The sequence below is a fragment of the Gastrolobium bilobum genome, unplaced genomic scaffold, assembly GCF_033153095.1.
Source record: "Gastrolobium bilobum isolate Gb01-03AN ecotype WA unplaced genomic scaffold, APGP_CSIRO_Gbil_v1 utg41872, whole genome shotgun sequence".
NCBI lineage: Eukaryota > Viridiplantae > Streptophyta > Magnoliopsida > Fabales > Fabaceae > Gastrolobium > Gastrolobium bilobum.
This window is the reverse complement of record NW_026896659.1, coordinates 35,678-161,527: the sequence shown is the minus strand read 5'-3', so window position 1 is coordinate 161,527 and position 125,850 is coordinate 35,678. Positions and strand designations below refer to the sequence as shown.

Sequence of the window (125,850 nt, the reverse complement as noted above, 5' to 3'; positions counted from 1 at the left end):
ATATCTTGATAAAGATATAAGATCTCTTTTGGATTTAGATTTGGCCGTGCATGGACGTTTTAGCGTGCTGTTTTTGCGCTAAAACGTTCTCAAAGTGTGTTGTTGTTTGCCTATGGGCGTTTTGGCGTGATGTTGGGCGCCAAAATGTCCTCTTCGAAGGGTTTCTGGTTGCTTCTAGAGCGTTTTGGCGCTCTGTTTGGCTGCGAAAACGCTCTGGTCCAGGGAGTTATTGTGATTTTCTTCATTTAGAGCGTTTAAATGTTCTTCTTGGAATCTTGCTTCCTTGAGGCTTCAGCTTCTCTTGTTTATTTCTTTTGGTTCCAAAGGGCCATAATATATGTCAAAAATCCTTTGAAATAAGAAATATGACAACATGTTAGCAAGATATTCAATTATTGTGACTTCACGGTATAAAACCCTAATTTCCATGCAATTCATGATATATTTTAAGTATAATTAAGCCTAAAACCTTGGTAAACCAAGGGTTTATCAATTGTCTACCAATTTTTAGAGGATTAATGACAATAATATAGTGGAATTGAAAATTCCGTGAAGGTTTGCCTGGTGTAAGATAGTGTGCAAGTTATAGGGTGGTCATTTGCATGGAATTTGATAGGAAAGATTCGATCAGAGACATGATTACAAAGCATTCAGACTTAAAAGCATGATACATCAATCAACAAGATTCATAATTCATCAGTTAAAAGCTGCAACAAAATTTCTTAAGATTAAGAAAGGAAAATTTCCTGAAACACCCCCTCACTAGGAATTCAATTCACTCACATTCAACTGTTTAGAGGGCTGGTGTTTCACTCGTTTCCCACTAAATCCACACTACCATAGGCTTGCTTATATTCTCGCTCTGCATAGTATTGTGACATATCTCACAGATCAAGAGGTCTTCCTTAGGGTTATAACTTGGTCTGACTAAGGGAAGGAAAAATTTAGAGAATGAGCTGCAAGATGAAAATTCAGATTTAAAGAGGAATAAATGTAATCGTTTACAATTTGTAAACAACTTTCTTTCTTTTTGTTCAAAAGAGGTGATTTTCGCTTTGAGTCTTGCTATCTTTGAAGCTGAGAAAAATCTGGCCAAGAATTTCCTTGCTAAGTCATCCCAACTGGTTATGCTTCCTTCAGGTTGAGACTGCAGCCAAGCTCTTGCATCATCCTTCAGTGAGCATGGAAATAATCTGAGCAAGATAGCGTCACGAGAAACTCCATTCACTTTTAATGTGTCACAGTAAAGTAAGAAATCATCAAGATGACTATAGGGGTTCTATGCGCATCCTCCAGCGAACTGGTCTTTTTGAACCAGTTGCAGCAGTGCCGGCTTTAGCTCGAAGTTGTTAGCTTCTATGGTCGGTCTAACAATGCTCGTCGTCTGTGGAACTCGGGCTGGAGTCATATAATCTCCCAAGGTCCTTGGAGCGAGTTGATTGTTTTCTGCCATCGGTTCCTCCTTAGGTTTCGTTGAACTTGAGGTTTCTTTTGCTTCTTTCGTTTCCTTTGCTTTTGCGTCCTTCCTAAGTTTCCTTTCTGTCTTTTCTATCTCAGGATCAAACTGCAAGATTCGCGGGTTAAGAGTACCTCGCATAAACTAAGATTGAAAAGAAGTGGAAAAAAAATAGAAAGTGCAAAAAAAATGAAAACAGAAAAATAAAAATAAAAATAAAAATAAAAATAAAAATAAACAAAGAATACAGAAAATTAAAATATGCAGAAAATTGATGCATAATGTTTTTATGAAGAAAATATTTTTGAAGAATGTTTAAAGTGCAGAAAAAAAACGTCCAATCTAAAAGGTAATTAGTTACTTCTAAAGTTGAACAATTTGATCCCCGGCAACGGCGCCAAAAACTTGTTGCGACTCGGCAAGTGCACTGGTCGTAAAGTAATAAAGTGTACCAGAGTACGAGATCGTTCCCACGAGGATTGGAATTTCAAGCACTAGTTCGCTAATCGCGTTTTAGTTGGACAATCAAAAGTTGGATTGGAGAGAATTGTAATTGAAGAACTTAAAAATTAAAAACAAGTACAACATTCAATTAAAGAAAATTCAGAATTAAAAAGACAAAGATTATGATTGATTAAAAATGTAAAAACAAGCGTAGTTAAGGTTTCGACTTCCCCCAATATCCTCGTTGTGTTATGAATTAAACTGTCAAGAACCTTTTCTTACTATAATGCCAATCAATTCTTTCTAAGTTAATTAGGGCTCAATTCCTTGTTACCCTAAATCTATGTGATCTTGAAAGAACTCTAGTTCCCCGATTATTCCCCAAGAAAACGTGCATTAAGATCAAGAATTGAAAGATTGCACAATTACCCTATGTCTATCCCTAGATGACAAGGATTATGATAAATTTACCAAGTCAGGGTTCATGCACCAACATCCCTATTGTCATACAATTCTCCTAAATCAAGCTATAAGGAGCAAACTCATAGAAAGCATTAAAGACAGATAAATTTATTCAATTATAAAAAGAAAAGAATTCAAGAACAATTTAATCCATAAACATAAAGATTCAATTGGGTTCCATCTACCCCTAATCAAATAAAAGTCTATCCTAGCATACTGAATTCAAAAACTATAATAAAGAAAAGAGAACCCCAAGCCTCAATTGGTGTGATGTTGACTTGGTTCCTCAGTGTTCCAGCGCTCCGCAATAGGATTCCTCCTTCAGGTCTTTGTGTAATTCTTTGGATTCGTGAATTGGTAGTTTGGTCTCGACCCTCAGCTTCTTATTTATAATCATTGGAGTTGTATCTTTCATTCAATCTCCCAACGAATCTGTATCAGATTTATAATTGATTCTACAATTGTTTCCTCTTTGCATTTAAGATCTTGAAGATTGGTTGACAGATTTGAGCTTTGAATCTTTGTTGTGATCTTCCATCATATCTTCCCATGGATTTATATCTATTCTCAATCAAGATTGATTTGTTTCCACTTTGTATTTTTTGTAAAATCTGATGCATATCTTGATAAAGATATAAGATCTCTTTTGAATTTAGATTTGGCCGTGCATGGACGTTTTAGCGTGATGTTTGTGCGCTAAAACGTTCTCACAGTGTGTTGTTGTCTGCCTATGGACATTTTGGTGTGCTGTTGGGCACCAAAACATCCTCTTCGAAGGGTTTCTGGTTGCTTCTGGAGCGTTTTGGCGCTCTGTTTGGCCGCCAAAACGCTCTAGTCCAGGAAGTTATTGTGGTTTTCTTCATTTAGAGCGTTTAAATGTTCTTCTTTGACGCCAAAACGTCCTCCTCTAGCTTGCAGATGCTTGGAATCTTGCTTCCTTGAGGCTTCAACTCCTCTTGTTGCTTTCTTTTGGTTCCAAAGGATCATAATAGATGTCAAAATTCCTTTGAAATAAGAAATATGACAACATGTTAGCAAGATATTCAATTATTGTGACTTCATGGTATAAAACCCTAGTTTCGATGCAATTTATGATATATTTTAAGTATAATTAAGCCTAAAACCATGGTAAACCAAGGGTTTATCAACTTCTCAGCCCCTCCTTGAATTAAGCTTGTCGGTTGATTATTTTCTTTTTGTTTTCAGCTTTTTAACTTTTCTTTTTGTATAAAAAATGGAATTAAGAATTTCTTTCTTATTAAGCTTACAACATTTGAATTTATATACTTAATTAATATTTTTCACTTTAATAATTATATATATAATAATTTTAAATAAATTTAATAGTAGCATATTATAACATCAGTTATATGTATTTCTAATTAAGTTTTGGTTTTATTATTTGCATAACAGTTAGTGAAGATGAAGAATTCTAACCTTTTCAAATTTAATACAATGCTTTAATATTTGTAGTCTTTTTCATCGTCTCTCTACAAATTCAAAATTTATTATTAGATAATGTATGCAAAAATAAAAATTTATGGGCAAATAACATGAATTACAAAGAGACACAATGTGTATTGAAAACTGTAAGTAGCATTGATAAACCCTTGGTTTACCATTGTTTTCGGCTTAATTATACTCGAAATATATCATGAATTGCATGGGAATTAGGGTTTTATACCGTAAAGTCACAATAATAGAGTATCTTGCTAACATGTTGTCATATTTCTTATTTGAAGGGGTTTTTGACATCCATTATGGCTTTTTGGAACCAAAAGAAGGCAACAAGATGAATTGAAACCTCAAGGAAGCAAGATTGCAATCATAAACAAACTGGAGGAGGACGTTTTGGCGTCCATGATAGCATTAAAATGCTCTAAATGAAGAAAACAACAAGAAATCACTGGACCAGAGCGTTTTGGCGGCCAAACAGAGTGCCAAAACGCTCAAACAGCAGCAAGTTACCCTTCGAAGAGGGCATTTTGGCGCCCAACAGCGCGCTAAAATGCCCAGAGGCAGACAACAATTCATTGGGAGGACGTTTTGGCGCACAAATAGCACGCTAAAACGCCCATGTACGAACTCATCAGCCTAAGATTCAACTAATATTTGCCAATGGATACAGATCGCGATATCTGAGATTAAAGCAGAAACATATCGATCTTAATTTAGTAATTGATAGAAATCCATGGGAAGATGTGATGAAAGATCATAACGAAGATTCGAAGCACAAATCTGTCAACTAATCTGCAAAATTTTACATGCAAAAAAGAAACAATTGTAGAATCACTTACAAATCTGATACGGATTCGTTGGGAGATTCAATGAAGGATACAACTTCTATGGTTATAAATAAGGAGCTTGGGATCAGAACAAGACACCAATTCACCAATCCAAAGAATTACATAGAGACCTGAAGGAGGAATCCTGTTGCAGAGCGCTGGAACACTGAGGAACCAAGTCAACATCACACCAATGGAGGCTTGGGGTTCTCTTTTCTATACTATTGTTTTTTAATTCAGTATGCTAGGCTAGTCTTTTATGTAGTTAGGGGTAGATAGAACCCAATTGAATCATTTATGTTTATGGATTAAATTATTCTTGAATTCTTTTCTTTTTTTAATTGAATAAATTTATCTGTCTTTAATGTTTTCTATGAGTTTGCTCCTTATAGAATTATTTAGGGGAATTGTATGACAATAGGGATGTTGGTGCATGAACCCTGACTTGATAAATTTATCATAATCCTTGTGATCTAGGGATAAACATAGGGTAATTGTGCAATCTTGGAATTCTTGATTTTAATGCATGTTTTCTTGGGGAATAATCGAGGAACTAGAGTTATTTCAAGATCACATAGATTTAGGGTAACAAGGAATTGAGCCCTAATTAACTTAGATAGAATTGATTGGCATTATATTAAGAAAAGGTTCTTGACTCTTTAATTCATAACATAACGAGGATATTGGGGGAAGTCGAAACCCTAACTACGCTTGTTTTAATTCTTTAATCAATCATCATCTTTTTCAATTGTCTTTTTAATTCTGAATTTTCTTTAATTGCATGTTATTACTTTTTTTTATTTTAAATTCTTCAATTACAACTCTCTCGAATCCAATTCTTGATTGTTCAACTAAAACGCGATTAGTAAACTAGTGCTTGAAAATTCGATCCTCGTGGGAACGATCTCGTACTCCGGTACACTTTTATTACTTAACGACCGGTGCACTTGCCGAGTCACAACAAGCATGCAAACATTAAAGGATATAGGCATATTGAGTGACTTACGAAGAGACATATGATGTATTGGAAACAATTTTACTTTTCAATTATTAATAGGTGTAATAGTTAATCCTAATAGTTGTAATAATAAATATTATTAATATGCTTACCAATTTCCAATGCAGAACGTAGTGATATAGTTGCAGCAATTTGGTTCTTTTTTTGACCCAAACAATTAAATAATCCTAATAGGTATAATAATAAATTATTAATAGACTTAACCATTTCCGATGCAAAAAGTAATGCTTCTCTTCTTGCAATATACGAGTATAGAAGAATATAGCTGTTCGGTAAGTTAGGATACTGAAAAATAATTTGATGAAGACCTGTTTGACCATAGTGTTTCTCCATTCATTTTTAAAAATAATTTTTTGATTTTCTGAAGAAAAAAAATTATGAAGTCTTATGTTTGACTACTGAACTATCATACCAAATATTTTTAAATCGTTATTTGAGCTTAAGGGTTTCTTTCTTATTAATTCAAGGATTAAGAAGGATGACAATATGTTTTCAATCTACATAGTGTTTAATTTTGTATTTGTTTTATTTATTTATTTATTGCGTTTTACATGATCTTGGTTGAGGTTTAGTGTTCTCTATTTAAGTGGTGAAGTTTATAAAAAAAAAATGGATTTTACTTATAATATATATTTTTTATACAATATTTATAATATATAGTCAATGAAGTTTTATTTTTTACTTGAATAATTTTCTAATGAGAATAACATAATTTTATGAGTAAACTTGAATTGAAATATATATAGTTTAAAAGTATTGTTAACAACATTGTTTTGTTGATATCAAAACAAAGGTATTTAAGTCACTTTTACACTTATTTTAATTTCTATTGTTTGTATATCAAAGTAAATTGCTAGAGGGATTAGTTTTTAAAAGAACAACTCACTACAAAAAATATGTTGTTTAGCCACGGTTAAAACTGTGGCAAATGATAATAAAAACCGTGGCTAAAATAGTCTACCACTGTTTTGGGGACCGTGGCTATTCCTGGCGTTGCATTAATCTAGCCACGCCTTTTTCCTCACTTAACTATGGCTATTATGAGCGTGGTAACATTACATTAGCCACTATCTGTTTCGATTTAGCCATGTTAGTAACCGTGGCTAAATATTATGGATAGACAAAAAAAAACGTTTGTTATATCTTCTTTTACAATATGTTGTTATCCAAATTCTAGTCATTTTTTATTATTATTTTTATAATTTTACCAACGAAATAGAAGTAAAAGCAGAAAGAGTGAAAGGTTGCAATGAACTACAAGTTAGGAATTTTTAAATACTGAAAAGAACCAATTTTCAAAGGAACCTAAAAGTTTCAAATTTCAAAATCTCAAACTTGGAATCAGAAAACATAGTCCTTGATTTTGAGCAACAAGCAAGAGCGGCATTTATAACTTTTACCGATCTCCGAGTAAAGAAGCAACATGGCTTGTTGGGTTTTCACTATATCTTACAAAAAGATAGTAATATACAATTCTTGTCTCTACCCTGCACAAACAGATGATAACTTTATGAGAATCATTAGCTATGTGATTCAAATTTTTTAAAGAATATAAAATTATTGAAATGAAAAGACAAAAGCACCTTAGAAATATTTAAAAAATTCTATTATTTATATATCTCCAGTTTCACTAACAAAATGGTCTTTCCTCAAGCTCCTTACCTAGTCTCCAATAACATGAAAGGGAAGAGGAGCAGATTTCTTTGGCTCTTGGTAATATTTTCCAAACACTGGCTTAGATACCTGAGTCTGCAAGTATAGCAAACACAACATTCAAACTCTACATCTCAAGGAAATTACTTATCACTATACATTGTTTACCCATAAGTAGAGAGATACTCACATTGCTGGGCAAGTTTTGCTTGTAAAGACACACCATTGTCAGCTTCTGTTGATGACCTTACTTGATTTTCAGAGCTACTAGATCTTTGATAATAATATGCAGGGGGAATAGGTTGAGAAGGAAGAACAGAACCTCTTATAAATGTCCTTGGATCATATGAATCCTTGATAACACTCCCATACTCGTATGGAATAATTGGACCACCAACTTTACCGGGTTTTGCTGAAAAGAAAAATGTTTGCGTATTGATTACTGATAATGCACATAAACTTAACAGACTATAATGATAACAATCACATACCTAGTGGAATTCTTTGCGGTCCCTGAATGGACCTTGGCACAAGATTTTCTGTATCTGTGGAATTATTATTATATTCCTCAGCTGTTTCCCAGTTTTTGCAGGATGCAATATTTGGCTGCTCTTTTTGGGGTACCATATTTGAATGTACAATTGTTGACCTGTCAATAATTAAAAAAAAAGATTCAGATTATGTAATCTTAAGTATTTAAGCTTGTGCAATATTTAAGATGAGCTTGTGCAATATTTAAGCTTTGAGCCCAAAGAATGTATACGTTTTTTTCTTTCTTTCTAAACTCAAGTGTTTGATATAAATATAACTAAAATTTAACATGTGATCATGTGCCTACTAATATATCTTATGCTTACATGCCACCAAACAACTAAGCTTGAGATTATGTTAAAAATTGAGATAGTCCTAAAATTAGTCAACACAATTATATTATTGAATTATTCTTATCATAATATCTTACTATATGATAATTTTTTTTTGAAGGTGAACATCTATGCATTTAAAAAAAAAGTTGTAATAATAAAATGTATTGACAGGTGGCATGATTACCTGTTTGTGTATCTTACTAAGATGAGCCCATAATTGTCATTAACAGCCTTCTTCGCCATCCAATCTGCACAATTGTTGCTATTCCTAGAGATATGAGACAAAGCAACAGTCCAATCTTTGCTCAGATAAACTTGAATCTTAGCTACCAAAGGAAACTTTCAAGAAATAATATCAGTACTGGTAAGTATGCTTATAGCTTGAAGAGAGTCAGATTCGACCACAATATTTCTCCAATTCAAATTATGTAAGCTTAAATATTGGCTGCTCATTTTTTCGATCGTATCTTAAGTATAATACAATATAAGTGACCTTTTGTCAACAACATAATGCATTAACGAATTACCTGGGAAGTGATACATGATTTCTTTCAAGAGGCATAACTGGACCATTTTTACCACCATATTCCTCAAGATGAGTAAACTGCTTTTTGAATTGATCAACATCAATATAAAGAATATGCACCAATGAAAGCTAAGCAGAGAATCATAGGGATAAACATAACATATGAATTAAAATTTTAAGGGAAAAAAGACAAAACAGTTGAAAATAAGCCAAGAAAATAAAAACCTTGGATAAAGAAAATTAGTTCTCTCTGTTCCATTTTGTAGTCTTTCAATAGTTGAGGGTGGTACTCTAGAATCTCCCGAAAAATTAGCTCTCGAATTTCTTCCTTTGTGACTCTTCTTTCAAATTCAAACTCCATTTTTGTAATAGGCTGGTAGGATGGTTCCCTCTCAACTCTTGCAAGTCCCTTGAAGTAAGGATCAGCTAATGCCTGAAAAGTGAAAACATCAAATCCTTTAAAATTCACAAGCAAGGAAGTAACATATGGTACATCAATATACTTGCTCTGTGATTAGTTATACATTCTATCGTCCAAAGGAGAAACATAAGCTCAAGCAGCAGTTAATTATCTGACTAAAATAATTTTCAGTGCACACACTTAAGCAATAGAGCACAATATAACAAACCTCTTCAGCAGTAGGTCGGTCTTTTGGATAAAATGCGAGTAACCTTTCCAGTAGTCTTAGCGCTAAAGGATCTGCATTAGGAAATTTTTGTGCAAATTGAACAGGCTGTTTTTTCCTCATACTAGTAAGGTATCTCCTTGCCTTATCATTGCGTACCTGCATCCATAACAAAGATTGTCAACAATAAAACCATGATTTTAGTGGAATTAAGTTAAGCAATACAAACAGTTCTACCACTATAGAGGAAAAAGAAAAACAAATTACCCGAGAAATAGTATCCAATGAGGGAGTCCCTAGCATATCTGTCGTCAGATCCAACTGATGGACAACATTTTTTCCAGGAAAACATATGGTTCATTATTAGGGTTTATTATTTTTATAGAAGCCATCTTTTCCTCCAGCCACTTCATTGCCATCTTTAGATCCTCCAGCCACTTCTGCTTCCGATTTTTAACCAGCTCAGCTCTCACAATATAGCTTTTCGTATCTAAAGCAGATTGAACATGTGGTTCCAGCCAGGTCAAATCAAACCTACACATCTCAAGCTCCTCCCATAAAATTTGAAGATGCTGACAAGCATCATTATCCATATCTTTCACTTTTTTAGTCTTCAAAAAATGTAGAACTCGACCCAAAGCTGTGAATGCCCATTCAATAAACTTAGGAGTCCTCTTCTTCTGGAATTCAATAAGTGAGGGATGTCGTGAACATACTTCATCTAATAGTGGAACAAAACCTTTTTCTATTTTCGCTAAACCTCTGAAATCTATGAGCTCACCATATAAGGTCGAGTACATTTCCTTGTGTAAAGGATTATCACTACTCTCAATACGCTCGACACAAACTTGTGGAGAATCTGCTGAAACATCAATTTTGCTAACTGCTTTATCTACTTGTTTCTCATCTTCTGACTTATTGACAAAAATCTCAGCTTCGATTATACAAGTATCTTTCACAATAAACCCCTTGCTAGAATCATGTAGTTCAGCTAAAGGTATGAAGTATGGAAACCCACAGTTAACCTCTCTTGCATTGAAGTGGTGTTCATTTTCTGGAAAGTAGACATATCAAGATTCAATTGTGTTGGATTAAAAATAAAATGATATGATTATCAAAGGATATATGATTACTAGTAGACACTCAGTCACTACGTGGATGAGAGTTGATCCCAAAAGACTAACTACAGACTTGAAAGAACCTCATGAAAGATACCTTCAGTTCTTGTCATTTTGCCATTGACCTGATTAATTAAAGCTAACTTGAACTTTGTAAGTCTGCTCCAACCACAAGGCAACTTAGAAACATCCCCAGCATCCAAATAAATTGACAAGAAGTCCCCATCGACCCCCTTTGGAAAGAGAAGAATCCGCCTACAACACAAAGTCCAAATAAAAATGCAAAAATAATGTACAAATAAAAATCATGTCAAAGAGCACACTAGATGCGGGTATAGTGAACAAGAACTCATGCAAGCACCATGAATGGCCGCAGATGAAGAAATTATCAGAATACAGCCACTCGCAGGATAATTTAGAGAAGGAAATAAATACCAGATTAGGGTTTATTATTTCCAAATTATAAATGAGACATTCAATTGCATCAATGCATTATCATTGTGGATCAACGATCTCATATACGAAGAAGATTAAGTAATTCGAAAGCACAAAATAGTGAAACTAACAAGGAAAAGACGAAATCGAAAAGGAGAAATAGTGAAAAAAGGAACCTTGAAGGCCTTGAAGAACTTCGACCTGCTAGGATTTCGAACTTGGAAGGGTGGTAGGACTGGATCGATACCGAATGTAGTGTTTGTTGAAATAATTATGAAGAGTGACTGAGAAAAAACAAAGCGTCTAACTATGATATGTGAAATAGACGGAGGAAATACTCTACATTATCTTCCCGAGGTGGCACAATTCGCATCAAAATTTAGGGGTCTTTTTAATTATTGTTTTGTTATTTTAAGTCGTGGCTAAAGTGCCGTGAGTAAGTAGTGTTTTTTTGGTAGTGACTTTTCATGATAGAGCTATTTATCATACACGTATTTATTTATAATTATTACATAAAATTTTAAATAACAAATATTTTAAAATATAAAATAGAGTAAACACCTTTTTTAGTCCCTGGTAATATCTACGAAGTCTTTTTCAGTCCCTGACAATAAAAAAGGACCAAATTGGTCCCTGAAAGTACAAGAAAAGGGCTACTTTACATATTTGGGAGTTGACATAAGGACTAACATGACCCTTTTTTTGTAATTTCAGGGACCAATTTGGTTCTTTTTTATTGCCAGGGACTAAAAAGGACTTCGTAGATATTGACAGGGACTAAAAAGGGTGTTTACTCTATAAAATATACAATATAATTGGAGACTTTGTTATGTCAATGCAAAAAAAATACACAGATCTACAGGGATTTCTTTTTAATATTTTTTGTTACAAATTCATGTTTCTTTAATTTTACATTGAAATTGTCAAACACTATTTATGTTCATAAAGAGGCTTTACGTTTGTAGTTTACACTCAACGCCATTGCCTACGACCCTGCTCCTCCTCCAACACATAGATGTCATTGTTATTTACACTCACATTATGGAACCTTTGGAATTTGAACTATAAAAGTCTGAAATTTGGCTAAGTGGGCATGCTTACAACTGTCAGCCAACCACAATAATGTTACAATTTATGTCATTCAAGACCTTACCATAACTATTTTGATTTGGATCTCGTTAAAAGATACATACATGTTAATGTATTTCTTCGAATGTTGGTAATAATAAAAAATAAAAAGTATTAAGCAAAAAAATTAAATATTTCATATATTCCTGTTTAAAATTAATAAAAATAAATGATATTATTTTTTCTTACCATGTAGCAATAAATTCTATTTAATTTTAAGCAAAATTTAATTTCTTTTTTTAAAATCGTTCTCTGTTATCAAATGAACACCATATAAGTTTTGGATATATAATCTGCTACAAAAAAATGAATGCAAAACCAAAAAATATAAATAAAAGGAATATCAAGTTATTTATCCTTACTCCTAAAGTAATCTTCTTCCAAACTTTTCAAAGAATGATTTTACTTCCAAGGACTTTTCACAGCACAACATCTTCATCAGTCACAGATTTTCTTTGACCAGTAAGGTGTCTTAAACTTCAACATCAAAACTACTTCAAAAAAATTGCTCTTGTGTTAGTATATTATATTAATAATATAGAATAGAGAAATAATATAAATAATTCATCCAATAAAGTACAGAACAATGAGTATGGAATATCTACAAACATGAATTAGAAAACTTTAAACGCACAAATAATGGGTAAGGTTATGTAAAATAACAGCTTGAGAAGATAAAGAAGATAAACAGACACAAACAGAAGAAATTTGTGCACATAAGCTGATTACCAATGCAAAATATGCAGTAACATATATCCTAATTATATATGAACTAAGGAGGCTTTTTGAAATTATTCTTTGTATTAAAAATTACTTTTTAAAGCTTCTAAACAAATTATTAATAGGTTTAACAATTTTCGATGCAGAAAGCAGTGTTATTATTAATAGGCTTAACAATTTCCGATACAGAAAGTAGTTATATTATTAATAGTGTTAATAATTACCTATGTAGAAAGTAGTAGGATATTAATACAGTTATTTGCCACCAAAGAATGATGAACTATTTTGCCACCTATCAAGTTTAAATTTCAAATTTGAATACTTACTAACAGAAGAAACATTTCAAAGTGGTTTAAGTATGAATACAAAGTGAATATTGAAGGAGAGAGCGACAGATCAGCAAAGTTTCCAATAAATGGTTTTCTTTTAAGAATTTATCATATACGAATTTATTTATAACTATGGCATAAAATTTTAAATAATTTTTTTTAAAACAGAAAATATACAGTGTAAGTGGAGACTTTGTTATGTCGATGAAAACAATAAAAAATACACGAATCTGCAGGGCTTTCTTTTTTTAATTTTTTTTGGTACATCTTCATGTTTCTTTAATTTTACATTGAAGTTGTCAAACACTATTTATGTTCATAAAGAGGCTTTACGTTTGTAGTTTACACTCAACACCATTTCCTACGACCCAACTCTTCCTCCAACGCGTAAGCACCCCTAAGTTGATCCAACAGATCATCAATCCGAAGGGGGGATACTTGTTCTTGATTGTCACCTTGTTCAACTTCCTGTAATCGGTGCACAATCGCATTGTCCCATCTTTCTTCTTAACAAAGATGACCGGTGCTCCCCATGGATACACACTCGGTCGGATGAATTTCTTCGCGGAAAGATCCTCAATGTGCTTCTTCAATTCCGCTAACTTAGTTGGAGACATCCGATATAGAGCTAATGAAATAGGCACCACACCAATCAACAGATCAATGGAGAACTCTATCTCCTACTGTGGTGGAAACTCAAGAATCTCCTCAGGAAACACCTCAAGGAATTCCCTCACCACAGGAATACCAGTAATATCCTCCTGTGTCCCACTCACCAAACCTCCCAATATAACATATCCATATACTCCTGCTCTCAAGGCCCGTCTCGCCTGAAGCAACGATAAATAAGGATAAGAACTGGTAGGGGAATCACAAGGAGACATCACCATTCTCTTAGCACAACAATCAATCAACACACAATTTCTGGACAACCAGTCCATGTCAATGATGATCTCTAAATTAGCCATAGGTAACCCAATCAGGTCTACCCAATACTCACGACCTTCTCACTGAAACGCGACATCGCGGTGTACAGAGGAAGTATCACACTTTTCTCCAGTGGCGGTGGTAACCCGCAAAGGCGGAGAAAGCACAGAAATAGGCAGATCAAGCCCCACAGCAATCGGGGTCGTGATGAAAGAATGCGTAGCCCTGAAACCAAACAATACATCCACGTCACAACCACTAATGAAAACAATACCTCTCACAAGATTCAGAGCTCTGTCCGACTTCTGGTAGTCAAGGGTGTACACTCGGCCCGTGGCCGGTGGTGCAACATAAGGTGCTGAAATCATCTGAAGCGGTGTAGCTTGGGCAACTGCAGCCCGAGCAACTAATGCATAGCAATCCTTGGCCATATGGCCACTTTTCCCACACTTGTAACATAGTAGCTCACCAGCGGCACAATGCCTCATATGCTCTTTCCCGCATCCTGCACATCTAGGAGTATGAGGAGGCCTAGCAAAACCCCCCTGCGGTGCCGAAGTCCTCTTGAACTTGTTGAACGATTGTCTGGCTTGCAACTGTTTTCCCTTGCCCTTGCCGTCAAACCTCCTGTTCCTCCCCTGGTAGGAACCATTGACTCCCTTCTCCTCATCTACCTTGGCCTTGCTGACCACACAAACATCTTCTATGTCATGGCACTGCTGAACCAATGTGCCAAAGTCTCTAGATGCAGCTCTAGCTATCCTGTCTTCTATCTCCTCATTAAGTCCCCTACGAAACTTAGCTGCCAAAAACTCAGGTGTAGGCCTAACAGTTCGAAAATGTGCAAACTTGGCTAACTCATTGAACTTAGTCAGATACTCGTCCACAGTCATCGAGCCCTGTACTAGGTGCTCAAACTCACCTTGCTTGCGCTCCATGGCATCATAGGGGAAATATTTCCCCAAAAATAGCTCCTCAAAGAATGTCCAAGTAATAACTTGGCCTTGCCTCTCATACGCTAGGGAGATGTTCACCCACCACTCATGGGCTTCTCCCTCTAACATGTAGGTAGAGAACAACAGCTTCTGCGGGTCGGTGCACAACATAACTCTGAAGATCTTGTCCAAAGACTGGAGCCATCTGGCAGCAACAATTGGATCATAGGACCCATCAAATGAAGATGGCTTATGCTTACGGAAAGCATTCAGTCGACGATCTCGCGTCTCCTGGTCTTCTACTGGCTCATAATATGGTTGCATCAGTCCCGTAAGGTGGCTCACTCCCTCCATATGGCTCAGAACATCGTGGTCCGAAATATGTGTTCCTCCTCCTTCGTCCCCATCATGGTGACTGGGTGGAGATGGTGGTGGCGGTAGTGGCGGTGGAGGTAGTGGCAGAGGGAACTGGCCATCATTGTGACTAGCCCTCATCTCCTCCAACATGACCCTCATCATGATCATGTTCGCCAGTCTGTTCGCCTCGAGCACGTCCTCGGTAGCTTTCCGATTTGCCTCTCTCGCGGCCTCCATCATAGCCTGATTGGCCACTCTAATGGCCTCCTGGCCGGCTTGTCTAGCCGCCAGCATCTCAGCTAATGCAGTCAGGATAGGATCAGGCCAACCCTCATTCGTCTTTCGATTTCTCCTAGAAAGTACCATTACTCTGCACATGTTACACAAAGAATGAATTGATCAGGCCCACACAATGTGGTCACGCATGCATTATCACAGCAAAATTTAAAAGAAGCTCAACAGACAATTCAGACAACAAAGCATCTTAAGTTATTACAATACATACAGGCTTTTTCCCTAGAAAGTGCTATGATACAATAAAATGTAACACCCTTGTGCACCCGGTGTATTAAACATACATACGGTAATAATGTAGCTAAATAAATGCGGAAGCTAACTTTTTCTTTCCAATTATGAAACATATTATATTAATCAAGTAGATTTACTTATTCTTTTTCAAATAACGCCTGTATGTAAATGGCAATAAATAAATACACCGAATAACCTCATATATATAAAATGTATCAAGTCACAAAACTACAAACGTAGATCGGATAACATCCTGATATAATATCACAACACCAGTCTGAACAATCATAACTTATACCAATGTGGCATGGACAACTCCCATGCTCACCAAATATAACAACAAAAACATTGACATGTCTCAAATACAAAGGCCATCGAATAACATGACATAATATAAACCAATCATATCTGTAAAGCAGCATGCATAAATCAGCTCAACTTCGGCCTCCTGTCGCCAGAGGTCTCAAACTCAGAGATACCTGTACCTAAAAATGTGCCCCACACGGGGTGAGATCTCTAAAAAGAAATCTCAGTAAGACAAGGGGTCCTCCAGGACTCTTCTGCCCCAAGCTCACTTACAAGTATATATATAAGTTCAAAAGCTAAGTACAATGCATGATCATGTTAAAGTAGTATAATCATGGCAACATATCTGTATATAAATGAATACTCAGCAAGTTGGGTACTACAAATCATATCTCCTATTATGTATGTAAGTGCGGTTCAACTGGCCAGGGAACAGGATAGAGTTTAAGCACGTCTGCGACCTATCTAAACATAAGGGTCACAACCTTATGCCTTACACACCAGGGTCGCAGCCTGATTGTGTAATTAATCAACATCACATCCATACATCACATCAACGGACATATCCATATATCTCAGGCATATATCAATGCATATATCATTTTCATAAAAGCATACCATGCATATAAACCACCCTCCCATGGAGGTCGGTGGAACAAGCAACAGATCAATCCGAGGACACGAAAGCTTACCTGTCAAGCTAGCAATCTCAAGCTAAAAACCCCGGTTCACCAAACAGTAAGGTCACGGTCTGTTCATACCAAAAATATCATTAATATTCATAGCCTAGAGTTTCATTAAGGTTCTACATAATACTTAAGACTTCCCAACTTATTTTAAGTGATTTTAGGCTCATTCTATCAAAAGTATTTGAATACTCCTCAATAAGTATTTGAATACCTCTTGCTGAGTAGTCGAATACTTTTCAGACAGAATGCAGAAACTCGTGTAGTTTCAGCATAAACTAAATTTTAAGGGTCTTCCAATGGTTCTGAGTCCAATGTCTCCACAAATAGCAGTTCATTTTCACTTATTATGCATAGATTAACAACCCTTAACTTGGATGATCAAAGTTTCCCTTTTTAATGACTCAAACAAGCTAAAAACACGAAATTTCAAGGGAAATGGTCAAATGTTATCTTAAGGCTTGTGAAAACTGAAAAAGGAGGTGTCTTGAATCTGTCCTCACCACCCTGCAATTCTGACTCAACAAGGCCACGAATTTGGTCTATCAACAAGGTTTTTTCCTCCACAAAATGACCTCTTGAAGTACCAAAGTGAATGGAAATGGCCTTCACACTCTCCACTCAAGAAGTCAGCAACTTCACACCTTCAAACAGAACTAACAGCCTCACAAGAAGTGATTTTTATCCCTCACCAAGTCTGCTCTCAAGTGTTTACAAGGAATGATAATGGTTCAATATCTTAAGAGTGAAGCAATGTGGGTAAAAATGGATTATTGGTTAAGCTCCATGCAAAAGCTCAAGTCTTGAGAAGAGAGGAAGGTGGCAGCAATGGAGGGGATTAGCCTTGCGATCAGAACTGACCTAGGATTGTGTGAAATATTCCTATTTATAGGTCCACTTAATTAATTGTGTCGGTATTAGTTCTAATAACTCCACTAATCATTTTATCTTAAACTTCATATTCTGAACCTAGCCATTTTTCTAAGATTTGTCATATTTTTATTATAATTTTCATAGCACTTTGTCGGTACGCGTTTTATATGTAGCCAGTATAAGTTGTGACATAAACACTCATTATTATGACTTCAAACTTGGTATTCTTGACCTACATATTATTCTAGGAATATTCATATACTTATTATAATTTTTCAGGATACTTCACAGGTACAACACTTATACCGTGAAGCAGAACCGATATCTGCACTTTTCATCAGAAAAGCGACTTTAAGCCTTATTTGTCTTTCTAAATATTTATCTTAACATAATTATGCATAATCTTTATCAAATATATGCTCTAGCATAGATAATCCTATTTAATTAATTATTTGGCGGTGCGAGTTCTTATAGGGTGTTACACGGCCACCCTGTCCATGGCCACGTCCGCTGTAAGAACCCGCACCGTTAAATTAGGTATTTAATTAATTAATTATGCAAAAAATTAGGAAATGATTCCATAATAAACCCTAATAATTATTATGAGGCTCTAATAATTATAGTAAGTGATTAAGAATGCTGAAACTCACTTTTCAGAAGAAAAGTGCAGATACCGGTTCTACTAGTCGGTATAAATGCGTACCGAAAAAGTATCCCGAAAAATTATAATAAGTGCATGATAATTACTAGAATGATATGTAGGACATGTAAAACGAGTTTCAAGTCAAAATAATAAGAACTGGTGCCAGAAATTGATACTGGCTATGAAAAGCGCGTACCAGAAAAGTGCTCAGAAAAATATAATAAAAATATGATAATTCTTGTAAAATTGAGTAGGTTCAGAACCCCAAGTTTGGGATTAAAATTCTAAGCGTAACTATTAGCGCTAATATAGTGCGATTAAAACTTAATGAGGCTATATATAGGAGTGGCACATGATCCTAGGTTTATTTTGGTGCCTCCTACGTATGTTTTCTGAAGGGCCAACTGCTGCCTCTCCATTCCTTAGCCTCCCTTTCTTGGAAATGTCCCAAGTCTTCACCTTTCCTAGCATTTTCTTCATCTTTAGCTTGCTATACACTTGAGAGCAACCTTGTGAGGGTGTGAATGCTCCATTTTCTGAGTAGTAAGTTCTGTTTCTAAGTGTATGTGGGGCTGACTTCATGGTGGGTGTTGTGGGAGCCTTTGGGATGGTATTTGGTTTATCCAAGGGGCTATCTTGTGAAGAAAAAGACCCACCTTGGTACCATTTTCGTGCACCTTGCTTTCTGAACCCTTGGAGACTGTTGGTGAGCTCCAAGAGCTGTCTTTTTCTGAGTTTGAACCTTGGGTAAGCTTCCCTAACCTTGATCATGAGTTTAAGTGGTTAAAAATGGAACCTTGATGCATATAACAAGCTTAAGTTAATAACTTAAGGGTGGGTAAGCTTAAACACACCGAGAAATGCATGTTTAAGTTTCTGTAATCGGTAAAAATGGACCCTTGGGATTGATATCTCGCGAAATGCAAAATCTGCATTCTGACGCGAAATATCCGGATATTTAGTTGGAAATATCCGGATATATGATATCCATTTGGTTGGAAATATCCGGGTATCGGATATCCCGATATTTGGTTGGAAATATCCGGATATCAGATATCCCGATATTCAGTTGGAGATATCTCGATATTTTGGTGTGGACATCAACGAACCTGTTTTAGTAAAAATTCGATATCTTGGGCTACAGAGCTCCAAATTGAGTGTCGTCTAGACCTATGTGAAGCTAACACATAGGGGTACAACTCTGTAAATTTTAGTAGCCATTTGATCAGTGCTTTGATCGCAGTGTCTATTCTAAGTTGCATTTTGGCTGCTGGAAATTCTGTTTGCAGCAGTCACCTTGCGTAAAACATAACCGGAGTTATACAACTCCGATTAAGACATAAAGTATATCGTTGGAAACCTCAAGATGTCTAGTTTAACATGGTAAAATATTAGAATATGAATATTGATATAATTGTTGGTCTAAAACAGATTGTGATTGTGCTGTTTGTGGACCTCGAGCTAGTGTGGACCTTGGTTTGGGTTTTTAGCTTGCGAGGTAAGCTTTCGTGTCCTCGGTTTAGCCATGTTGTGGTTCCACCATGTCCCATGGGGGTATGGTTATATGCATGCTGTGTTACATGTTTTTGATGTTTTGAAAATGCTGTTGAGCTATTATATGCTAGTGCCTTGTTGATATGCGTGTGGTGTGCCACCTATACGGTAAGCCTGAGTATGTAGTACATACAATATGGTGAGGCTGTGGGTGAGGTGCAAGCAGTGTTCCTTGTACTACATGTAGGTATAGACGTATTTCTGCATTTCTCTGGCCAGTAGAATAGTTTAGACACCCATGGCATGAATATATGTTGCACTGCATAGTTTTGGAACTGATATTGATATAAATGCTTTTAGAACTTATATTGCACATGTAAGTGAGCTTGGGGTGGAAGATCCTTGAGAACCCCTTGTCTTACTGAGATTTCTTGTTTAGAGATCTCACCCCACGTTTGGGGAATGCTTATTTCAGGATCAGGTAATGTTGAGACCTCAGGCGGCAGGAGGCCGGAGCTGAGTTAGATATTGATGATATTATATGTTGACTTGTTGGATGCTGAATATGCATGCTGATTTTATGCTTTGAGCTTCATTTTATGTTTATGATTATCTTGTTGAGACGCTGTTGATTTGGTGAGCATGGGGATTGTCCATGACACATAGACTAGTTATGTCTTAGTTTGATTTGGAGTTGTAATAACGTATCAGGATATTGTCCGGACTACGTGATGTAGATCTGTGATTTAGATACTCACTTTATTTATATATTGAGGTATTTCAGTATATGTCTTATTACAATTTACATTCAGGCGATATTTTATGAAATTGATTAAGTAATCAAGTTGGTAATTGATAATGACGTCATAATTGAATAGAAAAAGAATTTTCCGCATTTTTAATTAAGCGTAGCTTAATAATATGTAATAATAACACTACCAGATATATATGGGGTGTTACATCCGCGGTCGCATCCACTATTTCTATTGGAATAATTGGCACGAGAGATGTGCGTAGTTGAATCTGTGGTTGGCACATGTGCGGGTGCTGCTGATTTATCCTTAAGATTCAGGAGACGTCGAAAAGTTTGTGACAAGCTAGGAGTCCCAACACTGGTTAGAATATTCTCAAGAACATTTTCTAAGTCCTCTGTAAGGCCAGAAAGGGTTACAACCATAAAAAAAAACATTCCACTTGCTTCCTGTACTCAAAAACTTCAGCAACATGAGGTAACATAGCTAAAAATTCTTGCATCAAAGAACGAATCTTACCAATATAAGCTTCCATTTAAGCAGCTGGTGATTTGCGCAATTCCATTATCTGCGAAACAATGGAATAAAGCTTATGAATGTCATTAGTGTAGAGGTTCTTAGCTTCCTCCCATACGTCATAGCAGGTCTCACAAGGGATGAAAATATCTATAATTGCCGGATCAATGGATTGCCAAACGATACTCAACAGTTGGGCATCGAATTTTTCCCATTCATATTTCTCATCCTTGGGAATATCATTAGACTTGGTTGTGAGATGTTTCCCGTCCCTGACTAGTAAACCAGATCTTAACAAAGGTAGACCAGGTCTTGTAAGTAGCATATCCGGTCAGCTTCATCGTTGTAATGGATAAAGCAGTACCAGAGATGATGCCGCTTGTGTTTTTGGTCGCATTACTTGAGGCTTCCATCACAAATCAGATAAAAAACCTGTAAAAACAAAACAGATAACCAAGGGATAAAAAGAAAGCAAGAAACCACATGAAAAAGTCTCTAAACAATTAGTTTTTCACCGAAATCTCTCAATCGGGTAAGACCCACAATACACGAATAACAGATCTGGAAAGAAGGGGAAAAAACGAGCGAAACGGTGGTGGTCCGGCCTGAAATGGTGGCCGGACGACGATGCTAATGCTGAAGAATGCCAGATAGTGGTGGAAGCTTTTGGGGGTGTAACACCCCGTGTATACCCGAAATATTAACATTACATCGTATTAAGCGGTGCTTAATTAATAATTGCGGAATATTCTTTTTCTTTTCAATTATGACGTCATTATCAATTACCAACTTGATTACTTAATCAATTTCATAAAATATCGCCTGTATGTAAATTGCAATAAGACATCTACTGAAATACCTCAATATATAGATAAAGTGTGTATCTAAATCACGGCATTACATCAAGTAATCCGGACAATATCCTGATACATTATTACAACTCCAAAAGACTCAAGACATAATCAAGACATAATAATACTATGTGTCATGGACAATCCCCATGCTCACCAAAAAGACCTAGTAAACAACAAGTCTCAACATAAAACTCCAAAGCATAAACTGAAGCTATAAGCGTAAAAGCAGCATGCAAATCCAGCATCCATTCATGGCAGCATAATATAACAGCAATCTAACTCAGCTCCGGCCTCCTGCCGTCTGAGGTCTCAACATTACCTGATCCTGAAATAAGCATTCCCCAAACGTGGGGTGAGATCTCTAAACTAGAAATCTCAGTAAGACAAGGGGTCCTCAAGGATCTTCCACCCCAAGCTCACTTACATGTGCAATATAAGTTTAAAAAGCATTTATATCATTATCAGTTCCAAAACTATGTAGTGCAACAGATATCTATGGCATGTGTGTAATCACTATCTACTGGCCAGAGAAATGTAGGAATACGTCTATTCCCTACATGTAGTACAAGGAACACCGCTTGCACCTCACCCACAGCCTCCCCCTCTTGTATGTTCTACATACTCAGGCTTACCGTATAGGTGGAACACCTCCATGCATATCAACAAGGCACTAACATACAATAGCTCAACAACATTTCCAAAACATCAAAAGCATGTAACACAGCATGCATATAACCATACCCCCATGGGACATGGTGGAACCACAACATGGCTAAACCGAGGACACGAAAGCTTACCTCTAAGCTAGCTATCCAATGCCACAAGCTCAAAGTCCAATCACAGCAGATCACAATCTGATATGGACCAAATATAAATCAATAACATGTACCACATGCATACAAATTAAAGACAACGCCTTTTCATTACGTTTTCACGTCTTAAAGCTTCTGACAAAGCCACAAGCCCTTAATCCCATGATTCTGGCTTAATCCATTAAATACAGAAGTTCAACTTCATCAATCTAGGGTCTACAAACCCCCAATAGCCTACTGTACGCACAACACAACTACTGTTCTGCGAAAACCCAGAATATCCGGATATTCCACGGGACCATATCCGGATATGCAATATCCGGATATCTCACTGTCCATATCCGGATAGGCAATATCCGGATATACAGATTCACATATCTGGATATCCAATATCCAGATATACCAAAACCACATATCCGGATATCCAATATCCGGATATCTGTTCGACAAATATCCGGATATTTCACGACAGAATGCAGTTTCTGCATTTTCGTGAAGATATCCCTTAAAGGTTCCCTTTTTACCGATTTTAAACATCTAAACATGCATTTCTAGGCGTGTTCAACATTACCCAACAACAAGTTATCATCTTTTAGTCATTAGATGCATCAAGGTACCATTTTTAAGCCTTAAAACTCAAGTTAAAGGTTGGTACAACATACCAAGGCTCAAAACTCAGAATGGAGATGCTCTTGGAGCTCAACACAGCCCCTCAAGTCTGACTCAAGGAAGATGCACGAAAATGGCTTCACAAAGGTTGGTTCTTTAACACAAAGGTCACCACTTGGACCTCCAAAAACCAAAACCAAGCTTCTCTCAACCCAAAACCAACAAGTCAGCAACCAAACCTCCCTCACACAGACTTCAAAACTCAGAACAAGACCACCAACACCCTCACAATGATGATCCTCACTCACACCAAGTGTTTCCCCAAGAGAAAGTGTGAAGAAATCAAAGAAAAGGTAGGAACTTGGCCTCTCAAGGAGAAGAGAACCTCCAAGAACAGAGTATCAGCTGACCACACCAGAAACTCACGTAGGAAGAGTGGCACCTAGGGTTTTGTGCCCATCATGGGAGTATTTAAAGCCCAAACACACTTAAACACACAGTATTAACTTTAATTGCTACGCTTAGCATTTTAATCCCAAACTTTGGATTCTGAAACTACATAATTTTCTAAGATTTATCATATTTTTCTTATAATTTTCTGAGCAACTTTCCGGTAGGCGCTTTTCAAAGCCAGTACCGGTTTCTAGTACCAGTTCTCATTATTTGAACTTGAAATTCGTTTTACAAGTCCTACATGTTATTCTAGTAATTATCATGCACTTACTTTAATTTTTCGGGATACTTTTTCGGTACACATTTATACCGACTAGCAGAACCGGTATCTGCACTTTTCTTCCGAAAAGCGACTTTCAGCATTCTTAATCACTTATTATGATTATTAAGCCTTATAAATAATTATTAGGGTCAATTATGGAATCATTTCCTATTTTTGCATAAATAATTAATTAAGTACCTTAATTAACGGTGCGGGTTCTTACATTCACCCCACATTTTAGGATTTTGACCTCAAAATCAGAAACATACCTGGTCGAAACTCGGGGTACTGCCAGAGAAGCTCGTCCTCATGCTCCCAAGTACACTCCTCAGGAGTCCTTCCGGTCCACTGCACCTTGACCATCGGAATGATCTTGCTTCTCAGCTGCTTCTCGCCACGATCAAGAATTCTGAGTGGACCGATGGGAGTCTTTAGGTTCTACCGAACCTCCACATCATCCGGTTGCACCACGTGCGACGGATCTGCTATGTACTTCCGAAGCTGAGACACGTGAAACACGTCGTGGATGTTAGCCAGGTTCGGAGGCAAGGCAAGCCGGTAGGCAACAGGTGCTACTCTACCAAGGATCTGGTATGGCCCAATATATCGCGGGCTCAGTTTCCTCACTCCGAGTGCCCGATCTACACCGGTGACAGGTGAAAGTCTCACAAACACGTGCTCACCCTCACTGAACTCCAGCGGACGATGCTTGATATCATAATAGCTCTTCTGGCGATTCTGCGCCTGCTTCAACTTTTCACGGATCATCTGGATCTGCAAGGTGGTATCTTGGACAAAGTCCAAGCCAAAAAGCTCCATGTCCCAACCTCAGACCAACAAGTAGGAGTCCGACACCTCATACCATACTGTGCTTCGTAGGGCGCCATGCCCAGGCTAGCATGAAAGCTGTTGTTGTAAGTAAACTCAACCAACGGAAGGTACCTATCCCATGTCGAGCCCTGCTCCAACCTGCAAGCTCGCAACATGTCCTCCAAGGTCTGGATGGTCCTCTCAGTCTGTCCATCAGTCTGAGGGTGATATGCGGTACTCAATCTCAACTGCGTACCAAAAGCCTCCTGCAGCGCCTCCCAGAACCGAGATGTGAACTTCGGGTCCCTATCACTAATGATACTCTCGGGCATCCCGTGAAGCCTCACAATCTCGCGGACATAAAGCTTGGCCAACTGCTCTGTAGTGAAGCTCACCTTCACTGGAAGAAAATGGGCAGACTTCGTCAGTCTATCCACAATGACCCAAATAGAGTCACAACCCGCCTGAGTCTTCGGCAATCCCACCACGAAGTCCATGGAAATACCTTCCCACTTCCACTGTGGTACTTCAAGAGGTTGAAGTTCACCAGATGGTCTCTGATGCTCAATCTTCACCTTCTGGCAAACCAAACACTTGGACACAAAGATAGCAACATCTTTCTTCATGCCCGGCCACCAGAAGTTCTTTTTCAAGTCTTGATACATCTTAGTAGCACCAGGGTGGATAGAAAACTGACCCTTATGGCCTTCTGCCATAACCTCCTCTGTCAACGGGCCTCGAGGAACCACAATCCTCTGCTGAAACAAAAGCAATTCATCATCATTCCAAGAAACACCGTCTTGGTTCTTCACATAATCCAGACACTCTCTCTGAACTTGTGCCTCTTTAATCTTTTCAAGCAGCTCGTTCACAACATCAGATGCTTCTAATCCGAGAAGTACACTCTCACATGGAGCGGTCATTGCCAAGTTGCGGAACTTCTCAACCACATCGAAGTTCCCAAGTAACAAACTGGATGAACTACTGGATTTCCGACTCAAAGCATCAGCTACCACACTGGACTTGCCAGGATGATACCTTAGCTCAAAGTCATAGTCCTTTATGAACTCCATCCATCTCCTCTGCCTCATGTTCAACTCCTTCTGGTCGAACAGGTACTTCAAACTCTTGTGGTCACTGAACACCACAAACCTCAAGCCAAAAAGATAATGCCTCCAAATCTTGAAAGCAAACACAATAGCAGCCAACTCCAAGTCATGAGTAGGGTAGTTCTTCTCATGAGGTTTCAACTGCCTCGAAGCATAGGCAATTACTTTGCCCAACTGCATCAACACACAACCTAGCCCCTTCCCGGAGGCGTCGGTGTAAAGCTCAATCTCAAGCGCATGATCAGGAAGGACCAACACAGGAGCAGTAGTCAGTCTCTCCTTCAACTCCTAAAAACAGACCTCACACTCGTGAGTCCACACAAATGGAGTCTCCTTCCGAGTAAGGCGAGTCAATGGCAAAACCATGGTGGAGAATCCCTTGATGAACCTCCGATAGTAACCTGCCAAACCCAGAAAGCTCCTCACTTCCGTAACTGTCTTGGGTCTCTCCCAATCCAGTACGGCCTCAATCTTGTTCGGATCCACTGCAACTCCCTCAGCAGAAATAACATGCCCAAGAAACTTCACAACTTGAGCCAGAACTCACATTTAGAAGGCTTTGCATACAGTTTCTTCTCTTTCAGCACTTGCAGAACAGTTCTCAAATACCCCACATGCTTGTAACACCCCAAATGTAAATACATATAGGGTGCACCTTCATCATGCATTCAACGCGCGGAAGTCTAAATTTAAACTTTACGAATGCAAATATCAGAGTGCGGAATGGAAACACATAACCATACTTATTCCATATAAAATTAAAAGCGTTAAAACGTCAATACAAAATAAATAACACTAAACATTATTTAATGTAATCCCAAAAAGATTAACTAATCATAAATAAAAACATAATTTATGCCGCATCATAAGCCCAGTCATAATGTGGTTGTGGTTCCTCTAGCCATTGTGTACTTAGTGCTTCATCGAAATCATAATGTGGAAAAGCTTTTATTAATAATTTCATAGCCTCAGTCCATAGGCCTCTATCTGTTAGATCCTTTAGTTTCTCTTCCCAGGTAGGTGGAGTTTCTTCTTCTTTACGTACCAGTCTCTTACCCTTTCTTTCCCACATAACTTTCTTATTACTTTCTTTCATCTTTTCCTGAAATGGGTGGTCAAGGGGGGTGAGATTTTGGGGAAAATCTCAGTAAGGTTCACAGCTGGAGCATTCTCCAACTATGACGCTTACTCCTGCAACAGTTTATAATAACAATACAAGATGGAACGTTTAACATCATCATATAAAAATGTCATGCCATCATCATCATCATCATATTCCTGCCGGCTTTTACGGACTTACGGAGATACCCAGAGTCCTCGTCAGGTTGCAACTGGAGTATCAGTGCACAGACCAACATTTAATAGCATGGTTTTAAGTTTCAAAAATATCATAATCACATAATGTAAAGCACTATAAACATATTGCAGTCAGACCATAACTTATCATAGTTTCATAATGGTGGCATACATAGAGAGATTACTTCAACAACTGTAAACACTTACAGTACTTGTCATTCTTTACTTGTATACTTTCAACTTTTGATCTCTTTACTTGCATGTTTGCTCCCTTGACTCCCTAACATCATCATATCATCTTTTAGTAACTTATATAACATTTAACATTTGTGTTTTATCCATGTATAGGTCTCGGCTTTGCAGGTTTAATTACCTAGAGGAGTTGTTTGGCTTACTTACCCACTTGTGTAGGTTTTAGGACATTATTAGGTCATCATAACACTTAATAGAATTATTAAAGATTTCATTCTAGGCATGTATAGGTTCGGCCACCATAGATAAACATCTAGGAATATAATTTTTAAAACATGCTTTCAATTATATTATTAACTTAACATGGTTAGATCCTTTCAACATTAATCAAATAAAACCTCTTTTAGCTACATACCATTCGGCCTTATTGCCCTAAAATACCTAAGGGATTACTTCTAAAACATGCTTCTAACATTATTGATAATTTATCATATTTAAATCCTAGAGCATCATTCAAAACATCATCTTATATATTCGGCCAACTAAGGTTATGATCATGCAAAATTGATTTAGAACCTAGGCTACTAAACATGCTAATCTAACATCATCATTTCATCATCTTTCATATCATTTAAACATCTCTTCATGCTTATAATTATCATGCATGGTTTGGCCTTCTAGGGATCATATACTTAGGATATCACTTTCATGCTTTTACATGTCATTCCTAACCAAGAAGGTTCATAGGCTTACCTTTGATGATGATCAACGACTTAAGGAAACACTTCTTGACCTTTGACTACTTTGAATCTTCTTGAATGAACTTCCTTCCTCCTTGAACATACAAGGCCACAAGCTTAAAGAGAGGAGAAGAGGGATTTTCTTGCTTAGAGATGAAGGGTTCTTTGGTGGAATTATTAGGAAGAATGACTAAGATCCAGGCTTGTATTTGATCTTGGAACAATTAGGTATTTCTCACTAACACACTCACCATTTCGAAGCATTCATGGACTTCACAAAATGAACTAAACTCTTTGTTCTTTCCTTTGGTAGTGCCGCGGCTATAGAGGGAAAAAGGAGAGACTAAAGCTTGTTCAAATAGGCAACCTAGAAGCCTTGCCATTACTTGATTGCTGGTAGGTTTCGATCACATTAAATGAGAGTAAGGTGGTGATTTGTTGTCATAGGTTAGATTGCTTAATTTAGGGACAAGAACATGATGTCAATTTCCTTGATTAAGGAAATTTAGTGATTGCTTGATTTAAGGAATTGATGATGTGTGACTAATCGTCATTAAAAGTTGCTCCCTTGATTTAAGAAACAGAATTATTTGATTGATTGACATATTGTCATCAATTTGCTTGATTTAGGGAGAGTGATTGACTACTAATCATCATAATCCTAACTTCCTTGTTTAAAGGAATTTGACTGGCTTGACTTAAGGAAATTCGATTTGCATTTAATGGCTTGAAAATCAAATAAAATCAAATTCATTTCCTACACCTAGGCCGCGGATTTTAAATGCTTGGAAGGAAAAGATTTCCTTTAATTTTGGACCATGATTTATTCCTTAAGATTATGGACCTTTAACCTATTAACCTGACCTAATTTGTGCCTATTTTTCCATGATTTTATGACACTTTAAATTGACTTCTTAGAGCTTGTTTTCTCTAGTAAAACCGTGGGCTTCTTGCTTGTAGGGAAAGAATTCTAATTTAATTCCTAGTCATATAGTACTTCTTTAGGTTTATTATGTCATGGCCTTACTTTGGGCTTTAACTTGATTTGGGTTTCATTTACCTTATTGGACTTTACTTTATCATATAGAGCTTTCTTTGTATCACTTGGACTTGTCCACATTAAATGGAATTAAAACTTCCTTTGTTGGGTTATACTTTGATTCATGAATTCATTGGATCCCTAATGCTTATGTCTTTGGTCCATTGGACCCATACTTCTAATTTACTTAATCATAAACTATTTCATCTGAAATGTCTCGTTTATTAATTATCATAATTCTTCATTAATCATGATACAATATTTAGGGTTGTTATATCCTCCCCCACTAATAAAATTTTCGTCCCGAAAATTACTATAACTCGGGGTACTTCTGTCTAATCTCATCTTCTCGCTCCCAAGTTGCTTCTTCGGGAGTCCTTCCTTGCCATTGCACTTTTACCATGGGTATCACCTTGCTGCGAAGCTGCTTCTCTTCTCTATCCAGAATCTTGATTGGTACCACCGGGATCTTCAAATTAGGTCGTACTTCCACTTCATCCGGTAATACAACATGTGAGGGATCGGCTACATATTTCTTCAATTGGCTAACATGAAATACATCGTGAAGATTTGCCAAATTTGGAGGTAATGCCAACTGATAAGCTACCGGCCCCACCCTTTTCAGAATCTGATAAGGACCGATATAACGCGGACTTAACTTTCTTACACCGAGTGCTCTTCCAATACCTGTAATAGGAGAGAGCTTAACAAATACATGTTCCCCTACTTCAAAGTCTAGGGGTCGGTGCTTCAAATCATAATAACTCTTTTGTCTGTCCTGAGCCTTCTGCATCCTGTCACGAATCATCTTTATCTGCTTAGTTGTTTCGTTCACCATATCTGGCCCAAACATTTCTTTATCGCCCACTTCTTCCCAGCATACAGGTGTTCGACACCTTCTTCCATACAGAGCTTCATACGGGGCCATTCCTATACTTGCATGATGACTGTTGTTGTAAGAAAATTCTGCCAAAGGCAGATACTGATCCCAACAACCTTCTCTTTCTAAAGCGCAAGCTCTTAACATGTCTTCAGTGTCTGTATTGTTCTTTCAGTCTGTCCGTCTGTCTGCGGATGGTACGCCGCACTCAATCGTAATTGAGTTCCGAACGCCTGCTGTAATGAATACCAGAATCGGGATGTAAACTTAGGATCCCGATCACTGATTATACTTTCTGGTACTCCGTGCAGTCTTACAATCTCCTTCACATAAATTTGAGCCAGCTTCTCTGTCGTGTACGTTTCTTTCACCGGTATAAAGTGTGCTGACTTGGTCAATCTGTCGACCACTACCCAGATGGCATCGTAGCCTGCTTGAGTTCGGGGTAGACTGGTTACAAAGTCCATAGAAATACTTTGTCATTTCCATTCGGGAATATGCAAGGGCTGTAGGGTGCCCGCTGGTCGTTGATGCTCTATCTTTACTTTCTGGCACACCATACATTTGCTTACGAATCTTCCAATATCTCTCTTCATTCCTTTCCACCAGAAATTATTCTTCATGTCTGCGTACATTTTGGTGGCTCCTGGGTGAATCGAGTACTGACTCTTGTGGGCTATTTCCATCACTTCATCTCTCAAGAGTCGCGTAGGGACGACAATTTTCCCTTGAAAGGTAATTATACCTTGTTGATTTAAACTAACTCCAGGTTGATTTCTTAACCGTTTCAAACAATCTACGGCTTGTTGGGCTTCCTTGATCCTCTCTAAGAGTTCATCTTGGATTTGTACTGCGTAATATTCCTGTCCGCATTCACTGTTTACCACTGCGAGATTTAAATCTCGGAAATCTTCAATCAATTGTTGTTCGGCTATCATCATACTTGCAATTCCTCTTACTTTTCTGCTCAAGGCATCAGCAACTACATTCGCCTTGCCGGGATGATACTTTAGTTCAAAGTCATAATCTTTCAGGAATTCCATCCATCGGCGCTGTCTCATGTTCAGCTCCTTCTGATCAAATAAGTACTTGAGGCTTTTGTGGTCACTATATACTGTCGTAGTAGCACCGTATAAGTGATGACGCCATATCTTCAAAGCAAATACGATTGCTGCCAACTCAAGATCATGAGTGGGATAATTCTCTTCATGTGACTTCAACTGTCGAGATGCGTACGCGACTGGTCTGCCATTTTGCATAAGCACACATCCCAAACCTATCTTTGAGGCATCACAATAAACTTCAAATGGTTCTTCAGGGTTTGGTAATGTCAGCACTGGGGCTGTCGTCAGCATCTTCTTTAACTCCTGAAAGCAAACTTCGCATTCATCAGTCCACACAAAAGGGACTTCCTTCCTTGTCAATCGGGTGAGTGGTAACACCCGCTTCGAGAATCCTTCAATAAATCTTCTATAATACCCTGCCAATCCAAGAAAGCTTTTTATCTCTGTGACCGTCTTGGGTCGCTCCCAGTCAACTACTGCTTTGATTTTACTGGGGTCCACCGCTACTCCTTTATCTGATATCACATGCCCAAGGAATTGAATCTCGGGCAGCCAAAATTCACATTTGGATGGTTTGGCGTATAGCTGTTTCTCCCGTAATATTTGCAGCACGATTCTCAGATGCTCCTCATGCTCCTCCTTGCTCTTTGAGTATATCAATATGTCATCGATAAACACGACAACAAATTGATCCAGATAAGGTTTGAATATTTGATTCATATACCCCATGAACACTGCTGGGGCATTTGTCAGTCCGAAAGGAATGACCAGGTACTCGTAGTGCCCATATCTTGATCTGAATGCTGTCTTCGGAACGTCTTCCGGCTTGATCCGGATCTGATGATATCCTGATCGGAGATCGATCTTTGAAAATACTCTTGCACCTCTCAGCTGATCAATTAAGTCCTCAATACGAGGCAGTGGGTACTTGTTCTTCACAGTAACCTTGTTGAGCTGTCGGTAATCCGTGCATAGTCTCATTGACCCGTCCTTCTTCTTCACAAATAATATTGGCGCTCCCCATGGAGACACACTGGGTCTGATAAAAATTTTCTTTATTAAGTCTTCCAATTGCTTCTTTAATTCCACAAGTTCAAGTGGTGACATACGGTAGGGCGCAATTGAAATTGGCCCAGTTCCCGGTACTAGCTCAATTGAAAATTGTACCTTTCGTTCTGGAGGGAAATTGGTGATATCATCGGGAAAAACATCCTCAAACTCCTTAACCACTAGAATGTTGGACAGTGGTATCTCTTCTTCTCCTACAAGAGTTCCCATCATCATCATGGAGCATTCTCCTGTTTCAGGCGCTGAGTTTTCTTCTGCTCCTTCTTTGCCGATAATCAAACTGCGATTGCTGCAGTCAATCACCACTCGCTGCTTGGCGAGCCAGTCCATCCCTAGAATCACATTGATCTTCTCTAGTGGGAGGACTATGAAGTCCTGTTTGTACTTCTTTCCTTCATAGATAAATGCGACGTCTCTACATAGTAGGTACGCCTTAGCAACTTTTCCCGTCGCGGTCATGATCCGCATAGGTACTTGCAGTCTATCAGTAAATAAATCGTACGCTTTCGCCACATAATCGGCGACAAAAGAATTCGTAGCACCAGAATCAAATAGTACATCTAAATTTTCATGGCAAATATAGATCGTACCTTTGACCAGTTCAGCTGCCTGGTCTGCCGTGTGTTGATCGAGGGTGTAAACTCTACCCATCCTTGGTGCTTCTTCTGTTGCTTGTTGGTTTCCCCATAGTGGACAGTTCTTGACATAGTGTCCTTCTTTTCCACACTTGTAGCAGTTTGGGGTTCCACTTAGACAGTTACCGTAATGGGGCTTCTTGCATTTTGGACAGTTCGGAGGTTTGTTGTTGTGGCTGTTGTTTCCCCGGTAGTTTCCGGGTCTCTTGAACTTGTTGTCATCTCGCCTGGGCTGCCAGGGCTTTCCTCCGTTGTTTCCTCGCCATGGTCCAGTCTTTCCTTTATAACCATTCCCGCTAGCTTCCACGGGTTTCTTCTGTTGGCCAATAGCTTCCACTCTTCTGCATCGATTGATTAGGGTTGCAAAGTCACATGGGTCGTTGCCGGCTACTAGCTCAGCAATTCTGGGATTCAGACCCCTTTGAAACTTCGCCATCAGAAAGTCTGGTAAAGGCATTGCTCCTCTGTATGTTGCCAATCTTAGTAACTCATTAAACTTAGCATGATACTGGTCCACCGTCATCGTTCCTTGAACCAGTTTGTCAAATTCTCCTTGTTTACTATCCCGGATTGACATCGGAAAGTATTTCTCCAAGAACATTTCCTCGAACACGGCCCAAGTTATAACCGCATTCTGCATTTCCAACGGTTGGGGCGCATTCGCCCACCAGTGGTGAGCATCTCCTTCCAGCATGTACGTCGAGAATAGCACCTTCTGATCGTCGGTGCATTGGATAACTCGAAAAATCTTGTCCATTGCTTGCAGCCATTGTACAGCTGCCATTGAGTCAGGACTTCCTTGAAAGGAGGGTGGTTTGTGCTTTCTAAACGTCAACAGTAGTCCTTGGTTATCTTGACCTGCCGCACCGTTTCCTGGAGGAGGTCGGGGTCCTTCACCATGACCCCCGGCTCCTGTTCCCGAGCCGCTTGCTCCGTTATTGTTTGCATTAGCATTTGGGTTCCTTCTGATCTCATTCATTATATTCTGAAACATATCTCCCGTGTTGGTTTGTAATTGGGTGATGGTGTCCCGCAACGTGTTAATTTGTCCTTGTATATCTTGCGTAGGGGTTCTTCGTGGAGGCATCTTGCTGTACATAGATACAGCAAATGGTTAGTGTTCCATCCTAATCCGAAATTTTGCTCTGATACCATAAATGTAACACCCCAAATGTAAATACATATAGGGTGCACCTTCATCATGCATTCAACGCGCGGAAGTCTAAATTTAAACTTTACGAATGCAAATATCAGAGTGCGGAATGGAAACACATAACCATACTTATTCCATATAAAATTAAAAGCGTTAAAACGTCAATACAAAATAAATAACACTAAACATTATTTAATGTAATCCCAAAAAGATTAACTAATCATAAATAAAAACATAATTTATGCCGCATCATAAGCCCAGTCATAATGTGGTTGTGGTTCCTCTAGCCATTGTGTACTTAGTGCTTCATCGAAATCATAATGTGGAAAAGCTTTTATTAATAATTTCATAGCCTCAGTCCATAGGCCTCTATCTGTTAGATCCTTTAGTTTCTCTTCCCAGGTAGGTGGAGTTTCTTCTTCTTTACGTACCAGTCTCTTACCCTTTCTTTCCCACATAACTTTCTTATTACTTTCTTTCATCTTTTCCTGAAATGGGTGGTCAAGGGAGGTGAGATTTTGGGGAAAATCTCAGTAAGGTTCACAGCTGGAGCATTCTCCAACTATGACGCTTACTCCTGCAACAATTTATAATAACAATACAAGATGGAACGTTTAACATCATCATATAAAAATGTCATGCCATCATCATCATCATCATATTCCTGCCGGCTTTTACGGACTTACGGAGATACCCAGAGTCCTCGTCAGGTTGCAACTGGAGTATCAGTGCACAGGCCAACATTTAATAGCATGGTTTTAAGTTTCAAAAATATCATAATCACATAATGTAAAGCACTATAAACATATTGCAGTCAGACCATAACTTATCATAGTTTCATAATGGTGGCATACATAGAGAGATTACTTCAACAACTGTAAAAACTTACAGTACTTGTCGTTCTTTACTTGTATACTTTCAACTTTTGATCTCTTTACTTGCATGTTTGCTCCCTTGACTCCCTAACATCATCATATCATCTTTTAGTAACTTATATAACATTTAACATTTGTGTTTTATCCATGTATAGGTCTCGGCTTTGCAGGTTTAATTACCTAGAGGAGTTGTTTTGCTTACTTACCCACTTGTGTAGGTTTTAGGACATTATTAGGTCATCATAACACTTAATAGAATTATTAAAGATTTCATTCTAGGCATGTATAGGTTCGGCCACCATAGATAAACATCTAGGAATATAATTTTTAAAACATGCTTTCAATTATATTATTAACTTAACATGGTTAGATCCTTTCAACATTAATCAAATAAAACCTCTTTTAGCTACATACCATTCGGCCTTATTGCCCTAAAATACCTAAGGGATTACTTCTAAAACATGCTTCTAACATTATTGATAATTTATCATATTTAAATCCTAGAGCATCATTCAAAACATCATCTTATATATTCGGCCAACTAAGGTTATGATCATGCAAAATTGATTTAGAACCTATGCTACTAAACATGCTAATCTAACATCATCATTTCATCATCTTTCATATCATTTAAACATCTCTTCATGCTTATAATTATCATGCATGGTTTGGCCTTCTAGGGATCATATACTTAGGATATCACTTTCATGCTTTTACATGTCATTCCTAACCAAGAAGGTTCATAGGCTTACCTTTGATGATGATCAACGACTTAAGGAAACACTTCTTGACCTTTGACTACTTTGAATCTTCTTGAATGAACTTCCTTCCTCCTTGAACATACAAGGCCGCAAGCTTAAAGAGAGGAGAAGATGGATTTTCTTGCTTAGAGATGAAGGGTTCTTTGGTGGAATTATTAGGAAGAAGGACTAAGATCCATGCTTGTATTTGATCTTGGAACAATTAGGTATTTCTCACTAACACACTCACCATTTCGAAGCATTCATGGACTTCACAAAATGAACTAAACTCTTTGTTCTTTCCTTTGGTAGTGCCGCGGCTATAGAGGGAAAAAGGAGAGACTAAAGCTTGTTCAAATAGGCAACCTAGAAGCCTTGCCATTACTTGATTGCTGGTAGGTTTCGATCACATTAAATGAAAGTAAGGTGGTGATTTGTTGTCATAGGTTAGATTGCTTAATTTAGGGACAAGAACATGATGTCAATTTCCTTGATTAAGGAAATTTAGTGATTGCTTGATTTAAGGAATTGATGATGTGTGACTAATCGTCATTAAAAGTTGCTCCCTTGATTTAAGAAACAGAATTATTTGATTGATTGACATATTGTCATCAATTTGCTTGATTTAGGGAAAGTGATTGACTACTAATCATCATAATCCTAACTTCCTTGTTTAAAGGAATTTGACTGGCTTGACTTAAGGAAATTCGATTTGCATTTAATGGCTTGAAAATCAAATAAAATCAAATTCATTTCCTACACCTAGGCCGCGAATTTTAAATGCTTGGAAGGAAAAGATTTCCTTTAATTTTGGACCATGATTTATTCCTTAAGATTATGGACCTTTAACCTATTAACCTGACCTAATTTGTGCCTATTTTTCCATGATTTTATGACACTTTAAATTGACTTCTTAGAGCTTGTTTTCTCTAGAAAAACCGTGGGCTTCTTGCTTGTAGGGAAAGAATTCTAATTTAATTCCTAGTCATATAGTACTTCTTTAGGTTTATTATGTCATGGTCTTACTTTGGGCTTTAACTTGATTTGGGTTTCATTTACCTTATTGGACTTTACTTTATCATATAGAGCTTTCTTTGTATCACTTGGACTTGTCCACATTAAATGGAATTAAAACTTCCTTTGTTGGGTTATACTTTGATTCATGAATTCATTGGATCCCTAATGCTTATGTCTTTGGTCCATTGGACCCATACTTCTAATTTACTTAATCATAAACTATTTCATCTGAAATGTCTCATTTATTAATTATCATAATTCTTCATTAATCATGATACAATATTTAGGGTTGTTATAATGCTCCTCCTCCGTCTTGGAGTAAATCAAAATATCGTCAATGAAGACGATCACAAACTGATCCAGGAACGGCTGGAAAATCCGGTTCATGTAATCCATGAACACAGCAGGTGCATTGGTGAGACCGAACGGAATCACCAAGTACTCAAAATGACCATATCTCAAGCGAAATGCGGTCTTCGGGACATCCTCCGGCTTCACCCGAATCTGATGGTATCCGGACCGGAGATCAATCTTGGAATACACACAAGCACCCCTGAGCTGATCCAACAGATCATCAATCCGAGGAAGAGGATACTTGTTCTTGATTGTCACCTTGTTCAGCTGCCTGTAGTCGGTGCACAATCGCATTGTCCCGTCCTTCTTCTTCACAAAGATAACCGGTGCTCCCCAAGGAGAAACACTCGGTCTAATGAAATCTTTCGCTGAAAGATCCTCAATATGCTTCTTCAGCTCTGCCAACTCAGGTGGCGACATCCGGTATGGAGCTAAAGAGATTGGCCCTACACCAGGTAACAGACCTATGGAGAACTATATCTCCCTCTGTGGCGGAAACTCAGGAATCTCCTCAGGAAACACCTCAAGGAACTCCCTCACCACAGGAATGCCGGTGATGTCCTCCTGTGTACCACTCACCAAACCTCCCAACATGACATAACCAAATGCCCCTGCTCTCAAGGCTCTCCTAGCCTGCAGCAACGAGATGTACGACGATGAACTGGCTGTGGAATCACACGGAGACAACACTACACGCTTGGCACAACAATCAATGATCACAAAATTTCTGGACAGCCAATCCATGCCCAGAATAACCTCCAAGTTGGCCATCGGCAACCCTATCAGATCTACCGAGAATTCACGGCCATCCCACTGAAACGCCACATCGCGATGAACAGTGGTAGCATCACATCTTTCTCCGGTGGCGGTAGTCACCCGCATCGGTGGAGAAAGCACATCACTGGGCAACTCAAGCCCCACAGCAATCGGGGTAGCAACAAAAGAATGCGTAGCCCCAGATTCAAACAACACATCAACAGCTGATGAACCAATCGTAACAGTACCTCTGACAAGGTTCGGAGCTCGATCCGACTGCTGACGATCCAGAGTATAAACTCTCCCAGAAGATGGTGGCACTACCGGTGTCGAAGTAGGTGGAAGGGGAACCATCTGAAGTGGCACTGCCTGCACTGCAGTAGCCCTCGCCGTTGCCGACGGACAGTCTCTGGAGAAATGGCCCTCCTTGCCACATTGAAAGCAAATCAATTGGCCGGTAGAACACGGCCCAAAATGAGTCTTCCCGCATCCCGAACACCTGGGAGCAGGAGGTCTCGCTATACTCCCCTGAGCACAAGTCCTCTTGAACTGACTTGGCGCCTGCCGAGCTGCCAACTGTTTACCCTTGCCCTTGTTCCCAAACTTCCTGTCTCGCCAAGAAGTGGAACTACCAGCTGCAACCTTCGTCGCCTCAGCAACCTTGGCCCTCTTGGCCTTACTCGAGCTGTAGTAATCTTCAATATCACGACACTGCTGAACCAGTGTCCCAAAATCTGTAGAAGCAGAACCAGCTAGGTAACCAGCAATATCCTCACTAAGTCCCCTGCGGAACTTAGCAGCCAGAAAAGTAGGAGTAGGCCTCGCCATCCTGAAGTGTGCAAACTTCACCAACTGGTTGAACTTGGCCAGGTACTCGTCCACAGACAACGAGCCCTGAACCAATCTCTCAAACTCTCCCTGCTGCCTCTCCTGAGCGTCATATGGAAAGTACTGACCCAAGAAGAAGTCCTCAAACATAGGCCAAATCATCACATGACCCTGCATCTCGTAGACATGAGAAAGGTTTGTCCACCACTCATGGGCATCGCCCTCCAGCATGTAAGTAGCGAACATCAACTTCTGCGGATTTGTGCACTGCATGACCCGAAAAATCTTGTCCAACGCCTGAAGCCAACGTGCCGCAGCAACAGGATCAAAGGATCCATCAAATGCAGGTGGTTATGCTTACAGAAAGCATTCAGCCGGCGATCGATCTCATCACGATCCTCAACAAAAACAGGGACGGTCTGCATGGCCCCCGTAAGATGACTACCATCTCCCATCTGACTCTGAGAGTCATCCTGCAGACTGGGTGGAGGTGGTGGTGGTGGTGGCGGTGGAGCATGACCAACATCAGGGCCATTCCTCATCTCCTCCAACATGACTCTAAACATCGTCATGTTCGCCAGACGGTTGGCCTCCAACACGTCCTCAGTGGCCTTCCTGTTCGCCTCTCTGATGGCGTCCAGCATGGCCTGGTTTGCCATTCTCATGGCCTCCTGGTCTGCTAGTCGGGCCGCCTGCATCTCAGCTAAAGCAGCCAAGACAGGATCGGGCCGATCCTCCGAAGTCTCGCGGTTTCTCCCGGGTCTTACCATGATTCTGCACAAGTTACACAAATAATGAGTTGATCAGGCCCACACAATGTGGTCACATATGCATCATCATAATAATACTCGATGGAGCAAACACACAAAACAGACACAACCAAACATCCTAATCATTGCAATACATACAAGCTTTTCCCTTCAACCGTTGCTCTGATACCATAAAATGTAACACCCCGTGTATACCCGGAATATTAACATTACATCGTATTAAGCGGTGCTTAATTAATAATTGCGGAATATTCTTTTTCTTTTCAATTATGACGTCATTATCAATTACCAACTTGATTACTTAATCAATTTCATAAAATATCGCCTGTATGTAAATTGCAATAAGACATCTACTGAAATACCTCAATATATAGATAAAGTGTGTATCTAAATCATGACATTACATCAAGTAATCCGGACAATATCCTGATACATTATTACAACTCCAAAAGACTCAAGACATAATCAAGACATAATAATACTATGTGTCATGGACAATCCCCATGCTCACCAAAAAGACCTAGTAAACAACAAGTCTCAACATAAAACTCCAAAGCATAAACTGAAGCTATAAGCGTAAAAGCAGCATGCAAATCCAGCATCCATTCATGGCAGCATAATATAACAGCAATCTAACTCAGCTCCGGCCTCCTGCCGTCTGAGGTCTCAACATTACCTGATCCTGAAATAAGCATTCCCCAAACGTGGGGTGAGATCTCTAAACTAGAAATCTCAGTAAGACAAGGGGTCCTCAAGGATCTTCCACCCCAAGCTCACTTACATGTGCAATATAAGTTCAAAAAGCATTTATATCATTATCAGTTCCAAAACTATGTAGTGCAACAGATATCTATGGCATGTGTGTAATCACTATCTACTGGCCAGAGAAATGTAGGAATACGTCTATTCCCTACATGTAGTACAAGGAACACTGCTTGCACCTCACCCACAGCCTCCCCCTCTTGTATGTTCTACATACTCAGGCTTACCGTATAGGTGGAACACCTCCATGCATATCAACAAGGCACTAACATACAATAGCTCAACAGCATTTCCAAAACATCAAAAGCATGTAACACAGCATGCATATAACCATACCCCCATGGGACATGGTGGAACCACAACATGGCTAAACCGAGGACACGAAAGCTTACCTCTAAGCTAGCTATCCAATGCCACAAGCTCAAAGTCCAATCACAGCAGATCACAATCTGATATGGACCAAATATAAATCAATAACATGTACCACATGCATACAAATTAAAGACAACGCCTTTTCATTACGTTTTCAAGTCTTAAAGCTTCTAACAAAGCCACAAGCCCTTAATCCCATGATTCTGGCTTAATCCATTAAATACAGAAGTTCAACTTCATCAATCTAGGGTCTACAAACCCCCAATAGCCTACTGTACGCACAACACAACTACTGTTCTGCGAAAACCCAGAATATCCGGATATTCCACGGGACCATATCCGGATATGCAATATCCGGATATCTCACTGTCCATATCCGGATAGGCAATATCCGGATATACAGATTCACATATCTGGATATCCAATATCCAGATATACCAAAACCACATATCCGGATATCCAATATCCGGATATCTGTTCGACAAATATCCGGATATTTCACGACAGAATGCAGTTTCTGCATTTTCGTGAAGATATCCCTTAAAGGTTCCCTTTTTACCGATTTTAAACATCTAAACATGCATTTCTAGGCGTGTTCAACATTACCCAACAACAAGTTATCATCTTTTAGTCATTAGATGCATCAAGGTACCATTTTTAAGCCTTAAAACTCAAGTTAAAGGTTGGTACAACATACCAAGGCTCAAAACTCAGAATGGAGATGCTCTTGGAGCTCAACACAGCCCCTCAAGTCTGACTCAAGGAAGATGCACGAAAATGGCTTCACAAAGGTTGGTTCTTTAACACAAAGGTCACCACTTGGACCTCCAAAAACCAAAACCAAGCTTCTCTCAACCCAAAACCAACAAGTCAGCAACCAAACCTCCCTCACACAAACTTCAAAACTCAGAACAAGACCACCAACACCCTCACAATGATGATCCGCACTCACACCAAGTGTTTCCCCAAGAGAAAGTGTGAAGAAATCAAAGAAAAGGTAGGAACTTGGCCTCTCAAGGAGAAGAGAACCTCCAAGAACAGAGTATCAGCTGACCACACCAGAAACTCACGTAGGAAGAGTGGCACCTAGGGTTTTGTGCCCATCATGGGAGTATTTAAAGCCCAAACACACTTAAACACACAGTATTAACTTTAATTGCTACGCTTAGCATTTTAATCCCAAACTTTGGATTCTGAAACTACATAATTTTCTAAGATTTATCATATTTTTCTTATAATTTTCTGAGCAACTTTCCGGTAGGCGCTTTTCAAAGCCAGTACCGGTTTCTAGTACCAGTTCTCATTATTTGAACTTGAAATTCGTTTTACAAGTCCTACATGTTATTCTAGTAATTATCATGCACTTACTTTAATTTTTCGGGATACTTTTTCGGTACACATTTATACCGACTAGCAGAACCGGTATCTGCACTTTTCTTCCGAAAAGCGACTTTCAGCATTCTTAATCACTTATTATGATTATTAAGCCTCATAAATAATTATTAGGGTCAATTATGGAATCATTTCCTATTTTTGCATAAATAATTAATTAAGTACCTTAATTAACGGTGCGGGTTCTTACAGGGGGCGCATGGCGACGCATCCCTGCTCCGATGACGACACCGCTTGGAGAAACAGAGGTGCCTATTTTCTACGATCCTGATCGCGTTGTTGGCTACCAAAAAATAGTCAAAAAAATGCTTCGCCAATGATGTACAGTAGCGAACGACGATGAACAATAGCAGATGACGATGAACAATAGTCTAATGATGGTTTTTCTGATGATCCGAATGTATGGTACAAAAGATAGGTTGCCAGTATGATGCATGACATGGATGACTTGCTGCACAACAAGGTTTTTCAAGGTTGCAGAAACGAGGTTTCCCAGAACACAAGCTTTGATATCATTTGATAAGAACCTTGGGATGCACCACCCCAAAAGCTAGCTCAAAGGGTGGGAGTGCCCAAAGCCTTATAAACCCCACATTAGTTGCCATACATAATATTTCACCACGCCCCGTAGTCCCGAAGCCCACGCTGGCTGGTTTTGCGCTAGTCTTTTACTAGCCGGACAAACACTGCAATGCCGGTGTCACCACCCGCTCTGTTCGATTGCAACCAGGAGACATAGTGGAAGACTTTTATACCAAGTTAAGAATATGGAAAAATATAAATGTTGTATATTGTGTATTGTATTAAACTGTGTTTAAAACTGTACAAGAGTCTTCTATTTAAAGAGGTTAAATGACCTAATGAGCTAAGTCCAAATAACCTTCTAGAATAATAAAATAATAATAATAAAATACAATACTATTTCTAACAATAGGCTTAACAATTTTCGATGCAGAAAGTAGTGGTATTATTAATAGGGTTAACAATTACCTATACATAAAGTAATGGATGTTAATACAATTGTTTGCCACTAAAGAATAATGAACTATTTTTCCACTTATCAAGTTTAAATTTTGAATTTGAATAATTACTAAAAGAAGAAATATTTCAAAGTGGTTTAAGTGTGAACACAAAGTGGATATTGAAGGAGAGAGCGACACATCAACAAACTTGTCAAAGAATGATTTTCTTTTAAAATATTATAGATAAATCACCATCAAAAATCAATTTTTTTCGTGATACTTGGGAAAAGTATGGTTTCTCATTAGATACAGGGCTTAAGAATTTTATGTCTCAACTTTCTTTGTTTCTATTGTTTTTGGTAGATTGTTCATCCCATAAAGTGGCTCAGGTAATGTTATCAAAAAAAAAAAAAAAGTGGCTCAGGTATAGTTTTGTTTTGGGCTCCACGCCACTTTGCTTCATAAATATATACTTGAACTCTTTATGTGAGGATATTAATGGGTTTGGTAATACAACCTAGCCCAAATTTTACGGAGTGGAGCCAAACATGTACTCAAAGTGACAGTGGCCTTCCAAAATCTTTCTTTAAGAGATTTTTAATACATTTGGTGGGCAAAAATCGAATTATAAATGATATATTTTTTTATCAATTAAAAATTAGATGATTTTACATTGAAAGTTTATTTATTTTATATTCTTTAAATATAAATTTTTCAATGAAACTTTTATTATTAACATAACCTTATAATTAGAGTTGATTGAAGAATAAGCTTTAATCCTAAGAGATTAGTTTAATGATAACAAGCATGTGATTTGTGGATAATTATACGGTCACATATTCTAATCTAATTATGTCGAATATTAGTGCTATATTTAAGAAATATTCTTGTGAATTCTTAACTTAACGTGGATGACCTAACTTTGAGCTAATTGGATAACTAAACTAGATGCATGTAAATTAACTCAAACACCACTTAATCACAATGCCTAAAAGTTGGTTGGAGAAAATACCACTTTATATAAGTAAGTGTTTCAACTGATTGAACTTGCTTTTCAAATAAAATAATTTATTTAAATAGTAGATAATAGATTTTTTAAAAGTTTATAACCAGGTTTATCAGTTTATATCACATTATTTATTTTAAATAAAATAAATATTTTAGTTATTTTTTTTAACTTTTGATAAACCTAAGGTCTAATATGATTAAAATATATCAATAATAGGAGTATATTCGTTGATACTCCAGTAGTATGGGTTTCTTTATTAAAAATAGTAAAAGGTGAAATGGAAATCATAAGAGAGAGAAAATGGTGATTTTTTTAATTTAAAATTTAAATATTTTTTTTTTGTGTCTGTCTTTCTCTTAAAAGGACAGAGTGTTATGTCATTTAAAATGACAAACACTTTTCCCTTAATACAAAAGAAAAATATGAGATAATAGAGAAATCAATTATGTATTATATCAATGAGAAATTATGGGTTTTTTTTGTTATATATATGAATTATTCTTGTAAATTCCTAAGTTAATGCTGATGATCTATCTTTGAGCGGATTGAATAAAGACTAGATGCGTGTAAATTGACTCGAATACCACTTACCACAATATTTTTTTTTTTTTTTTGATAACACTTACCACAATATTAAAAAGAAATGTTGATTGAAGGAAGTGCTTGGATTGATTGAACTTACCTTTCAGATAATAAAAAATTAAAAAATTGATTGAACTCAGTTCTGTAAAATAAATCTTGAGAAATGAATATAAGAGTAGAGTGTTTTTGATTAAAGAAAAAGAAGTAATAAAAAAAATGAGAAAGCAACTATATATAAAAAATAAAAATAATTAAATTTTATAAGAATAAATTGACCTTAATGACAGTTTTTACCACTGTATACATTTTGTAGGGATAGATAAATAAATTTTGACTTTTTTAGAATGAGGCATGTACTTTAAAGAGTAAAGTGTGAATTACAATCGTTGCTTATAAAATAAACGGTTAATATTATGATAAAAATATATTGCATATATATCAAACTATGAAATTATTAAAATATAATTCGGTACTTTATCCTTTAAAGAGGAATCAAATCCATATAAAAGAGAGAGAAAAAGAAAACATTGGGTGCTACTTGGTGGTAGGTGGATGATTATTATTAAATATCAATTTGGTGAAAGTTAATTATTACAAAAGAAAATATAAGGTAATATAGAAATTAATTAGGTATCATATCAACGAGCATTTATGAAGTTTTCCCCCTCTTATATATTAGGTATTTTATTAATTACATTAATTTTCTTGTAATTAATTTTCTAAAATAAATAATATTTTTTTCCTTTTAAGAATATATAACTAATTTTATATTTCGTATCTATTATAATTAATGTAATACTAAAAATGGTTTGCTGGGTAGAGCCTCCACATGGATCCACAAAGGTTAGTGTTGGTTGCAGTTGTCCAGTAGAAGGAACGCAACTAAGCTTTCCCGAGCAGTTGTCACTGGTGGAGTCTCGTGTACAAGAAATCCTCAAATTGTGTAATTAACTATAATTACCACAAGTTCTGTGTATTAAATTAATAAATAATTTATTTTATGTTAAATAATTAATTTAATATTCGGAGAACAATCACATTATATTTAAAATAATAATATATCAATTATATTTATTGGTTTATTGGTTGTCTGAATAAATCATGCATGTAGAATAAATTTAGGGAAATCATTTGGTAATGTTACATAAAATGCACTGTTGCTTCCTGCACATAGATCGATATATATAAAAATCTCTTTTCACGTACCTTCTCTGCTAGATTTAATTTTTTTTATGATAAGGTATCCAAAAAAGAAAGAATTTTTTTTATAATAGGAGACAAAAATAAAATATTAAAGTTTTAAATATTATTAGGATTAATAAAACAGGCAAACTATTATAAGTATTATCGATGAAGGGATAAACTATTCATTAGTTCAACTGTAGCATAAGTTTCGCTTATTTAATATTTTAAATTAAGAGATTAGTATTTTTTATCTTTTTAAAAGATATGTCATTTAAAAAGAGAGAAAGAGATAGATAGTAAAAATCACAGGGGAAGAAATTGAGATTTTTTTAATTTAAATTTTAAATAAAAAAACATTACTTTTATTTAAAAGGACCATAATTTAAAAAGACAACCACTTTTTCCTTAAATTAAATATTGTTATACCCGCTCCAGAATCATTACAAGTGAATGTCACTTTTTCTTTAGATTTTCTAAATGAATATTAGATAAATCTCCCGTGAAGTAGACATATCTTGAACTTGCTCTTAATTTTTTTTTTCTTTCCTTTGTTTTTATAAGTTGGAAAGTGTACCTAGGAGTGCTTGCGGTCTGGATTGTATCGGTTTAGGAAACAAAAATCATCCGATTCAATCCCTTCGGTTTGATTATATAATCATCTATTCAGATTGAATTGTTTTCAAATCCAATCCAATTCGATTCAATTTTTATCGGTTTGGATTGGATTGGTTTTCGATTTTTTGAAAAGCCTAAAATTTGTTTCATGATTATTGTGCAAATAACATATCTTATGGCTTTGTAAAGTTTTATTTTTTTTAAAATGCAGAAGCATTATTAAATGATAATATAGTTTTATTTTTGACAATGAGATATGAAGCTCTACACAGATGAAATTTTGTTAATGAGATGTGACTAAGTTTTTTATTGGATTTAGTTGATGGATTAATGGGTCTTGGGTTTAGAATTTTTTGGACTATGATTGGAGAAAGATCCAAGTAGGTAAATGGGAACTAATATATTGGATTAGATCGATTTTTATCAACCAAACCGAAATCCGATCTAATCTAATTAAAATTTGTAATTTTTTTTTATTTTCAATTTATTCGGGTTCGGTTACCATATGCACCACACAATCTTCAGCGCAAAATACATATGTTAAACGCATCCATTTTCAGCTTCATATTTTTCTATTTAAATACAATTCTTCAACCATTATAAATTTATAATGCCTCATTAATTTACATATATCAGAAATTCGCCAATACATTTATTACTTGGCCATGATTCTATAAATTTGGTCTGACAAATTATCACATAATTATTATTTTTGATTATTTTAAAATAAATATAATATATTAAGAATTTTGTGCGCTGATACTCTCCCCGTTACTTTGCTACGGGCTAATTGCGTAACAAAATTGAGCTATTTTCTATTTTTTTAAGTCGTTGCTAAAACTTTGTCTTCGTGCTTGTTTGTAATGTCTATAAATTTTTTGTGTCAATTTATCACATAATTGTTATTTTTAAATTCTGAGTAATTTATAACATTAAGAAGGAAAAGAATCAATTTTAGACTTGTACAATGATAATAAGTTTTATATTCAATCTTAATTATTAATTTTATTTATATTTAACGATTCATATGACTAATATATTCGAGTTATCCTAGTAGAATTAACAACTAATAATGAATATAAAATATATACAAAATCAAGTTGATTCTTGCCCTATTCGAGTTATCCTAGTACTATATATTACAATCTTACTTGACTTTAAAATAATGGTAATTCAGTTGGCATCAGGAAACTGAGCAGCTAGGAAGTGAGAGCATGTATTCGATCCTTCTCAGTACTATTTTTGAGAAAAATTTAAAGCCTTAATCCCGAGACACGTCCTGAATTAGACTAGTCGCGAAGCGATGAATCGATTGGATATCTCAAAAAAAAAAAATCCTACTTGACTCTTTCAGATCAATCAAGTAAATGTGTTTAAATTAATTTATCTTCAGTTCAATAAAATTATCACTTGAAAAAATAAAAAAAGATTAAGAGTTTGTTTGGCGTATTTTTTAGTTAAAAGCTACTTTTAAACTAAAGTTTAAAAAATAAAGTTAAAAGTGGTTGATAATTATATAAAGTTATTCTCAAAATTTTGAAGGATCAGAGACAAAATAATTTATTATTAGGACAAATAATAAAATTTGTACATACAAGTTTAGAATAAGAGTGAAACTATAAAATAAATATGAAAACTCCAAAAAAATAAAATAATAAACATCTTAAAAAAGAGGAGCTTTTAGCTTTTTTTGTTACATACATTTTTTTGTTTAAAAATTAAAAATTAAACAAAATATGACTAGTTTTCTAAATACACACCAACCTTCTCATCTATTGATTTGATCATACATCTTAAAATATTATATTTCTTTATCCTTTATAGATGGAAATTCATTTATATAATACTTAATTGGAAAGTCTCTTTAATTACTCATTTTTGTGCTAAGACAATGCACATGGTGCCCCACTAGTAGTGTGAACCTAAAATGAATGCCACTAGCAATTACTTGCTCTAAATTCTATCTTCTTATATCTAAAATTTCTCTATATAAATAACAACAACTGGTGTAAGAAAGCACATCAAAAAACATTTTCTCAATTTCCTTCTTTCACCTTTGTTTCTCTTTTGTGATCATTACCATGACTAGAAAGAAGGTGGAGCTTACATACATAACCAATGACTCGAAGAGGAAGGCAGCATTCAAGAAAAGGAAAGATGGTTAGAGATTAGTTTCTTTAATTTTAATTTATATAAACATGTGTTAGCCTTGTATCATAAACATATCACCATGCAGTAAAATCTCACTTTCTCTAAATTCTCTTTATGAATCTTGTTATGTTTCTCAATAGGTTTGATGAAGAAGATTAATGAAATCAGCACCCTTTGTGGGATTGAAGCTTGTGCTATTATCTATGATCCAAATGATCCTAAGCCAGAGGTTTGGCCATCTCCATGTGGAGTTCAAAGTGTGGTGTCCAGGTTCAGGAGAATGCCTGAAGTGGAACAGAGCAAAAAGATGCTGAATCATGAGAGCTTCTTGAGGCAAAGGATCCAAAAAGCCCAAGAGCAGCTGAAGAAACAAATAAATGAAAACAGGAAGAAAGAGATGACCCATCTCATGTTTCAATACTTGGGTGCTGGGAAGATTTTTGACAATGCTAACATGACTGATTTGAATGATATCTCATGGTTGATTGATCAAAACCTGAAGGATATTGAACGAAAGATCAATCAAAGCCAAGCCCAAGAGGGGACATTAGTGGCTGAAAATGGATCTGAAACTGTGAGTGGAGAAAAGCAAGTACACATGGATCATGACCAAGGGCTAGAGACCAACATGGACGCCATGCAAAAGCAGAATTGGTCTATGAACTTTATCAATGGTGGTGGGGATGAGATGCTACCATTTGGAGCTGATATTGTCCAAAGTGGCCTATGGCCTAACCCATAAGTCCCTTGAAAATTTGTGTTAATAAAAATGAATCCCTTATGTCTTGTTTTAACATGACCGTGATCATGTGAGAAATTCAGTCATTCATGAACATATTAACAATCATAGTTTTGATGACAATGTTCATGAGATGAAGAGAAAATGATCATGTCAATTGCTGACTATTGATCTATCGTTGAATGACTAACATTTTTTTATATGACATGATCATATTAAAATAAGATATAAGATGATTCATTCTTGTTCTTTTTATAATATTTCAAGAGTCTCTTTCCGTGTCAATTGTCTAATGTTTGGTTTTCATTGTTTTTGTTTTAAAATGTGTCTATGTTAGACACATTTATTTTCTGTTTGCAAAACATATATCTGGCCTTTGATGTTTATATATAAAAGTGTTACCTTTTGGTGATCAATTCAATAAATAGAGACTCTCTTTGTGTGGGTTTCAATGATTTGGTACTGACGTTTATTAAGAATGATACAATCGAAAAAAAGGAGAGGATCCTATCCCCTTTCCGTAAATCATTTCAGTATGTCGCTCACTCCATATAGTTTATAAATTTATTGTCATAAACTTAATTAGATCGTATGAATCTATGACTAGGGGCTTTCAAATATAAATAATGTAATATCATGAAAAAAAACAATGAATTAAAATATGAATTATATAAATGGCTTGAAGGCCTGAAACATTTTTAAGATGTCATACTTTTTTTTTTTTTTTGGAGTTACCCAACCCTAATTACCTCTTTGAGGCGAGTTGGCTCTTTCCGGTATCCCCACAAGATTCGACTCTTTGAGCCGGCTATGGGACTAATCCGGAGTGCGGGAGTCAGTGATAGCTAAAGGTTCAGCACCCTCCCCAAGAATGCATTCAGCGGGAATCGAACACATGTCCAACCCCACTAACTCAGCGCCAAGGAACCAACTAGTTAAGATGTCATACTTTAGTTCATCATGATAAACTTATAAATATTTAATGTAGTTTAATAATAGTTAAAAAAAATTTAAAACGACTTCATTCGCGGTTAAAAGAATCGCAATTGATATAATAATATTGATTTACGATTTATTTATGCATAATGTTTAAATTATGCATTTATCTAAATCTCAGTTTAGCCTAGTCTTGACTTAATCATTGGTCTAATCTTGATATGCGTTCATATATAATTTTTGTAATATTGTGAGGAAAGAAATTATATTATATTATCTTTATGTTTAAAAAAATTAGCTTCACTTTTTACACAATGGATATCTTTTTACAATTTTATAATTTTTATTAGACAATTTTTTTAAAAAAAATACATATTTTGACTTATTTATGTTGTCAATTATATTTGTCATTCTTTTTCTTAAACACACATCTTTTGTACTTAACAAAATCGTTATTTTAGAGAGGATTTTATCTAACTAGTAATCACCGCACTACCGGCCTCTTCAAATAAATAAATAAATAAATACACATTTTGCCATTTTTTAAGTTTTTTAAAACCAAAAATTGTTAATCTAAAACTTGCTTTTGTTTTCTTGATCAATAAGTGGATATCAATTGACGCCTAATGAATGTGTTCTCCATATCACAAAAACGATTTTTTTTTCTTATTACTGTTTGACACCTTGTTTGCTGCATTTAGGTAATATTTTGGCTATTTATAAATATTTATATAATTTCAAGTAGCAGATTAATTTGGCCCGTCCATTTGAACAAATATTCTCTTCTTTCGTTATTCACGAATTCGTAAGTCTTCTTCCACCATCAATCTTATTTGGATTATCATCCAATTTTTAAGTTTTGGGTTAGTAAATACATCATTATGGTAAAAAAAATATGTTATGAATTTGTTTCTTCGCTAAAAGAAAAATATGTCTTTTAGTCACGATACTTTAGCCATGGGTATCAAAGCGTGAAAATATTTAGAAAACCCAAATCCACTACACAATTACGGACATCAGATCAGAGCAAAATCACGCACAAAATGTTTTATCTACCTCTATCCATTTTCCAAATAAAAACAAAACTTCTTCCTTTTTCCTTTATCTATTCTATTGTAAAGACCAAGCTTGTGTTTTCTAGTTGCGGTCTAATAAGTGTCAAATATACTATGCTTTTAATATTAAATATGGTTCAAATAATAATTAAAATAATTTAAAATATAGTATTAATTAAATAAAATATTCAAAGATAGTAAATTGCCAACAAATAGATAAAATCCTAATCATTGTTGTTGTTTCAGGTTGTTTCAGACTAGAATAACAAATCACTAACCTGATAAGGATGAGGAGGCAGTTGGCATCGGCTGAATATCAAGAAAAATATGAAATTAAATAAATATAAAAATATTCGGTCAAGCTCGCTCCACTGCTCGCTTCAGCGAGCAAGTGAGTAAGGAGGAGAAAATTGCTCGCTGAGCAACTCACTGTAGCGAGCTGGTCCAGAATTCGAAGCCCAAATTTTCCCTTTAAATACAACGCGAGCAAATATGTGGCTTATTTCGGAACGCGAAGAAAGAAAGAAGTCAGAGACGAAACGAAAGTCGTGGCAGAAGAGGAACACTGGCAAAGGGGAAGGAAGGAAGCAATTTGCATCATTGATCGTATTAATTAATCAAGTTTCATCATGAACTTTATTTATTTTTCAGTATCTTTAAATTCTGTTTTTAAAATTATGCATAGTTAAATTCCTGTTATTAGTTAAGATGAGACCGAACCAATGGGTTCTTAATTGATGTTTACCTTTCTTATGATTCACATTCTGGATTTTAAATTATGCAATCAATCTGATATTTATGATTAGCTTTATTTATGACTTGATCACTCGTAGATAAACATATGAGTTGTGCATGACAGTAGGGATGTTGGTGTATGATTCTGATTGGTTGATTGCTGGAATTTGTATGATCTAGGGATAGACTTATGAATTCTATAACTGTAGGTTCTTGCGTTAATGCTTATTTTATGAAAAAGTACTAAGGGATTACACTACAACAATCTCTGCATTTAAAGGCTGTTGGTTTGACGTTCAGAGGCGGTTAAAACCGCCTTGAAATAGTTCGATCGGCGGTTGAACATCCGCATCTGATATGACTGTCGAGATGGCAAACAAAGGCGGTTAGGGAAAAACACTGGAATATCCGCCAGAAGAATACAAGGGCGGCTATTAAGGCGGATAAAGTCGACGTAGATTATTCCAAAAATAAGGAAAAACTGATTTCAAGGCGGTTAGACGAACCGCCTCCTAAATCAATATAGCGGTGTTTCATGTGGTGGAATGAGAGGTCGGAAATTATTTGAAAACAAATGCAAAAATTAGTCCTGGCAATTGGTTAACCGCCTCAGAGTATAGTATTTATTTTTTATAAAAAAGATAAAATAATTTTTTTTTATTTCTTTAAAAAAAGGTGAAACATATTTATTTTTTAAACGTATTTATTTTATTTTGAAAAAATAAAAAATCACCACGTACTACCACACACATCTGAAACGTATTTAATTTTTTTTTTAAAAAGTGAAATTGTTTTTAATAAATTATTTTATTTGAAAAATCCAATATTATTTTATTCAAGGCTTTATAAACATTGGTGCATGGAGAATATGTATGCAAAAAGTAAACGTCATTCATTCTGTAAAATGGAAAACAGTGATATTCATATATACCAAAGGTTAATATATATACAAAACGGGCACAGATAACCAGGGAAAAAAATATCCATGTTCTATGCAAAACTAGGTACTTCCTAGCTTACTTCCAAAAGATACCCAGGTTCTATGCAAAACTAAGCAATTGGTAACATCCAAAAAATACCCGGGTACTGCTGTAGCATGAACAACATAAAAATTGAAAATACAATGTCAACATCCAAATAACCAAATTCCATGTACAACCCAGTAATATCCAAAATACATGTTCTATGGAAAACTTCCAAATACTGGGAAATTAAGATTATGATGGTGGGGGTGCTTGATTTGATGTTGTTGGCCCATCAGAAGGGTCATGACTAGCATGGGAGGAATTTCTTATTCCAGGAGAGCCCAAGTCAACAACCTGATATAGTGGGGAAAAAATAACATACATTAATCCATTAATTAATTAGAAGAATGTATGTTGAGAAAACGCAAAAATAGAAGAGAAAAGTTAGTTGGAGAATTGCAGATATTTGTGTTACTAACAGAGACAGGTACATGATAAGTACTATTTATACACATAAGAATAACTCATTTCAACAGAACAGAAATAGATTACTTAATAGGCTAGAGAGTGCAACTGAGCAACCAAATAGTCCATACACACGAAGGACCCAAGACATGTATATATATATCTCAGCAACTATATAATCCATACACACTAATAATTGAAGAAATTTTGTAATATATATACCAGAAACCATATAATACATACAGAGTAATAATGAAAGACAACTCAATATACATCCCAGGAAACATAATCCATACACAGTAATATAAAAATGATGTTGAGTATAATAGTACAAGCAACCAGTATGGTATCCATACACACAAATAATCCAAGACAATTACAATATGTATATATATATATATATATATATATATATATATATAGCAGCAATATCAAAATAATCCATACACAGTAATATTCCAAGATGTTGAGTATAATAATACCAGCAACCAGTATGGTATCTCTCTACAAACAAATAATCCAAGACAATTACAATACATATACCAGCAATATCACAATAATCCATAGACAGTAATATTCGAAAACGTTGAGTATAATACCAGCAACCAGTATGGTATCTCTGTACAAACAAATAATCCAAGACAATTACTAAAGGACAAACCAGCAATATCAAAATAACCCATACAGAGCAATATTCCAAGATGTTGAGTATAATAGTACCAGCAACCAGTATGGTATCCATACACACAAATAATCCAACACAATTACAATATATATATATATATATATATATATATATAGCAGCAATATCAAAATAATCCATAGACAGTAATATTCCAAGATGATGAGTATAAAACCAGCAACAAGTATGGTATCTCCGTACAAACAAATAATCCAATACAATTACACAAGGACAAACCAGCAATATCAAAATAACCCATACAGAGCAATATTCCAAGATGTTGAGTATAATAGTACCAGCAACCAGTATGGTATCCATACACACAAATAATCCAACACAATTACAATATATATATACCAGCCACTACACCAAAACTGTTGTTTAGCGGCGGTTTTTTTGGAATTAGCGGCGGTTTAAACCGCCGCTAAAACATTTAGTGGCCAATTGTAAACTGACGCAGGAAGTGGCGACGTTAGATAATTTAGCGGCGGTTTGCTGCAACCGTCGGAATAACCGACGCCAAATATAAAACCGACGCTGAATATAAGAAACCGCCATCAATTATTAAAAAAATAAATAATTTTTTATTAATTGCGGCGGTTTAGAACCGCCGCTAAATCATGTAATTCAATTTTTTTTTATATTTTTATTAAATTTTTGTGGTGATTTCAATGAATATAATTTTTTTTTGATGGTAAACATATATATTTTAAGCAACCATTGAATTGAAAAATTCATTTAAATTAAATGATTTGACTCAAACTCTTACAATGATTTCATTGATCATAAATACATTCAATGTATATAATCAAACCTGTCATTATATCAATAAAATATAAAAAAAAAACTAAATACAATTAGAAATCAATTTAAAAACCTTTGTGGTTCTGATTGACAATAGAATGTCTAAGAAGAACCCAACAATACAAGATGCAGCCATGATTATGAATGCTAGTCTGTAACAATGAGCTCCAACACAAGTATTGCCTCCTCCTACGGTTGGAGTTGCCTCCATATCATATAGTATGCCAGCAAGCAGACCAGAAAAGAGGCATGGGACCATAATATTTGAGGCCAAATAACTCAGAGGCTGTCGGGACAGTAATGGCGAGTTGGCGACTCGGACTCCGTAGCATAAGCCAACTACAACAGACCCTATGTAAAGGGAACCGGGCACAGCCATTGCGAGTAATATGTATCCCACAACCATCAGAATTTGAGACGCTGCATTCCAAAGAGGTCTAGGAGTTGCACCTTTCCTGCAATGTGCAAATAGGAGAAATTTCAAAAACACACAAAGCTAGTTAAAAATACAATATGTATTTTATGTGATAGAGGGTCAAAAACACCAAACCAATTGCAAAAGTGGGTTATTACTTATTAGGCTCAATTCCAGATTATGCAACAAGCCAAGGTTGTCTATCCAGAAATAGCATGTAACATACAAATTTTGCACTTAATATTTATCATGTCATTCAAATATAGGACCTCTACCTCAAGCCAAGGTTGTCTATGTATATTGCTAATTAAACCCTTTTATTGCATCAAAATTATTAATTATACTTTACGTTGAAACTATGCAACAAATGTCCCTGTGCTTTAGTGACCATTTTCTAACCTGTGAAGTATTAACATCTAACTCATGAGCTATGAGTCCTGCCAATTCTGTAATGTAAGGCTTCATATCCATGTAGCTGATGTTAAATGAAATTACAATTGTTATTTGAGCAATTTGGAGTTCACCTGCATATTTAAGTTGATGAAAGCAGATTAGTCATCAGTGAAAGTATAAATTACGAAGAGATCACACTAATTTCTTAAAAAAAAAAAATTATGAGCTTCTTGATTGCGAGAGGGAATTTTGCAGGTCCATGGCGTTGGAAGATCTGCAGCTGGAATATGAGCTTCTTGATATAGTTAATAGAAACTAAAAGCAACTCGGTTGGAAGTAAAATGATGGCATTGTGTTTCGCGGTGTTTCACTTGTATTTCTTGCTTCCTAACTTGAGTTCATGACACGCAATAATTACGAAGAGATCACACTAATTATTAACCTGAGAAGTGAAGCACTCACCGGGATAATGAAAGCAAGGGTTTTTCCAGACCCAGTTTTGGCAACACCAAGAATATCACGGCCACAAAGTGCATGAGGAAGAGAAGCCCTCTGAATATCGGTCATGGTGACAAACTTGACATCTCAAGTAGAAGGTGAGCCACCTCTTGCTGTTCCTTGTGCTAAACCATAGTAACTAGCATTATTTATTAGGGCTCCTGCTGCTGTTGATGTCGTGTGAGTCCCATGTCAATTAAAGTCTCTTGGGGAGCCTGTGGCTCCTCGAGTACGTGTCTGGTTACTATCAAATGAAGTTTGGGTATTGTAGTATCTTGCACCTATCAGTTTTCTGCAATAGTAAATATGACATGAATAGATATAAGATATTTCTTAAATAATTTATAAAAGAATGTATGATCACCTATTACACTTGGATTTCTTGAAATCATGACCCTCCATGCAAACTCCTTTCCATCTCGAAGGAATCCTCCCTATACCAACATCTTTGAAGCTTGGAGACTCTGGCCATATCCCTTTTTGCATAACAGGTATAGGCATAAAAATTGAATAATATTCAATTCAAACAATTTGTTCATAATGTCTTACATGCAAGCTGTGTAGTAAGATCTATATAATTTATAAATATGTGATGTTCAACAATGAAGATTATGATGGACTTCTAGAGTTTCAAAGTGAGGAGTTATGAAAACTTATTTAACAATCAGGATTAATTAGGCGTTATTGTTATTGATTCTGATTAAGGAATTATTGTTATTGTTATTTAACATTTTTTTAGGATCCTAATTCTTACTTTACTTTAATTAGATAGACTGATTATTCTCTTTAATTGGTTTATTCTTCAGAAAGGGGCACAACAAAATTGTTAAAATTTGGGCAAGATTTGATGCAAATGATAGATTCACGTCTGGTTATTGTACTTATGTCTGGAGAAATCTGGAAACATGGAGAAGCAAGCAATAATCAGTTGTATGTCGCAGTAGATTAAACTCTAGCAGTGACACATGACATTTTGAGAGAATGTAGTTTAAAAGATTACTCAATGAGTTGAAGATCGCAAGCGAGGGGTCACTATAATTATTCTGTGATAGGCTATAATCCGTGTTGAAAAGAATCTTGTTTACCATTACATGATCAAACATACAGTTCATTGGGGACAAGATCGAAGGTGGAGTTATTAACATGATTTATACTCTTTTAAGCCTTCAAATTGTTTAAATTCTCACAAAGTTTTGCAGCAAGAAATTGAATGCAGTGCTTGAAATTTATACAGGGACTGATAGGCCTGTTTACTCCTCAGAAGGTTCCAAGTGTATTGGCTTAAGAAAAATACAGAACCAATATTAGGCTTGTTGTCTTTGATTCAAGTTGAATGAATTCCATGTTCAGGTGGTTTAATATTGTCGAAAGATTCCAATCACTGATGAGAAAAACCTCAATTGGAATTAAAAATAAATTTCTATAGCCTAAAGGGATATTTTATTAAAATTTTATGTAAGCAGATACTCAAGCTTACTCTCAAACACAAAATACCAAAATATGAAAACAATGAAAAATATCTCAAGTTAGCAACATTCGACCAGTCTTAATCACATTATTTTCATTTAAAAAATAAAAATAAAAAAGCAAATAGCAAAACACTATTAGATACCAATGCTTAACGAGGAATATAATCACAATGAATGTAACACTAACAGGCACACCGCACTTACCAGATGTAAAAGTTCCCGTCGTAATTGCAAAAGGTATGGCTTCGTACATCGACTTGCTCCCATTAGAAGCGTCAAACTCTGCACCAGCCCTGTCTTGATCATCATGAGTTTTAATAGGGTTCCATATTCCTTGCAATGGACTTGTGAATTGAATTTTAAAACCTAAATGCACCTCAGATTCACACACACACACAAAAACAGAAGAACACTCTTAATTACAGATTCGATTAAAAATTACCACACTGTATCAACAAAAAAAAAAAAACTCCATTGGTGCTTTCGATTCTCAGGAAGCAAAATAAAAATAAAAGATAAACCAACCTTCTAATTGGCATTCTCAAGCCTAAATGCTTGTTCGTTGGTTCCACACTCCATTCAGCAACTCAAGCCCAATACTTCAACTAGCATTGAAATTGGCATTACCATAGAATAATTAGATTAACCAACCTTCTAATTGGCATTCTCTTCTTAACTTTTCTTTTTCCCTTTTAACAATAAAACATAAAGCAAAATTCTAAACCTAGTGCAGTACCCAATATTTAAGTCACACAAAACATAAATTATCGATCAAGTTGTCAACATTAATCACATCACCAATTCTTATAAATCCGAAACAGATTTTAACTCGAAACTGAAAACAATAGTAATAATAATAATTAATATTAATAATAATAAATAGAAACAACAGTTAAAAAAATAAGGCAAAAACAAAAACGCATGCCAAGTGTAATTGGCATTTTCCGTTAATAACCAAAAATCATCTTGTATAAGAGATTGAAAGTTGATGGGAATTAGAATACGAAATCAATAACTGAAGAATAAAGTGTTGATCAGAAAAATGAAAAACAAAAAATGCATAAATCAGATCGATGAGTATGAAAATTGAATTCGAATTGAAAGCGTACCCATTAGCGTGGAATTGGAAATGGTTGTTGAGAAATGCGGTAAGGAAAGGAAGATCGAAAGAGAGAAGAGAGAACCAAGGGCCGATCTGATCAGACTCTGACTCGATCAACAAACAAGCATTGTAGTGAGGAGCGTTGTTGAGATGTTTCTCACGACGGAGAGGGAAAAAAATGACAGCGGCGCTGTTTACTGTTTAGGGTGAGGGTTTATTTTTTGTATTTTTAAATTTTTAAAAAAGAAAACAATGGAATCTGCATTTTAAAATATTTTAAATCAGCTGCTTTAACACCAACCGCCTCCACAAAACCGACGTTGGATACCAAATTTCCTGTAGTGAGCAATATCAAAATAATCCACAATGCGAGCTTACAATTTGCTTTCATCCTTTTCACCTCCATAAACAATCTTCCCAAAAACCTTATCATCCTCCAAGAGCTTTGTCAAGCAAGCAAAGTGGTTGGAATTCACAATGCGAGACATATCTTCTGATTCCAACGGGTTCTAATTTCCAAAAAACTTCTCCAATTCAGTCTTTAGGGTGTCCATCTAGAAATAGGAGGCACCAAACACTAAATAAACAAAGACATAGATTCAGAACTCACATATGGAAAATATCATACCAACTTGGGAGCATGGTCTTTTGTTGTTATAATATAATCTGGAGAAATGCAGGCTTGTCCACTGTTAGTACCCCACTTGCCTGCAATTATCCGTCTAGTTGCTACCTTGTAAATACAAATAAATCATGTGTCAAGAATTTGACGAATGAGGATATAAAAAACCAGTTAAACTCAAAAGTTTAAATTATTAGGTTAAAGATAACAAATACTTGGGATAAATATAAAAGTTTATCAAGTTCTTTGACAAAGAAGTCCCCTCACCTATAGCTCAACCGAAAGATCAAGTCTATTATATCAGTGAAAAGAAAGGAGAAGAAGAGCACAAAGAGAATTCTCCTCGAGAAGGTAAGCCAAAGGTTAAAATAGAGAAGCCCAAGAGTAAGGGAAAGCACATAAAAGCCAAGTTTAGAGTTCCTGAGGATACTTTATCTCATCTATATGCACAGGAATATTATGGAGGGACACAAATTTTTAATGAGAGGGCTTGGTCATCACTAAACCAATGCTTTGAGCCACCATGATCACAAGTCAGGTACGTTAAGATCGTGACGTAAAACAAGCGCTTATGGGAGGCAAGCCAACAATTTATAGTTTTCATTATGTTACGCTTAGTTATTTTATTTGTTTTATTGTTAGTCAAATAAAAATACAAAAATATAAGCATTGAGACTAATAATCAATTTGTCTTGAGATGAATTTGGCAGGTAAGTATGAGAATAAAGAAAAAAGAAAACAGAAAAAAGAAAATTGGGTGCTACTTGGTGGTAGGTGGATGATTATTATTAAATATCAATTTGGTGAAAGTTAATTACTACAAAAGAAAATACAAGGTAATATAGAAATTAATTAGGTGTCATATCAATGAGCATTTATGAAGTTTTCCGCCTCTTATATATTAGGTATTTTATTAATGGGTTCTTTTTTTGCAATTATTGTAGATAAGTTATCTACAGTAAGTCCAGTACAACGTTGTTTTGAAAAATCATGATATTTTTGTAATTTTAATTTATTTCAGGGTTATTACAGTCTTTATAATTATAATTTTTTAATCTTTTAATCTCAAACGACGTCGTTTTGAAAGTAAATGCAGATAACTTATTTGCATTAACTACAGAAATATTTTTCTGTTTATTAATTACATTAATTTTCTAAATAAATCATATTTGTTTCCTTTTAAAATTATATAACTAATTTTATATTTCGTATCTATTATAATTAATATAAGGGAAAAATATTTATCCTTTCAAATGACACAACTTGTGTCATTTCACTCTCAAAATGAGGTAGGACCCACATCTTTATTTTATTTTGTCAACTCTCTCTGCTCCTTTATCTATCTCTTCTTCCCTCTTAAAATTAAAATAACACACACTTTTTCCTTAATATAACACTAAGAATGGTTTGCTGGGTAAAGCCTCCAGATGGATCCACAAAGGTTAGTGTTGGTTGCATTTGTCCACGTAGGCCGAACGCAACTAAGCTTTCCCGAGCAGTTGTCAACGGTGGAGTCTCGTGTAAAAGCAATCCTCAAATTGTGTAACTTTTTTTTTTTTTGGTAAGCAAATGTGTAATTAACTATAATTAACACAAGTTCTGTGGATTAAATTAATAAATAATTTCTCTTATGTTAAATAATTAGTGTAATACATTTGATATAAAAAGTCTTTAAAAAAAAGAATTGAAATTTTTTGTATAATCTTAACATTATAATAATGGTGAGTTCAAAATTTGATTAGAATTTTTTTCCCTAAAATATTCTTTTAATATATTTCAAGTAAAACATATTTTTGTAAACAAAAATATTTTTTTTTTCTTTGGCGGAAATCATTTTGTTTAAAAACAATTCATCTAAAATAAAAAATTTGGTATGAGTTTAATGTTTCTCCCTAGGTAATTTAATCGTGGGAAACATTATATTTTTTAATATTTACCATATTTATTTACCCCATAATACCAACCAAGCAATTTAATGAGATTGTTTATTTGAAAACATCACACTATTAGAAGAGATTGTTTATTTGAGGACTACCTCCCTCACACTATCAGAAGCGTGTACGGAAGGACGTAAAGAATCAATTCAATCTAAAATCCAAAATTGTTTGGTGATAATTTTTTTTAATAGTTTATATATTTCTCTAACATGCGCCTCTCACACGAAAGAGTCCATTAAACTTCAAGGATAATAATATATAGGCTCACCCATATTTACTAAGAAACGATCCATAATAATAAAATAATTATTAATTAAATCAGAATGGTGATGATCAAACTTTTGATATCTAAGCTCTTATATCATCTAAAGAATTAATTCTACCCAAAAATTTAAGATATTGATAAGAAACCTTTTTTAGTTGTTGGTGAGAAAAAAAATTTAATGATTTATATTATTTTCTAACGGAGGATAACCCTCCATTATATAATAGAATACACTAAATATACTTTTTTACACTCTTTTCTTTAACCCAACTCCAAATTATGGAACCTGCATTTGCCTCTCAACATTCTCGCCATCTATCACTAGGGTTTTGGGATCTCATTCCCATACTACTCTGCTTTATTCTCCTCCTCAAAGTCCTGAAATATTACTGCATTGATAAACCCCAAAACACTAAACTCCCTCCAGGTCCTACACCATGGCCTATAGTTGGTAATCTTCCTGAAATGCTTGCAAACAAGCCTACATTCAGATGGATACAAAAGCTGATGAATGATCTAGACACCGAAATTGCATGCATCCGTCTAGGTAAGGTTCATGTCATCCCTGTGACAAGCCCAGAAATTGCACGTGAATTCTTGATTAAAAATGATGCTATTTTTGCTTCAAGACCCTTGAACTGGTCCAGTGAGCATGTCTCAAACGGATATCTGACCGCAGCACTCGTACCCTTTGGAGAACAATGGAAGAAAATGAAGAAAGTGCTTAGCAATGACTTGCTTTCACCACTCAGACATCAATGGCTTCACGACAAAAGGGTGGAAGAAGCTGATAACCTTGTTCGTTATGTGTACAACCAATGCAAAAATAATGGTGGCCTTGTGAATGTGAGGGTTGCTGCACAGAGTTATGCTGGGAACGTGATTAGGAGGTTGGTTTTCAATAAAGGGTACTTTGGAAAAGGTAGGGAAGATGGAGGACCAGGCTTTGAGGAAATGGAGCATGTTCAAGCTATTTTTATTGTGTTAAAATACCTCTTTGCTTTTTCTGTTTCTGATTACGTGCCATGTTTGAGAGGACTTGACTTGGATGGTCATGAGAAGAACATGAAGAGTGCTGTTATGATAGTAAAGAAATATCATGATCCTATCATTAAGGAAAGAATTCAGCAATGGAAGAATGGGGAAAAGAAAGATGAAGAAGACTTGCTTGATGTTCTCATCTCACTAAAAGATGCTGATAACAACGCACTGTTGACTGAGGAGGAAATTAAATCTCAAATTACGGTACCATTCTTATTCCTCTAATTTTACTTCCAAATTTTGACACTTAAACATGGTGGCACACTACTCATCATGAATGGGGACAGTGAAAATTGGTGGCGTGGTCACGTCATTCTGCAAATCAATGCATGTGATTTCATCTGCATATATTACCTGATATTGCCCTCTAGGTTTAGGATCAGTTTGGATGAATTTTTTTTAGTCAGGAGTTTTTTTTTTTATTTCCAAAAAAAGCACTTTTATTTTAAAGTGCATTTGAATGTTGCTTCTAAAAAAAAGCAGAAGTCATAAAAAAGTCAAAAATTTACTTTTTTCAGAAGTTAAAAATTTTAGCTTATCAAAAAGGCAAAAGTCAAAAGTCAAATTTTTTTTTTCAAAAAATATTTTTTTTTTAAATCTAAATAGTTTTAAATTTTATAAAAGCACTTTTAAAATAAGTAGGGCACAAAAATAACTTTTTTAAAATATAATCCAAACGCACTCTCAGTGTGACATTGAAAATTGCTTTAATTTTGTTGAGTGATTATTATTTATTTATTTTGAGTATGTTTATCTCTAAAGTAATAAGGTGATAGTCTATTTATCCTTAATTTAGTAATTTTAATTTACTAAAATTGAACAGTGTTTAATTAAATATACTATTATTTATTGACTTTAAAGCAATCTTTTCTTTTCTTTTTGGTAAGTTTTTTATTTTAGTAACATCCAACTCAGAAGATTAATGTTTTGCATATACGACAAAGTTTATTAACTGAGATGCTTTATCGATCTAATAAGGACGTGTAATTATATTTTTCTATTAAGTTAATTTTAATGTTACAATAATTCGTTTTTTTAATACAATATTGGTGCCATGATATTTGAACTTATAATCACTCGTGTAAATTATTCAAGTCCTTTTTTTTTGGTAAGCTAATTATTCAAGTCCCTTATCACTAATGCACACCAGCTGGTGGCTTAATAATAATAATTCTTTAATTTCTTTATTATTTATGAATTTATTTTATTAAATCTTTTTTGTAAAAAGTATCGTTTATATTTTTAAAAAATACTTCTACACACTTTGTGACTTTTTTGTGTGGGTAAATACACGTACAGTTTGTGACTTTGTGTATAGTACTTGACTGTCTAAACTAATAAAAATTTGATATTATTTTTGTTGTCATGAAAAAACTTTCCGTAGATAAGTTTTTATGCCACTATAAGTTATACAAATTATGTTGATTAAGTTTATAAAAGAAATTCTGATTCCGATAATATAATAGTAGAAAATGCCCTATTATTGGATGGGAGGGTTCATTTATATAATGAATTTTTCAGTTATAGTATGTTGGACAAGTGGCCTCAAACTCAAGAGGGGGTGAATTGAGTTTTAAAATTATTTTCGCAAAATGCCTCACTTTCTTTCTTGAAAAAGATTTTCTTGAATTAATATGATTTATACACAAGTAAGGCTAAGAGAATATAAATCAATACAAGCAAATAATATGCAAAGCGTAAATCTAAATAAGCTCAAGTAATCAAATAATGCTAATGTAATGAGATAAAGGGTTAGAGAGATTGCAAACACTATATATCCTGGTTCGGTCACTACCACCGTGACCTACGTCCAGATTGAAGCCGCCCGTTCAACTTTCCACTAATGATCAAGCTTCAAGGGTGCTTGATAAACCACTACAACCTTCAAGACTTTTGGTTCTTGAAACCCTTACACTTCCACTCACTTTCTTAGGCTATGAGCAACCTTTACACTATGGTCTCACTACCCTCAACTCAAATAAACAGAATAAGAGTGTTTAGAAATGGATTTGTACTCTTAAAGTTAAGATTATATAAGTTGAAGCTTATGAGTATTGATCAATGGCACAAGAATAGAGCTCAAAGGAGTTTTATGATCAAAATGAGAAAGAACAAGTAATGAATGATTTTAAATCAATGAGAATGATCAAGAATGATTGCAAAATCAATGGAACAGTAAAACTTGGCTTGCTGGTTCGTAATAGATGAGTTTATATAGGTGTTGGACCGAAACTAGTCGTTTATAGCCGTTACACTGCTCACTGTCCAGTAAGTATTCGAATACTTTTCGTGAAGTATTCGAATACTTCATCTGGTATTCGAATACTTTTCTTAAGGTATTCGAATACTTTGTTCTCAGCACAAGTATTCAAATACCATCAAGAAAGTATTCGAATACTTTCTTGACAGAACATCTATAATGCAGTTTTATGAGTTGTAATGCATTCCTTTTCGTCTCTAATCACTTTTAATGTATTTCTTTGACTTGTAAAGAATATTTTGAGGTTACGAAATATGTTAAGGGTCTTTTCATAATAATTAAAGCTTTGAAGTGATTGATGACATGAATAATGCATGCATAGAGTTTAAATATCCTTTGAGCTCATTTATGCATCATTAATCAATTACCTTTACATTTAGATCTAAGCTCTCAAGAACATGTTTCAATCTTGATCTTGTGTGTTGAATGATTTTCTCTTGTTGTCTTGTTTGAATTGCTTCCTTGGACTTTTGATTGTTGCGAGTTGTATTATCTTTGACGTCGCTTCTATGCTTGTTTGTTATCATCAAAACTCTTGTATAAATGAACTCTTCATTTTAAGCGCATTGATTTCACATAGTAGATACTAATTAATGGGAAATTTTAAAGAACTTATAAAGTGAGTAAAGTGAAGTAGGTAAGAAAGTATCCATCTTTGAATTTTAATAGTTTAAGATAATAGTGCACTTTAAACTAAATTAAGAATAAATACACTCTTATTTATTTGTTTTAAGGACGAGTCTTATCTCTAATTAATACCTTTAATTAATACTATTATTATAACACCCATATTTAAATTTTAAAATTTCTTTCCGTTCTCAATAAACATAAATCATAAATTGTTGCAGGAAATGATGATTGCATCGGTGGATAATCCATCAAATGCAGTTGAATGGGGACTTGCTGAAATGATAAATCAACCTGAGCTACTTTAAAAGGCCATTGAAGAATTGGACAATGTGGTTGGTACGAGAAGATTAGTGCAAGAATCAGATATTCCAAAGCTCAACTACGTGAAGGCTTGTGCAAAAGAAGCTTTTCGCCTTCATCCCATTGTGGATTTTAACGTTCCCCATGTTTCCATGAGTGACACAGTTGTTGCTAATTACTTTATCCCAAAGGGTAGCCATGTGTTGTTAAGAAGACAAGGACTTGGCCAAAACCCAAGAATTTGGAAAGAACCCCTTAAGTTCAAACCAGAACGTCATCTTAAGAGTGATGAGTCTAATTTGGTTTTAACAGAGCCAAGGTTGGACATGATGACATTTAGTGCTGGAAGGCGTAGCTGTCCAGGATTCATGCTTGGAACTGCAATGACTGTGATGTTATTTGCAAGGTTGTTGCATTGCTTCACTTGGAGTGTGCCACCCAATGAATATAGCATTGACCTCTCTGAATTTGAAGGAGATACCACCAAAGCTAAGCCACTTGTGGCATTTGCAAAGCCAAGGTTACCATTAGAAGTTTATGGTACATATTAAGTGACCTTGTGAAGCCATTTGCATCCAAAATAAAATGCTTAAATAGTTGAGCTATGCTTAAATAATACAATATTGGACGAGTTTGGAAATGTTTGTAATAGATTTGTATAATTTGATTTTGTTTGAGAAGTGTGTTTGCTATGAAGTCGTTTATGTTGTTTGGAGGTTAATTTATCAAAATTAAATAAAAATTATTAAAAGGATATAGTTTTTTAAAAAGTATCTATCAATTTAATATAAATTGACTGTGTTTGATGAGATGGGCCTTACTAGTGACATCAACTTTACAGGTGGAAAAATAATTCTAACTCATTTATCTTAGGTGCCATTAGAATCACTCGTCCCATTATTCTTCCCAAGTTGACTGTTAGGGAGGGAGAAGTAACAGAAAGAAGGTCATGCAGAGAAAGGGTGCCATCTACAAAGTTGAGGGATCATTACTGTTAGGAGTAAGAGAATAAATAGATGATAGGAAACATATATTGTAAAGGTAGATACAAAGAGAATAGGACAGGTGTGACTACACGTGTAAAGTGGTAAGATAGAATGGTCGTACAGATGTTGGATAAATAGGCAATTGCAACCGATTGGAATTCACTTTGAATAAAAATACTATTTTGTCGTTCTGTCTCATTCTAGAAAGACTCTCTAACTCAGAGAGATCTAACATTGGTGCTTTCATCTTGTGAGCTCTTGATCATGAAGATTCAGGATCTGGCGGAAGAAGTATCATCACTACAACATCGATTTGATGAATCACAGAGTCAAATCGCTTTGGTAATTGCTCAGATGCAACAATTGAATGAATCGATTGGGGAATTGCATGCGAAGGAGAAGACCACGATGGATTCCTCTCACTTGGAAACAAACCTATCTGCGACGGGAAAGGGTTTAGGTTCAGGTTATTCTGATGGTGCTTCAACGGGAGATCCACGTTCGTTGCTGAAGTTTGTGCAGATGGAGATTCCGTTGTTTGACGGAACAAACCCAGACAATTGGCTCTTCAAAACCGAAATTTTCTTTGACTTACAGAAGGTTCCACCAGAATTGAGGGTACAATTGGCAGGTTTGAGGATGGAAGGGTCTGCATCTTCTTGGTTTCAATGGAAATACAAGAGTGGCGCGATTAGGCTATGGGCAGAATTTACGGTTGAGTTGTGGCAACGATTTGGGGTTGCTCCACAAAACAATTTGACGGGAGCTTTATCTAAATTGTCGCAGACTGGGTCAATGAAAGAGTATTTGTCTGAGTTTGAGAAGCTGATGAATCAAACGTCAGGGTTGAGTGATGGGTTATTGATGTGTTTCTTTGTGTCTGGACTCACCGCGGAAGTGAGGAGGGCCATTGAGATTCATGAACCTAAATCATTACAGCAAGCTATGCACCTGGCGACAGTGTATGATTCTCACTTTTCTGAATTGAAGGTTTCGTTGAGTTCTGGGGTTAAGAAAGTCCAGAAGCGTTGGTCTCAGACTAATGAGGGTAGTGGAGGATCAGTTTCAGCGAGTTTAACACCAACTATTCCAGTCACAGCTCCAACATTAGGAGGTAAACACGCTCTGTCTAATATACCTTTTAAGAAGCTATCGAATGAAGAGTTAGCAAAGAAGAGAGAATTGGGCATTTGCTATACCTGTGATGCCAAATGGACTAAACAACATAGATGTCCGAGTAAAATGTTGCTGATGTTGGGTGATGATTCTGATGGAGATGAGGAAGAAGAAATAGTTTGGAATTCAACATCCAATCCATTAGAGAGGGAAGATGCTGCTTTGCATTCCCTTTCTGATAATTCTAATGCTAAGGCATTCAATTTCCTAGTAAAGATATATGGGAGAGAAATTCATACTTTGGTGGATACAGGAAGCACACATAACTTTGTCCAGAAGGAATTAGCTTTGGAGTTGGGTCTCAAATTGGTTCGGGTAAAGAAAATGCGTGTGTTTCTTGGTAATGGAAAATTTCTTACCTGTGATCACAAATGTCCACAGCTTCAGTTACAAGTACAGGGGCACCAATTTCTGGTTGATTTTTGGGTATTAGAGTTGTCCAAAGTGCGATTGATTTTGGGCATGAAATGGCTGGAAAATCTAGGGAAGGTGACCCATGATTATAAGAATCTCACAATGGAGTTTGTTTGGAGGGGGCAGAATGTGTTATTACAGGGCATTTCAAAGCAAGATGGCAACCAAGGGGCTGATGTATTACAGATGCAATGTTGGTATATGGCAGAGACACATACAACAATAGAGGACACTGAGGTACTTCCTGAATTACTAGCTATTAAATCTGTGATAGATCCATTGTTGTGGGACATCTTGGTGGACAATCAATCAGTCTTCTTACTACCCATGGAGTTACCTCCTTTTAGAAATATGGATCATGTTATACACTTAGAGAAAGGGTCAAAGCCAGTTAATGTGAAGCCATATCAATATGGGCATCATCAAAAGGAAGAGATTGAAGCACAGGTTGATAATTTTCTATCTTCTGGATTCATTCAACAAAGTAACAGCTCGTACTCTTCTCCAGTGTTGCTGGTCAAGAAACATGATGATACTTGGCGAATGTGTGTAGATTATAGGGCTTTGAACAAGCTCACTATTCGAGATAGGTTTCCAATACCTACTATAGACGAGTTGATGGATGAGCTAGGTGGATCAACTATATTTTCTAAATTGGATTTAAGGGCAGGGTACCACCAAATACGGGTGTTGCCAAATGATATCCCTAAAACCGCTTTCCGCACTCATGAAGGACACTATGAGTTCTTAGTCATGCCATTTGGCTTGACAAATGCTACAAGTACATTCCAAGCTGTTATGAATCAGCTGTTTCGACCCTATCTCTGCAGATTTATCATAGTGTTCTTCGATGATATCTTGGTCTACATTCGTTCCTTGTCAGAGCATGTCCAACATCTGGGTATTACATTGCAATGTTTGAAGCAGCATAAATTTTTTGTGAAGATGAGCAAGTGTGCATTTGGAGTTGGAGATATTGAATATTTGGGACATAGAGTGTCTCAGTTGGGTGTTCAGGCAGATTCCAAAAAGATTGAAGCAATGTTGTCTTGGCCAATTCCTAAATCAGTTAAGCAACTTAGGGGTTTCCTAGGCTTAACAGGTTATTACCGTCGTTTTGTAAGGCAGTATGCTACACTTGTTGCACCTCTCACTGATCTGTTGAAACAAGGAGCCTTCATATGGTCCGAAGCAACACAGCTCGCTTTTGATCAATTGAAGTTAGCTATGTCTAGTACTCCCATTTTAACACTTCCGAATTTTCAAGTACCATTTGTGTTGGAAACGGATGCCTCTAATACAGGCATAGGTGCAGTTCTTCTCCAACAAGAGAAACCAGTGGCTTTTTTTAGCAAACGGCTTGGTCCAAGATTGTCTACAGCATCCACATATGTGAAGGAATTATATGCTATAGCAGAAGCAGTCAAACGTTGGAGGCAATATCTATTGGGGGTACACTTCACCATCAAGACTGACCATAGGAGCATAAAGGAGCTTTTGGGACAAACAATTCAAACCTTGGAGCAGCAGAAATATGTGTGTAAGTTGATGGGGTATTCTTTTACAATAGAATACAAGCCAAGTCCTCAAAATGTCATTGCTGATGCTCTCTCTCGCTGCCATGATGAAATAGTACATCCTTCCACTCAGGCACTAATAGTTGAGCCTGTGTTTGAGTTACTAACTCAAATTAAAACAGAAAATGAAACAGATCCCTACTTGTTGTCATTACATCAGAAATTCCAAGCTGATCCCAATTCTGTCCCGTTTGTTTCTGTCAAAGATGGCCTCTTGTTTCACAAACAAAGGTTCCTACTCAGTTCTACCTCCACACTCATTCCTTTGGTAATCAAGGAAGCTCATGATTCATTTGTAGGTGGGCATGCTGGTGTCCTTCGAACATTGCTTCGGGTGGCTGCATCTTTTTATTGGGATTCTATGCGCAAGGATGTTAAAGAGTATGTGAGAGCTTGTCAGCTATGTCAACAGATGAAGACTATGACACACGCCCCTTTTGGTTTGCTGCAACCATTACCAATACCTGAAGGAGTCTTTGAGAATTTAACATTTAATTTCATAGTGGGCTTACCACTTTCCAATGGATTCACCACAATTCTGGTAATTGTTGATAGGCTAAGTAAATATGCCTACTTTGGCACTCTGCCTTCTTCATTCACTGTTGTTAAAGTAGCAACTTTGTTTTGTGACTTAGTGGTCCGAAATCATGGTTTTCCAAAGTCATTGCTTTCTGACAGGGACAAAATATTTCTAAGCCAGTTTTGGTCTTCTATCTTCAAAAATAGTGGCACAACCTTGAAGGCAAGCACGGCTTACCACCCTCAAACCGATGGCCAAACTGAAGTGACCAACCGGTATGTGGAACAATATCTGAGGCTGTTTTGTAATGACAAACCGCAAGAGTGGTCCAAGTTGTTGGGATGGGCACAACTGCATTATAATACAGCCATACACTCGGCTATTGGGATGTCACCATTTCAGGCTTTGTACGGAAAGCCCCCGAACCAGATTCCTTTTTATCCCAAAGGGTTGGTTAAAATAGAAGCTGTAGATACTGTGTTGCAGCAACGTAATGAAGTGTTGCTTACTTTGAAGAAGCATTTACAACAAGCAAGAAATAGAATGAAGTCTCAAGCGGATAAGCATAGACGTGACAAGGTGTTTATAGTGGGTGATTTTGTTTGGGTTAAGCTTCAACCATATAGACAGGTATCTGTTGAACGTCGTTGTAATCACAAGTTGGCCAAGAAATTTTTTGGGCCATTTAAAATCGTTAAAGTAGTGAGTGCAGTAGCTTATCAGCTTGATTTGCCACAAGGCTGTCGCATACATCCTACTTTTCACATATCCTTGCTGAAGCCTTGGTTTGGGCCACCACCAGAGAAACCTCTCTTTGTTCCACAGTTTGTGGTGGATAATCGACCTGTGCAATCCCCAGTTGCTATATTAGATAACAGACTGCTCAAGGTGGGACAGCACCAGCGACGTGAATATCTAGTTCAATGGTCTGATGCTCTCCCTGAAGATGCTTCGTGGGAGAGGGAGGAATTTATGAAGCTTGCTTATCCTGACTTGAACCTTGAGGACAAGGTTGTGGTTGAGGAAGGGAGGTATGTTAGGGAGGGAGAAGTAACAGAAAGAAGGTCATGCAGAGAAAGGGTGACATCTACAAAGTTGAGGGATCATTACTGTTAGGAGTAAGAGAATAAATAGATGATAGGAAACATATATTGTAAAGGTAGATACAAAGAGAATAGGACAGGTGTGACTACACGTGTAAAGTGGTAAGATAGAATGGTTGTACAGATGTTGGATAAATAGGCAATTGTAATCGATTGGAATTCACTTTGAATAAAAATACTATTTTGTCGTTCTGTCTCATTCTAGAAAGACTCTCTAACTCAGAGAGATCTAACATTGACTTTGACTTTAACTTTGACTACGAGCAGGGAAGTGTCTATTCCTACAGTTGAAAATTGGTTTTATGTAATCTTCTAATAGAAATTGTCTTTTAAGGCAATGGGCTAATTGCGTAACAAAATTGAGCTATTTTCTATTTTTTTAGTCGTTGCTAAAATTTCGTCTTCGTGCTTGTTTGTAGTGTCTATAAATTTTTTATATCAATTTATCACATAATTTTTATTTTTAAATTCTGAGTAATTTATAACATTAAGAAAGAAAAAAATCAATTTTAGACCTGTACAATGATAATAAGTTTTATATTCAATCTTAATTATTAATCTCATTTATATATAACGATTCATATGATTAATATATTCGAGTTATCCTAGTATAATTAACAACTAATAATGAATATAAAATGTATACAAAAATAAGTTGATTCTTCCCCTAATAATGCATGGTAGTACTAGATATACAATCCTACTTGACTCTTTAAGCGGATCAATCAAGTAAAATGTTTTAAAATAATTTATCTTCAGTTCAATAAAATTATTAATTGAAAAAATAAAAAATAAAAAATATTAAGAGTTTGTTTGGCGCATTTTTTAGTTAAAAGCTACTAAAGTTTAAAATTATTGATAATTATATAAAGTTGTGGAGACAAAATAATTTGTAATTATGATACATTATTAGGACAAATAATAAAATTTGCACATACAAATTTAGAATAAGAGTCAAACTGTAAAATAAATATGAAAACTCCAAATAAATGACATACATCTTTGAAAAGAGGAGTTTTTAGCTCTCTTTTTTTGTTCCATACATGTTTTTGTTTAAAAATTAAAAATTAAACAAAATAAAAAAATATGACTAGTTTTCTAAATACCCACCAACCAATTCGTACACCAACCTTCTCATCTATTGATTTGATCATACATTTTAAAATATTATATTTCTTTATCCTTCATAGATGGAAATTCATTTATATAATATTTAATTGGAAATTCTATCTAATTAGTCATATTTGATTACTCACTTTTGTGCTAAGACAATGCACATGGTGCCCCACATGGTAGTGTGAACCTAAAATGAATGCCACTAGCAATTACTTGCTCTAAATTCTATCTTCTTGTATCTAAAATTTCTCTATATAAATAACAACAACTGGTGTAAGAAAGCACATCAAAAAAAAATTTCTCAATTTCTTTCTTTCACTTTTGTTTCTCTTTTGTGATCATTACCATGACTAGAAAGAAGGTGGAGCTTACATACATAACCAATGACTCGAAGAGGAAGGCAGCATTCAAGAAAAGGAAAGATGGTTAGAGATTAGTTTCTTTAATTTTAATTTACATAAACATGTGTTAGCCTTGTATCATAAACATATCACCATGAAGTAAAATCTCACTTTCTCTAAATTCTCTTTATGAATATTGTTATGTTTCTCAATAGGTTTGATAAAGAAGATTAATGAAATCAGCACCCTTTGTGGGATTGAAGCTTATAATGACCCTAATTATGTGATCTTAAATTTGAGGGTAATGATGAGGACCTTATGGTCATAAATAGAATGAGAATGAAATTCTACGAATTTTGATACCCATATTGAGGGTATTATGCATAGATGAATTTTCATCTGTTAATTTTGACTGCTGACGTAATAACAGTCAGTAGAATAGCTCCAAATTAGCAAATTATAGTTAGAGAGCTAATCTAATGATATAAACATCATGAATGAGGTTAGGATATGATTTGATGAAGATTGATACCCATATTGGGGTATTTTTCAAAAGTCACTTCTGCCAGATATTTTGTACTGCTGTAGCAGCAGCCGGTAGAATCTCGGAACAGAAAAAAGATGAGAAAATGGAAATAAAGACCAATATATGCCTAACAAGTCATAATTAGACCAAAAATGTTAAAGTTAGAGTCTTGGGTGTTTCAGGGTAGAAATTTGATAACCGTTCAGAGAAAAATTACACCGGGTGTCATTAAATGATAGAAAGTCACTTAATGACATGGCGAAAATTCTAAAAATATAAGAAGACTCTTCCCCTTCCCTTCCCATCAGCAGCCCACTTCATTCTCTCTCTACCTTGGAGGTTTTCAAATTTTCTCCACCTTCTCTCTAAGATCCCTCCACCTAAACTTCATTAAAATCCAAAACACTCTTCACCAAAGTTGTTCCCATCATCATTCTCTTCAATAATATCCTATTTTTATTTTGAAAAGACAAATTTTCGTGGGGGAAACCTTCCCATACAGCAGCTATTTTGGAGCTTCTTCATGCCATGGAGATGTTATTTTGAGTTCTCTTGGAAGAACACTCCTTGGTGCTTGTTTTCTTGAGTCTAGTGTAAGTTCCTTACATTTTCTTCTTGAAAAACCCTACCTTTTATCTTTTAAATTCATATTCTTGGTTCTAAATTCTTGAATATTTCATGAAGATGGGTTCTTGGTAAAAAAGAAGCATTCTTGGTAAGTAAGGTTGGATCTTGATCTAAAGGAGCCATTTTGGAGAGGTAAGGCTTGAATCCATGGAAAAGATGAATCCAAACCCTTCTTCCTCCCACTTTCCATTTCGTCCATAATAATTATATGTTGATAATGATGTTGTAAATTATTAAAAATGGGGTATTGATGGTTAAATGTGTGGCAGATGTTTAAAACTCAAGAAAGATGAAGACTTGTAAGAAAAAGTGTCACCTTTGGCTTGTGTGTGAGTTGTTCTTGATATGGATGAACTAAGAACCCTAAAAACTCCATGCTTTGATTCTGCCCTCTTCATTAATATTAGGGTTTAGGGTTAAAATTAATAAAGGTGACACCTTTGGGGACTAAAGACATAAAGGACTTAATTAAACCATGAAAGTGTGTTAAAAAGACAAGTAAAAACCTTAATCTTATGACTATGCAATTCAGCCATATGGATATATATTAGGGTTTGATGTCTTAAAATGGTTCTAAGACTTAAGAGTAAACACCATTTTTGGTCCCCTAACAAAAAACACGGTGCCCACTTTAGTCCCTTACAAAAATAAATTAGTCAGTTAGTCCCTAACAAATTCAAAGTGGACCCATTTTAATCCTTTTGAGGGACTAATATGGGTTTTTTTGAATTTGTGAGGGACCACGATTTCAACTAAATGGGTCCACTTTGAATTTGTTAGTGACTAACTGACTAATTTATTTTTGTAAGGGACTAAAGTGGGGGACCGTGTTTTTTGTTAGGGACCAAAAAGAGTATTTACTCAAGACTTAATTAGGACACTAATGGAGGCACCAAGTGAGGTGGATTAAGCATAATTGATTAATTAAATCTTAAACACATTTAAGGCTAAGTAACCAGTTTTTAGGCAAAATTGGGGAGAGCATATCTCTCTCCACAGAGGTCATATAGGGCTGTACATTATATCAAATTGAAGCTTGAGATGTTAGCTATGTGGTGTCAAAATTTGGTATCAATTGAAGATGTATTACATTCTTTATGTTCGTTTGAGTGAGGACTACACAGGGAGGCCATGTGCAGAGGCGTTGTACATGGCTGCAACTTCGACGAATTGTTTCTCCATCTGTACTTAATCAAATTAGGCTAGTAATATGTCTAATTAAATATAAAGGTGTCTAGTTGTCTACTTAAAAATTTGAGAGAAATTGGTTTAGTATATTTTCCATAATCGCAGAAATGGTAAAGGATGTTTAGGGCTCTGTTCGGAGTTGGCAAACAGTTTTGCTTGTCCAACTTCAAATGGTGATAACCGGAGCTAGGAAACTCCAAATGAGGCATGTGATACCTTGTTGGAAATTTAATTGAGTCTAGATTAACATACTAAAAGATGAGAATTTTATAACAAGTGAGTTACGCTCAGTAACTAGAAAATAGAAGCATGTATAGTTATGGGAAAACCGTAAAAGTGATATTTAAGCTAAGTAGGCTTAGGGGAACCCTTAGTAACTTATAATAATCATAAATATGGCTTGGATGAGTTGAAAATAATCTAAGTTACCTAAGTGAGCCTTGCATGTGATTCTAAGTTATGTAATTAATTAAAGATTTAGGTAGCTTGTAATAATGTACTAAAATACGTAATTATGTAATAATTGGTCTAGACTTGTAATGGGCATATTATTGGCATATGAGTATGAAAAGTGGAATCATTAAATGATTAAGTCGTGGATATGACTTGATTAATTAATATGTAATTAATTATGTGAATGGTTCCTACTCTAGGTGTGCCTAGAGAACCGTACACTTGAGGATTTTGTTGGAGCATACGTATACTATTGGAGTGTGGGCTTGTGCTAAGCTCCCTGAGGTAAGCTCCTAGTTCTAGTTGACTCCTCTCTCTTGTGGCCCCACCATGATGGTGGGCATTATGGTTATATTGTATGAAAGTATATGGCATGATGTATATGTGCATTCATTCACATTCATATAATTGTTATATGATCTTGATGTTATGATGATGCACTAATGATATATGTTATGAGGATCCTGGCCAGTGATCATGGTATGTAGGTTGGCTGCCTATGACTTGACTCTGGGAGCTATTTCATACTGAGGTTGTGTTGACTGTCTATGGCTTGACCCTGGAAGTCACACATGTGTAACCGTCTATGGCTTTGACCCTGGGGTTACACAAGGATAATATGATGATGCTATGCTTTGTTGTATGTTTGTATTATATGCTTTATATCTGACTTGTCATGCAGGAAGTGGGCTCATGGGATTAGAGGATCCTCTATGAACCTTGATCTTACTGAGATGTTGTTATCTTACACCGTTTGGGGACATCATTTCAGGTACACAGAGTAGTGGTGATGCTTCTAGGGGCAAGGCTCCCGCATTGGAGTAGATGATGATGCAGCTGATGATTTTATATTATGTTTAGATTTGATGTTAGCATGTAGACTTGTTAACATTCTGAATTATTTTATGGAGATTATTGTATGTGTTTATTTAGGCTCATGATTGTATCCTTAGAGCTATGGATTAATTACTGATTTTTTTATAATTTGAATTAATATAGACTTGATGTATGCATTCAGTTAATTTGAGCATGTTGAGGGGATTGCAGTCCGTGTGGGACTTGCAAGCTGTCTGTTTAAATTATTATATTTATCAGGTTAACTGTATGTGTGGGACCAGGTTCCCAGTTATCCAAAATACAGCTGTTATGCTGTCCGTGAGACTCTGTCAGGAATGACACTTGATGTCATATCTTGATGGTCAATGGCCACTAATACTGGCTCGTGGGATTAATTACTAGATGTATATTTAGATTTACGTTTTCGCAGTATCTCACGTGAACGTTTTTAGAAATATTTTTATAAAATGTTTTGGAAAAAGTTTACTCGTATTTTTATAAGATGTTTTATTCCTTTTCAAATAAAGTCTTCCGCTGTGAATGTTAAATATCATGTATGTTAACAACCGGAGTACTACAGGGTGTTACATTTATGGTATTAGAGCAGTTTCACCGGGACGTTCACTGATGTATTGCTTAAGTGTTAGAACTGTTTATTGAGTGTCTCTTGAGTGTCATGATATTGCATATGCTATCACTTGATTGAGCATAGCTAACTCATACCTCGTGCAGTTTTGTGTAGTGACATGGCACCTCGGGGGAGACCCAGGCGAATAGTTCAAAACCCTCCTCCTGATCCTATTGTTGCAGCTATAGCAACATTGCAGCAGACCCTGAATGAAACCAGGGAAGCTGATTTGAAAAGAATCAAAGAGGCCAGTGAACGCGATAGAGAGCAGCTGAGAAAGGCCAATGAAGACCTTATGGCGTAGAATAGGCTAGCCAATGCTGAGATGATCCGACTACTATTGACAGAGGTATGAGGAAGACCTCCACCACCTTCACCACCTCCTCCACCGCCAGTTACACCACATGTGTAGCAGCAGGTTGCACGTGCTGCTAGTCCCGTACAGATTCTTGAGCCTATTGTGCTGGGACAGGAAGGGTCAGGAGAGGCCCATCAGGAGGCGGAGGCATCTGTCCATGAGGGACTAGTGAGACAGCCAGTTATTGAGGTTGATAGATCAGCTATACCACCCAGGTTTGACCGGGATACTAGAGAGCGTATGCTGAATGCTTTCAGGAAGCATTTCCCACCTCACTACAAAGGTGGAAGAGATCTCATCGCAGCATTGGAGTGGCTCCAAGAGATGGAGCGCATTTTTCAGGTTATGGAATGCGATGCCAACACGAAGCTCCTATATGCGGTGTACATGTTACAGGGGGATGCTGCTGACTGGTGGAGTAATGTTAGAAAACCACTTGAGTGCCAAGGTTATGCTATTACTTGGCCGTTATTTGAGAGGCATTTTCTGCAGAAGTACTTCCCTGAAGAAGCCAGGGAAAGGAAGAAGAGTGAGTTTGAAGACCTCCGACAGGGAGGCATGACTGTGGATGAATATCCGAGCAAGTTCAACCGCTTGGAAAAATATTCTGTTTATGGTAGAGCTCCCCTCACTCCAGAAGACAAGGCCTTTCGATTCAGGAAGGGTCTGAATGATATGATAGCAGACAAACTGGCTGGTCATTGCACCGGAGATTTTGTGGAGTTAGTCAAGTAGTGCCAGAATATTCAGGAGCACTATCGTACCAGGGGAAAGGAAGCAGCAGAAAGAGCTTCAGTGGGAGGACTACGCCCTGGAAGGGTAAGAGCAAAGGTTTGCAAGCACAGCAGAATACCAAGTTTAAGAAGGCTCCCTTTGTGAAGAATGGAAGCGGAATGTCTGGTGCAGGGAAGATTCCCACTTGTGCCAAGTGTGGGAAGATGCATACAGGTGTTTGTCGACTAGGGTAGAATGTTTGCTTCAGTTGTGGTCAGGCAGGACACTATTCCAGAGAGTGCCCCAAGAAGACGGGGCAAGTTGCAGCTATGCAGGCGATCCCTATTCAGTCTGTGCCTACTCAGAGAGCCTATGGCGCCCACTAGTGCCAGGGTATATGCAGTGACACAGCAGGAGGCAGAGAGGTCTCTAAACCTTATCAGAGGTACTATTCTTATCAGAGGATATGCTTTTGATGCCATGTTTGATTCTGGAGCTACCTACTCCTTCATATTTGAATTTGTTGCTAATGGGGTACATCTACCCATTTATGAGTTCACGCCTCCCATGGTAGTGAAGACTGCCACCGGAGACATTGTCTCTACTTCTTTGAAGTGCAAAGAAGTCAGATTCATATAAGAGCAAGAAGAGTATATGGTGGATTTGATAGTGCTTGAGGGCATGAATCTACACATTATCTTGGGTATGGATTGGCTGGTCCGATATGGTGTGATGCTAGATTGTTGTAGCAGAAGGGTTTTCTTTGCTGCAAAAGGAGAAAAGCCGGATAGTTTGTACTTGACGGCACAGAAATTAAATAAGGCTCTAAATGAGGGAGATGCAGGATGCATTATCCTGTGTGCGAGTTTGAAGATGTATTTCCGGAAGAAATTCCTCGTGTTTCACCTGAGAGGGAGATTGAATTCTCAATTGACTTAGTACCTGGTGTGGGGCCTATCTCATTGGCTCCATACTGGATGTCACCAGTGGAATTAGCTGAGCTGAAGAAGCAGTTAGAAGAATTATCCCGCAAGAACTTTATCAGACCGAGTGTATCTCCTTGGGGTACACCAGTCATCTTCGTGAAGAAGAAGGATGGGACTATGAGGTTGTGCACTGATTATCGACAGTTAAACAAGGTGACAGTAAAGAACAAGTATCCTCTCCCACGCATTGATGATCTATTGGACCAGCTCAGGGGTGCTTCAGTGTTCTCGAAGATTGATCTTCGTTCTGGATAACACCAGATCCGGGTAAAAGCAGAGGATATCCCGAAGACGGCTTTTCGATCCAGATATGGGCACTATGAGTATCTAGTGATCCCATTTGGGCTTACTAATGCCCCGGCCGTGTTCATGAGTTATATGAACCAGATTTTCAAACCACATTTAGATCAGTTTGTTGTGGTATTCATTGATGATATTCTGATATACTCTAAAAGTAAGGAAGAACATGCAAAGCATTTGAAGATAGTTCTACAGATTTTAAGGGAGCATCAGTTATATGCCAAACCATCCAAGTGTGAGTTTTGGTTACATGAGATCCAGTTTCTTAGACACGTCATCTCATCTACAGGAGTGGCTGTTGATCCGAGTAAAATTGAAGCTGTGTTGGATTGGGAGAGACCCAAGAGTGTTACTGAAATCCGGAGTTTTCTGGGTTTAGCCGGATACTACAGGAGGTTTATTAATGGATTCTCCAGAATCGCCTTGCCATTGACTAGGTTGACCCGAAAAGGGGTGCCATTTGCATGGACCCTTGGGTGTGATGTGAGTTTTCAAGAATTGAAAGGTAAGTTGACTACCGCACCGGTTCTGATTCTTCCTGATCTAGAGAAGAGATTTGAGATCTATTGTGATGCATCCAAGTATGGATTATGGTGCGTGTTGATGCAGGAGCGAAAGGTAGTGGCCTATGCTTCTAGACAGTTGAGACCACATGAAGAGAATTACCCTACTCATGATCTTGAGTTAGCGGCCGTGGTTTTTGCATTGAAAATATGGAGACACTTCTTGTATGGTGCTACCTTCACAGTTTTTAGTGATCACAAAAGCTTGAAGTATCTATTCGATCAAAAGGAGGTTAATATGAGACAAAGGAGATGGATGAAATTCCTGAAGGATTATGAGTTTGACCTTCAGTATCACCCTGGAAAGGCAAATGTAGTGGCTGATGCCTTGAAGTCAAGACCACGGGTGTGGCTAGCATGATGATTGCAGAGTATGAATTGATTGAGGAGTTCAGGGATTTGCGAATTTCTGTGACACCATTTGAGACTTCATATTTCATGACTATGGTCGAAGTCCGAAATTCGTTAATGGAAAAAGATAAAGCGGCCCAAGTGTTTGATGAAGGGATCCAAATGATGAAAGAGCAAGTTTTTGTGTTCACCGATGCTTCTCATGTGAAATACTATAAGATCGGTTAATTGTCCCAAAGGGGCCAATGGTAGAAGAAGTGTTAACCGAGGGCCATATGGGTAAGTACACCATTCACCCGGGTGCAACTAAGATGTACCAAGATTTGAAACAAAAATTTTGGTGGTCTGGGATGAAGAAAGACGTAGCCTAGTTTGTGAATAAGTGTCTTATTTGTCAGAAGGTAAAAATTGAGCATCAGAAGCCTTCTAGTTTGTTATAGCCATTAGATATTCCGGAGTGGAAGTGGACGAGTATATCCATGGACTTTGTTGTTGGATTACCAAGAAGCCAAGCTGGAATTGATTCCATATGGGTTGTGGTGGATAGGTTGACTAAATCCGCTCATTTCATTGCAGTCAATACGACTTTCTCCACAGAGCAATTAGCCAGACTATATGTCAGAGAGATTGTGAAGCTTCATGGCATTCCCGAAAGCATAGTCAGTGATCGGGATCCGAAGTTTACTTCACGCTTCTGGGAAGCGTTGCATGAGGCCTTTGGTACTCAATTGAGATTGAGTACTGCATACCACCCGCAGACAGATGGTCAGACAGAGAGGACCATTCAGACACTAGAGGACATGCTGAGGTCATGTGTGATAGAGCAGGGTAATGCTTGGGACAAGTACCTGCCACTGGTTGAGTTCTCCTACAACAATAGATATCATGCCAGTTTGAGCATGGCTCCTTATGAGGCCTTGTACGGCCGTAGGTGTAGAGCACCTATGTAACACCCCGTATATATCCGGTAATGTTATCACACTATCGTATTAAGCTGCGCTTAATTAAAATGCGAAATATCTTTTTCTTTTCAATTATGATGTCATTAATCATTACCAACTTTATTACTTAACCATTTTCAAAACCTCGCCTGTATGTATATTGCAATAAACAGCTAACTGAAATACCTCATTAATTAAATAACAGAAGTATGAGTCTCTAGTCACGGAACTACAAAATGTAGACCGGACCATCTAACAGTTTATACAACTCCAACTAAAAGTACTAACCACAAAGTGGCATGGACAAACCCCATGCTCACACAAATAAGGCAACAAAGCCCAACATCAGTCTGAACAACAGCAACATAAGCATATAAGTGCAGAAAACATAACAACATATAAGTGCAGAAAACATAACAGCATCTAAATCCAGCATTCAAACAGGTCAGCATATCTAACAGCAATATCATCAACTAAGCTCTGGCCTCCTGCCGCCAGAGGCATCAGTTCCCATACTACCTGAACCTGAAACAAGCATTCCCCAAACGTGGGGTGAGATCTCTAAACAAGAAATCTCAGTAAGGCAAGGGGTCTTCAAGGATCTTCCACCCCAAGCTCACTTACATGTGCAATATAAGTTCAAAAGCAGTTTATCATCATCAGTTCTAAAATAGTGCAATGCAGCAGATAATCATGTCATGTGTGTCAATTCTATTCTACTGGCCATAGAAATGCAGGATTTATATACGCCAAATACCCACACATAGTGCAAGACGCTACTTGCATCCACCCTGGATCACCGTCTTGTATGACGCCACATACTCAGGCTTACCGTCAAGATGGAACAACACATGCATATTAAAAGCCATTACACATAAAGCTCAACAGCATTTCAAATATTCAAAGCATGTAACACAACATGCATATAACCATACCCCCATGGAACATGGTGGAACCACAACATGGCTAAACCGAGGACACGAAAGCTTACCTCTTAAGCAATCAATCCAAGTCAAGTCCACACAAGCTCAATATCCGAATATCCAGATCCCCATATTCGGATATCAATATCCGGATATTTTGCGACAGAATGCAGTTTCTGCATATCACGAAGATATCCTTCCAAGGTTCCATTTTTACCGATTACAGAAGCCTAAACATGCATTTCTAGGTGTGTTTAACCTTACCCACCCTTAAGTTGTCAACTTAGCTCATTACATGCATCAAGGTTCCATTTTTAAGCATAAAACTCAAGCACGAGGGTGGTGATCATACAATAAGCTCAAAATAGAGCAAGGAGGTGCCCTTGGAGCTCACACTTCAGCTCCTACATTCTGACTTGCAAAGGGAAACGAAAATGCCACAAAGCTTGGCCATTTCTTCACAAAGGAAGCTCCTTGAAGCCTCATAAGTCAAGAAGATGGCTCTTACCACAACCACCAACAAGTCAGCACCCCAAACCCCATAAAACAGCACCCTAAACTCAGAAAAGGAGACACCTTACACTCTCTCTAGCCCTTGCACACCCACACAAGGAGTTTTAGAGGAAGAACCAAGAAGAAATGAGGTCTCTTGGCTCCAATGGAGAAGGGAGGATGAAGGTGACAAGGTGGCTTCCCAAACCTCAAAAAATCTCACGTAGAGAAACTGAGCATGCCTAGGGTTTTGGGCCAACAAGCCTATTTATAGTGGTTTAACACTTAAACACACAGTATTAACTTTAATTGCTACGCTGAGCATTTTAATCTCAAACTCAGGATTCTTAACCTACTCAATTTTTCAAGAATTATCATATTTTTCTTATATTTTTCGGAGCACCTTTCCGGTACGCGCTTTTCATAACCAGTACCAGTTTCTGGCACCAGTTCTCATTATTTTAACTTGAAACTCGTTTTACAAGTCCTACATATTATTCTAGTAATTATCATGCACTTATTATAATTTTCCGGGATACTTTTTCGGTACGCATTTATACCGACTAGCAGAACCGTTATCTGCACTTTTCGTCAGAAAAGTGACTTTCAGCATTATTACTCACTTACTATAATTATTAGAGCCTCATAATAATTATTAGGGTAAATTATGGAATTATCTCATTAAACTCATAATTAACTGCTTAATTTCCTTAATTAACGGTGCGGGTTCTTACAACCTACTTGTTGGACGGAGATTGGAGAAAGACAGTTATTGGGGCCAGACTTGGTCCAAGAGACTACAGAGCAGATTGAGATGATCAGAGATAGGCTGAAGAAAGCCCAAAGCCGTTAGAAGAGTTACTATGATGCCAAGCACAGACCCCTTGAGTTTTCTGAAGGGGATCATGTATTCATTCGATCATCACCCACTACAGGTGTTGGACGTGCCTTGGGAGTGAGGAAGTTGAGTCCACGGTTCATTGGGCCCTACTATATAATAAAGAGGGTCAGACCGGTGGCGTATCAACTTGCTCTACCTCCCAACTTGGCGAATGTACATGACGTCTTCCATGTGAGTCAACTCCGCAGATATATATATGATGACTCACACATTGTACAGCATGATGACATAGAGGTTAAGAAGGACCTGAAGTTCGTTGTTGGACCTTCTAAGGTTCTTGCTCGAGATGAGAAACAGCTTCGAAATAGAGTTATTCCCATGATCAAGATTCAATGGGAGGGATTGACACCTGAGGACGCCACATGGGAGAGGAAGGATGATATTCTCCGGCGATATCCCGAGTTTGATATCAGGTATCATCCGATTTTGAGGACAAAATCTTTTTAAAAGGTGTGGTGAATATAATGACCCTAATTATGTGATCTTAAATTTGAGGGTAATGATGAGGACCTTATGGTTATAAATAGAATGAGAATAAAATTCTAAGAATTTTGATACCCATATTGAGGGTATTATGCACAGATGAATTTTCATCTGTTAATTTTGACTGCTGACGTAATAACAGTCAGCAGAATAGCTCCAAATTAGCAAATTATAGTTAGAGAGCTAATCTAATGATATACACATCATGAATGAGGTTAGGATATGATTTGATGAAGATTGATACCCATATTGGGGTATTTTTCAAAAGTCACTTCTGCCGGATATTTTGTACTGTTGTAGCAGCAGCCGGTAGAATCCCGGAACGGGAAAAAGATGAGAAAATAGAAATAAAGACCAATATATGTCTAACAAGTCATAATTAGACCAAAAATGTTAAAGTTAGAGTCTTGGGGGTTTCAGGGTAGAAATTTGATAACCGTTCAGAGAAAAATTACATCGGGTGTCATTAAATGACAGAAAGTCACTTAATGACATAGCGAAAACCCTAAAAATATAAGAAGACTCTTCCCCTTCCCTTCCCATCAGCAGCCCACTTCATTCTCTCTCTACCTTGGAGGTTTTCAAATTTTCTCCACCTTCTCTCTAAGATCCCACCACCTAAACTTCATTAAAATCCAAAACACTCTTCACCAAAGTTGTACCCCTCATCAAATCAATTTAAATGTTGAATTAACATACATGAATCGGTTAGAAAAAATACATTGTAACACCTTGTGTGCACCCAGTGTATTAAGCATACATATGACAATAATGCAGCTAAATAAATGCGAAAGCTAACTTTTTCTTTTCAATTATGACATCATTATTATTAACCAAGTTCATTACTTATTCGTTTTTAAAATAATGCCTGTATGTAAATTGCAATAATCACTACACTGAATATCCTCATATCATAAATGTGTATCTAGTCACGGAACTACAACACGTAGACCATACAATATCCTGATACATTATACAACTCAAGTCTGAAGTATCATAACAAATACTAATGTGGCATGGACAACCCCCATGCTCACCAAATAGGACTTCACAGCAAGTCTCAAATACATCAGCCATATAGGAAATAACAAGGCATAATCATATGAACAAATAACAATAAAGAAGCATTCATCAATCAACTCAACTCCTGCCTCCTATCGCTAGAGGTATCAACCCTCGAGGTACCTGTACCTGAAAATGTGCCCTAACACGAGGTGAGATCTCTAAAAAGAAATCGCAGCAAGACAAGGGGTCATCAAAGATCTCTCCACCCAAGCTTACTTACATATGCAATATAATTTCCAAAACAGTATAATAATGTCATTTCCAGAATCTGTGCAATGCAGCATATATCAATGTCATGTGTGTAAGAATCCTACTGGCCAGAGAATAAAAATGTAGGGATTACATACGTCTACAACCTACAGTACAAGGAACACCGCTTGTACCTCACCCACTGATTCACCATCTTGTATGTCTCCACATACTCAGGCTTACCGTCTAGGTGGTACACCACATATATATCACAAGGCACTTGCACTTAATAAAATAGTTCAATAGCATATCAAATATTCATCACATGATTTTCACACAACTCATCATGCATATAGACCATCCCTCCATGAGGTATGTGGAATCAATAATGGGCAAAACCGAGGACACGAAAACTTACCTCGCAAGCTATCAATCCAAACTCAAGAGTCCACACCAGCCCAAGGTCACCAAACAGCACACTCACGGTCTGTTTATACCAGAAACATCATCAATATTCATATTCTAAAGGTTCATTTCATTATGAAAATATTTCTTTTTTCGTTTAGTGCTCTTAGGCTTCTCCCAAAGCCGTAAGTCCTTAATCTAAGTGATTCTGACTTAATTAACTTAGAGTAAACACCCTTTTTGATCCCTGGAAATATCTACGAAATCCTTTTTAGTCCCTGGCAATAAAAAAGGACCAATTTGGTCCCTAACAGTATGTAAAAAGGGCCACGTTAGTGACAGAGGAGTTGACATAAGGACTAATGTGGCCCTTTTTTCATAATTTTAGGGACCAATTTGGTCCTTTTTTATTGTCAGGGACTAAAAAGGATTTCGTAGATATTTCCAGGGACCAAAAAGGGTGTTTACTCATTAACTTATTACAGAGGTTCACATTAACCAATCATGGGTCCAGAAACCCAATCTACACTTCTGTTTGGACAGAACAATGCACAACATCGAAATTTCCAGAATATCCAGATATTTGTCGAGGGCATATCCGGATATCCATATCCGGATATCCATATCCGGATATCTCCGGATATCATATCCGGATATTATATTCGGATATCATATTCGGATATTTCGCGACAGAATGCAGTTTTTACATTTCACGAAGATATCTCTTCAAGGTTCCATTTTTAACATTACTCTACGTTCAAGCATGCATTTTTAGACACCTTTAGGTCAGTGTTCATGTTAGCTACTTAATCCTATCATATTACATGCCAAGACTTGATCTTTAACATGAAAAATCATGAATAAAGCGAAGGAATATACCCCAAAGGCTTGTAAGCAAAAATGGGAGGCCTTTAAGGTTGAGAAATGCACTCTTTTTCATCACCAAACACTGAGCACGAAAATGGAGCAATACACTCCACTCCTTTCACCACAAGGAGTTTCCAAACAAGCTCAAAGTTGGTTCAAACTCGAAAACTCCAAAGGCTTATACACTCTCTTCCAAGGCAACAGCTAGGGGGGTTTCAAGAAGGGACCTGTCTGCCTCAAGATGATGGTTTTCCACTCACTAGAAGTATCGAGAGGAAGAGAAATGCACAAAAATAGGTTCTTTACAAACTCCCATGAAGAAAGGTGAGATAGTAAGAACCCGCACCGTTAATTAAGGAAGTTAATTAATTAATTATGTGAAATTAGGAAATAATTCCATAATTGACCCTAATAATTATTATGAGGCTCTAATAATTATAGTAAGTGAGTAAGAATGCTGAAAGTCGCTTTTCGGAAGAAAAGTGCAGATACCGGTTCTGCTAGTCGGTATAAATGCGTACCAAAAAAGTATCCCGGAAAATTATAATAAGTGCATGATAATTACTAGAATAATATGTAGGACTTGTAAAACGAGTTTCAAGTCAAAATAATGAGAACTGGTGCCAGAAACTGGTACTGGCTATGAAAAGCGCGTACCGGAAAGGTGCTCCGAAAATTATAAGAAAAATATGATAATTCTTGTAAAATTGAGTAGGTTAAGAATCAAAAGTTTCGGATTAAAATACTAAGCGTGGCAATTAAAGTTAATAATGTGTGTTAATTGATTAAGTGACTATATATAGGACTTATGCACACAACCCTAGGTTAATGCATCAGTTTTGAGCGTAAGTGGCTGCTGAGTGTGGTCTCCTTGCTGACTTGGTGTCTCCTTCTCTTGCTCTCACCATTTCTTGAAGCTTTGAGGCCATTTTCTTACACTTTCTCCTTGTAAACACCTTGGGGTGAGTGAGAGTGAGCATTGTGAGGGTGTTGGTGGCCTTGCTTCTGAGTGTTAGGGGTTGTGTTGTGGTTGTGAAGGGGATGAGTTGGTGGTTGTAGTGTTGGAGCTTTCTTCTTAGATTGTAAGCTTCAAAATGGCAACCTTTGTGAAGAAAGAACCAAGCTTGAGTGGCATTTTCGTGCACCCTTGAAGTCAGTACCTTGGAGCTGTTGTGTGAGCTCCAAGAGCACCCATCTTGCTGAGTTTAAACTGTGGTAAGATGTACCAACCTTGGTCTTGAGTGTTGTTGCTTAAAGATGAAGTCTTGGTATGTTTAATGGATTAAACAAGTAACCAACTGTCATATGAACCTCAATGAACCTTAAGATGCATGTTTAAGCTTCTGGAAGTGTTAAAAATAGAACCTTGGAAGGATATCTTCGCGAAATGCAGAAACTGCATTCTGTCGTGAAATATCCGGATATTGCCCGTGGAATATCCGGATATTGATATCCGGATATGGGAATCTGGATATTCGGATATTGCCAGAGTGATATCCGGATATTGGATATCCAGATATTGCCTGTGAGATATCCGGATATTGCATATCCGGATATGTCCCCGTGGAATATCCGGATATTCTGGATTTGCGAAGAACAGTAGCGTATTGTTCATCCAGAACTGATCTAGGAGTTTGTGGACCCTAGTTTGAGGAAGTTGAACTTCTGTTATTAATTAATGTAAGTCAGAATCATATGATTAAGGGCTTATGGCTTGGTGAGAAGCCTTAAGACGTAAAACGTAATGATAAGGCGTTGTCTTTATGTTGTATACTTGTAGAGTATGATTGTTGATGTATTGTTGGTCCATAACAGATTGTGAATCTGCTGTGTTTGGACTTTGAGCTATGGACTCTTGGCTTTATGTGTTAGCTTGCAAGGTAAGCTTTCATCTCCTCGGTTTAGCCATGTCGTGGTTCCACCATGTCCCATGGGGGTATGGTTATATGCATGTTGTGTTACATGCTTTGGATATTTTGAAATGCTTTTGAGCTGATATGTGCAATGACTTATAATATGTTTGTGTTGTTTCCACTTAGTCGGTAAGCCTGAGTATGTTGCGTCATAAAAGATGGTGAGTCCGTGGGTGGGTGCAAGTAGCGTCTTGCATATTGTGTGGGTAATAGACGTATTCCTGCATTTCTCTGATCAGTAGAATAGTATTGACACACATGACATGATTATCTGCTACATTGCACTGATTTAGAACTGACGATGATAAACTGCTTATGAACTTATATTGCACATGTAAGTGAGCTTGGGGTGGAAGATCCTTAAGGACCCCTTGTCTTACTGAGATTTCTTGTTTAGAGATCTCACCCCACGTTTGGGGAATGCTTATTTCAGGTTCAGGTAGTATGGTGACTGATGCCTCTGGCGGCAGGAGGCCAGAGCTTAGCTGATTATGAAATTTATGTTGTATTGCTGTCATGACTGGATTGGATGCTATTTATGTTTTCTGCTCTTTAAGTTTTGAGTTGAGACTTATGTTGGGCATTGTTGCCTTATTTGGGTGAGCATGAGAGTTGTCCATGTCACTATGTTGTTAGTACTTTTGAGTTGAGTTGTATAAACTGCTAGTTGGTCCGGTCTACGTGTTGTAGTTCCGTGACTAGAGACATACATTATGTTATTTAATTAATGAGGTATTTCAGTTAGCTGTTTTATCGCAATTGCATACAGGCGATGTTTTGAAAATGATTAAGTAATCAAGTTGGTAATGATTAATGACATCATAATTGAAAAGAAAAAGATATTCCGCAATTTGTAATTAAGCCTAGCTTAATACGATAGTATGATAATATTACCGGATATATACAGGGTGTTACAGAGATCTTCCTAGGGAAATGGAGAAGAGGATGGTCAGAGTTAGAAATGGCTGCGTAGGTCTTTTGGTAGCAATAGGAATAAATGTTTAAGTTCCACTTATATAAGGCTACCCATTTAATGCGTCGGTATTAGCACTAATAGCTCCGTTAAGCGTTTTAATCTAAAACTTCAGATTCTGAACCTAGCCATTTTTCTAGGATTTGTCATATTTTTATTATAATTTTCGCAGCACTTTATCGGTACGCATTTTTACGTAGCCGGTATCAGTTCTGATGTCAGTTCTCATTATTTTGACTCCAAACTTGATATACTTGACGTACATATTATTCTAGAAATATTCATACATTTATTATAATTTTTCGGGATACTTCATCGATATGAACTTATACTGTGAAGCAGAACCGGTATCTGCACTTTTCATCATAAAAGCGACTTTCAGCGTTATAAAACTCTCGTGATAACTATTCTAACCTTACCATATTTATTCAAGGTTAATTATGGAATCATTTCTTAAACTCATAATTAATTATTTAAATTCCTAATTTAACGGTGCAGGTTCTTACATTCACTCCACATTTTAATAATTTTGTCCGCAAAATTAGTGACATACTTGTCCCTAAACTCGGGGTATTGCCGGAGAAGCTCATCCTCCCGTTCCCTAGTACACTCCTCTAGAGTTCTTCCTTCCCATTGCACTTTGACCATGGGAATGACTTTGTTTTGTAGCTTCTTCTCACCACGATCGAGAATCTTGAGTGGTCCGATGGGAGTCTTTAAATTCTCCTGAACCTCCACATCATCCGTTTGCACCATGTGCGAAGGGTCTGTTATATGTCTCCGAAGCTGAGACACGTGAAACACGTCGTGGATGTTGGCAAGGTTCGGAGGCAAGGCAAGCCGGTAGGCAACAGGCCCTACCCTACCAAGTATCTGGTATGGCCTAATGAATCTCGGGCTAATCTTCCTCACTCTGAGGGCCTGACCAACACCGGTGACAGGTGAAAGTCTCACAAACACGTGCTCACCCTCACTGAACTCCAGTGGCCGGTGCTTATTATCATAGTAGTTCTTCTGGCGATTCTGTGCTTGCTTCAGCTTTTCTCTGCTCATCTAGATCTGTTGTGTAAGAACTCGCACCGCTAAATTAGGAATTTAAATGATTTAATTATGAAATTATGAGATAATTCCATAATTGATGTAGAATAAATATGGGAAGACTTGAATAATTGTAATGATAATAACGCTGAAAGTTGCTTTTCTGACGAAAAGTGCAGATACCGGTTCTGCTTCACGGTATAAGTGTGTACCGATGAAGTATCCCGAAAAAATATAATAAGTGTATGAATATTCCTAGAATAATATTTAGGACTTGTCTGTTAAGTTTGGAGTCGAAATAATGAGAACTGACGTCAGGACTGATACCGGCTATGTAAAAGCGTGTATCGGCAAATTGCTGCGAAAATTATAGTAAAAATATGACAAATCTTAGAAAAATGGCTAGGTTCATAATCTTAAGTTTGGATGCTAATATCGATGATTTATTTAGTGGACCTATAAATGCTAAAGGGCACAAAACCCTAGGCTAATTTTCCATCAGCTCTACGTGCCTCCAGTGTGCCTCCATTTCTTAGTGTTGTGTTCCTCACATGTCACCTTCCTCTCTTCATCTTGTGAGCTCAAGCGATCACCTTTTCTCCAAGTTTCTCCATTTGATCACCATAGATGTTGTGAGCAAGCCTTGGGAGGTTGTAATGCACACATTCTGAGTTTGTGTAGCCTCTGTTTAGAGTGTGTGAGGGCTGAATTCTTGAGTGTTGAAGTGTGAGCCATTTACGTGGCATTTGATGATCCAATAAGCCATTTTTAAGTGTAAAAGACCAAGCTTGTATTGTATTTTCGTGGCCTTACAAAGTCAGAATCTTTGAGCTCTGTTGGAAGCTCTAAGTCAGTCCCTTTTTTGAGTTTTTAAGCCTTGAGATAAACCATGATCACCTCCTTTGAATATTCATGATTTTAGCTTGATTAAGCCACTAAAAGAGGAAACTTTGATTATATAAGTTAAAGGTTGGTGAATTAGGTTTAAAATGTAGTAATGAACTTCTGTTTGTGGAGTTATGGGACTCCAATTCGTGAGAGGACTCTTAAAATGGTGTTTATACAGAAACTGCACGAGTTTCTGCATTCTGTTTGATAAGTATTCGAATACTTTTTGTGGAGTATTCGAATACTCATCAGCAGGTAGTCGAATACTCATGAAAAAGTATTGAGATACTTTTCTTGACAGAAAAGTATTCGGATACCTTAGTGAAAGTATTCAGATACCTTGTGGTATGCGAATACTGTAGTTAAAGTATTCGGATACGCTGTGGTATTCGAATACTTTAGTGATAGTATTGGGATACTTTCAGGAGACATGGAGTATTCGAATACTCATCGAGGAGTATTCGAATACCTCCTGCAGAGTGAGTCTAAAATCACTTAAAACAAGTTGGAAAGCCTTAAACACTTAGTCAAACCTTGGGCTATGAATATTAATGATTATTTTTGGTATAAACAGACTGTGATTGTGTTGTTTGGTGACCTTGGGCTGGTGTGGACTCTTGTTGGGGTTGATTGCTTAAGTGGTAAGCTTTCGTGTCCTCAATTTTGCCCATTGTTGGTTCCACCATACCTCATGGAGGGATGGTCTATATGCATGATGAGTTTTGCGAAAATTATGTGATGAATATTTGATATGCTATTGAGCTGTTTTATTAAGTGCAAGTGCCTTATGATATGTATGTGGTGTACCACCCGGTAAGCCTGAGTATGTGGAGACATACAAGATGGTGAATCTGTGGGTGAGGTACAAGCGGTGTTCCTTATACTGTAGGTTATAGACGTATGTAATCCCTACATGTTTATTCTCTGACCAGTAGGATTAGTACACACATGACATGGATATATGCTGCATTGCACAGATTTTGAAACTTATATTGTTTTACTGTTTTAGAACTTATATTGCACATGTAAGTGAGCTTGGGGTGGAGAGATCATTAAGGACCCCTTGTCTTACTGAGATTTCTATTTAGAGATCTCACCCCATGTTGGGGCACATTTTCAGGTACAGGTACCTCGAGGATTGATACCTCTAGCGATAGGAGGCCGGAGCTGAGTTGATATATGCATGTCGATTTGGATTTATACATGCCTTGTTATTTATGAGATGGCCATTTGATTTAAGACATTGATTGAGCTTGTTGCCTTATTTGGTGAGCATGGGGATTGTCCATGCCACGTTGACTATGTTATGTTTATTTAATCTTGAATTGTATAATGTATCAGGATATTGTCTGGTCTACGTGTTGTAGTTCCATGACTAGATACACATTTATATCATGAGGTTATTCAGTTAGTTATTCATTGCAATTTATATACAAAGAATATTTTGAAAGAAGAATAAGTAATCAACTTGGTTAATTATGATGACGTCATAATTGAAAAGAAAAAGTTAGCTTCCGCATTTATTTAGCAGCGCCATTACCATTTGTATGTTAATACACCGGGAGCACACAGGGTGTTACATGCTGGGTGGTATCTTGGACAAAGTCCAAGCCAAATAACTATCTCCAACTGTAACATCTCGTGTTAACCCAGTTTGTTAACATGTCATCGTATTAAGCCACACTTAATTTAAAAATGCGGAATAACTTTTTCTGTTCAATTATGACGTCATTAATCTTAGCCAAGTTGATTACTTAATCATTTTCATAAAATATCGCCGGTATGTAAATTGCAATAAGACATCTAACTGAAATACCTCAAAATAGATATAAATGTGAGTATCTAAGTCACGGATCTACTACCCGTAGTCCGGACAATAATCCTGACACATTATTACAACTCCAAATAAAACAAGACATAACAAGTCTATGTGGCATGGACAATTCCCATGCTCACCAAATCAACAGCGTAAACAACCAAGTCTCAACATAATAATACAAAATCATAAAGAAGCTAAAAGCATAAAAGCAGCATGCATAACTAGCATCCAACAAGTCAGCATATAATAACAGCAATATCTAACTCAGCTCCGGCCTCCTGCCGCCAGAGGTCTCAACCCCAACATTACCTGAACCTGAAATAAGCATTCCCCAAACGTGGGGTGAGATCTCTAAACTAGAAATCTCAGTAAGACAAGGGGGTCCTCAAGGATCTTCCACCTCAAGCTCACTTACTGTTGTAAATAGTAATTATGTAGTCATTTATTAGTAATTATGTAGTCATTTATTTGTATTTATTTAGTCCGTTACTTGTATATTGGGCCAAGCCCATTAGGTCAAAATTAGGTCAAGAAGTCTCTATAAATAGAGACCCCTATGTACAGATTCAAATACGATTCAATAATATTTCAAATACCCTTTTATTTCAAGTTGGTATCAGAGCCTGGTTGGGCTCGAGCTAGCCTAGTGATTGGCTAGGAGGCGGGTCGAGTACTTTGCGCTTCGGGTACTCGGTTGAGGAGGAGCATACCAATGGTGGGTTTCACACTTGAGGGGGAGATTGTTGAGATATTCAAGTGTGATGAGTCCCACATTGGTTGGTAATGAGCTAAGTGAAGAGTATATAAGTGAAAGGACCCATGAACCCAATGCCTTAAGGTTTTGGGTTGAGACATGGTGTCGGATCCACTTGCTACGGTTAGTGTAGCCTTAACTCATTGGTGGTGGTTCCTCGCCACGGGCTTCCCCTGGACCCAGACCCACGCTGTATTTATTTGTGATTTTTTGACTTCTTAGAGCTTTTCTTTGACCATTTTCTGTGCAGTATGGCCTCTTCTCAAAGGAGTTCTTTTTCAAAATTTTATGATGGTACCTCTTCTAGACCTAAGAGAGATGATCGATGGTGTTCTTATTGTAAAAGAACAGGTCATATCAAGGATTTATGCTTTCGCCTTTATGGAAAGCAATCTGTCTTAGAAAAGATGGCAAAGTTGCGTGGTCAAGCGCATTTTACTTCCTCTGAAATAACTCCTACACCTAATAAGACCCAACCTGCATTTCGTCCAGATGAGTTGGAACGGCTCCGAACCATTCTTGATTCAATGAGTAAGCCATCTGATACTAGTGCTTTGACTATGACTGGTATGAGCTCAAAAACTTATTCTTTCCTTTCTTCATGTAATGATTTTAAACATTCTTGGGTTGTTGATTCTGGTGCTACTGATCATATGGCTTGTTGTGCTGACTCTTTTACCTCTTATCATCCTACTATTGGAACTCATACAATAGTCGTAGCTGATGGCTCTCATACATCAGTTGCGGGTTCTGGTGACATAAACTTACAGCAGTCCTTACATCTTAAGGATGTTCTCCATGTTCCTAAACTCTCCACGAATCTTCTTTCTATTCATAAAATAACAAAAGATTTGAATTGTACTGTAACCTTCTATCCTATCCATTGTGTTTTTCAGGATCTCGCCACGGGGAAGACGATTGGTAGTGCTAAAGAGCAAGGTGGGCTGTACTATCTGGTGTCACAATCTCCTGCAAATAAAGTAACAAATCACATCTTGATGTCTCATGGTCAATCAACTGCTGATTCTTTGATTTGGCTTCATCATAAGCGCTTAGGTCATCCTCCATTTAGTTTACTCAAATCTTTATTTCCGTCATTGTTTTTGTCTAAATCTGTTGAGTCTTTTCATTGTGATGTTTGTGAATTTGCTAAGCATCATCGTGTGTCTTTTCCTTCTAGTATCACTAAGAGTGTTGAACCTTTTGATCTTATTCATTCTGATGTTTGGGGTCCCTCTAAAGTCCCTCATGGTTCTGGAAATAGATGGTTTGTTTCTTTTATTGATGATTGCACTCGTGTAACTTGGGTGTACTTAATGCGTGAAAAGTCTGAGGTACCACAACTGTTCTTTCAATTTTATAAAATGATTGAGACCCAGTTTGGTAAAAAACTCAAGAGACTAAGAACAGATAATGGTACTGAATATGTTAATCATAGTTTTTCCCAATTTATAAGAAATAACGGTATGATTCATGAACTTACTTGTGTTGACACCCCCCAACAGAATGGGGTTGCTGAAAGAAAAAATCGTCACCTTCTTGAAGTGGCTCGTGCATTAATGTTTCAGACACATGTACCCAAATACTATTGGGGAGATGCTATTCTTACTGCAGCATTCTTGATCAACCGTTTACCCACTCGGGTACTTGACCATGTAAGTCTTATTCACTCTATGACTTCTTTTTTCCCTTCTATTCCAACTATGATGAGTCTTCCTCCACGAGTGTTTGGGAGTGTTGCTTTTGTTCATGTTCATAAACATCATCGCAGTAAGTTGGACCCTAGGGCTATTAAATGTGTTTTTCTTGGTTATGTTCCTGATAAGAAGGGCTACAAGTGCTATCACCCTTGTAGTAGGAAATTTTTTGTTTCTATGGATGTTACGTTTCAGGAATCTGAGTCCTTTTTCCAAGGTCCTCATCTTCAGGGGGAGAATCCTTCACCAGAAATCTCATCACCTCCCTTCTTTGAGTTTGAATCATCAGTGTCTACTCATTTACCTATGTCAGTGTATCCTCCACCTGGTCCTGTTCCTCCTGTGTCTGTTTCTCCTTTGTCTGTTTCTCCTTTGTCTGTTCCTCTTGTGTCTGATCCTCCTGTGACTGATTCTCCTGTGATTGATACATCAAGTACACCAGAGATACGAAAGATTATGACACCTGAAAGAAGGAAACAACCCACATTGTCTCAGCAGCAACCTCAATCGTCTGAACCACTGGTAAGTCCTGAATCTCATATTTCTGATCATGATGTTAATACTTCTGATGACTTACCCATTACTACTGATTCTGATGATTTACCCATTGCTCTTAGAAAAGGAAAAAGAGCTTGTCCCAAGAAATCTTGTCCCTCTTGTACTCAATACCCTATCTCCCAGTTTGTTTCCTCTGCTAATCTTTCTGTGCAGCACAAAAGCTTTGTTTCAGCACTAGACTCTATTGCAATCCCAAAATCAGTACATGAAGCCTTGAAAGATAGGAATTGGGCTCAAGCCATGCAAGAGGAGATGAATGCATTGGAGAAAAATAAAACATGGGAGGTTATTGATAGACCTACTGGAAAGAAAGCAGTAGGGTGCAGATGGGTTTATGCCCTGAAATATAATTCTGATGGAACTCTTGAGAGATACAAAGCTCGATTAGTTGCCAAAGGTTACTCTCAAACCTATGGCATTGATTATGAAGAAACATTTGCTCCAGTTGCAAAGATGAATACGGTGAGTGTTTTGTTATCCCTTGCTGACCATTACAATTGGGATATAAACCAATTTGATGTGAAGAATGCTTTCCTCAATGGTGAGTTAGAAGAAGAAGTCTACATGGAAATTCCGCTTGGTTTTGATTCTGTGAAGGGAGAAAATAAAGTTTGTAAATTAAAAAAGGCCTTGTATGGATTGAAGCAGTCACCTCGTGCCTGGTTTGGAAAGTTTACTAAGGTTATGATGACCTTAGGATATAAACAAAGTCAAGGAGATCACACTCTTTTTTTCAAGCACTCCCAAAATGGGAAGCTTACTGTGCTCCTTGTATATGTTGATGATATTATTATCACAGGTGATGATTTTGTGGAGAGACAGATTCTGCAAACACGGCTTGCCTCTGAGTTTGAAGTCAAAGACCTCGGGAAACTGAGATATTTCCTAGGGATAGAAGTAGCTCATTCGAGCAAAGGAATCTTTATCAGCCAAAGGAAATATGTTCTTGATCTTCTCAAAGAAGCAGGAAAGCTCGGGTGTAAACCCTCTAATACTCCTATTGAGCAGAATCACAAGATGAGCTATGAAGAGGAGAGTCCTCCAGTTGATAAAGGACAATATCAACGGCTAGTTGGGAAATTGATATATTTGGCCCATACTAGACCAGACTTAGCTTATGCTGTTAGTGTTGTCAGTCAATTTATGCACGATCCAAAGGAGAAACATATGCAGGCAGTAGAGAGAATTCTTCAGTATCTGAAAGGTACTCCTGGTAAAGGGTTGTTATTCCGACGTGATGGCAATCTATCTTTAGAAGTCTACACAGATGTTGATTATGCTGGATCCGTGACTGACCGTCGTTCTACCACTGGTTATTGCATGTTTCTTTGTGGTAACTTGGTGACATGGAGAAGTAAGAAACAAGATGTGGTCGCCAGATCAAGTGCAGAAGCTGAATTTCGAGCTATGGCTCAAGGCATTTGTGAGTTACTGTAGCTGAAAATTGTACTTGATGATCTAAAAATAAAATGTGAGGGACCTATGAAGCTGCTATGTGATAATAAGTCCGCTATTTGTATAGCTCATAATCCAGTTCAACATGATCGGACTAAACATATTGAGGTCGACCGCCATTTCATCAAAGAGAAACTTGATAGCGGGTTGATTACCACTCCATACATTCCCACTGGGTGTCAATTAGCTGATCTATTGACAAAGGGGCTTCCTTCAGATAGATTTCAAGAACTTGCTAGCAAGCTGGGAATGATAAATATCTATTCCTCAGCTTGAGGGGGAGTGTTGTAAATAGTAATTATGTAGTCATTTATTAGTAATTATGTAGTCATTTATTTGTATTTATTTAGTCCGTTACTTGTATATTGGGCCAAGCTCATTAGGTCAAAATTAGGTCAAGAAGTCTCTATAAATAGAGACCCCTATGTACAGATTCAAATACGGTTCAATAATATTTCAAATACCCTTTTATCTCAAGTCTTACATGTGCAATATAAGTTCTAAAAGCAGTAATATCAATATCAGTTCCAAAACTATGCAGTGCAATAGATATTCATGCCATGTGTGTTTATCACTATTCTACTGGCCAGAGAAATGCAGGAATACGTCTATACCTACATGTAGTACAAGGAACACCGCTTGCACCTTACCCACAGCCTCACCATATTGTATGTACTACATATTCAGGCTTACCGTATAGGTGGAACACCACATGCATATCATAAAGGCACTAGCATATAACAACTCAATAGCATTTCCAAAACATCAAAAGCATGTAACACAGCATGCATATAACCATACCTTATGGGACATGGTGGAACCACAATATGGCTAAACCGAGGACACGAAAGCTTACCTTGCAAGCTAGCTATCCCAGCCAAGAGTCCACACCACAAATAGAATCCAATGCACTCACAGATCTGGTTCAATGACCATCATAATATCAATATACATATTCTAAAATTTCAAGGCAATCGGATATTATTTTCTTTTTCATTTCGAACCTGTAGATCCTTTTTAATACATACCATTTAACTTGTTTAATATTAGATAATTATTATCTTATAAATATATATATATATATATATATATATATATATATATATATATATATATATATAGAGGGAGGATATTTTGACTACCAAAATTTTTTACTACTAACTTACTACCTATCTAATCACCAATGGATCAAAGAGAGAGAATATTAAAAAGTTTTTAAAGAAAGAGAAAATACTAATTCAATGGTGATTAGATAGGTAGTAAGTTGGTACTGAAATATTTTGGTAGTGAGAATATTTTTTCTCTTATATATATAAACATAGATAAACGAACTATGTTTAACGAACTCGGTTCCCTGTATTCTTTTAGGGTGTGTTTGGTACAAGAGAAATTTTTTGGTGACCGGGAATCATGATTAATGGGAATTCAGTAGAAATTGAGTTTACTTGGAATCTTACGAAAGATGTGTTTGGTTCGCCAAAATATTACCGGGAATATTGGGTAAAAATTACTGATTCCATATTTGGTTTAGAACGAAATATGACTTGGAAATTGGAATATGAGGTTATTTTACAAAAATAACCCCAAACTATTTTTTTTTTTTTTTTTTGATAACATAAACTATTTTTACTTTTATAATTGATAGATTGTGTCTAGATTTTTATGTGTATTGGGGTATTTTTGTCTCAAAATTTATTGTTGTGCTTTCCCTTTACTTGGTATTCTGATTGGTATTCCGAATTACCATATTATTTTTGGTAATCTGAATAGTGACTTTTCTTTATAAATCAAATTACCGGTAATCTTGGATATCCGGGAATCGTAATTTATTCCTTCTACCAAACGTGATAATTACATTTACCAAAGAAGGATTACCGGTAATCCTCTCCAAAAACTTGAACCAAACACCCCCTTATATATATATATCTAAACAACTTGGACAAAGTGGATCATACACATAGACTCAGTGACCGATTTCTTGAACAATAGGTGCAGAATCTTATTTTGAAATCACGCCAATCGATAAACAAAACATACAAAATGACAAAACCAAATGGCGATCTACAGAAGAAAAATAGCACACAGTGATTTCACAAATGATATCTCAACGGTAATATATAACAATAACTTACAAAGGGGATAGTTAAATTTACCTAGGATTCTTTTGAGAACAGAAAAATGAAAGCTTGATAGGTTTAGAAAGCACCCAAATCTTTAACAATGGATTCTCCTTCAACAAAACTAAAGCTTTAATGGTTGGGTAATGTTTCAATGGAGGAGAGGAAAAAAAAGATAGAAACTTTGGAGGAGAAAGCCAAGACTCCAAAAGACCCCAAATGGCTGCCACACTCAGCTGCTGAGTCCTTTAGGGGGCGTTTGGTTGAGGAGAAATTTTTTGAATACTGGGGAAATAGAATTGATAGGGAAATGGTAAGAAAGTGAGATAGATAGGAAAATGTAAAAAAAAGTTGTTTGGTAGGAAAAAATTTTACTGGGAAAATTAAGTAAATTTTGTAAAGTCTATGTTTGGAGTTTGATAAAATATAGATGGGAAAAAATTATGGTTTTACTAAAATAACCTTTATTTTAAAAAAGGCTGAAACCCTTTACCTTTCACTCCCTTGCCTTTTCAGAGGGTATAAAGGAGGGTATAAAGGGTGTCAAATTTTTCGGTGCACAATGCTTTTATCAGCTTTTAACAAATTCCCATCTTCCAAAATGCTTTCTAAACAGTACAGATCGATAGCTTTCCATGACAAAATTTAAAAAGCCATCCATCCTTGAATAGCTGGCTTTCTGATTAAAACACCTCCAACCAAACAAGACATTTCAAAAAGCCTTGTTGCATTTGCATAGGAATCCTGCAAAAAGACGCTAGCCAAACGCTCCCTTAAAGAAAAATTTAGGGTTTTGCTACCCTTTTCTATTTATATTGTCACTTAAGTTAAACTAGCAGTATTAGTTTAATTAGTTCTGCTCTTCGTTTAACTCTAAAATTTTAGATTCTTAACCTAGATATTTTTCTAGGAATTTTCATATATTTATTTTATTTTTTCGCAACACTTTTCCGGTACGCGTTTTCACGCTGACAGTATTAGTTCTGGCACCATTTCTCATTATTTTAACTTGAAACTCGTTTTACAAGTTCTATATATTATTCTAGTAATATATACTCACTTTTCATAATTTTCCGGGATACTTTATCGGTACGCATTTATAGCGATTAGCAGAACCGGTATCTGCACTTTTCTTCCGAAAAGCGACTTTCAGCCTTCTTAATCACTTACTATAATTATTAGAGCCTCATAATAATTATTAGGGTCAATTATGAAATTATTTTCTAATTTCACATAATTAATTAATTAACTTTCTTAATTAATGGTGCGGGTTTTACACCAACCTCAGACCAATAGGTAGGAGTTCGACACCTCCTACCATACAATACATCGTAGGGTGCAATGTGTAACAGTTTTAGGGTGATAGGATGTACAATACATCGTACTGTCCATCAGTCTGAGGGTGATAGGATGTACTCAATCTCAACTTAGTACCAAAAGCTCCTTGCAACGCCTCTCAGAACCGAAATGTGAAATTCGGGTCCCTATCACTAATTATACTCTCGAAAACCCTGTGAAGCCTCACAATCTCGCGAACATATAGTTTGATCAACTGTTCTGTAGTAAAGCTCACTTTTACCGGAAGAAAATAGGCAGACTTAGTCAATTTGTCCACAATGACCCAGATAGAGTCATAACCAGCCTGAGTCTTAGGCAATCCCACTACGAAGTCCATGAAAATGCTCTCCCACTTCCATTGCGGAATCTCAAGAGGTTGGAGTTACCAGACGACTTCTGGTGTTCAATCTTCACTCTCTAGCATATCAAACACTTGGACACGTAAACAATTATATCTTTCTTCATGCTCGGTCACTAGAAATTGAAAAAAGAGTAAATGAACCAATAGCATGAAAATAAAAATTGAAAAAAGACCAATTTTTTTATGTTTCTTTGTTCCAAGACACATAAATTATTGAATACAAGCGTAATAGGATGTGTTATTAATTAGAATTTGAAAATTGGAGCAAATGAAATTCTCTTTTTCTCTCACTCTTAAATACACACAACATGGAATATATGTTATTAAACATAGGGAAAAGCTATACTTATTATCATTTTATTCTTATTATTTAAGAAATTACTGTTGAATTAATTAATTTGAAATCAATAATAGCTAATTTTTTTTCTTTTTCAACTGTTGATTTTAAATTGATTAAACGGTAACCGAATAGATAGTAAAAGTAATAATTAAATTCCCCCTTGGTTCTCCAAAATCATTTAATCCCCTGTATGTTTTTTCTATTGCTCACCTCCCCGGTAATTTTTTTTCTATACAAATCCATCTTTAACACTGTTAAATATTAGGATAATTTGTTCATTTTTCTCTAATAAACCACGAAGGAGGTACATGATTAAAAAAGAGAAGTACAAGTGATAAAATATTAAACCGTTTTTTTTTTAACTTTTTCCTTGCAACAAATCAAAAAAAAAAAAAAAAAAAACTTGAAGTGAGGAACAATGCAAATAAAGGATGTTCTTTACAATATCAATTATAATTTGTTGCCCAGGAAAAAAGGTTTGAATGCCTCACTCTGAAAAAAAATTAGAATTAAGATGATCATCGTTAATGTTTTTTGGCACTATTGCTATTTACTTATAATTATAAAGTAGGATTATATAACGTAAAGTTCTTAATTTTTTTTTAAATATAAATAGATTTGTTATTGGTGCTCTATTTCTATTATTTTAATATTTTATTTTTTTCAAATATTATTTTTTAATTTATTAAAAATAAATAGATAGAATTGAAATAAATTATTGGGATAATAATGATTTTTTCCTCTGCAACCATCTACCTATATAACAAGGGGTAGGATATTCATACTACCAAATTATTTTACTACCCTTTCATTACCACTTTAATCACCATTGGATTAGAGGAAAAGTTGAATGAAGAGAGAGAAAAAAAATAACTTTTGAATCCAATGGTGATTAGAGTGGTAGTGGAGTGGTAGTAGAAAAATTTGGTAGTATGAATATCCTACCTCATATAACAATGATGAATTCAATTATAACGATCGACAGATATAAAAAATACAAATAAATGACAAATATAAAAAATATATGTGGATGATATTTCAACAAAACATGTTTTATTTGTAATGGTGTTCTATTCAAGCCACATCAATTTTTATTTTATTTTTTAATTATTACAAGGGAAAAGTTCAAAAAACTCTCTTATGATTTAATATTTTATCACCTATGTCCTTGTACTTCTATTTTTTAATCAATTACCTCTCCTGTGCTTTTTAATGCTCACAGGAGCAAAATGGATATATTAGCCCAACATTAATGGATTTGGATGAAAAAAATCATAATAAAAATAAGTGATAAAGAAAAAAAAATATAGGGGATTAATATTTTTTGGAGCAAACCACATAGGAGGTTTTGAACTTTTCCCATAAAAAAAAAAACATTGCAAGAGAATATAATAGCTCTCATGGATATCACTAGGGGTGTTAACGAGCCGGGCCGAGCTGAATTTTGGTCTTAAAAGGCTAACCTGTGTTTAAAAGTGTCAGTCTGACTAAGCCTGTTATCTGTTATAAATATAATTATCGGCCGGTGGCCTGACTTATTTACAAAAATTAAAAGCTTGGTTTAGCCTGTTAGCATGTTTAAAAAAAAAATAAGACAACAAAAATTTATCCAAACAGAATATACAATCAACAATACTAGTAATTCCATAAATATTCATAAATTCAATTTATATCCAAACAACATAATATAGAACAAAATCATTCTAAAAGTTTGTTTAACCAATAAAATGAGATTATATGAATTGAGGAGAAAGAGAGGGTTATTACAAGTAGTATAAAAAAATATAAAATAAAAAAAATATTAGGTCAGTCTGAGAGGCTTTAAGGCCGAGCTTTTGAATTGGAGCCTGAGGCCTTCTTATTAAACGAGCTTTTATACAAGTTCATGTCTGGTGTCAATAACCAATTTTAAACATGTAAGTTCAGGCCTACACGGACCGAGCGAAAGGCCCTTGGTATGTTTAACACCCATATATATCACAGTGTTTCATTCTCATGTTTGAGAAATTTATGAATTACATGTGAGCGATTTAATTCTTGGAATTTAATTTGTTATATATATGTCAAGTGATCATGAAAATTACATTTTTGAGTAATCAACTAAAATACACAATACTAAGAACCTTGCACTAGCTATAAATAACATTCATTACAATACTAAAAAATCTATCCCTGCATCAATCCACAAAGATTTGTTTCCTTAATTCACAAACAGACTCACGCGTACCTACTCAACGCATTAAATTATTCCTCACTCATATATTACAAAAATTTTACAGCTTTAATACATAAATAGAGTTATATTGACAAATTTTATTTTTTTTACAAATTTACAAATTATACTATATGTCTAACCGGTAATACTCTACTCAAGAATGTATTACCAGTTAGATATAATGTAGTTTGTAAACAAAAAATTTATAAATATAACATTTCTACCTCCATCAATGGTAGAAAATTTAATTATTTCGCAATATACACGCACCCCTCTGTCATGCCACACAGAATTGATAACAAATTGTTGGGCTATACAAGGTAAGGCACCCTTATATGGTATTGAGTTACTATCACGGGAAATTTCCACATTTGTTTAGGTGGTAGAATTGAAATGTAAGTATGCATAAAACGTGGTAGGTTTAACTGTAATTAAGTGATAAAAACTCTGCAAATGTCAACTGTTGTGTGTGTATATGGCAATTTATATCCCATATTAGGCTATATAAAGATCATAATGTTTGGACTAAAATCCACAAATTCCTCTATTTTTCCTTTTCACCACCATGAGAAAGAAGGTGAAACTTGCGTTCATTGTCAATGATAAAGCAAGGAAGGTATCATACAAGAAAAGGCATAAGGGTCTATTGAAGAAGCTTGCTGAACTCACCATTCTTTGTGGGGTTGAGGCATGTGCTATAATTTATAGTCCATATGAATCTCAGCCAAAGGTTTGGCCATCCCAAAGGGGGGTCCAAAAGGTGATCAAAAAGTTCAGGTCTATTCCTGAATTTGAGCTAAGCAAGAGGATGCTGAACCAAGAGAGCTTTATGAAGCAGAAGGTCCAAAAGGCCAAAGATCAATTGGACAAAGTGAGAAAAGACAATAGGGAGAAGGAGATGTCTTTGCTCATGTTTCAATATCTTACTGAAGGAAATATTATTGACAATCTGAGCTTGGTTGATTTGAATGATCTGACATGTTTGATCAATGAGAACCTGAAGGAAATTGATTGGAGGATGAAAGAACTGAACAAGAAGGCTTCAACAACTCAGAACCAAGCTCAGGTGGCAGAACAAGTGGTGGCAGATGGAGCAACTAGGCAAGCAGAGGAGGCACAAGTGATGGATCATGGCCAAGGGTTTGAGATGAACATGGACGCTCCACAAAATGAGTCATGGATTTTGGACTGGATCAATGGTGCAGATGATGAAGTACTGATGCCATTTGGAGATGCCAATTACCCCAAAAATTGATGTCTTTTTGTCTGTGTTCTAGGGTTCTCCCCTATAGTTGCTCGATGTTTTGTTTTCATATCCCTGTTTTGTTTAAGTGTATGTGTAGACGCAATAATAAATTGTCATATGTCTACACTTTTTTATGTTGTTTAAGAATATTTACTTTTCAAAAGTGCTGGTTATGTTGTTTAAAAATGTTTACTTTTCAAAAGTGATGGTTATGTTGTTTGAGAGTGTTTACTTTTGTTGGTTATCAATTGAATAAATACTCTATCTTTGTTATGGTCTTCAATAATTTTTCATTAGCAGTTCATTAAGAAATAGGTCAAAATAAAGAAAGTGATAGGGTTAGCTCCCGTTGTGTAACCTATCTCAAAGAAAAGGAATTTATATATCATCGTCTCAGTGCCTAGCCCACTCCATATAGTTTATAAATTTAGTCATATTTATGGTGCTATAATGAAAGATTTGAATTAAAATATATAAATAAATTTATGACTACCTTAAAATATATAATACTTCTCTACATTGTTTTAAGCATATGATATAATTAACTTGTCATCCTTTAACGTAGTTTTTGTTGTGTATACGTTAGGGTTTTTTCTGTGCCGTTAATTTGTTTCATATAGTAGGGGATTATATTACGATGGTATTGGATACTCATCCACTACTAAAAAAACATCAATTAGATATGGAATAATTTCGTCACTAACTTAAATATTTTCGTCACTAGGTAGATTAGGGACGGACAAAATTTCATTACATTATGGCTAGTCAGTAACAAGTTGAGATGGAATTATGAATCTGTCCCTAATAGAGACGAATTTTAGGACGAAACAAATCAATTTCTATCTGAGACGGAAAAAATTTTGTCACTATCAAAGACAAAAATAATAATTAGGACATATATTACATATATTGTGGATGTTGCATTCCTAAGAAAAACTCAAGAAGCCTGTATCCCCCTTTAAGGACATAGGCAAATCCTCTGACTCCCAAAGATTTTCTAAGAATTTGTTTGAGAGAGGGTTTTTACCCCTAACCTAATGTTGTTAAAATCGAGATCTTAAGTAAAATCAAAAGGGGATTAAAAAATCGTAAAACGTAAAATCGTAATATAAAAAAAATCATAAAAAATCGTAAAAACGTAAAAGCGTTTGGAATATTAGTAATATCGTTTTCATGAGAAAAAACAATCGTAAAAACGTAAAATCGTAGTAATAAATCGAGATTTTAACAACAATGCCCTAACCCAAGCAAATCCCTGGAAGCTCAGTTGCAAACTGAGTTACCCTTGAGGGTTATATCATGTTTTATTTAACATGAGAGAATTCACTCACAGCAATAACCTTATATAATAAATAATCGGTGTTTTCTCCAATACTATTAATTTGAGATTGAAAACCTAAATTCCTTCTGCGTTTTGCAACAGTTCCTAGTCCACAGCACTCGACACCTCCCAAGCTTGAATTTTCGCAGCAAGGGGTTTTATGACCCTCAATGTTTGATCCTTTTCTTCGTCACCCTTCAGTGATGTTATTAGTTTGCTTCTTTACTCTCATTGCATAATTTATATCAACAAACAAAACTTGTAATGAAATAGGAGTTATGTGCACAATTATTACCTTTGGCTAATTACATGAAACATTCGATAGTCATGGGAAGACTTGTATACGTGTTCTGATTCTGAAGTTTTCATGCAAGTAGCGCGAGTTAAAAGATTATGATGATTTTGCTATGAGAGTATCCGAGGAAGAGGAAAAGATATGTGCATATATATTCAGTCTGTTTTTTTTTTTTTTGAAGGAACATGGTGTGATATGGACCAGGAAACAAATGCAGATCAATCTTGTTAGAGATATTAATATGAAATTATTAATGTGAATATTACTTATTAATTTAAGTTTTTGTGTTGAAATAATTATTTATAAATCTAAAGCTTTGTAGGTGAGGTGTGAACTTGGAGATCGTGTGGGAAAAATTCAATTTGGGATTAATGGTGTGTTTTTTAAATAATTTTATCTGGGGATTTATTAGTTAATGACATATTGAGGGAAATTTTAATTATTAAGTTTTTCCTCAAACTTTTATCACAAATGAAAAAATATCAGTAAGGCAGTAAAAAGGTTTCATGTATCAGTAAAAATTGGAGCCAACTTATGGTTATACAAGCATCATCACGAATTTGATGGTAATGTATTTGATTATAATAGTTATAAGGGAGGGGTTATATTGATAAACTTTTTTTCTTACAAACTTACAAACTATATTAAGTCTGACTAGTCAGACTTCAATCAACTGCTGTACCTAGATTCAGTACATCCCATCAATGAGAACATTACACATTAGAGGAGAGAGAAAAAATTTGACAGAAAAAAAAAATTTTAACTGACATGTAATATTTTCATTGGTTGGATGCTCTGAATCTTTGGTACAGCAGTAGTACCAAAGATTTATTCCAAGAGTGTGACTAGTCAGATTTAGTGTAGTTTGTAAGAAAAAAAGTTTGTCAATATAACCATTCCCTAGTTATAATATTAGATTAATACAAAAACTTTTAATAATAATTATAATATATTTTTTAATAATAATGCTATTTAAATATTAATACAAAAAAATTTGTACCAAATGTTTTCAAATGTCAAAAGTAATGGCTAACACAATATGCAACAAAATTATTATACTTTGATCTTTTAGTAAATCGTTAGATCATCAAAATACATTCTTACCGTTTAGAATTTCTCTTAAATAATTAGTTAAGGTTGGAATATATCATTCTAGGTTCCTATATATAAAAGCCACTAGATGGTAGCTAAAGAATATGGTCCGAGTTATCCTTCTCTAGTTGTGTGCCGGCGTCACTTCTAGAAAATAATAGATCATCGACGAAACTTTTTCGTCAATACTCATGACAGAACTATCGAAATCATGATTTTTTTTTTTCAATCGAAATTCCGACCACAGTAACCTCACAGAAGAAACTTAAGGGGCGTTTGGTACAGGTGAATTTTTTTTTTACTAATGAAATGTGATTACTAAGAATATGCAGGAAAAATGAATTAGATAGGAAAATTAAAAAAAAAATTGTTTGGTTAGGCAAAATATTACTGGAAGAATTGAGTGAAATTCTTGAATCTATGTTTGGTTGAAGATAAAATATTGATGGGAAACCAGACTGAAATTACAAAATAACCATTTACAAAGTAACCTCTTTCTCTAACTAATGTTGAAGTCATCAAAGGGTAATTTTGACATCTCCCATGTTCACCTTTTTCGCTTACCTAGCTATCACTTAAATACCACCTTCCAAGGAGGATTTGAACACCATGTTTTTGTCCAATTTTGCATACAAAGTTCAATTGCTAGGCAAATGTGTTAGCTAGGCAAATTTATAAATATCCTCTAACAAACATGGACAAACCAATTACCCACTTCCAACTGCCTAGCAATATTTCAAGATGTCATCTAACAAATACACCCTTAAGGACTTAAGGTTGGCTCACCTCAGATGCATGTCACAATAGGTTAATATTATCTCCGATTCGATCGAGTGAGTTTTGTAATTTTTTAGCTAATATTTGTATTTTATTTTTCTGTTATAGAATAATATAAATCATTAAAAAGTCTCTCACCCAACACTTTAAGGTTTTGGGTTGAAATGATTCTTTACATAGTGTCAGAGCTTCCTTGACCACAAGGTCATGAGTTCAATTCTCACCGCCCCTCACTTGTTCTTTACACCCCCTTCCTCCCTCTCTTTATATTTTGGATAGTTGTTAACATACCTCCCTTCACCCTTTTCTTCATCCCAAAACATGATCACGTCGATCAACTAGATAATTATTAATTGCTTTCACAAGTGATGAAGTATGTAATTGTGGTACAGACACAACATAACTAGTTGCAGTCACATCTTTGAAAGATAGTTTGATCAAAATCAAGAATTTTGAATCTTTATTCTTCCCATTCAAATATTTTGGATTCTCCTACATTATCAATAATTAAATCATATATATAGTGTTCACTTAATACTCTATTCAGTTGAATATAGCTTGTCCTTGGTTGCCCGCCATTTTGCTGATGCTATTACAATATTCTTTAATAGATCCCATACAAGAATCAGTCTCCTTTTTAAGTTTCCTTACCTACATATTTAAAGGTGAATCATTTCTGTAATGGGTATCATGTGCTACGAGCATACAATCTCAATTCCCAAATAGATTATTCTTTGCATTTCAAACTAGATGTAGTTATAGGGTAAGAATTTTGCTTCTATTTTTTTATTTTTTGATAGTATAATATAAGCTTATACTACGAGGTCTTATGCATCATACGAAACAGACCCTTAAATCCATTGCACAATAAAATAAATTATTCTTTGCATTTCAAACTAGATGTAGTTATAGGGTAAGAATTTTGCTTTTGTTTTCTGTTTTCATTATGTAAAATCAGTCATAAATTTCCTTCTTTTTTGAAAATGTCGCAAATATCTTTTAGCATCACTACTTTGTTCATATAATATGTTACACACAATGTATTGACACTGCATTATCCTCCAAGATGCACCTTTATATGAACCTCTGCATATGACTTAATAACTTCACCATAGACGCACTATAGTTTTTGCATATTCACGTGCACTCATTATCTCACATACACACACACACTCATATATTAAATACAAACTTCTCACTTATTACCATAGAAACAAAATCCACAATCCAAAATTACCAATATCATAGAAACAAAATCCACAATCCAACTATTAATGTGATTCATTTTTGCAATAAAAATGAATCACATCATTAGGCCTACCTTAAATTGAAGTAGAACAAGCGAATAGGCACTAATGAATAAAAAAAAAGCAACAATAATGTCGTGTGGGGCCACGTGAAAAGAAGAGAAAGAGAAAAAAAAAATTATAGGCATCACATACTTGTATATGTGCATACGAGGTAATTTCACCTCGTAAAGTTAAATTTAGAATTTGAGAGACCCTTAACACATATAGGAGAGGAAAACCCCCCAAACAAGGATGAAATTTACACAATTAACTAAAGCAAGCCTTACTAAAAAAAGGGGCAGGCAAGTGTCATGTGTTTTTTATGGATCCCTATTAATTATTTTATGGGTCGGTTGTATTAGCACAATAATTATTTCATGGAGTACCCCTTTTCGAGCCTATTATAGCGAACGTGCAATCGGTTGTATACTTAGCAAAACCATGTGTTTATGATTAAATCACGAAATTTGTTACATAATATCCAATAAGTCGAGAACTTATCAACTATATAAAGTAAAATACGCATGAAAATAAAAAAGGATTTTTTTTATATGGTTACACGACATGAGGTAACCATTCTCAATGATGCTTCTTGCAAAAATATTAAAAGGCACACCAATTAATCTACTTTACTTATTCAACTGACTAGTAAATTTTGAAAAGTGAAACTATCATAAGAAAACAATGAGCAACTATAAGTTTTGGAAGTAGGAAACAAACATGTGAAGACTAGGTCACATGATGATTTATTTGCATATAGGAAATAAAGATGTGAAGACTAGACCATAATGACTTACGATTGTGCCTTCACATTTACACAAAAGGACAATATAATCTAAATCATAGAGAACTGAAATGGGAAAAATGCATAAAGCTTTGTTAACAAAAACATGATCTTTTCAAGGAAGTAATGGGTTCAAAAGCCATTTTGGAGATTGGCATCTCCGGATGGCATTGTTCCATCCCCATTACCATTGATCAAGTTCACAAACCCTTGCTTTTGCATGGTGTCAGCATTCATATCCAACCCATGGACTTGATCCACCAGTGTCACTTCTTCATTCATGGCTATTGGTGCTGCCATTTGGGGTTGGCTTGTAGAGATATCAGCATTCTTATTCAGTGTTTCCAACCTTCGATCAACATTCTTCAAGTTCTGGTCAATCAACCATGAAAGATCATTCAAATCATCCAGGGTCATATTATTATGCAGAATCTCCATTGCACTAAGGCTCTGAATCATAAGCAGGTTCATTTCATTCTCCCTGTTATCCTTCATCTGTTTCTTCAACTGCTCTTTAGCCTTCGCAATTCTTTGATTCAGGTAAGTCTCTTGGTTCACCATCTTCTTGGTTTGCTCCAATTCAGGCATTGTCCTGAACTTGGACAGTACCCTGTGGACCCCAAATGGGGAAGGCCAAACCACTAGTTTAGGATCATATTGACTATAAATTATAGCACAGGCTTCAATGCCACAGAGGGTGGTGAGTTCATTCACCTTCTTCAACAGACCCTTCACTCTTTTCTTATATGACGCCTTCCTTGCAGCATCATTGACTATGAATGCGAGTTTCACCTTTTTTCTGGCCATGGTGGTGATTAGAGAAGTTGTTTGTTGTGGCTTCTCTTATCATAAATAATATCTTCTTATATATAGAACAAAATATAGTTAGTCCGGTTTTAGGGTAAACCTTTGTTGATGGTATTTTGTTTTGTGTCCAACTGGCGCAGCACAATAAAATGTCACTTTAAATGTTATTCCATCTATGGAGGATATAGTGAATCAAGCACTTTTATGATTTTCTATTTATAAAAATTATAGAAATGAAAAAAATTAATTAATTGGGTTGGTGTGAGAGGATTGATATTCATAAAAAATCTTATTCTTATTACATTCATGCACAGATAGATTATAATTTGCAATATTCGTAGTATCACAAAGGGCATGTTATTCTTATTCTAGTGTAAGAATATAAAAAATTAAGCCATTAGGATTGGTCTAACAGTGAGGGTTTCGAGTGGGTTGTATTAGGATATATGTTCAATTTTTACTTATATAAAAAAGAAGAAAAGTTTATCAATGCCCTTGTGGTTTGCTTTAGAATCTCCTATATCCCTATGATTTTTTTTCTCACATATGCCTATGTGATTTGTAAAAAGTAAAAAAGCACAATGGCATATATGATTAAAAAAACATACTTTTTACAAACCATAGGGGCATATGTGATAAAAAACAAATCACAGGGGCATATGTGATTCTGGAGTAAATCACAGGGACATTGGTGAACTTTTCTTTAAAAAAAAAGAATAAGAAATTTTACATTGAATTTTGTTCATTGATCCACTTGTATCCAATGACTAACATGACTATAAAATTATAGCCATTAGCAGTGGCAGAGCCTGGCTCCAATTTGAGTCCGGGCCAAAAAATTATATGTGTATTTATTTTTAATTAGTTAGTTCATATCATAACATATTTAAATTATATTAAATACAAAGCACCTGAGCAAGGAGCATCAAGAAAATTTATAATTTTATTAAATATTTTTTAATTTTACTAAGAGTATTTTTTTTTCATGCAAGTGAAAATTGAACACATAACCTAATACAACTTACCCAAATCTCTTACCAAAAATATTTTAAGTTTTAGATAAGCCAAATTGCAAATTGTAGCCCGAGGCAAATTATAATTAATTATATAATTATATATAAAGTATAATTTGCTAAAATTTAGCCCTAGCCGAGGCCACACCCAGGTTGTATGTGGCTTCGCCACTAGCCATTAGATAAATGTGAGATCAACGGTCAAGATTAAGAGCATAACTTATGCTAATATAAAATGATAGATCTTAATCTATTTATATTTATAGTAGATTATTAAAAAAATATTAATTATGCAATATTGTACATAACAAATTTTTATAAACCTTTCTGCTTTTAATATAATGAATGCATAAATGCTTGAATTTATGACTTTTTATGGTACCCTTGGACGAAGTACAAATGTTAAAAATTATATTAAGATTAAAAAGCTACGCAAAAAACTGATTGGTTCCAATCTTATAATTTGTTTATAAGGAAAGGGAATATATTAGGAAAAGAGTTTTGATATACTCTCCTAAAATACCTTTTTAATAATTCTTTTAATGATTAATAAAAAAATATTGAATAAAAAGTGAATATATTTAATATTTTGAAAAGATAAAAAGATATTCAATACTTTCTTCATTTAATAGAAGAATTTAGTATTTATCTTTAAGGAAACTATAATTTAAGTCATTAATTATATTGTTTTGTTCTAGTGACAGAGATGTCCAATCTAATTATTGGTATGTTTATATTGGATCTGTGCGCCCTCTCTCAGGTATCTATGGGGGATACCTTAGATATCAGCAGATTATTGTGCTCTATAATAACGGCATAGCCAAATGGTGGGTGGGATGTGCACACAGTGACAGCTAAGAGAGAGGGTTTAGAGTGTATGTACCGTATTGGTTTAACCATTTATTTATAGATGGGTTACGTGACAGAAATGTATTTCTAGGCCTCGTAGAAATATTGGGACTCAAGTCTAACTCCTTAGCTATCAGGATAGGATCGTCATTAATAAAAGATTTTCTTCCTTATTTGCATGACTTCCCTTTTAAGCTGTCCTTTATTGGACCTTCTAGAATGTGGGCCTTTATTAGGCCCATAACAGTTGCCCTCCAGCCCAGTAGTCTGGTGGTTCAGGTTGCCAGGGTGTAATAACGGTGGCCTCCACATTTGATGAACTTGTTTTTTTTTTCGACAATTTTTCTTTGGTTAGAACCCTCTCTTAGTCAACTTAATTTTGTCAGCAATTGCAGTATTGTGTTCTACCGAGTCCGGGTACTGAGTATGTTGTTTCAGTATTTCTTCCTCAACCTTTTTGGCCGAGGTAATTGCTCGGGCTGACTGATCTTGCTTTTTGATTGCCTTGTCGAGATCTCAACTTATAAAGGTTGTTGTTTTCCTTATTCTATTTTGATTATTGCATTACTGCGCTTGCCCCCTCGCCTGACAGTCCAGGAGTCCGAGCTTGTCAGGTTGTGTTATTTTTGAACTTTGGTCATGTCTGGATTCTTTTTATTTGATCCTTCTATAGGTTGTCTTGTCCGTACTTTTGCACTGTCCTATTTGGCTGACCGAGGTGATGGCCTTGAGGCATTTTCCTTTAATTTAAAATTAATCTTCTCCAGGATCCTAGATGAGTAACTATGTGCCAAAATGTTGATATATTTTGTGTTATAATTTGCTAATTTTTTAACTGATATTGTCGAGTTTGTTCCCGGTCTTTTTGTTATGATAGTTTAGATTTCCTCTTTTCGCATGCATGCTTTGTTTGTTGATTTCTGGCCTATCGCTTTGGAACAAGTTCAGCTTGTCGTAGTGTTATTTATGAGGGTGGCATGGCACTTCTTTGAGCCTGGCTTCCTTTATGTCAGCTTCCTATTTTGCCATGGCTTGTATTTGCTTTGTTCGACGTGGCTTTATCATTTGAGCCACGCTTCTTTGGCAATGACTTTTATGTTTGCAACTTGGCCAGAGTTGCTTTAATTTTCGGAATCGGCTTTTGCCTTATTTGTTTAAGCTCGGTTTTGGATACCATGGCTTTCAAATTTAGGCCCCGTTTCTTTTGCGGTGGCTTTATTATATGAGTCTGGCTTAGTTTGTCGTGGCTTTATTACGTTGACTTGCAAGTGTTGTGTATAAAGGTGGTTTTTCCCCTTATATTTTCTAGCCCGGCTTCGCATACCGTGGCTTTTCTTTATGACTTGGCTTTTGTTGCCGAAGGCTTACATTATCAGCCTAGGTTTTTATTCACCTCGACTTTTAGTCTGACCTGGACAAGGTTGCAATAATTTTTGTGGGCTTCGCTTTTTATCTTAACCCATTTTCATATATCGCAAATTTATTATATTTAACTCGGCTTTTTGCCAAAGTTTTTTGAAGGCGTCATGATGACTTGATCAGAGTAGTTTTCAATCTGCCTTTTAAATTTTAACTCGGTTTCATTTACCTTAGCTTATATGTATCGACTTAATTTAAGTCATTTTGGATCACGAAAGCGTCCTCTTTTTTTCCATCAACCCGGCTTAATGTCATGGTCCATGCAATGTGCTTTTCCTTGAAGTCGGCTTCGTACGGTACACTCTTAGATATCTGTTTTAGACTTCGGCTTAAAATATCGTGGTCACTTTTGATTGGTCAGTGTTGCTTTCAGTGAATATTTCTTCTTTATTTGAAAATATCAAATCTTTATATGAATTTGCCTCTTTGAATTACAGCCTGGCTTTTTCTGTCATGGCTTTTTAATTTGAGCCCCACTTCTTCCACGGTGGCCTTTTTATTTAAGTTCGGCTTCTTTTGCCGTGATTGCACCATTTTTAATTTGTGAGCCATTTTTATCTCGGAGGGCCGATCTTTATTTTAATAAATCATTTTCATCCCGGAAGGTCGATCTTTATTTAATTAGCCATTTTTCTGGTTGTAGCCCGGCTTCGCATACCATGGCTTTATTATTAGATTTGGCTTCTTTGCCAAAGTCTTGAGTTGAGCTTAGTTTATCTCGCCATGGCTTTTGTTAAGTCTTGAGTTGAGTTCAATTTATCTCACCATGGCTATTGTTCCAATTTGGCTTCTTTTTGCCTATGTCTTGAATTGAGCCTGGCTTCTCTTGTCGAGGATTTTGTTTTTGACTTGGCTTCTCCTGCCATAGTTTTAAGTTTGGCTTCTTCTTCCATAGTTTTAAGTTTGGCTTCATCTCAGATTGGGGTGCAATTCTTTCGTTAGAATCATGATCTCTCCAAATCTGTCTTCGTATTTGTTTCAGATTGGGGTGTGATCCTTCTCCTATGATCACATATCTTCAAATTCGTCTTCATTTTTATCTCGGATTAGGGTGTGATTCTTTTTCCAGGATCACAATCTCTCCAAATCCATCTTCATCTTTATCTCGGGTTGGGGTGTGATTTTTTTGCCAATCTTTTTGCCATGATCACGACATATCCAAATTTGTCTTCATCTTTATCTTGGATTGGGATGTGATCCTTTTGTCAGGATCACGATCACTCTAAATTCGTCTTCATCTTTAATCTCGGATTTACTATTTACCTCGGATTGGATTTCTCTAAATCCATCTTCATCTTCATCTTGGATCTAAGATTGGATCTCTTCGAATCCATCTTCATCTTTATCTCGGATTGGGATGTAATCTTTTAGCTAAGATCACATCTCTACAAATCCGTCTTCATCTTTATCTCAAATTGGGGTGTGATCCTTTTACTAGGATCACACCTCTCTGATTTCGTCTTCATGTTTATCTCGAATTTCGGATTGAATCTCTTTGAATCCGTCTTCATCTTTATCTTAGATTTATTATTTATCCCGGATTGGATCTCTTCGGATCCGTCTTTGTCTTTATCTCAGATTGGATCTCTTTGAATTCGTCTTTATCTTTGTTTGAAATTTACTATTTATCTCGGATTGGATATCTATGAATATGTCTTCGTCTATATCTCGGATCTCGGATTGGATCTCTCTGAATTTGTCCTGTCTTTATCTCGGATTTACTTCGGGTCGTTACAGATTGGATTTCTCCAAATTCGTCTTCGTCTTTATCTCGGATCTCAGATTGGATCTCGAATCTGTCTTCTCTTTATCTCTGACCTTTTAATTTGGGTCCATAGACCCGATTCCAGCATGTTGTTCGCAGCTTATTGAAGCCTGATCCCACTTATTTCATAACTTGGCCGAGATGATTATTATTTGATGATGATCGAGATGCTTATAGGAAAAATATCACTTCTCAAACTTCTCCAACCTAGTTTGCAAATGGTCGTGGCCTTATATCTGAGTTCTCTTTTGGGCTGAACTTATGTTAGCATTGGTGAACGGAACATCATTGTTTCCAAGCATGTCAGTACTTTTAGTTTGGTTGCAAAATAGATGAGTGGGCTCCACCATTAATAATATTGACTTCCATATCCAATAATCGTGATTCAGTTTTCAGATTTGAGTAAGAATACCTTGGGGTAGTGTTTGGTTGGAGAGAAATTTTTTTAAGGTGGGTAGTTGTCTTTACTAGGAAAGACGTTGGAAATTTAGTTTGGTAGGAAAGTGTAAAAAAAGTTGTTTGGTTGCGCAAAATATTACTAGGAAAATTGGGTTAAATATCCTGATGTGTGTTTGGTTGAAAATAAAATTGTGATAGGAGAAATAATGCAAAAGACGAAATTAACCTTTTTATAAAATTATGCAATTTCTAAGATGTAAAGTTCTTTTTCTAACTATTTTGACTCTCTGTGGCCTCGGTAAGTTGAAGTGCATGATTGTTTGCTTCAATTTCTTCTTGTTGTTGAGCTTGTACCCTGAACTGGTCCATGACATTTTGTGTCCTTTCTACTTCTGCCATGAGATCCCCATACCTTTTTTGTAAAGTTTTCTCTTGGTGGTGAAGGTTCGAATGGCTTGGTGAGATGAACTAGGATCTTGACCCGTGAAAGATGGAGGAACGACGGTGGTTGGTTTCCCAAAAGTGGGGCTGAAGTGGTTACCGGTTGTGTGAGTCCGATCTGGTTTAGAAGATGATGTTGGTGGGGTGCTGTGACGGTGGAATGTGGCTTCGGTCTTGATGGAGCGGTGGTTGAAGTGTGGTGGTTAAGCGGTGGTTGATGGCTGCTGGAATTGGTGAGGATGAGTCCAACGACGGCTTAAAAAGGAGGGGTATATTTGTCATGCCATTCTCCACCTTTTTTACTTATCCGATTTTTCAAACCAATACCACCTGTTGAAACGTCTTCTTCAACAGTGTCGAAATCCAATTTTTACACTTCTTCTTGAATTGCAGGGCAAACCTGTTTGATGGGCATATTTTCCAAAAAGCTTCAACCAAACGTGGTTTACTCAGATTCCCACATGCACTTAGCCAGCAAAATTTTAACTCTCCCCAACCAAACACTACCTGGGAGTGCAATTAAGGAAAATGGATGTTGCAAGCTTTCCTGGGACCCAAAATGTCTATATTGTTTCATGGGGTATTATGCTTGAATTCTCATACCTTTCACGGCAAGCTTATCAAAAGTTTTTCCACGGGTATTTACAAATGGAGATTTTGACTTTTCTTTTGTGGGACTCAACGTTGCCTTTTGGATATCCAGATTTTTTACAAATTATACTAAGTATGACCGGTCAGAAATAATGTAGTTTGTAAACAAAAAGTTTGTAAAAATAACTTTTCCCTTAAAAAATATTAATTATTAAGTAGTTCAATGCATATTATGATACAAATATTTTAAGGATATGTAATTTTGTGAATTTTGATTGACAAAATTGACATAGCTTTTAACATACAATGCATATTATGATTCAAATATTTTATCATTTGTTAGGAATTTTGTCACAACAACTAGATGTGAGAATATTTGTTTTATCATTTATTTATTTTTAAATTTTTTTTCTCAATTCACTTTTTTTTGGCTGTTGATTGCAAAAATACAGGATCAAATCGCAGCTTTACCCACTAAATAAATAAATAAAATCTCACTTTCACCATTTAGAACTATAACTTGTCCATTTCCCTCGGTTGCCTTGCGAGTACGATCCTGTGCGTTGGAAACTTAGTGGACATAAGTGCATTATTATTATTATTATAGTTGTTGTTGGTGGTGTTAAAGTGCATTGTTATTAGTCGAAATCAGTGTTTTAAAATCTCGTCTCACCCCAGGATGGACCCTGCCGGATCGTTGACCCTTTCTCTCTGAGGATTCAAATTAATAGTTAGACCTTACTTACACGTTGACCCCTCAAATCCCCCGGTTGACCCCTTGACTCCCGAGTTAGAGGGATCAAAGCGATCACTATATTTTTTTAAAAAAAAATTATTCACGAAATGATATCGTTTGATATGTAAAAAAAAAACCTCGTTGCTGCCTAGTGTAACACCCTGTGTGCACCCGGTGTATTAAACATGCATATGGTAATAGCATAGCTAATTAAATGCGGAAGCTAACATTTTCCTTCCAATTATGAATCATTCATTATTAACCAAGTGGATTTACTTTTTCCTTTTCAAAATATAGTCTGTATGTAAATTGCAATAAATAACTACACTGAATAACCTCATTCAATATATGTCTATCTAGTCACGTAACTACAACACGTAGGCCGGACAATATCCTGATACATTATACAACTCAAGACTAAAACGTAACTGATATCAATGTGGCATGGACAACCTCCATGCTAACCAAATAAGGTAACCTAGCCAATCAATGTCTCAAGTAAAATAACCATGCACTTATACATAAACATAATCAATATCCAGGCATAATAGTAAAACAACATGCATAGTCAGCTCAACTCTGACCTCCTGCCACTAGAGGTCTCAACCTCAGATGTACCTGTACCTGAAAATGTGCCCCAACACGGGGTGAGATCTCTAAAAAGAAACCTCAGTAAGATAAGGGGTCCTCAAGGATCTCTCCACCCCAAGCTCACTTGTATGTGCAATATAAGTTCCAAGACAATAACAACAATATAATTTTCAAAATCTGTGCAATGCAGCATATATTCATGTCATGTGTGTATGCATCCTACTGGCCAAAGAATAAAAGGTAGGAATTATATACGTCTACAACCTATAGTACAAGGCTCCTTGCCTGTACCTCACCCACGGAGTTACCATCTTGTATGTCTCCACCTACTCAGGGATTACCGTCTAAGTGAAACACCACATACATATCACATGACATTTACACTCATAAATCAGCTCAATAGCATATCAAGAATCAACACATATTTTCATAAAACACATCATGCATATAATCATCCCATCATGAGGTATGGTGGAACCAACAACGGGAAAAATTGAGGACACTAAAGCTTACCTCTCAAGCTAACAGTCCAACCTAAGAGTCCAGACCAGCCCACGTCACCAAACAGCACACTCACAGTCTGTTTATAACAGAAACATTATCAACATTCATCATCTAGAAGTTCATTACATTACGATAATGTTTCCTTTTTCATTTAATGCCCTTAGGCCTCTTTTAAAGCCATAAGCCTTCATCTAAATGGTTCTAACTTAATTAAATTATTACAGAGGTTCACATTAACCAATCAAGGGTCCAGAAACCCAATCTATACTTCTGTTTGGACATAACATATCAATACACAAAATTTCCAGAATATCCAGATATTCCACAGGGGAATATCCGGATATCACATGATCAATATATGGATATCCTTATCCGGATATCACAGACCCAATATACGGATATCCATATCCGGATATTTCGTGACAGAATGTTGTTTTGTATTTTCGCGAAGATATCCATCCAAGGTTCCATTTTTAACACTTCTACACTTTCAAGCATGCATTTTTAGACATGTTTAGGCCAGTGTTCATGTTAGTTACTTAATCACATCATTTTACATGCCAAGAATCCTTCTTTATCAAAGAAACTCATGAACAAAGGTAAGAAATATACCCTAAAGGCTCAAAACGGAGACAAAAGATGATCTTGGAGCTTTTCACACCCCTCTACAGTTCTGCCACTACTAAGCCACAAATTTGATTCTACAAGTTTGTTTGTTTCCTTCACAAAATGATCTCTTGAACCAACAATGTGTAAGAAAATGACTTTCACCTCAACAACTCAGTGGCTTTGAACTCAGAAATGAGGAGCCTTTCCCCCTCACTAAGTTTGCCCTCAAGTGTATAGAGAGTCTAAGAAGAATAATCAACAAGAAAGGTGGAAATTTTTGAGAGATTTTCAAGCAAGGAGGGCTATGGAATGTGGCAGCCAAGGCACCCAAGGAGCTTGCGTAACAATATCAGAATCTGACCTAGGTTATTGTGCAAGTGTCTATTTATAGTGTACTAACTTAATCCTTCGATATTAGTGCTAATAGATCCGCTAATCATTTTAATCTCAAACTTCAAATTCTTAACTTAGTCATTTTTTTAGGATTTATTATATTTTTATTATAATTTTCGCAGCACTTTGCCGGTACGCGTTTTATACGTAGTCGGTATAAGTTCTGACATCAGCACTCATTATTTTAACTCCAAACTTGCTGTATGTTGCGAAAAATCGGCAAGTGTACCGATCGTTCCAAGTAATAAAAGGTAAGTAGAGTATCGTCTCCACGAGGATTGAGGCACCGAATTTATTATAACTATTCCTCTCTTTGTTGGATTAATAAAATTGAATTGAGAATAATTGTAATTGGTGAACATTTAAAGCAATTTTCAGAAGCTGAGAATAATTCAAAGATTCTTTAGAATTTCAGAAACGAGATATTAAAGGTTGAGAAAATATGTAAAAGAATATTGCGGTAAAAGACGCCAACACCTTTATGATCCCCACCTTACACTATGAATTAAGTTTTACATTTAATTTAACCATTGATCAAACAATTCACCATCTGTTAATTGATTAGTTAAGCCCTAATTCCTTAGTGATCTTAATTTTATTAACCCTATTAGAATCCTAATCCCTTAGAACTTCCTTTTCAAGTTAATCCTTTAAATCAGTGAATTTTTCACGTTTGCAATTCATGTAGCCTATCCCTAGCAATGATGCACGGACACGGACACGGGACACCGGACACGACACGACACGACACGCCGACACGTTAATTCTAAAAAATATCATATTTCGACACGTTGGGACACGTTTTGATATTAAATAAATTTTTTAATATATATAATATAATTTATATTTAATACATATAAGAGTCCATAATAAGTCATATAACCAATCAAATATTTAAATTTCATAACATAAATATAAATAAAATAATTTTTCGTACTTTGTTAAATTTTCATGTCAAATTTCATAACAGAAAAAAATTAATTTATAAATTATTTTTTTATATTTAGTTAAAAAAATAAAATTAAGCTTACCAAAAAAAAATAAAAATAAAAATAAAATAAAATTAAGATTTAAAAATAAAAAAAAACAAAAAAACGTGTCCGAGCGTTGACCGCGTGTCCGAAAAAGTTGACTGCGTGTCAAAAAAACGTGTCGGAGAGTTGACCGTGTGTCCCAAAATGTTGACCGCGTGTCGGACGCGTGTCCGAGCGTGTCCATGTCGGACACGTGTCCGACACGTAAATTTTGAGAAAAAGCACGAGTCCGTGCTATATAGATCCTTAGTGCGTACATGAATTGTTATTTTACCCTTTGTCAGGAACTAGAATATCAATATTCCTATTAGAAAATCCTAACCCTCGCAATCCTAATAGAATGGTCGGTTCTAAAAGAATCATAACATGAAGAACAGGATAGAATAAATACAATTGGAATAAATAAATATAAAAACTAACCAAACTACAAGGGGTTTACATTAAGGGTTGTGACCCTTACCACAATAATAAAAGACTAGCCAGACATGTTCATGTCTGACAATTTAATGTGTAGAAAAGAATTCATAAAAGAAAATAATAACCAGAAAATTTGGAGAAGAAACTTGCTTTGCGTTCTGCCTTCGTCAATTTCTCTCCGTGCAAAAGTTGTCTTTTCTCATGGTTTCTGACTCCTTTTTATATCCAATGACTCAATCAGGTCAAAATCTTTCCCAAGATTTGATTTTCGTTTCTATTTTTATCCAAATCGATAATTCAGAAAACTGATAGCGCGATGCCGCGCGATTAGCGCCAGATCCACGCTAATCGCGCGGTGAACCAGTGGAGAAGCCTTATGCTTGGCGCGAATAGCGTGAATCTCATGCTATCAGCGTGAAGTTGCATTGTGTTGGTTCCCTTTTCTTAGTCTAGTGCCATCCTTTTGTACTGCGTGAGTCAGTTGTTCGCAACATAGCTTATTTTCGTGCTGTCCTCATATACAAACATAAAACAAGAGTGAAAGTGCGCCTGAAGGTAGATTACTAATAATTCACTAAAGTCATGTTTTTTATCACTGAATTACTGTCAAATCTTTATTCTTTTAACTCTAAAATACCTATATGCTGAAGGCACATCACTATACTTGACCTAGACATTATTCTAGGAATATTCATATACTTATTATAATTTTTCGGGATACTTCACCGGTACGCATTTATACCGCGAAACAAAACTAGTATCTGCACTTTTCGTTAGAAAAGCGACTTTAAGCATTATTCCTCTTTCTAAATATTTATCTTACCATAATTATGCAAACCCTTTATCAAATCCATGCTCCGTCATAGGTAACCTTATTTAATTAATTGTTTAGCGGTGCAGGTTCTTACACTCACTCCACCTTTTAAGAATTTTGTCCGCAAAATTAGAGACATACATGTCCCTAAACTCGGGGTATTGGCGGAGAAGCTTGTCCTCCAACTCCCAAGTACACTCCTTAGGAGTTCTTCCTTCCCATTGAACTTTGATCATGGGGATAACCCTGCTTCTTAGTTTCTTCTTGCCACGATCAAGTATCTTTAGTGGTCCTACAAGAGTCTTTAAGTTCTCTCGCCTTTCACATCATCCGGTTGCACTACGTGCGAAGGACCAACAATGTATCTCCGCAGCTGGGACACGTGGAACACGTCGTGGATGTTGACCAAGTTCAGAGGCAAGGCAAGCTGGTAGGCAACAGGCCCTACCCTACCAAGTATCTAGTATAACCCAATGAATCTCGGGCTAAGCTTCCTCACTTCGAGGGCACGACCAACACCGGTGACAGGTGAAAGTCTCACAAACTCATGGTCACCCTCACTGAACTCCAGTGGCCGATGCTTGTTATCGTAATAACTCTTCTGGCGATTCTGTGCTTGCTTCAGCTTCTCCCTGATCATCTGGATCTGCTGGGTAGTCTTTTGGACAAAGTCCAAGCCTAACAACTCACGATCTCCAACCTCAGACCAACAGGTAGGAGTTTGACACCTCCTACCATACAACGCCTCGTAGGGTGCCATGCCCAGGCTAGCAAGAAAAGTATTGTTGTATGAAAACTCAATCAACGGTAGGTACCGATCCCATGCTGAGCCCTGCTCCAAAGTTAAAGCCCTCAACATGTCCTCCAATGTCTAGATGGTCCGCTCAATCTGTCAATCTGTCTGAGGGTGATAGGCTGTACTCAATCTCAACTGAGTACCAAAAGCTCCCTGCAGCGCCTCCCATAACTGAGATGTGAACTTCAGGTCCCTATCACTAATGATACTTTCGGGCATCCCGTGAAGCCTCACAATCTCGCGAACATAGATCTTGGCCAACTGTCTCTGTTGTGAAGCTCACCTTTACCGGAAGAAAATGAGCAGACTTAGTCAATCTGTCCACAATGACACAACTAAGTTGTCCTTTAAAAAGACAAATATTTTTTTCATTATAAGAATATTAATTTAAAATACAAATAAAAAATGACTTTAAAAACACATTTTTTAATATAAACTTTAAAAACATTTTAAGTTTTACATGTAAATAAAATTTGACAATATGACTTATTAAAAATGTAATTTTTTTTGGTATACTATTAAAAATGTAATTAATTAAAGAACAAATAATCTTTTAAACTAAGATTTTCTCACATAAAAACAATAGAAAAATATTTTTACAGATAAATTATCTACATTCACTCTTAAAATAACATCATTTTGAGGTTGAAAAATTAAAATATTATAATAATACAGATTATTATAATCTTAAAATAAATTATAATTACAAAAATACCTTGATTTCCACTCAAAATAATATCATTTTGGACTCAATGCAAATAAGTTATCTATGAACCCTAAAAACAATTATTTTCAAATAATTAGTTAAGTAACGAGGAAATATCCTTTTATTAGCACTAAATTTTAAAAAACAAAACTTAAGAATTATATACGAATAAAGCTAAATATATGTTATGTTATTAAAAAAAAAGGCTAAATATAAATGCACTTTTAAAAATAACTGTAAAGAGCACCTTGATCCCACCAAAGGAGAGGACATGAGTGCCCTTAATTTGTTGCTTTTATTTTCCCTTGCGCCGCACAGCAGTTTGGGAGTTCACAGTCCTGAGCAACAAAGAGAAGTGTGTTTTGCTGCTGCAGCTGCACGCTCACCCAATAAGACTCTAGAAATGAAGGGTGCCCCCACCACCACAACCTTCTCTTCCGACGACGTCGTTCTCAAATCCCCAAACGACAGTCGTTTATACCGTCTCATCCATCTCCAAAACGGCCTTCGTGCTTTGCTCGTTCACGATCCCGAGATTTACGCTGAAGGCCCTCCCAAACCTGTTCCAATCGACAATGAAGAAGAAGAAGAAGAAGAAGAAGAAGAAGATGATGATGATGATGATGAAGACGAAGATGATGATGATGAAGACGAAGATGATGATGATGATGAAGAAGAAGAAGAAGAGGGAAGCGAAGAAGGGGATGATGAAATAGAAGTAGAAGCAGAAGGAAAAGAAGGGGCCAAGGGTGCTGTTGCTCAAAGCAAAAAGGTTACTTTTTTATTCTGTTTTCTTTTGTGTTATGTCCCTTTGATGAATACCCATTTTGATTTCAGCTTCGTTTTTCAAAGCCCTGTTCTGGTGGCTTCGTGGGTCGTTCGTTTTTGTTGTTGATTGGAAATAATGGGAATGGTGTAAAGGAG

The 125,850-nt window shown here is 36.2% G+C and overlaps 5 protein-coding genes and 1 pseudogene across 5 annotated transcripts in view; 5 read left to right on the top strand and 1 right to left on the bottom strand.

The window, feature by feature from the left end:
- The first annotated feature begins 48,359 nt into the window (after positions 1 to 48,359).
- LOC133301338 (agamous-like MADS-box protein AGL80) lies at positions 48,360 to 49,171 on the top strand. Its single transcript, XM_061500964.1, has 2 exons — positions 48,360 to 48,438; positions 48,570 to 49,171. Exons 1-2 carry the CDS (start codon positions 48,360 to 48,362, stop codon positions 49,169 to 49,171), a joined length of 681 nt encoding a protein of 226 aa, XP_061356948.1.
- Positions 49,172 to 61,790: 12,619 nt separating this feature from the next.
- LOC133301337 (isoleucine N-monooxygenase 2-like) lies at positions 61,791 to 66,293 on the top strand (annotated as a pseudogene).
- A 14,219-nt stretch (positions 66,294 to 80,512) lies between these two features.
- On the top strand, positions 80,513 to 84,210 carry LOC133301336 (uncharacterized). Its single transcript, XM_061500963.1, has 2 exons — positions 80,513 to 80,729; positions 83,798 to 84,210. The coding sequence occupies exons 1-2, from the start codon at positions 80,513 to 80,515 to the stop codon at positions 84,208 to 84,210; spliced, it is 630 nt and encodes a 209-aa protein (XP_061356947.1).
- Positions 84,211 to 104,803: 20,593 nt separating this feature from the next.
- Positions 104,804 to 105,493, top strand: LOC133301335 (agamous-like MADS-box protein AGL80). The gene has a single exon (XM_061500962.1). It carries the CDS (start codon positions 104,804 to 104,806, stop codon positions 105,491 to 105,493), a length of 690 nt encoding a protein of 229 aa, XP_061356946.1.
- Positions 105,494 to 111,174: 5,681 nt separating this feature from the next.
- LOC133301333 (agamous-like MADS-box protein AGL80) lies at positions 111,175 to 111,849 on the bottom strand. Its single transcript, XM_061500960.1, has one exon. The coding sequence runs from the start codon at positions 111,847 to 111,849 to the stop codon at positions 111,175 to 111,177; it is 675 nt and encodes a 224-aa protein (XP_061356944.1).
- A 13,351-nt stretch (positions 111,850 to 125,200) lies between these two features.
- The window catches only part of LOC133301334 (nardilysin-like), a 14,209-nt gene continuing 13,559 nt past the window's right edge, over positions 125,201 to 125,850 (top strand). Inside the window, exon 1 of the mRNA XM_061500961.1 lies at positions 125,201 to 125,698. Within this exon, the coding sequence (XP_061356945.1) occupies positions 125,330 to 125,698 (369 nt within the window). The 5' untranslated portion in view covers positions 125,201 to 125,329. The remainder of the gene's footprint in view (positions 125,699 to 125,850) is intronic.

Excerpts from the sequence above, each read along its gene's own strand:
- LOC133301333 (XM_061500960.1), bottom strand. The coding sequence starts at position 111,849 with ATGGCCAGAAAAAAGGTGAAACTCGCATTCATAGTCAATGATGCTGCA.
- LOC133301335 (XM_061500962.1), top strand. The coding sequence starts at position 104,804 with ATGAGAAAGAAGGTGAAACTTGCGTTCATTGTCAATGATAAAGCAAGG.
- LOC133301338 (XM_061500964.1), top strand. The coding sequence starts at position 48,360 with ATGACTAGAAAGAAGGTGGAGCTTACATACATAACCAATGACTCGAAG. Across the intron at positions 48,439-48,569 it reads ATTCAAGAAAAGGAAAGATG|GTTTGATGAAGAAGATTAAT; the intron begins GTTAGAGATTAG and ends GTTTCTCAATAG.
- LOC133301336 (XM_061500963.1), top strand. The coding sequence starts at position 80,513 with ATGATGATTGCAGAGTATGAATTGATTGAGGAGTTCAGGGATTTGCGA. Across the intron at positions 80,730-83,797 it reads TGTGAAATACTATAAGATCG|GTGTTGGACGTGCCTTGGGA; the intron begins GTTAATTGTCCC and ends CACCCACTACAG.